Source organism: Cryptomeria japonica, chromosome 9, assembly GCF_030272615.1.
Source record: "Cryptomeria japonica chromosome 9, Sugi_1.0, whole genome shotgun sequence".
Lineage (NCBI taxonomy): Eukaryota > Viridiplantae > Streptophyta > Pinopsida > Cupressales > Cupressaceae > Cryptomeria > Cryptomeria japonica.
Genome location: NC_081413.1, coordinates 748,285,563 through 748,429,741, shown reverse-complemented (window position 1 = coordinate 748,429,741; position 144,179 = coordinate 748,285,563). Strand labels below are relative to the sequence as shown.

The following is a 144,179-nucleotide window of genomic DNA, read 5'->3' as shown; positions in this document are numbered from 1 at the left end:
TATTGCTAAAATTTTGGTTGAAAAGTTCTGTAGTCCACAACCGTATGGTTCTTGTTGACCTCTTGCCTTCAAGATTTGCAATAATGTTCTCATCGATTTCAAATAACCATTTTGGGGTTCTTGAAGGTCTTGGATTTGGAATTTGTCTTTCATCCATGAGAGGGTCTTCATTTCTAAAGTAATTAGGTGTTACATATGGTTCACTTGGTCAGGCAATTCCACCTTCAATGCTAAAGTTTTCCACATTTTCACCTCCTATGTCAAAATTTTCCACATGTTGAGCATTTTCATTATCACTTTCAACATTTTCAAAATTTTCAATATTTTCACTTTCAAAATTTACATTTTCATTTTCAATAACTTGTGGCACATTTTCAATTTCAATTTCCTCTTTAGTTGAAGTAACATTAGCAATATTTAACATACCTTGTCTTCTCCTCCTATGACATTCTCTATCTCTTTTTCTATACACTTCAACTTGGTCATTTGAAAGTTTTCTTTTGCGTTTAGACTTCCGACGACTACTACTCCCCATTTCCCTCCACACATATGCTCCTTCATGATTGACAATGTAAGTTTTCACTTTAAGAATCTCACAAAAGCACAAATTTCTCTCTAGCTGTCTGAAACCCCGTGATCCTCGACAGAAAACATAGGACCCAGACTGTCGGCCATTGGAATCTACAGAATGGCCCACAAACCCTTTTTACTTGGTTTTTAGTACTAAAATCGGATATAATTAGGTGTTACATATGGTTCACTTGGTCAGGCAATTCCACCTTCAATGTTAAAGTTTTCCACATTTTCACTTCCTATGTCAAAATTTTCCACATGTTGAGCATTTTCATTATCACTTTCAACATTTTCAAAATTTTCAATATTTAAACTTTCAAAATTTACATTTTCATTTTCAATAACTTGTGGCACATTTTCAATTTCAATTTCCTCTTCAGTTGAAGTAACATTAGCAATATTTAACATACCTTGTCTTCTCCTCCTATGACATTCTCTATCTCTTTCTCTATACACTTCAACTTGGTCATTTGAAAGTTTTCTTTTGTGTTTAGACTTCCGACGACTACTACTCCCCATTTCCCTCCACACATATGCTCCTTCATGATTGACAATGTAATTTTTCACTTTAAGAATCTCCCAAAAGCACAAATTTGTCTCTAGTTGTCTGAAACCCCGTGATCCTCGACAGAAAACATAGGACCCAGACTGTCGAACGTTGGAATCTACAGAATGGCCCACAAACCCTTTTTTTCTTGGTTTTTAGTACTAAAATCGGATATAATTAGGTGTTACATATGGTTCACTTGGTCAGGCAATTCCACCTTCAATGTTAAATTTTTCCACATTTTCACCTCCTATGTCAAAATTTTCCACATGTTGAGCATTTTCATTATCACTTTCAACATTTTCAAAATTTTCAATATTTTCACTTTCAAAATTTACATTTTCATTTTCAATAACTTGTGGCACATTTTCAATTTCAATTTCCTCTTCAGTTGAAGTAACATTAGCAATATTTAACATACCTTGTCTTCTCCTCCTATTGCATTCTCTATCTCTTTCTCTATACACTTCAACTTGGTCATTTGAAAGTTTTCTTTTGTGTTTAGACTTCCGACGACTACTACTCCCCATTTCCCTCCACACATATGCTCCTTCATGATTGACAATGTAAGTTTTCACTTTAAGAATCTCCCAAAAGCACAAATTTGTCTCTAGTTGTCTGAAACCCCGTGATCCTCGATAGAAAACATAGGACCCAAACTGTCGGCCGTTGGAATCTACAGAATGGCCCACAAACCCTTTTTTTCTTGGTTTTTAGTACTAAAATCGGATATAATTAGGTGTTACATATGGTTCACTTGGTCAGGCAATTCCACCTTCAATGTTAAAGTTTTCCACATTTTCACCTCCTATGTCAAAATTTTCCACATGTTGAGCATTTTCATTATCACTTTCAACATTTTCAAAATTTTCAATATTTTCACTTTCAAAATTTACATTTTCATTTTCAATAACTTGTGGCACATTTTCAATTTCAATTTCCTCTTCAGTTGAAGTAACATTAGCAATATTTAACATACCTTGTCTTCTCCTCCTATGACATTCTCTATCTCTTTCTCTATACACTTCAACTTGGTCATTTGAAATTTTTCTTTTGCGTTTAGACTTCCGACGACTACTACTCCCCATTTCCCTCCACACATATGCTCCTTCGTGATTGACAATGTAAGTTTTCACTTTAAGAATCTCCCAAAAGCACAAATTTGTCTCTAGTTGTCTGAAACCCCGTGATCCTCGACAGAAAACATAGGACCCAGACTGTCGGTCGTTGGAATCTACAGAATGGCCCACAAACCCTTTTTTTCTTCGTTTTTAGTACTAAAATCGGATATCCGATATCCGATTTTTGTACAAAAATATGTGGTCCCCAAAAAAAATTCCCATTGCCACCATTTATGAACTGTTGCCACCATTTATGAACTAAACTGCTACATGGCAGAAATCCGATATCCGATTAAATCGGATATCGGATTTTATTGGTCATATTTTAGAGAGAGGGAGAGAGAGGGAGGGAGAGGGAGAGAGGGAGAGAGAGAGAGAGAGAGAGAGAGAGAGAGAGAGAGAGAGAGAGAGAGAGAGAGAGAGAGAGAGAGAGAGAGGAGGAGAGGGAGGGAGGGAGGGAGAGAGAGAGAGAAGGAGAGGGAGAGAGAGAGAGAGAGAGAGAGAGAGAGAGAGAGAGGGAGAGAGACACACACACACACAATGTGACCCCTAATGTTATGATTTGGTGTCTTAAGGGGTCATATGGTGTCGTTAGGGGTCATATGGTGTCTTGTGACACCATCGGACCCCTTAAGACACCAAATCATGTTGTTAGGGGTCATATTGTGTCTTACGGGGTCATAGGACACAATATGACCCCTAACGACATGATTTGGTGTCTTAAGGGGTCTGATGGTGTCGTTAGGGGTCATATGGTGTCCATAGGGGTCATATGGTGTCCTATGAACCCTTATGACCTCTTAGGACACCATATGACCCCTAATGACACCATATTGGGTCCCTTTGGGTCATATTGTGTCCTAAGGGGTCATATTGTGTTTTAAGGGGTCCTATGGTGTCCCAAGACACCATATGACCCCTATGGACACCATATGACCCCTTAAGACACCAAATCATGTTGTTAGGGGTCATATTGTGTCTTACGAGGTCGTAGGACACAATATGACCCCTAACAACATGATTTGGTGTCTTGAGGGGTCCAATGGTGTCGTTAGGGGTCATATTGTGTCCTAAGTGGTCATATTGTGTCTTAAGGGGTCCTATGGTGTCCCAAGACACCATATGACCCCTATGGACATCATATGACCCCTAACGACACCATAGGACCCCTTAAGACACCAAATCATAACATTAGGGGTCATATTGTGTCTTACAGGGTCGTAGGACACAATATGACCTCTAACGACATGATTTGGTGTCTTAAGGGGTCCGATGGTGTCGTTAGAGGTCATATGGTGTCCATAGGGGTCATATGGTGTCCCATGAACCCTTATGACCTCTTAGGACACCATATGACCCCTAATGACACCATATTGGGTCACTTTGGGTCATATTGTGTCCTAAGCGGTCATATTGTGTCTTAAGGGGTCCTATGGTGTCCCAAGACACCATATGACCCCTATGGACATCATATGACCCCTAACGACACCATAGGACCCCTTAAGACACCAAATCATAACATTAGGGGTCATATTGTGTCTTACAGGGTCGTAGGACACAATATGACCTCTAACGACATGATTTGGTGTCTTAAGGGGTCCGATGGTGTTGTTAGAGGTCATATGGTGTCCCATGAACCCTTATGACCTCTTAGGACACCATATGACCCCTAATGACACCATATTGGGTCGCTTTGGGTCATATTGTGTCCTAAGGGGTCATATTGTGTCTTAAGGGGTCCTATGATGTCCCAAGACACCATATGACCCCTATGGACACCATATGACCCCTTAAGACACCAAATCATAACATTAGGGGTTATATTGTGTCTTACGGGGTCGTAGGACACAATATGACCCCTAACGACATGATTTGTTGTCTTAAGGGGTCCGATGGTGTCGTTAGGGGTCATATGGTGTTCATATGGGTCATATGGTGTCCCATGAACCCTTATGACCTCTTTGGACACCATATGACCCCTAATGACACCATATTGGGTCGCTTTGGGTCATATTGTGTCCTAAGGGGTCATATTGTGTCTTAAGGGGTCCTATGGTGTCTCAAGACACCATATGACCCCTATGGACACCATATGACCCCTTAAGACACCAAATTGTGTCGTTAGGGGTCATATGCTCTCTCTCTCTCTCTCTCTCTCTCTCTCTCTCTCTCTCTCTCTCTCTCTCTCTCTCTCTCTCTCTCTCCTTCTCTCTCTCTAAAATATGACCAATAAAATCCGATATCTGATTTAATTGGATATCGGATTTCTGCTATGTGGCAGTTTACTTCATAAATGGCGGCAAAGGGAAATTCTTTGGGGATCGCAAATTTTTGTACAAAAATCGGATATCGGATAAAATCCGATATCCGATTTTATCCGATATCCGATTTTTGTACTCAAATTTTCAAATTTCAAATTTCAAATTTCGGCTCAGGAATGCTTTGGTATTAGGCTTGGAAGTGACAAGCCAGGAAAGTCAACTGAAAAAAACGTGTTTTTCAATATTCCTTGATTTTCCAGACTTTGCACTAGTGGCTGACGACTTTTTTTGTAGCCAAAATTGATAAAACAAAAAGGGATTTTTAAGGACATTCCTAGCTTTCCAACAATATAAGGCTTGTCTTATTTCGACTTTAGTAAATAATTATTATTTATTTTCTAATTGAATTCTGACAATAGTCCTAATTGATATACTGATTGAAAAACACTCATAACTTTCAAACGGTATAACATTTTTTGAAACCAAAACATGCGTCACATCCTATGCTTCGTCTACTATAAGGAAAAATTAAAAAAAAAAAAATTCATAAGGTTTTGACCAAGTTAAGGTGGTCAGACGTAGGAGTTTTTGAATTTTTGAAAAGTTGTAGTAAAAAAATCATAAATAATTATTTAATTCATAAAAAATTAAAATGTGTCACATTCGGACATGAGTCTAATACTTATATTATAAATATTATAAAAAAATATTAAGATTTGATTGTGATTAGGGTGGTCAGACATACGTCTACTTCTTATTTGTTTTCCTGAAATTTTAGTACCACTGCATTGAAATTTGAAATTTTCATCAAATAGGATTTTTTTTTTCCAAAAAACAACTAGTAGCTTAGAAACTACATTCAATTTTCTATATATTCTCTTCTTACATATTTTAAAAATAATGTTCACAACTTATTCAAATTTTCATGTCAAGTTGCATAACTCTGATTTTTCTAAAATTTCATTGCCACTTAAGGGCCTGTTTTGGCACACCATGATCCTGCACATACCCATTTTCATGAGCAATAAATGATGTAATTTTCTCATTTCCCTACCATTAACATGTGTTTCAAATTTCAAATCCTAACTCCTTACCATTTAAAAGTTATGGCCGTTTTTCCTAAATTTGGGTATTAAATTTTAATGTGAAATATTTAAATTATTTTTCAAAAATAATTTAATATTTTAAATTGGTTTCAATATTTTGATCATTTAGGGGGAAAGGTTATTTTAAATACCATTATTTTCATTTCCCCTTTCTCCCACTTTGTGGTCAATGGCTCCTAAAGGTCAAAATCATAACCCTTGAGAGAAAATGGTTACAAATGCTCCATTTTCGAGCATTCTTAACCCAAATTTATAACCTCTCACAAAAAAAAAGGTTAGGATTGCTACAAAATGGAGCATCTCTAACTTTATTTTCTAACCTTGTGTAAAAAGGTTAGAAATGCTCCATTTTGAAGCATCCCTAACCTTTTTCACAATATGAATAAAGGATGCTTCAAAGAAATGTGTTCTCTTGACATGTCGTGATGATAAGCTATACACAAATGGATTGTTGGGGAGGCTTTATAAATATTTGAATTAATGTGACCTCCGGGTGTGAAGGTGTGACATATCATTCTTAGGTATGCATGTGAAATGTAGAATCATTTACTCGCACCCAAATTGTATGACTGAATGCCTCAAAGAGATGTCATCCCATTAAGTGCAAATTAATTCAGGGGAAATATTGGTTGTTGCAACCATTGTCAACATCTTCAATATTCGCACGATGGCAGAATCTTTAGACAAGTTATGACATTGATCAATACATAAGTATATGGGATTCTCACTGCAAGTGTGCTGGTAAACATACATGAGAAAGGTGAAATATTTGATAGACAAGTAAACCAGTTGACAAATACCTCAAATCAATGTCATCTCGCGGCATGTCATGTTTGACAGAATGCAAATTGCAGGAGCATAGACAATACACATGTCGTGAACTATTTGCAAACTGCAGATATGGAAGGAAAGACAATTCCCAAGAAGTGTTTGACAGAGAAGGAATGTTGCAAAACGTGGAGAATATCGTGTGATGCAGATGTGGAAGCATAAACAATGTCGTGAAGTGTTTGACAGAATGTTGCAAAACATGGAAACATAGATGTGATGAATGTGGTAGCATAGACACCGTGCATGAACTGCATTGACATAATGCTTGCACCTCAAAAGTTTGACTAAATGCCTCAAAGAGATGTCATCTCATGTAATGTAATGATTGCAGGATAGGCATTGATGACCATGGAGATAGAGAGGTCATATTGATGTCGATATCAGCACCCCCATAAGTTTGGATACGTCATTCAATCGGGTTGTTGTATTATGGTAGGAGAAGATGGCAGAAACAAATAGAAAGGGCAGGGTATGTTTTAAAGTGATGTGTGGTTGAAATGATCTTCAAAACTTTGCAGCATCTATCAAAGCACCATGAGGTGACATATGTTATGTTGGCAACTGCATTTGGTTACAAGCATACATTAAAGTAAGATCGAGTGGGTGATAGTTTTATTGTCGTAATGAAGTATAAGTTTCATAGCCCCGATTATGCACCAATTCTCAAATGTATGCTTCCAGACATTGGTGATACAAAATTGGGAAATGTGAGTCTTTCGAATTTTTGGAAATCGATGGAAAAGAAAGACAAAACTTTGACAACTCAAAGGTTATTAGATAGTGGATTGGCACACGTAGCAGAGTACCCCACATCAGTCCAATGCCCAGAATTAATTTTGGAATGCATGAAAGCATTTAATCCGGATACAAAAGAAATTAGGATAGCAAAAGGTAATGTGGTGGCTAAACTTGATCTAGTCTCTATTGCCATAATATTCAGATTGCCTTTCAGAGACCAATTCACAGAGGTGGACAAAGAGTATGCAGATAGTTATTTTATCAATAATGAAGCCTAGTGTTTCAATAATATAGCTAGAAAATGGTTGGAAAAACCAAGGAAAGGAAAAACACAGCTTCCTAAAATAATACATAGGTCTCTGTTGATGGAGGATATAGCCAACATGGTTACTTTCTTGAACTGGGGTCACAGGAAATGAGGATTTGAATGACTTAGAGGGGTGGATGTTTTTGTTTATCAATATCATCTATGAAGGCATACAATTTATTAATTGGGCTGAGATTATTACTAATAATCTTTGTGATCAGATACTCAAATTGAAAAAAACTATAATTTCTATATGACATCATATCTCTTTTATGTCATTGTTGGGATGAAGAAATGGCGAGGATTGAATGTTGAAGGCATTTATGATGATGCAACTTAGATTTATAATTATCATCTGCAACTGCAATTGGAGGAAAGTTGTCATCACTTCAGGCTAGTTAATGATGCCTTTACTATGTTGACAGTAAGAGAACTACAGAGTAATATTGGACTCAGAACATCTCCACAAGCAACAACATTGGTACAAAAGTACGGTAGTTACTTCATACAGTTTATAAAGTTCACATACATCTGAATAGGAGGTTATGATGGTTGCCCTCTCACGTTGCCGAGGTTTGTTGAAGATAAGATGATCCTCATTGAGGTGTGTAGGCAGATTGCACAAGTCAACAAAATTTGTCGAAATAAAAGAAAAACTATTCTCTTTTCCCATTGAACTCGGTTATTACAACTGTGGGAGCTACTCAGATGCTCAAAGTATCGAGAGGTCTATGGAAAAGATTCACCTATATCCTTATGATATGAGGTTTCCTTTTGATAGCAAAGGGTATGCTATAGGAGAGTTGGAACTTGGTGCTGAATTTGAGCACTTTCCTGATATAGAAGATTTTTGGCAAGACTATGAAGATGATTTTGAGGTACGAAAAAGGGATTGGATGAGGTTTTCTATCAAGTAGATAGTTGACTATAGAATTGAAATAAATGTGAATGACATTGAGGATGATGAATCTGATTTGATCGATGGTTTTTATTTTGAGAGGATTCAACTTCTTCCACTTCGACCCATTAATTGGTCACTTTCAAAGATAATAAGCATTCAAGAAAGATCGGCCTATGTGGTTCGAAGGACGCTTGAATGGGTTAAAAGTAAGAGGATTGAGGCTACGACAACCAGACCTTCACATAAAGCTAATACCTCAAAAGATAGAAGTGGAGCATAAGGAAGTTCTTCTATTCCAACTAATTCACAAAGGTCAAACCCAGTGGTGAGTCTTCACAAAAATATATCCAAGGGAGGTGATGATGGAGAAGACCCAGAAAAAGGGAAGGATCTTGCAAAGGCATGTGAAGTTAATTATGTCATTAAGAAAAAGAGATCAAAGGCAAAAGGAAAGACAATGAATCTTGCCCAGAAGCTAGAAGCTAAGTTAGAATGTATTTCACCTCAACATCATCCCAATGTTGATAATCAGCAAATTCCTTATGTCTCACCTTCTATCATTATTTCATCACCTCAACATGATGATTTTGTCATTCATGAGGAAGCTGAAATGAATGATGTCCATACTGAAGTTCAATCTCCACTCTTCCCAAATAATCTAACATCTTTAACCTTGACATTTGTGAATAATCAAGAATCATTGCCATCATCTTCATCATTTTGGTTACATCAGAGCTTCCAGAATAAGAAGAGAATTTTTTAGTTGATAGCTCCTAGTTTTGATGCAGTTGCAATTGTAATTCACAGGATAGCCAAACCCAAGAAAACAAAAGTTGCATCCAAATTGGGAATTAGTCCTTCATTAGGAAATTTATGTGTTGAGGTAGCCCAGCCTATTGTTGAAAAAGATGTAAGTGAATCTAATGAGGCAGATTTTAATATGACACAGGTAGATTTAGTTCCTACAACACATGAGGGAGTTGTTCATAATTTTCAAATTTCAGCGACTATTCTTGTTGACAAAGCAAATAAAGATAAGGAAACATAGATACAGGTTCTTTCATCCTATATCAAATCTATTGTGGATTCGTCAGATACTCGATTGGATTTAGCATAAACTTCGGCACTGATACATAGTGAAGGAATTATTGAAAAGAAGGTGATGGAAGATATACGTAAATGCAGAAAACACAGTAGGATTTTAGAGGAGTGGATTAATCAAATGAAGTCAGAGACAATAGACTTCATTGAAAAAGCCAAGGATGTTCATACGAAACTTGATGTACAGGAACAAGAAATTTCTACAAAACTGAAGAACGCCAAAGAACAAGAAATGACTTGGCAGGATACTTTGAAAGAATTTCAAAGGATAGCTATAATAGATATGGATGTACTCATTTCTGAAAAAGTCTTCTCTCATAAAGAATAAAATCAATCCACTACATGGTGCAAGAGTATAAGTTGGAAATTGGAGAATATCAAGCAATGTCTGGGTGAGTATCAAAAACTCTTGGTAACTTGTGAACAAACAAAGATGAAGGTAATAGAGGACACGATGAATATTATTGGTGATATATCAGTAAAGGAGCAATTTCAGCAAATGGAGAGTCAAGATCTCTTAAGAAAGTTTCATGACATAATCAATACCGGATTAGCAAATGTACATGTTGCAGATGCAGATAGAATGAAGAGACTCAATGTTATTTCAGTTGCCTTAGATGCTTGTGACATGCCTTCATACTATCATGATTTGAATGACATTCAGGATGGCCAAGCTACTGCCAAATTAAAAATGGACAATGTGATCATTCCCATGTACAAGTTCATGGTAGATGCTCTTAAAGCATATAGGTTGTTCAAGACTAAATCACCAATTGAGCAGGATCAAATAATCAGCCAGCACGCTTCTGCATGATATCGAGAATTAATATCATGCTTTTATCTTTGTATATTCTCTTTTGTCGTGTTTTGATTAGTTAGTCTCAAGTTTTATTTTTAGTTTTATAGTATAAATTGAGATTTTCTATCTCATAGAGTCAAAGGTTGGAAGGTTGACTTTTTCTGCGCATAAATATACATGTTATTAACTCATTGTAATTTACGTAGAAAAGAGTTAGTTATTAACTCAGAATCAAAGTTGGTTATGAGGTAGTTACTTATGAGAGGCTATAAATGTTAGAAAGATAGATGGTAGAAGGACTTTTTGGACTTTGTGAGTTTTGGGATAGCTAAAATTTTGGATTGTATAACTCCATCTTTTGAATACAAAGCATATTGGAAGTGTTTCCATGGTTGTTAAGTATTCATTTGCTCAATGTTATGTAACTATTGTGTGATATTGAAATAACAAGCTTGCAAATTACTTTCCCAGGTTCATGAAGACAATGGTCATATGAAATTATAGACTTCTTTGGTATCTTTGAAGTATATAGGTGTTATGCAAACTTTAATGCTTCATTTCACTACCTTCTTATGTGTGGTCTAGAGTTGATAGTGATAAGGTAAGAAGTCAATGAAATTTGAATGGCAATCGTATGTTTGTTGTGTAGATTGCTTTAAATTTCATTTATAGTTATTTTCCCCTTTTCCTTTTCAAGTTAATTATATTTAAAAATACAAATACCCCTATCATACGAGGGAGCTGCCCATATCAAACGCAGAGGAGGATCGTGTCCAAAGAACAATCTATCCATCTATTGGGAACCTTTTCTCACTCCTCCATTGGGCACATAGTAGAACATTTCGAAGTGATAGATCTATTTACCAATAGATTTTTGGTGACTTTGTTGGGGACTAAAACAAGAAGACGGTCGCCATGATATTTTCTTTCCTTTTGCCTGTCATGAAGAAAGATGGTTCTTCCGCATGAAAATATGTTTCCTGTGTTGCAACTGAATCTTCATTGGGTTCAGGCCGAGCAAGAAAATATAATTTCTTAGTTGGATACTTTAGGCTGGAGAAATAGAAGAAATCGGGTTGAATACGAGAGAGTGAGCTTAATTATTGAAGAAGAACAAAGACAAGCTAGAAATCCGGTGGTGGTGTTTGAAAGAGTAGTTGAGAGATTTCCTCTTGTATTCCTAGCAATAAATCCAATTGTTCAACCCAACCAGCATCAAATTCAAAGACAATCTAGAAGATAAGCTATTGGGTTTTGTGACTAGTTATGGTCCTGACTCGTCATAATCCACTTATCTTGTAGCCAAATCTTAATCAGGTTCAATTCGAACAAGAAGACGTGACATCACAATTCAATAGGCTCGGGTGGAAAGGTCGTAAAAGTGATCAAGAATATCAGCAAGTACATCAAGTGTTGGTTGAAGCAAAATTTGGTGAGCTTCTTAGGAGGGTACATCCTGGACAAGAGTTGATCGTCATTGAAAGAATTGTTGTAATTCCAAGACGCAATAGGCAAAACATTCAACGCGTGCAAGATCAACAAGAGCAAAATAATCAATAAGCACACTGGCAAGCAAAAGATACACTAGAGCTGAAAGAAGTAAGGGTATCGTTGATCCTGATTTTGTTGAACAAGACAAGATCAACTTTTCCACACCTTTCAGAACTCATAAAAAACAAGTTAAGTCTACCAGTAGACCTTCTTCGCCAAAGAAAGCATGTTTATTCCCCATCTTTTCAAGCTTTAACCTTACTTACTCCTCTTGCTATTAACTTTGTACAACCAATCATGCAACAAAATCATCCACTAGTCCCATGGAGTACAACCATAGGTCCTTTGGCTTTGGGAAATCAATTACATGACTTGCCAACGGGTTCAAGGAAGCATCTTCCTAAATTTTCAGGAGATGGAAAGGTTTCTACAGAAGATCACATCAGTGCTTTCTTTACTGCATGTGCAATCCTCGGAGTTCAATACAAATATGTTTATGTTTGACTTTTTGTTGAAACTCTAATCGATGTCGCAGCTGAATGGTTTAACCAACTGTCAGCTAGTTCCATTAATAATTGGGTGACTCTGATAAAAAAAATTGAAGATAGGTTCAAAACTGTTGATGATGGGCACTTGCTTCTTGCCCGGTTGACTCAGATGAAAAAAGAAGTGCATGAACCTATGAGAGAATTTATGGAACGATTCAATAAACTTGTCAATAGACTTGCAGCTAATAAGAGGCCCATAGAGGAAAACCAAAAGTGTTTTTTTCATTAACGCACAACTTCCTGACATAAGTTTCCAAATAAGGCGAGGACGAGTTGTTGATCTTGCAACGTTGCAAAGGTTAGCTACTGAAGTTGAAGATGACTTGTTGAGCACAGGAAAATGGAATAAAGAATTGCAAAAAGGAAAGATGCAACAAGTCAACCATGCAACCACAGACCCAATGGTTCAAAAATTAACCACTAATTTGCTCGAATTGAAGAAACAATTTCCACAAAATCCACCATCTTTATATCAAGATATTCTTAGGAGGAATTATATTCCTTACCAATAAAATCAGCAACAGAAGCTTCCTACTCCAACACCAAGGTTGGCTATCGACCATCCATCTACCAGTGATCGTCAAACTACTACAATTTGTGATTTTCATCTCACAACAGACCATGATGGAGCTTCATGCCTAGATGAACCAGACCAGTGAAAAGATTGAAGAATATATTGAAGATGAAACTGATCAGCAGTTTGGTCCATCTACTGTTAACTTTTTAGAATATATGAGTATGGTGAGGAAGATGAGAAAGATAGTGACATAAACAATCATTCTTGTAATGTCTTCACAAAGAATTAGCACCAGAAACTAGAGGAAAAAGCTAAACCTGCCACAAAAGATAAAGAAGTGGAGGATATTCCTAAGCAAATCCTATCCAGGAAGCAAAACAAAGAAGAACCAGGATCGTCAAGCAAAGCTGAAAAAGTTGTTGATCATGGGGAACCTTCTCTTGAAGATTCTTTTGATTTTATAGAACATTGTAAAAAGACCAAAGTGCAAATCTCTCAATTCGAGTATCTCAAGAAGAACCCGCAGCAGTTGGACAAATTGGTGCATTGTATTAAAAATGATTTCAAGCAGTCTCATTCAGATGTATATCAAGAATCGAGTGGGATCCTTGAGGGTAATGATCAAGAGGAGTTTAATTTAAAAGGATCATCCCTTGTTGCCACCTCCTTCTCTGATAAGCCAGATCCTTTCTATATATCTTTGTATATAGCCAGTTGTAAGTTAAGTAATTGCATCATTGATTCTGATGCATCTGACAATGTAATGCCTTCCAAAGTTGCTCATGCATTAGGCTTGTCTTTGAACAAACCAATCGGTAAAGTGTTTTCAATGGAGTCTACACAAGTTACCCTTGTTGGACAAATAAAATAAACTCAAGTTGCCTTATTTGCTTACCCTCAAAAGAAGTTGAAACTTAATATTTTGGTTGCTGATATCCCAACAAGTTATGGTATGCTCTTAAGTCATAGTTTTTGCAAAGACCTGGGTGGTGAAATTCAGTTAGATTGGTCACATGCCTTGATACCTCTTGGTAATAAGAAATTTATATTAGACCCTGAGCCTAAGGCAAAGTATACATTTTTCAAGTCCAATGATCCAAGGGAAGAAATATTGTATGTTGAAATCGGTCCGGACACTTATATGATATCATCAAAAGAAGAAAATGTTCCTGAAATCCTTGTTCCTGATATATCTTCGGAACTTTGGAAAATGCAATTTGACAGAAGTTCCCCGTCTTCAGGTTTAGGCATGGGAGTGGTGTTGATTTCCCCTCTAGATGAAAAGTTTCCCAAAGCTTACAAGCTCGCATTTGATACTACAAACAATACTGCAGAGTATGAGGCTCTTCTCTTAGGGCTGGATTTTGCTAAGGAGAAAGGGATCAAAAAGTTGCAAGCCATGGGAGATGTTGAATTGATTGTTAATAAAGTAAAGAATAGATACCAAAGCAAGAACAAGAGGCTAAGATCATATCGAAATAAAGTGTGGGATGAGATCGAAGGTTTTGATGCTTTTTCCATACAAGCCATTCCAAGAGACCAAAATAAAAAGGCGGATTCTCTCGCCATCTCAGCTTCTTTATTACTTCCTCATCACGAGTTTGATAAGGATGTTTATGTTGTAGAGATGATCTATCGACCCAGTGTGCTAGATAATAATAAAAATTGGGAAGTCTTTGATGATGACAAACATATTATCTCGTTCTTGGAAGGAAGCGGATATTTTTCCAATTTGTATTTTGATGAAGATCAACCTTCGACAAGTCAACAGATCATTAAAGAAGAGGAAAAAGAACCTGAAATTATGCAGCTTAAAGGTAATACCATTCCTAAAGGTTTGGTTTCTCTTGAAAGTCTATTTGATAAGCATGATCAATTTGTAAAGAAGAAAGATGAACAAAATCCCTCAGGATCTTCAGATGTTGAGAAGGTAGACATAGGTTTTGAAAATGATCCTAAAGTTATTTTGATTGGAAAATGCCTTACCCACAAGGAGAGAAAGATACTTATTTATTTATTGACTAGATACATTGATGTCTTTGTCTGGTGCTATCATGATCTCAAAGAGTTTATGAGTGGCGAATTCAAGCATCATATCTCTCTCAAACCTAATTCAACTTCATTCAGGCAAAAGTAAAGGCAATTCAATCCAAAGATAGCGAATGCGATTTTTGCAGAGGTGGATAAAATGTTGAAGGCTAAAATAATTTATCTAATTCACCATTCTATGTGGGTTGCAAACATAGTTCCTATCAGAAAGAAGAATGGCGAGATTAGAATTTGTGTTGATTTTCGTAACATAAATCAAGCATCCCTCAAGGATAACTATCCTCTTCCAGTTATGGATCATCTTGATGGTTTTTCTGGTTACAATCAAATCAATGTGGATCAAGAGGATCAACATAAGACCGCCTTTACCACTCTGTGGGGAAATTTTGCTTACAACCGAATGCCTTTCGGTTTGATTAATGTTGGTGCCACTTTTCAGCGTGTGATGGATCTCTCCTTTGGTGACTTAAGAAACAAGATTATTGGTGTCTACTTGGATGACTTGATTATCTTCTCCAAGAAATGAGAGGAGCACACTTATCATTTGGAGTGTGTGTTGCAGCGATGTAGGCAACAAGGAATCTCCTTGAATACGAAGAAATCAATTTTTGGAGTGACCGAAGGAAAGTTGTTGGGTCACATTGTTGCAAAGGAAGGTATCCACATTGACCCTGAGTGAGTCAAAGCTCTTCAACAGTTGTCATTACCTTCTAGTAAGCTTAGAGTTCGCTCATTCTTTGGCCAAATCAATTTCATAAGGAAGTTCATCCCAGATTTTTCTAAGATCACAAAATCAATTGTTGAGATGATGAAAGGTGATGTGGTTTTCAAATGGTCAGAGGAAGGAAAGAGAGCATTCATTCAAATCAAATCAACTAAAGCAGATGTGCCTACGTTAATGTATCCAGACTTCAACAAGGATTTTAATATTTATTGCTATGCTTCAGATTCTACATTGTCCGCAATCTTGACTCAACATCATAATGAATGATGTCGAGGCACCAATTTTTTTCATGAGCATTCCTTTGAAGAAGCATGAGCTGAAATATTCTCCAGTTGAAAAGAAAGCTTATGCAGTGATGAAGGCTGTGAAGCAGTTCCGTTTCTATGTTTTGAATTCACACTCTAATGTATATGTTCTAGATATTGTAGTGAAGACAATCCTCACCCAACAAGAAATTAGATTGAGCAAGAGAGCTTCTTAGATTGTGAAGGTTCAAGAGTATGATATTGACATCAAACCCACTAAGCTTGTCTGAGGGCAAGGATTAAGCAAGTTGTTGGCTGAAAATACTTCAGAAGGAGAGGTTATTCAAGAATCTGAATTGCCATTAGTTTTGTTCGTCAGCACCACAGACGATTGGTTCTCTAACATAGCTTACTTTCTCACATATGGAGAGTGCTCGACTCACCTCACCCCTAAGGAGAAAAGGACCATCAAGTTGAAGGCGGCCAAATATATCATCTGGGGTGATGTCCTATACAAAAAGGGAATCGATGGTACTTTCCTAAGGTGCATGGATAAAGAGCAGGGAGAGAAGAATTTTCAGTTCTCCCATAATGAAGCATGTGGTGGACATTTCTCTTCTTCAGTGACGACGTTCAAGATACTGAGAAATTTCTACTATTGGCCTGGGATGTTCAAGGATGTCGATGAGTGGGTAAATAAATGTGATACATGCCAGCTATTCAAAGGGAAAGTACAGCTTGTTGCTCTACCATTAAATTTGATGATCATCGAAGAGCCTTTCCAACAATGGGGTTTGGATTTCATTGGTCCTATTCATCCTCATTCTAGTGCAAATCACACTCACATCTTGGTAGCTACGGATTATTTCACTAAGTGGGTCGAGGCTCTTCCAATGAAGCAAACAACATCAAAGGTAGTTTGTGATTTTATCTAGAAAAAAATATTGGTGAGATTTGGAGTCCCACATAAGATTGTCACTGACAATGCTACCAATTTCTCTTCTCATGAAATATCAGCTTTTTGTTACAAATATGGAATCATTCTCTCTCATGCATCCGACTATTACCCTCAAGGAAATGGTCAAGCTGAAGCCAGCAATAAGAATATCATTACCATCTCTGAAAGTTAGTTGATGAAAACCAAAGAACATGGCATAAACATCTGTATGAGGCACTATGGGTTGATCGTACCACAAAAAAGAGAGCTATCGAGTTATCTCCTTTTGAAATAGTTTTTGGTACAGAGGCAAAGTTGCCTATTCCTTTGGTGTTAGCTTTTCTCAAATTGAAAGAAGTTTTGGAGAATAATGAATTTATAGATGCATTAGAAAAGTGAGTGTTGTACTTGAGCAAAATGGAGCAGCAAAGGGAAGCAATGGTGGATAGAATCAGAGAACACCAAATGCGAGTTAAAAAAGTGTTTGATAAAAGAGCAAGAGAAAGATCATTTTACATTGGTGATCTAGTTTTGTTATGGGATAAGTAGAGAGAGCCAAAGGGAATGCATGGTAAGTTTGATTCACTTTGGAGAGGGCCTTTTCAGATCAAACAAGTTTGCGGTGAACATTCACTCTACTTGGCCTATATGGATGGAACACACTTGCCCCTTCCTTATAGCAGACAACATTTCAAACTTTATAATCAGTAGGGCGGATTGTCCTTCGTCCATGTACATAACATAAATAGGTGCTTGGTTTTGTCCCATTTTTAGTTTGTTGTGGAAGTTTTTCTTTCCTCCATGTTTTTGTCCTTCTAGTCTTTTGTATGTTTTATCTTTCGTCTCACATGACTTTGGCCCAATGGATAGTGCACTAGCCTTCGAAACCAGAGATTTTGGGTTTATCCTACGTCCTTTGCAGTCCTTGTCCCCAGTCAGATCCAGTTGTTGCCCCATATTTGACATACCTAAAATTTGAACTTCAAATTGGTCTCAATGTTGAATGAAGACCCAAATATGTGTCTATGTGTAACGAGTGAGCATGTGATCCAAGGTGGTTGTCAATCAAAATATGAAAAATGGATGAGTTTTTAAAATTACAAATAATTAAGGTAAATCATTTTATAAACATGTCCTAAGCATCATTTTATACCATATGACCAATTTTTGCTTGAACCCAGTTCACAGTTTGCCATATTTAAACTTTCAGATTTTGGTGTCCCTCGCTCAAAAATAATCAAAATCCCTCATCCTAGGTATTTTCATGAGCAATAAATGATGGCATTTTCTCATTTCCCTACCATTAACATGTGTTTAAAATTTCAGAGCCTAACTCCTTGCCATTTAAAAGTTATGGCCGTTTTTCCTGAATTTGGGTATTAAATTTAAATGGGAAATATTTAAATTATTTTTCAAAAATAATTTAATATTTTAAATTGGTTTCAATATTGTGATCATTTTGAGGAAAAAGTTATTTAAAATACCATTATTTTAATTTCCCCTTTCTCCCACTTCGTGGTCAATGGCTCCTAAAGGTCAAAATCATAACCCTTGAGAGAAAATGGTTAGAATTGCTCTGTTTTTTAGCATTCTTAACCAAAATTTATAACCTCTCACAAAAAAAAAGGTTAGGATTTCTCCAAAATGGAGCATCTCTAACCTTATTTTCTAACCTTGTGTAAAAAGGTTAGAAATGCTCCGTTTTGAAGCATCCCTGACCTTTTACACAATATGAATAAAGGATGCTTCAAAGAAATGTGTTCTCTTGACATGTTGTGATGATAAGCTATACACAAATGGATTGTTGGGGAGGCTTCAGAAATATTTGAATTAATGTGACCTGGAGGTGTGAAGACGAGACATATCATTCTTAGGTATGCATGTGATATGTAGAATCATTTACTGGCACCCAAATTGTATGACTGAATGCCTCAGAGAGATGTCATCCCATTAAGTGCAAATTAATTCAGGGGAAATATTGGTTGTTGCAACCATTGTCAACATCTTCAATATCGACAAGATGATGGAATCTTTAGACAAGTTATGACATTGATCGATACATAAGTATATGGGATTCTCTATGCAAGTGCACTGGTAAACATACATGAGAAACGTGAAAGATTTGACAGGAAAGTAAACCGCTTGACAAATGCCTCAAATCAATGTCATCTCACGACATGCCATGTTTGACAGAATGCAAATCGTGGGAGTGTAGACAATACACATGTCGTGAACTGTTTGCAAACTGCAGATATGGAAGCAAAGACAATTCTCGAGAAGTGTTTGACGGAGTAGGAATGCTGCAAAATGTGGAGAATGTCGTGTGATGCAGATGTGGAAGCATAACCAATGTCGTGAAGTGTTTGACATAATGCTGCAAAATGGGAAAACATAAACGTGATGAATGTGGTAGCATAGGCACCATGCATGAACTGCATTGACATAATTCTTGCACGTGAATAGTTTGACTACATGCCTCAAAGAGATGTCATCTCATGTAATGCAACGATTGTAGGATAGGTACTGATGACCATGGAGATAGAGAGGTGATATTGACGTCGATATCGGCACCCCCATAAGTTTGGATACGTCATTCAATCGGGTTGTTGTATTACGGTAGGAGAAGATGGCAGAAACAAATAGAAAGGGCAGGGTATGTTTTAAAGTGATGCGTGGTTGAAATGATCTTCAAAACTTTCCAGCATCTATCAAAGCACCATGAGGTGACATATGTTATGTTGGCAATTGCATTTGGTTACAAGCATACATTAAAGTAAGATCGAGTGGGTGATAGTTTTATTGTCATAATCAAATATAAGTTTCATAGCCCGATTACGCACCCATTCTCAAATGTACGCTTCCAAACATTGGTGATACAAAATTGGGAAATGTGAGTCTTTCAGATTTTTGGAAATCGATGGAAAAGAAAGACAAAACTTTGACAACTCGGAGGTTACTAGATAGTGGATTGGCACACGTAGCAGGGTACTCCACATCAGTCCAATGCCCAGAATTAGTTTTGGAATGCATGAAAGCATTTAATCTGGATACAAAAGAAATTAGGACTGCAGAAGGTAATGTGGTGGCTAAACTCGATCCAGTCTCTATTGCCATAATATTCAGATTGCCTTTCAGAGACCAATTCACAGAGGTGGACAAAGAGTATGCATATAGTTATTTTATCAATAATGAAGCCCAGTGTTTGAATAATATAGCTAGAAAATGGTTGGTGAAACCAAGGAAAGGGAAAACACTGCTTCCTAAAATAATACAAAGGTCTCTGTTGATGGAGACTATAGCCAACATGGTTATTTTCTTGAACCGAGTCATAGGAAATGAGGATTCGAATGACTTGGAGGGGTGGATGTTTTTGTTTATCAATATCATCTATGAAGGCATACAATTTATTAATTGGGCTAAGATTATTAGTAATAATCTTTGTGATAAGCTATCCAAATTGAAACAAAACTATTATTTCTATATGACATCATATCTCTTTTATGCCATTGTTGCGATGAAGAAATGGCCAGGATTGAATGTTGAAGGCATTTATGATCATGCAACTCAAATTTATAATTATCATCCATAGCTGCAGTTTGAGGAAAGCTATCATCACTTCAGGCGAGTTAATGATGCCTTTACTATGTTGACAGTAAGAGAACTGGAGGGTAATATTGGACTCAAAATATCTCCAGAAGCAACAACATTGGTACAAAAGTATGGTAGTTACTTCATATAGTTTCTGAAGTTCACATACATCTGGATAGGAGGTTATGATGGTTGCCCTCTCATGCTGTCGAGGTTTGTTGAAGATAAGTTGATCCTCATTGAGGTGTGCAAGCAGATTGCACAACTCAACAAAATTTGTTGAAATAAAAGAAAAAGTATTATTTCTTTTCCCGTTGGACTCAGTTATTACAATTGTGAGAGATACTCAGATGCTCAAAGTATCGAGAGGTCTATAGCAATGATTCACCTGTATCCTTATGATATGAGGTTTCCTTTTGATAGCAAAGGGTATGCTATAGGAGAGTTGGAACTTGGTGTCGGATTTAAGCACTTTCCTAATATAGAAGATATTTGGCAAGACTGTGAAGATGATTTTGAGGTACGAAAAAGGGATTGGATGAGGTTTTCTATCAAGTAGATAGTTGACTATAGAATTGAAATAAATATGAATGGCATTGAGGATGATGGATCTAATTTGATCGATGGTTTTTATTTTGAGAGGATTCAACTTCTTCCACTTCCACCCATTAATTGGTCACTTTCAGAGATAAGAAGCATTCAAGAAAGATCAGCCTATGTGGTTCAAAGGACGCTTGAATGGGTTAAAAGTAAGAGGATTGAGGCTACGACAACCAGACCTTCACATAAAGCTAATACCTCAAAAGATAGAAGTGGAGCACAAGGAAGTTCTTCTATTCCAACTAATTCACAAAGGTCAAACCCAGTGGTGAGTCTTCACAAAAATATATCCAAGGGAGGTGATGATGAAGAAGACCCAGAAAAAGGGAAGGATCTTGCAAAGGCATGTGAAGTTAGTTCTGTCATTAAGAAAAAGAGATCAAAGACAAAAGGAAAGACAATAAATCTTGCCCAGGAGCTAGAAGCTGAGTTAGAATGTATTTCACTTCAACATCCTCCCAGTGTTGGTGATCAACAAATTCCTTTTGTCTCACCTTCTATCATTATTTCATCACCTTTGCATGATGATTTTGCCATTCATGAAGAAGCTGAAATGAACGATGTCCATACTGAAGTTCAATCTCCACTCTTCCCAAACAATCTAACATCTTTAACCTCGACATTTGTGAATAATCAAGAATCATTGACATCATTTTGGTTACAATAGAGCTTGCAGAATAAGAAGAGAATTGTTCAGTTGATAGCTCCTAGTTTTGATGTGGTTGCAAATGTACTTCACAGGACAACCAAACCCAAGAAAACAAAGGTTGCATCCAGATTGGGAATTAGTCCTTCATTAGGAAATGTATGTGTTGAGGTAGCCCAGCCTATTGTTGAAAAATATGTAAGTGAAGTTAATGAGACAGATTTTAATACGACACGGGTAGATTTAGGTCCTACAACACATGAGGGAGTTGCTCATAATTTCCAAATTTCAACGGCTATTCTTGTTGACAAAGCAAATAAAGATAAGGAAACAAAGGATCAACTAAAGCAACAGATACATGTTCTTTCATCCTAAATCAAATCCATTGTGGATTCTTCAGATACACATTTGGAGTTAGCATCAACTTCGACATTGATACATACTGAAGGAATTATTGAAAAGAAGGTGATGGAAGATATACATAAATGTAGGAAATAGAGTAGGATGTTAGAGGAGTGGATTAATCAAATGAAGTCAGAGAAATTTGACTTCATTGAGAAAGCCAAGGATGTTCATATGAAACTTGATGTCAGGAACATGAAATTGCTACACAATTGAAGAACGCCAAAGAACAAGAAATGTCTTGGCAGGATACTTTGAAAAAATTTCAAAGGATAGCTAGAACAGATATGGATGTAATCATTGCTGAAAAAGTCTTCTCTCATAAAGAAGAAAATCGATCCAGTACATGGTGCAAGAGTATAAGTTGGAAATTGGAGAATATCAAGCAATGCCTGGGTGAGTATCAGAAACTCTTGGTAACTTGTGAACAAACAAAGATGAAGGTAATAGAGGTCACAATGAATATTATTGGTGATATATCAGTAAAGGAGCAATTTCAGCAAATGGACAGTCAAGAGCTATTAAGCAAGTTTAATGGTAGAATCAATACCGAAATAGCAGATGTATAGGTTTCAGATGCAGATAGAATGAAGAGACTCAGTGTTATTTCAGTTGCCTTAGATGCTTGTGACATGCTTTCATACTATCATGTTTTGATTGACATTCAGGATGGCCAAGCTACTACCAAATTAAAAATGAACAACATGATCAATCCTAGGTACAAGTTCATGGTAGATGCTCTCAAAGCATAGAGGTTGTTCAAGACTAAAACACTAGTTCAACAGGATCAAATAATCAGCCAGCGTGCTTCTCCATGATATCGAGAATTAATATCATGCTTTTATCTTTGTATATTCGCTTTTGTCGTGTTTTGATTAGTTAGTCTCAAGTTTTATTTTCAGTTTTATTGTATAAATTGAGATTTTCTATCTCATAGAGTCAAAGGTTAGAATGTTAACTTTTTCTGCGCATAAATATACAAGTTATTAACTCAGAATCAAAGTTGGTTATGAGGTAGTTACTTATGAGAGGCTATAAATGTTAGAAAGATAGATGGTAGAAGGACTTTTTGGACTTTGTGAGTTTTGGGACAGCTAAAATTTTGGATTGTATAACTCCATCTTTTGAATACAAAGCAGATTGGAAGTGTTTCCATGGTTGTTAAGTATTCATTTGCTCAATGTTATGTAACTATCGTGTGATATTGAAATAACAAGCTTGCAAATTACTTTCTCAGTTTCATGAAGACAATGGTCATATGACATTATAGACTTCTTTGGTATCTTTGGAGTATATAGGTGTTATGTAAACTTTAATGCTTCATTTCACTACCTTCTTATGCGTGGTCTAGAGTTGATAGTGATAACGTTAGAAGTCAATGAAATCTGAATGGCAATCGTATGTTTGTTGTGTAAATTTCTTTAAATTTCATTTATAGTTATTTCCCCTTTTCCTTTTCAAGTTAATTATATTTAAAAACACAAATGCCCCTATCATACGAGGGAGTTGCCCCTCTCAAACGCAGAGGAAGATCGTGTCCAAAGAACGATCTATCCATCTGTTGGGAACCTTTTATCACTCCTCCATTGGGCACACAGTAGAACATTTCGAAGTGACAGATCTAATTACCAACAAGATGTGAACGCATTTTAGCTTGGATTTTGGGGCCTTCAGAATATGGAAGCAAGTTTGAAAGAGAAGAACGGACTTTCATTCCAAAGTGAGAAGGCATCTTCTCTTGTTATGTTCTTGTTTTTATTTGTGAATTAGTATAGAGTATAAAAAAAAAAATTATTGGATTTTTTAAGAGCAATTACTTTCTCTTGCATGTTCAATGTTGCATTTTGGATGTATGCATATATGTTGAAGAGCAAGAGTGTTCTCATTTTGGTTATGGAATTGTGTTGGGACTTAACCCCTCTCTATTATTATTAGTCCTTACCTTAAGCAAGGAACTAATGTTTTCATGTCACTAATTTTGTTGTCGAATGAAATTAAAAAAATCAAATTTTAAAGTTTCAAGCATGATTCTTTTAATTTTATTATTTGTCAAATTATTTTCTTTTTTTCCTAAAAATTGATGTTTAAATAAATTTTCAATAGCAAAAAATATAGAAATTAGTTGGCATCTGCCTTCACGGCAAGTGCTCTGTACAAATTTCATTAATATTATTTACTTATTTGTTAAATGCTCTGTACAGATTTCATTAATTTTTAAGGTTTAAAAAAAAAACATTTTTCATTACGGTCCATTCTACTATTCTTGCTACACAGAAAGCTTGATTGAAATCCATTAGTGGATACACTCCCGTAATTAGCACTCTGAAGACAAGAAGGCATTGTAGAGGAGGGAAAGGCATTGTTCTTTGCAGGTGAGTTTCCACAAAATTTGGTGCAAGTTTAAGACTGAAATCTTAAGAAATATTTGTGCGAAGTCTCTGCAATTGAGCGTAGTGTGAAACTAGACAAGTAAGACAAAGTTCATAGCCACTACTGGTTGTCTTAGCTTACTTTCTAGAAAGGGATTTTAAATTACCCCAGTTTCATAGTTATTTGTTCAAGGTTTTCTCATCCTCTGTTTTTCTACGTGCTAGGGTTCATGTTCAGAATTTTTATTTGCAGGGCGAATTTCGTGGTTTTTTGCAGGCTTCGCAGGTTTGGAAAAACTTGTTTATTTTGTGCAGCTGAATCGCATTTTGGGTCGTGAGGGTTTCTGGTTCGAAATTTTCGTGCAAGGGTTTTCTGGAAAAAATTTCGAGGGTTTTTTTTCATCAACTGTGGATTTTCGATGATGGATTTTCCTCTGCTCGCGATGCGATTTTGTGAACAATGGTTTTTTATTTCGCGACCTGCAGATTTTTTTTGGTGAGGATTTTTCGTGATTCACGTTTTGTTTTGCATCAAGCTTTTTTGGTGGGCGATTTTTTTCGCGATGGCTCTGTATTGGCCCGCAATTCGCACCTTGTTTTAGTGCAACCTGCGTCGTTCTTCGCGACATCTGTGGGCATTTTTTTTTTGGCTTAGGCGGCGATAACTTCTCTGCAACCTGTGCGATTTCCGCGATTTCCATTTTTACAGGGTCGAAATTTTATCATGCGTTTGTTTTTCCTGGCAGATTTAGATGCTTATAGTTGCAGTGATTAGCTTCTTGAGCTCATTAGGGTTGTAGAAATTACTTCTGGGTTGACGTCATTTATGATTGAACGTTGTACTTTTTTGGAGCTAAAATTGTCAATTAGAAGAAAGCCTGAATCTGTGTTCAACACATTAGTTGTGGGTTTTCCCCAACAAATCAGGTAATCGGAAATGTTTTTGATGTTTCAAAAAGGAAATTGGATTAATTTGCAGGGAATAATTTGTTTTGTCTTGTGCTCATTGTAAATTGCAAAACTTGATTGTGTTATTCATATATCCTTTATAGTTCAATTAGGGGTTTATATTGATGGATATGGCATCTCTGAAAGACACATTCACTGATGGATGAGTTCGGGACAATTTATCACTATTTTCCTTTTCTGGTAATTTCATATTCCAGAAAAAGTATTACATTATAGAACTTCAAATCTTTTTTATAAATATCACTTATGTTATTTTTCATTGAAAATTTTGGGAGTAACACTAATTAATTATTTTAGACAAGCCTATATCAGGGAAGAATCTGATAAAGAAAGTTTTATGAATTCAATTGTTTTCAATTATATATTTATATAACTTACAAACTTCTGAAAAGAATTCAAAAAAACCTTTAACACATAATTTTTGGAAAAGTTATCATATGATTATATTTTTGTATTGTATTGAAATTGGTATTGTACCTGTACTGGTTATTTGAGGTTATAAGTATTTTAATAATAACTGAGACAACAGAGAGAAAAGGATGACTTAATAGTCAAATGTTTCATTACTGTATATTTGAAGTACATACTAAGTGCTTTGAGGGTCAATGTTACATTATACTTTCAATCCTTTTTTTCTCCAAATTTTGTATTGACATTGAAAACCATCGAAATTATAATACATGAATAGAAAAAGCTTTATGATTTTGTAATTGAAATGTGATTACACTACTTGATATTATTTTTCACCGTGCCTATTTATAAGATTAACTTGCTTTTATAATTCATTTTAATAATTTGATAGTGTTAATTCAAATTTAAATGCAACAGTTATAGGATTTACCAAAGTTTTAAAATTCGGATTTGCCATGGACTGGCAAACCAAAGAATTGAACTGGGACTTGGACTTGTGAAAGATTCGGCAAAAAAAAATCGTAGTTTTACAAAAAACATAAAGATATTAATACATTTAGAGAACATAAGAGCTATAATTGAAGCATTACACGTCATATGATCTCCAAACACTCAAAATTTGATATTTCATCATTCATACTCTAGTTTCAAACTTTAAAATGTATAATAGCAACATAAGTTTATAAATGTTTACAAAATTACATATGATGATGTAATTTTATACCTTAGGATTGTTAATCAAATTTATATCCTTTAATTATGCCTTAGATTGTAATCAAATTTGTAGCATTTTAGTAAATCATAATTCAGTAAAATCAAAAATGAAGGAAGTAAACAAAAGATGAACACAAATACCCTAGGAAAACCTCCAAGGAGGAAAAACCCAGCATTAAAGACCATCAGGTCAGATTATATATTCTCTTGATAGCACAAGTACAATACTTAGCTTTCTTGACAAATCTGAATCCTTCTTGAATGACAGATCTGCACTTCTAATCTCTACACCAAAATTATCTTTGTCCTCTAGAACTAATTCGCATAAGTCTGGTCAACTTTGCACCCTCCAAGAGTAAGTTCCCACTTTTCAGGCAGTGCTAATTCGCTGAATGAAGATGAGTAAAATTGATTTGCAATGTGTCTTTTATTTATATGCATCTTTAACTTTTATTTTGCAAGTCGGCCTCTTTCATTTTGGCGCCAATATTTGTTATTGTGGTGTGGGGTTTTAGGATAGGGCTGGGCTTAACCTTGGAGCACGTTACCCTTTAGGATAGGGCCCAGTCCTAAGTGGGTTCGGATGTTGCTTTAAGGCAATCCGAACCTATACATTATCCTAGTTACAAACAACACTCCCTCTTAACTAGGGAAGAAGAGAATACATAATCTAAACCTTTTGAGTTTCATCTAGCACACAAGCATAGAATGGATATAGCACACAAGCATAGAATTACATCTTCCACCTAGCACACAAGCATAGGATGGTTCTAGCACACAAGCATAGAAAGTGTAATATACAAGTGGGTCTTTACATAATTACAATTATCCATCTAGTGCACAAGCATAGATTGGACATAATTCATTCTTGCACACAAGCAAAGAATGATTCAAAGTGCTGCAGATAGAGTCACTGAGATTGAAGCTCCCTCTCAATCAGGGTTCCGTTTTCCACAACACCAAGTTTGTCTCTGAAGTATTCGAACTTCACTCTGGATAAAGGTTTGGTAAGGATGTCCGCAATCTGTTCATCTATGCTAATGTACTTTAGATGAATGGCGCCTCTTTGCACCATGTCCCGAATGAAATGATAGTGTGTTTCCACATGTTTGGATCGATCATGAAATACAGGATTTACTGACATCTTTATACAACTTTGATTATCACAATGAATGGTGGTAGGACCACTAGCTTGACCAAATAATCCAACAAGGAGCTTGCGAAGCCATGCTGCTTCTCTGGATGCAACAGATGCGACAATGTACTCAACTTCTGCAGTGCTTAATGGTACCGAAGATTGCTTTCTACATGCCCAAGAGATCACTGCAGAGCCCAAGTTGAAGCAAATACCTGAAGTACTTTTCCTGTCTTTGACATTTCCTGCCCAATCTGAATCTGAGTAGCCTTCCAAGAGGATTGAGGTATTAAGTGAATACTTCAACCCATAACCAATCGTGCCACGCAAGTATCTTAGAATGTGCTTGGCAACAACTAGGTGAACAAGTTTAGGTAAGCTCATGAACTGGCTGAGAGCATTCACAGCATAATAGATATCTGGCCTAGTATTGACTAGGTACATCAGGGAACCAATCAACTACCTGTACTTAGATGGATCTGCAAAATCAGAGTTAGTTGCAGAAACACTTAACTTCTTTAAGTTAGATTCCATAGGAGTATGCATAGGTTTACAATCTATCATTCTAAATCTTTTCAAAATATCAATAGTATATTTTCCTTGACTTAGAAAATTTCATTGGATCTTTGTCATACTTCTAAACCTAGGAAGTAATGCATTAGACCTAAATCCTTCATTTCAAATTCAGAGGCTAATTCCTTCTTATATCTTATGATTAATTTACTTTCACCAGTGAGAAATAAATCATCCACATACAAAACTAAAATAAGCATCTCATCATTATAAACTTTCAAGTAAATGTTCGCATCAACATCATTCTTGCAAAATCCTAAGCTTAGTAAGTACTTAGCAATTCTTTCATACCAAGCACGAGGAGCCTGTTTGAGCCCATATAAGGCTTTTTTCAACCTACAAACATGAGAATCTCTTTTATGGTTTACATAACCTTCTGGTTGCTCAATATAGACTTCCTCCTCAATGACACCATTGAGGAAGGTTGTCTTAATGTCCATTTGATGCAGCTCCCAACCTTTGGCTGCAGCAATAACTATTATAGATCTACTAGAGGTATATCTAGCAACAGGGGTAAAAGTTTCTTCATAATCTATTCCTTCCTTTTGAGAGAAACCACGAGCTACAAACCTAGCTTTATATTTTTCAATACTACCATCAGCATTATGTTTAATTTTAAACAACCATTTAAAGGAGACAACAGACTTACCTTTGGGTCTGGGTACAATGTCTCAGACATCATTCTTGATGATAGACCCATACAATGTCTCAGACATCATTCTTGATGATAGACCCATACTCTTCATCCATGGCTAATTTCCAAGCATGATGGGAAATAGCTTCTTCGACATTGTGAGGTTCGGACTCAATGATATTGCACATCACAGAAATGTAGTTGGTGTGATTTTGGAATCTCTTGCTATCTCTAAAGGTTCTCCTGGGAGCAGCAAATCCTTCAGCATCTTGAATCGTGTTTCTAACCCAAAGTGGTCTCTTCTTGCAGACCACAATATCCTGAGGTATATCGGTAGAGTGCATAGGCTCTGATGGGTCATTCTGAACTTCTTGATCTAGAAGGTTAGTAGACTCCTCATGTATCTCAGGGTTAGCATCAACTATTGAATCTTGATTTTCAATCACCATATCATTATTGTTGGATAATGAACCTTTAGATCTTTTGAAAGCAATATCTTCTTCAAAAGTTACATCTCTACTTACCTCAACATACCTTTGACCTGGAATGTAGATCCTGAAGACTTTGGAAGATTCGTTGTATCCCACTAAGATGCCTTTCTTTCCAGATGGATCCAACTTGCTTCATTTTTCTTTAGGCACATGAACATACACCGGGCTCCCGAATATCCTTAGGTGATTGATATCAGGTTTGATTCCTGTAAAGGCTTCTTCAGGAGTCACATCCTTTAGGGCGCGATGAGGACATCTATTCTGAATATAAACTGTTGTTTTGGATGCTTCCGCCCATAGAAAAGGTTGTAGGTTTTGATCATGGATCATGGCTCTTGCAGCTTCAACAATGGTCCTGTTCTTTCTTTCAGCAACTCCATTTTGCTGAGGATTGTAGGGAATGTAGAACTCCCTCTTAATTCCTGCTTTAACACAAAAGTCATAGAAACTACCTGAGGTGTATTCACCTCCATTGTCAGACCTCAAACATTTAATTCGATTTCCTGTAGTATTTTCAACTAAGGCTTTGAATTCTTTAAATATGTTTAGGACTTCTTCAGACTCTTTAGATTTAAGAAAATAGATCCATGTTTTCCTAGAGAAATCATCTATGAAGATAACATAATATAGGAAACCGCTAGGAGATGCTACAGACATAGGACCACATAAATCTGAATGAATAAGTCCTAACCTTTCTTTAGCCCTACTATTGCTTTTATGAAAAGGATTCTTTACATTCTTACCCATTGCACAACCTTTACAAGCATCATCATGAGATAAACTGAGTTTAGGCATACCTTTAACCATTTTACTAAGAGTGGGAAGAGCTTGAAAGTGTAGATGTCCCAGTCTTCTATGCCATAGCTCGCATGATTCAGGGGTCTCATGAATGAAAGCTTGAATTGGATTAGCTGCAAGCTTATTGATAGGAAGATTGCTAGGAAAGTGTTCAAGAGACTAGTTTGCTCAAAAGGTTCAATTCATTACCCAAAGACTTGTTGGGTCTGTTGTATATGTTTACACAATCAGTCTTGTGGTTATAGTGTCAAGTACTCCATGGTTCACTTGCCTAATAAGCTCCCTTCTAGGTGATGGCTCTCACCCATGCTCAATCTACTCAAATCACTCACTCCACCCAATTACTCATTCTCAACCCCTGCTCTTGGCATCCAACTTGCTATTTCCAATGCATATTAGCAAATCCAACATGAACATGTGGGGGTAGCAAAGTTTTGTTCAAGGTTTGCTAGTCAAACTTGGTTTTAGGCTCATATCATTTGCTTGCTCAAATGCACCACCAAAGGATCAAAACCTCCAATTTAGGCTATGCACTATCCAAGGCTCCATCTGACACTTATCACACTATTTAGGATTGTTCTCCTAAGGTTTCACAAGCCCCCAACTCCTCCTTACAACCGGGTTTGAGCATTCTTTCAAAAACTGCCATTTGTGTGTTATGCTACCAACAAGGCTACTAGCCCGTGGAGGGCTAATTGGTCATGTTTTTGTTCACCCTGCCCAACAATGGGCTTCTTGACCATGGAACTTGTTTTGGATGAAGTTAAACAGGTCATAGAAAGGAGATTTTCATGGTTTTAGGTTCCACCAAGTTAGTTTAGTGACTGTCCACAAAAATTGGCTTAAAAGTAGGGTTTTGGAGGATTTAGGAGTGTAATCACTGGGTTTGTTTCCTTATGCACCTCTTCAAGTGCCTAGACCTTCATGGGTGTCATGTCTTCAACATGTATTCCCTGCCTCTGTCATTGAAGCATTTTGCCAAACACTTGTCAAACAAGTGAGAAAACAGTAAATTACCACTATCACTGTCAATTTGTTGCCTTTTACTAGTCAACTGCTGCCATCTCTTTAGACCTGCATAATGAAGAGTTTGAATAGGAAGAATACCTCAGAGTGGTCTACAAAATACTAGAGAAACTCCTATTACATTGCCTTCTCATTTACAAGGCATGGATGATGTTTTTGGGAGCATTCCAATGAACATTTTACAAATACCATTCACAAAAACAGGGAATTCACTGTTTTGTTTACAAAATGGGAATGTTTGATAAAGCAACCTAATCCAACAAGCCAATATGATGCTCAACACTCTTGACCATACTTCCAAACCACTACCTCATTGATTTGTTCATTCCAAATTACTTTTGGATGCAAATCTTGAGTTTTAACCATGAACTAGCCGAGTTGCTCCAACTTGCCTAGTTCTCACTTAAATGCATCTTCAAAACACTTCTCTGGCACAAAATGAAATATATGTATACTATATACACATGAATCAACTTGACAAAATCCATTGAAGGGATCCCAGACTTGGATCAACCAAGTTGAAGCATTTTAAAACCCCAAGTCCTTGTCAGGACAACAACTACACAGAAAACAAACAATTTTACACAACCACCTTACAAATGAAAAACCAATAAAACAATTACATGGGAAGCTTTATAATATCAACATTTCCACTTCCAAGAAGGTACAGTACAGATTTGCACAACTACAGTACGGACTGTTATTCAAAAGGAAGGAAAAACAAGGTAAAAACCAGATTTTTGTTCTTTTCTCATTAGTAAAACTTTGTCATTACATTTCCCAACCTTGTCCAAGGCAAAGGAAGGTATTTTTATAGTGTGACAAAGTAGTTATCAAGCCTAGTATGGACAGGAGGCTTTCCCAACTACAGTTTGCAAGAAAAAACCCAAAAATGACAACTTTTGACCACTTTTCAAGCCAAATGACAACTTTTCTTGCTCAATGAGGCATTTTTGACAATCTAACCTTGTCAACTTGTCTAAACAACTTAGACATGCTTAAAAACACCTAAAAAACATCTTTCAATGCTTTGGAAAGCATTAGAAGACCTTTTTGGCAATTTTGCACATTTTTGCCAAAAATTGTCAACTCAAGGCCTAAAAGGCAAAACTTGATCTCTAGAGCCCAAAATGAGATCAAAACCACTAAACATGACACAAAACAACCTAAAACAACATAATCAACCTAACACAAGACTTTACAAACATAAAAGCATTAAATACTCAAAAATGAGAGTTTTACTCAACTAGGTGCTCCTGCACCATACTCCCCCAAAGACACAGAAGTCATGTGACTCCTTGAGGCAGCAAAGAATAAGGTATGCCAACTTTTTGAAAGTCGACTTCAGGTATCCATGTGGCCTCTGAGATAGGCTGATCCTTCCATTTGATGAGATGCTCCATGTAGGTGTGATTCCTTGTCTTTTTGAGAATTCTGGAGTCTAGAACCTGGTCAGCTTGGGGAAAAGAAAGAGAAGGGAGAGATAGATCAGAAAGGGATTTGGAAACATCTGAAACTCTTTGAATCTCCTCAGGTGGCTGCCCTTTGAAAGCAATCAGATCTGCAACATTAAAAATGGGGGACAAAGAAACATTAGTAGGCAAATCAACTTTGTAAGCATTAGACCCATACTTAGCCAAGATCTTGCAAGGGCCTATCCTCCTCATCTGAAGTTTGCTTGGAACTCCCTTTTGTAACCTTGCCTTGTTCAAATGAACCATCACATAATTACTTATGGAAAACTGAGCATCTCTCTTTGTAGCATCCACTCTTGCCTTGACTTTTTGAGAGGTATCTTGGAGAGCTTGTCTCACTTGCTCATGAACCTCCTTCATGGACTGAGCCATGTCATCTGTTGTTCCACTCTTATGCTGCAAGTTAGTGATATCCCTCAAATCCATTATACCCCTTGGATGCATGCCATAAACAACTTCAAATGGACTTTTACCTGTAGATCGGTTAACACTGTCATTGTAGGCATATTCTGCTTAATGAATGAGCTGATCCCAACTCTACCCATATTCCTTTGTCAAGCACCTAAGCATGTTTCCAAGAGACCTGTTCACAACTTCGATTTGGCCATTAGCTTGTGGATGATAAGCTGAACCAAAAGAGAGATTAATACCCAATCTCTTCCACAATGTTTTCCAGAAATGACCAAAAAACTTAACATCCCTATCTGAAACAATGCTAGTAGGCAAACCATGAATTCTAACAACCTCTTTGAAAAACAAATAAGCAATATGACTTGCATCATGTGTTGTCTTACAAGGAATAAAATGAGCCATTTTACCAAATCTGTCAACCACTACAAAAATGCTATCAAATCCTGCTTGAGTTCTAGGTAATCCTACCACAAAATCCATACTAATGCAATTCCAGAGCCTATGTGGAATGGGAAGAGGCTGATATAAACCAGCATTAGAGGAATTACCTTTGGCTTTCTGACATACCAAGCACTGCTCAACATACCTCTGGATGTCTCTCTGCATCTTAGGCCAATAATAGAACCTTTGAACCAGCTCTAAGGTCTTATTGAGACCGAAATGTCCACTTAAGCACCCATTGTGCTTCTCTTGAATGAGGTTCTCTCTCATAGAACCCTTTGGAACACAAAACTGTCCACCCCTGAATAACAAACCATCTTGCAAAGTGAAATCAGCATATGCACCATGGAAATTATTCTCAAAATCTTTACAAACTTTATAAGCTTCAGCAAAATCATCATCAGTAGGATACATGTCCTTGAAACTATCAATACCAATACTCTGAACTTGAATCTCATGAATAGTTAACAACCTTCTACTCAAAGTATCTGCTACTTTATTCAACTAACCCTTCTTATGCTTAAGAGTAAAGTGTAAGCTTGTAAATATTCTACCCATTTAACTTGCCTATGATTCAGTTTATCCTGTGAGTTCAAGAAACTGAGTGTCTGATTATCTGTGTAAACAACAAATTCCTTAGGAAGAAGATAGTGTCTCTATTTCCTAAGTGCTTGTACTAATGCATAAATTTCTAAATCATAGGAAGAGTACTTTTTCTTTGCATCATTCAAATTTTCACTAAAGAATGCAACTGGTCTATTTTCTTGACTTAAAACAGCTCCTACAGCAATATTACTAACATCACATTCAATAGTAAAAAGCTTATCAAAACTAGGTAAAATGAGCACTGGTTGAGTAGCTACTTTAGTTTTCAATAACTCAAACCCCTTATTGGCTGCACTTGTCCACTGAAATTTTACCTTTACACCCCCTTTGATGGTGTCTAACATTGGAGCACAAATCTCACTGAATCCCCTGATGAACTTTCTGTAAAACTGTGCCAAACCATGGAAGCTTCTGACATCACTGGATGTCTTAGGAATTGGCCAACTGGTTATTGCTGCAACTTTAGTTTGATCCATTTTCAGATTGCCTCCTGATACAACAAAACCAAGATAGACCAATTCTTGCTTCAAGAAATCACATTTTTCTAGATTAATGGTTAGCTGCTCATCAGATAACTGTTTCAAAACATTAGCTAAATGTTGCAAATGCTCTTCCTTAGTCTTTCTGAAAATAAGAATATCATCTAAATACACAACAACAAATTTTCCAATGAAATCATGTAAAACTTCATTCATGAGTCTCATGAATGTGTTGGGAACATTAGAAAGTCCAAAAGGCATGACAAGCCACTCATAGAGACCCTCATTTGTTTTGAAAGTTGTCTTCCACTCATCACCCTCCTTGATTCTTATCTGATAGTAACCACTCTTCAAGTCAATCTTACTGAAGTATTGTGCACCCCCCAAACAATCCATCAAGTCCTCTATCCTGGGTATGGGAAATCTGTATCTGATGGTGATCTTGTTTATGGCTCTGAAATCTGTGCAAAGTCTCCATGTACCACCCTTCTTAGGTGCCAATACTGTAGGTACTGCACAAGGACTAATGCTTTTCCTAATCAGCCCTTGGTCTAAGAGTTCTTGTATTTGTCTGGCTACCTCTTTGTTTTGTTTAGGGGTCATCTTGTAGGCTACCTTATTGGGCAAAGAGGCTTCGGGTATGAAGTCAATCTAATGGCTAATGGCTCTAGGAGGTGGTAAGCCTGCAGGTGTACCATCACTGATTATTTGTTTGAAGTTACCAAGGATTTTTTGCACCTCATATGGTATCTCAACTTTCTTTTCTACCTTTTCTTCCTTGGGTTTCACTATGAGTGCAAATCCTACGCCTTCACCCTCTTCTAGTGTTTTTATGAAACTCTTTCTCATTTACTAACAAAATGTTAGGTACTTTGTTGTTGCTCTCTCCTTCAATGAGGGATTGAATCTGATAGGTTACTCCATCTTTCTGAAATGAATAAGAGTTTCTTTCCCCATCATGTTGTGCTTTTTGGTCAAACTGTCATGGTCTACCCAACAACAGTTGTCAAGCATCCATAGGAAGGATGTCACATAGGATCCTATCTACATATCCACCTATGTGGAAATCTACCCAGGCTTGCTCATTTACTAACACATGTTTTCCCTTATTCAACCATGTGACTTTGTATGGCTCCTTGTGTTGTATCCTAGGTAGTTTCAATTTGCTTACTGCTTCCTCTGATATGATGTTATCTATGGATCCCGAATCTATGATCACCTTACATACCTTTCCCATGATTTTACACTTAATCCTGAACAATGCTCTTCTCTGTGAGGCCTCTGTACTATGTGGCTTCTTCATTAACACTCTTTTGATCATCAAGCTCTCACCATCTTCGGAAGCTAGGTTGTCCAATGCTGAAGTTCTGGTATTACCTCCATCTTCTTGAACATAGTTTACCTTCTTTTCACCTCCATAAGATGAACTAGGCTTCTCCGGGCATCTATAGGCAAGGTGGCCCAACTTTTGACAGTTATAGCACTTCATGGTTGAGAAGTAGGACCCTCTCCCTAGTCCATTAGATCTACCTCTACTCGGGTTGCTTGACCCCCTACCCCTATAGTTGGGTTTGCTCTGAGAATCCCCACTTTGCTCAATAAGTTTAGACTCTCCCTGGGATCGTTGATCTATGCTCCTTCCCCCAAAACTGCCTCTATGACCTCTACCATCTCTTCCCCTACCTCTTCCTCTGTTGTTTTGTTCTTGATTTCTCCTACCTTTCTCTTCCACCTTAAGTGCCAATTGATAGCACTTGTGTACTGTTTGTGGGCATAACAAACTCATCTCTTCCTGGATGTTCCACCTTAACCCATTCAAGTACCTTGCCACTTTTATGCTCTCATCCTCTACTACTCTGGATCTCATGCACAGTTTTTGAAACTCTTCAGTGTAGCTACTGACATCTAAGTCTTTTTGTCTCAAGTTTTGTCTTTTCTTGTGAAGTTGTATCTCAATCTTCAGGAAGGTAGGTCTCTTTGATTTTGGCTACCATTGCTTTCTAGGTGGCTAGTTGTTGCTTACCTTCTTTCACCCTTTCCTCTTGGATGAACTTCCACCAAGTTAAGGCTGCCCCTCTCAGCCTTGATTTTATTAGAATATTTAATTATATTTTAGTCACATATATTTAGTTCCTTGTTTAATGGTCATTTAGTTTTTTAGTTAATTAGCTTTTAAGCTTTATTGAGCATTTAGCTTTTTCTTTTTAGTTAATTAGCTTTTAAGCTTTATTTAGCGTTTAGCTTTTTAGTAGTTCACTTTAAACGACTTGTTCTTAATTTAAAACGTTGTCTTGTAATCTCTATATATACGCTTGTATATTGTTGAATAGATTATCCGATTATTGAATCATTCATTCAATTTATTTTTCATGGTATCAGAGCGGGTCGATAGGATTCTTTAAAGTTTGGCGAATTTTTTAATAAAAATTCATGCCCTTCTTTCTAGAATATTTTCCAGAGTTTTTTATTGTTTTTTAATTAAAAAACGATTTTGCTTTTTAGAAGGCTTTTTGAAGGTTTCTGGTTCGTGGGTGAATTTCTATGTTGGGCAGCAGTTCATGTTTTTTTTAGAGTTCTGGAGATTTTTGGGCTTGCAACCTGGTTTTTTTTTGCAGATTGAAAATTTTTCTAGGGTTTCTGCAATTTTCAACTAGGGTTTTGACCCTTCAATTCAAGTCGAAATTTCATTATGTTTTCAGATTCTTGGTGGGTTTTTCGAGAGATTTTATGGGTTGGTCTCATATTTTTCTAGATGCCTCGTTTTCCGTACCTCAAATTTTGTGTCGACAAATTTGCCTTGGAATTAAAAAATAGTTCACAATTTTTGCTATTTCTGTGGACGTTGGGATTTTTGCTATTTTTTTTTTGGCACCATTTATGTTGTTTTAAGTTTGCAGAAATTTTTTAATTTATGGGTTTCTTCCAAACCTCGAAATTCGTGCCTTAGAATTCGTGCCAGAATTCTCCACCAAGGTTTCAGATTTTTTGTGCAGCTGCTTCTATTCTGATTTTTGAATCAGATTCTTCTATCTCATGCTTTCACTAGGTTGACCTCATTCAACTTCCATTTTCGTGATGGCATCTTTGACCAACATCATGTTGGAACATAGTTAGAAGTTCAGTGGCCTCAACCACAACACCTGGAAATAGTGCATGTTCACGATATCTGAATATCATTGCCTTGATCAGATTGATTTAGGCCAAACCTCGTCTTACAGGTCCCAAGGTTTTCATGATTTTTTCCTGAAAATTTGTCAGTCGTTTTTTTAAATTTTTCCACAAAAAATCATGGGAGGGTTTTCACGATTTTTTCCTCAAAAATTGTTCGTTGGGTTTATAATTTTCCCTTAAAATTATCTCATCTGTAATCCACGATATTCGCGTAAGATTTTAATTATCTGGGTTTTACCTTTTTTTCCACAAAAACGATGATTTGTAACCTCAGATTTCTTGGTTTTTCGATTTTCTCCTCAAAATCATAAATTCTCTTTTTGAGGGTTCCTATTTCAGGGTTTGACGGTTTTTTCTTCAAAATCGTGCTTTGTTGCAGTTAGTTTGGGTCGCACCTGCCAGGGTGAACATCTGCAACCGTGGTATCTTGCAGTCAGTTTTGGAGTTGGTACTCTTCTGCAAAAGGGTTTGCCGATTTTTCCTCAAAATCATGGTTTTAGGTTTCAGTTTGGTCACCCAACGTCAGGTTGGATGGATTCTAGTATTCTTGATCATTAACACTTTTCAGATCCAAGGAGGGTCTCCACCGCAACAGAGTGTTCTTTTCATTTGTGATCAAAAGACTTGCAGTGTCTTCTGTAGGGTAGTTAGTAGATAGAATGACCATTAAGGGAGAGTATTAGAATATTTAATTATATTTTAGTCACCTATATTTAGTTCCTTGTTTAATGGTCATTTAGCTTTTTAGTTAATTAGCTTTTAAGCTTTATTGAGCATTTAGCTTTTTCTTTTTAATTAATTAGCTTTTAAGCTTTATTTAGCGTTTAGCTTTTTCGTAGTTCACTTTAAACGACTTGTTCTTAATTTAAAACGTTGTCTTGTAATCTCTATATATACGCTTGTATATTATTGAATAGATTATCCGATTATTGAATCATTCATTCAATTTATTTTTCAGATTTTGCCACCTTAACCCTTTGTGCTTCAGTCACTCCATCACATTCAAAATGGCTTTCTAACCCTTCAATCCACTCTATTAGAGCATCTGGATCCATCTTCCCACTGAAAAGGGTCACTCCTTCTAAGGTCTTACCACTCGTAGCTCTCAAGGCTTTCGAGAATGGTTCTTGCTCAATGACAGGGTCGGGCATGGGGACTTCATTCTCTATTGCCATCATTTTACCCCGATCTCCAACCTTATCATGGACTTCTTCAGTTTTGACTTCTACTTCAACTAGTTTCATTACTAGTTGATCTAATCTCTCTCTAAGTGCCATATTTTCCTCTTCTTGTTCTTCAACTTTCTTAGCCAATTTTGCATTAGTCACCATGTTTGCCTAATGTTGCTTTTCTCCTGAATCTTTTGTTGGCTCTGATACCACTATGATAGGGAGATTGCTAGGAAAGTGTTCAAGAGACTAATTTGCTCAAAAGGTTCAATTCATTACCCAAAGACTTGTTGAGTCTGCTGTATATGTTTATACAATCAGTCTTGTGGTTATAGTGCCAAGTACTCCATGGTTCACTTGCCTAATAAGCTCCCTTCTAGGTGATGACTCTCACCCATGCTCAATCTACTCAAATCACTCACTCCACCCAACTACTCATTCTCAACCCCTGCTCTTGGCATCCAACTTGTTGTTGCCAATGCATATTAGCAAATCCAACATGAACATGTGGGGGCAGCAAAGTTTTGTTCAAGGTTTGCTAGTCAAACTTGGTTTTAGGCTCATAGTCATTTGCTTGCTCAAATGCACCACCAAAGGATCAAAACCTCCAATTTAGGCTATGCACTGTCCAAGGCTCCATCTGACACTTATCACACTGTTTAGGATTGTTCTCCTAAGGTTTCACAAGCCCCTCCTCCTTACAATCGGGTTTGAGTATTCTTTCAAAAACTGCCATTTGTGTGTTATGCAACCAACATGGCCACTAGCTCGTGGAGGGCTAATTGGTCATGTTTTTGTTCACCCTGCCCACCGATGGGCTTCTTGACCATGGAAATTGTTTTGGATGAAGTTAAATAGGTCATAGCAAGGAGATTTTCATGGTTTTAGGTTCCACCAAGTTAGTTTAGTGACTGTCCACAAAAATTGGCTTAAAAGTAGGGTTTTGGAGGGTTTAGGAGTGTAATCACTGGGTTTGTTTCCTTATGCACCTCTTCAAGTGCCTAGACCTTCATGGGACCTCTGTCATGTCTTCAACATGTAATCCCTGCCTCTTCCATTCAAGCATTTTGCCAAACACTTGTCAAAAAAGTGAGAAAACAATAAATTACCACTGTCATTGTCAATGTGTTGCCTTTTACCAGTCAACTGCTACCATCTCTTTAGACCTGCATAATGAAGAGTTTGAATAGGAAGAATACCTCAGAGAGGTCTTCAAAATACTAGAGAAACTCCTATTACATTGCCTTCTCAGTTACAAGGCATGGATGATGCTTTTGGGAGCATTCCAATGAACATTTTACAAACACCATTCACAAAAACAGGGAATTCACTGTTTTGTTTACAAAATGGGAATGTTTGATAAAACAAGCTAATCCAACAAGCCAAGATGATGCTCAACACTCTTGACCATACTTATAGACCACTGCCTCATTGATTTGTTCATTCCAAATTAGTTTTAGATGTAAATCTTGAGTTTTAACCATGAACTAGCCGAGTTGCTCCAACTTGCCTAGTTCTCACTCAAATGCATCTTCAAAACACTTCTCTAGCACAAAATGAAATATATGTACACTATATACACATGAATCAACTTGGCAAAATCCATTGGAAGGATCCCAGACCTGGATCAACCAAGTTGAAGCATTTTAAAACCCCAAGTCCTTGTCAGGACAACAACTACACAGAAAACAAACAATTTTACACAACCACCTTACAAATGAAAAACCAATGAAACAATTACATGGGAAGCTTTATAATATCAACATTTCCACTTCCAATAAGGTACAGTACGGATTTGCATAGCTACAGTACAGACTGTTATTCAAAAGGAAGGAAAAACAAGGTAAAAAACCAGATTTTTGTTCTTTTCTCATTAGTAAAACTTTGTCATTACATTTCCCAACCTTGTCCAAGGAAAAGGAAGGTCTTTTTATAGTGTGACAAAGTAGTTATCAAACCCAGTACGGACATGAGGCTTTCCCAACTACATTTTGCAAGAAAAAACCCAAAAATGACAACTTTTGACCACGTTTCAAACCTAATGACAACTTTTCTTGCTCAATGAAGCATTTTTGACAATCTAACTTTGTCAACTTGTCTAAACAACTTAGACATGCTTAAAAACACCTAACAAACATCTTTCAATACTTTGAAAAGCATTAGAAGTCCTTTTTGGCAATTTTGCACATTTTTGCCAAAAATTGTCAACTCAAGGTCTAAAAGGCAAAACTCGATCTCTAGAGCCCAAAATGAGATCAATACCACTAAACATGACACAAAACAACCTAAAACAACACAATAAACCTAACACAAAACTTTACAAACATAAAAGCATTAAATACTCAAAAATGAGAGTTTTACTCAACTAGGTGCTCGTGCACCACTTATATAAACTATCACATCTATTTCCAATAATACGAGCAGATTTGAAATTCGATTTCTTAGGCCAAGCGAGTACTTTCCCTTCAGAAAATGCTATTTGCAAACCCTTATCTTCTAAGGCAGAAATGGAAATAAGATTTCTTTTAATACTAGGTACAAAGAGAATATCACAGAGTTGTTAGGAAATATCAGAATCTAGTTTTAAAGATGTAGTACCAGAACCTTTTACCGAGTATCGAGCATCATCACCGATTACTACATGAAGGTTGGTGTCCTTTTCAACCAGATCTGAGAGATGCTCACAGAAACCTGAAATGTGTCTGGAGGCACCACTGTCAAGTATCCACGTATTGTTGTTCGTAGGAACATTGCTGGATAGAGCAGAGATAAGAAGATAATCTTCACTTTGTTCGGCAACTTCATTTAAGTTGACTTCCCTTTCCTTTGGATCATTCTGACAATTTCTGGCATAGTGACCATACTTATCACATCTGAAGCAACGAATGTGAGAGGAATCTCTTGACTTCTTCCTTGGATCATAGGAGGAGGATCTAAAATCTTTGCTTCTCTTTTCTTTCTTCCAATGTCCACCTTTCCTAGATTTAGCTAAGAGAACATGATTATCTTTGTGAGAGTTCTTGAGTTTTCCTCTTACCTCAATTCGAGATTCCTCTTCGATGCAATCAAATTGAAGACGCTCAAAGTTGGGACGATCAGCTATTCCACCAATGCTACGAATGAATGGTTCCCATTCATCAGGTAGACCATTTAATGCAATCATAACAAGATCTTTATCCGAGATTTGGCAATCAAGAGTGCTTAGCTTGTCCTTTAGTTCATTGATCTTCATGAAGTAGGCTATGATTAAGTCTTCTTCTTTCATTTTCATGTGAAGAAGCTAATGTCTTAGAGCAAGTGCCCTGCTAAGGTTGTTGACTTCATACATCCCTTCCAAGTGTTTGATCATTTCCCTGGCAGACACAAACTTTGGTATGACAGTGACAAGATGATTCTTGACGGACTCAATTATGATCCTCCTAGCCTTGAGTGAATCTTTCTTGAACTGTTTCAACTCTTCAGCATCTTCTAGAGGAGACAACCTTTCTTCTTCTACAAATTTCAGCAGATCATTCTCTTCAAGGATCAATAGAATACGGACCTTCCAAGCAGCAAAATCAATGGCTCCCTCAAGTCTATCTTCAACCTTCAAACCTAACATTTTAATCTGAAAACAACCAGCAGCTATATGCAACAAATGATTTACTAAAAGTAGAAGTTAGTGACACATTGGCTCTGATACCATGTAATTTTATACCCTAGGATTGTTAATCAGATTTATATCCTTTAATTATGCCCTAGATTGTAATCAGATTTGTAGCATTTTAGTAAATCATAATTCAGTAAAATCAGAAATGAAGGAAGTAAACAAGAGACAAACACAAATACCCTAGGAAAACCTCCAAGGAGGAAAAACCCAACATTAAAGACCCTCAGGTCAAATTATATATTCTCTTGATAGCACAAGTACAATACTTAGCTTCCTTGACAAATTTGAATCCTTCTTGAATGACAGATCTACACTTCTAATCTCTGCACCAAAATTGTCTTTGTCCTCTAGAACTAATTCGCATAAAGTCTGGTCAACTTTGCACCCTCCAAGAGTAGGTTCGCACTTTTCAGGCAGAGCTAATTCGCTGAATGAAGGTGAGTAAAATTGATTTGCAAAGTGTCTTTTATTTATATGCATCTTTAACTTTTATTTTGCAAGTCGGCCTCTTTCATTTTGGCGCCAATGTTTGTTATTGTGGCGCGGGGTTTTAGGATAGGGCTGGGCTTAATCTTAGGGCACGTTACCCTTTAGGATAGGGCCCAGTCCTAAGTGGGTTCGGATGTTGCCTTAAGGCAATCCGAACCCATACATTATCCTAGTTACAAACAACAAATGATAGGTCTAGATTTTGGGGGAGAGAGGAGTGACTGAGATAGAGAGTGGTAGAGAGAGGGGATAGAGGAAGAGTGATAGGGAGATAGTGATGAAAAACTTGTTATTGATGTCAAAGTAATTACTATGTTTGCTTATACAATTGCTATATAGTTGATGATGCCCATACCGTTGTTTGATGATGTTGATCATACAGTGAACATAGAAACAGCATACACAACATACAGATGTATAGTATATACATGACAGTAAGTGTGTATATATATATATATATATATATGACAGCATATAGATGACAGTACATGCAGGTCACAGCAGAATCTGCTATATATATATATATATATATATATATATATATATGACAGCATATAGATATATAGTTGATGATGCCCATACCGTTGTTTGATGATGTTGATCATACAGTGAACATAGAAACAGCATACACAACATACAGATGTATAGTATATACATGACAGTATATATATATATATATGACAGCATATAGATGACAGTACATGCAGGTCGCAGCAGAATCTGCTATATATATATATATATGACAGCATATAGATGACAGTACATACAGGTCACAGCAGAATCTGCTTATATACAACATACTAAAGACTAACTCTATCAATGATTTGTTGTAGACAAAGGACAATTAATATTATGGCGACCTCGTCATATTTATTAGATAAAACACAACAGAGATTATTAAGGTAAATACACTTGTCATTCTATTTGCCACTCACGGGTTGACTTCTTTCATAATTATTAGCGTGGAGTATGGAGGAGGACATGGATAGGAGATGAGTAGATCATGGGTTCGAGGCACAATCATGGCCATAGCAGAAGACACAGCAACTGTGTGATTAGAGACAATTACATTCATTGCATTGAACATCAAATAAAGCTTAATGGAGGATGTGATGAATGGTGCGAAGGAAAGAATATTAAAATGATATGGAGCGATTGCTAATATACAAGAACGCTAAAAAGACGACTTCATGCAAGTTCATAAAGAATTAAAATTATGAAAAGCGATTAAAGTTTTGAATATGAAATCATCATCATATGTGATATAGAAAAATAGCGGCGAATATGACTTAAGAGTGCAGCGATTCATTGTTTGAAGACGTGGAATTGAAAAATATAATAAAGATTAAATTAAGTAGTCTTTATTTGTTTCGGTGGAGATGGTTAATGATAGTTATGAAATATGGCATCGATAATATCGATTTTATTATAACCAACGGTAAACTAATATTAACGTGGCAAGCAAAATTAATGATTAGTCAAAGATACGTTTAGTGGATATTTTTTATGAGGCACAAAGTTGAGGATGTGACTTAATGAAGTAAGGCGCTTATTCTTAAGAGATGCGATGCATCTAAAGAATGTAAGTTTAGTTTATCAAAAGGATACAAGTAATACGATTGTTATTAAAAGACACAATCTTTTAATAAAAAGCCATTTGGATAATATAAAAGAGTGAAAGAAATAGTGTGAAGTATCGATGATGAGAGACTAATTATAAACAAAAAGGAATCTACTGCTGCATACATATGTTGTGAAGTTATTTATGTATACTTATATATAAAAGGAGTGAGAATTATGTTGAAGAAGTTATATCTGAATAATTTCTGAAATTATATAATATATTTCTGAGTCTATACCTCTAAGAATAGAGAGTTCCCAGAAAATTAAAAAGGGAATTGTGATATGTATATGGATAAAAAGAATGTGCAGAACTTGTGTATCAGATAGATATTGTAAATCCTATATAAATTTCTGAAGTATATAGGTGACTAAATACTGTGTTGAATGAGTAAGTCCAAATCAGTGAAAAAAAAAAAGTCTGAAAGTTTCTCAGACTGCAGAGAGAGAGAGTGAAAGGATTAGGTGGAGTTGAAGCTTCAGTCTTGTGAGTTAACCCTCACTAAATCAGTTTAGGGAGTTGGAGCTTCCTGTAGGTTGGAGCCTACAAAGTCAGGTTAGGGAGTTGGTAGTTGGTGTGTCCTGTAGGTTGGAGCCTACAAAGTCAGGTTAGGGAGTTGGTGCTTGGAGTTAGAGCTTCCAGTGGGTAGGTGCCCAAAATACAAGAAAGGGGTTGTGTACCTCTAAATTTATTGTAAAAGAAACTTTTAAATAATTTATTGTGGTTTTCTCCCTCATTGGATTTCCACGAGAAAAAGTATTGTGTTCATTATAATTTGTATCATTTCAGTTTGATTTAAAGATTAAAAATAAAACTATAATATACTGATTCACAACCCCCCCCACCTCTCAGTATATTTGAGTGCTCTTCAGATAGATAGGTCTAAAATTCGGGGCAGATAAAGTGAGTGAGATAGAGAGGGTGAGAGAATGCTAATAGGAGCCTAATGATTACTAAATAGTAAAATTTGACTAAATCTGAAAATTTAAAATTCATTGTAACAATGAGCAAATAACAATGAGAAAACCTTGAGCAAATAACAACGAGAGAATTGAAGCACAGTTATGGAGAGAATTGAAGCACGGGAACAAGGGGGGTTACCGTCTGAACTTTCCTCTAAAACAAAACAATGTCTTTTTCTCTGTCATATCCTCTGGCGTGCAATATTTTGATTTTCTGAATATGCCTTGAAGATTATCAGTGAGGTTACTAATGCTGTAATCTCTGTCTAAGAGCTCATTATTTATATTCTAACTTTTCATAATGTCATACCCACTTAGAATTTCAAACACGTCTGTTCAATTAAAGACAACCAGAAACAATCAAATACTAATTCTTTGTTGCATTGAAGAAGGCATGGGAAATTAATAAATTGGAATCCAATAATGCATGCACTCTTTTTTCAGAGTTCTTTGCTTCCTAGGACAGATACAGTGTGGTTCTACTACAAAGGGTTACCTTTGAAATAGTAATAGTTGTTTGGAAAGCCTCATTTTGACTTTGCTTGGATATCTTTTTTAAGCATGTCTTTTCTAGTTGTATTTTAACTGTTCATCTTTTGCAGCCCCATTAATCAATTGTGATCATCCAAGGACTTTAATATAATTTCTTCCTTACCATATTCATTTATACTGTCGAATAAAATTGTTTTAATTTTACAATACGTATCATGTTTTTCTGTTTGGTTGCAACCTTATTCTGATCACCAACCTGTAGTTCTGGTTTAGCAGGGAATGGGTATAGGTTGAGGAAACACAGATTTGTTGTAACCCTATGTATGCTTTCGTATAGAAAACTCCATTCATAAAATAAAATAAATAAACAAAATAAAAAATTGAAACGGAAAATAACCGTTATATTAATTTTATGTAGATAGTCAGCATTCAAATAAGCAAAAAATAACAATACATGATCCAAAATATTATAGGTTTTCAAATGAATTTTCTATGTCATGTTGCTTATAGAGCACTTTAAGGAATCGCGTGGTTTGGTCATATTGAAAATATTATCATTATGAAAAGAAAAAACTCTCTATTTCAGATCTGGACTTGTACCATTTGACAAAATATTTTTGTGATGCATTTTCCTGCCTTTTGAAACCAATAATATTGGTATTCAGCAGTGTTCGTAGACATTGAAACATATTATTAGAAAACATGTTATTTTGTAATTAGCACTTTCTTTTACACTACAAAAAGACAGGCACTTACTTCAACTTGTACTCATGTTTTCTATACTCGTAAAAAAAAACATTAGCACTTATGTTCCATTCTCTGCTGCAATGCCTTTATGTTCCATTCTCTACTGCGATGCTTCATTCCTTCCATTACTTACAGAAGGCAGGGACTCTAGCTCCATCAAAGCTCTTGTTTTTTGTTTATGTCTATGTAAATGATTATACATTCTCTTATTATTTAGTATTCTTATTATAATCCATTTTCAGTTGATTATTTTAGTTTTATGGATAGCTAGAGTCTTATATGGCTTGATGATAACATATTGATAGGGTGCAGAGCACTTTTCCTATTAACATTGATCTTAAAGTTTCTTGGAGCTTGGAGCCTTTCTCTTCATTTGAAATCATGAAAAGAATGTCTATTGTAAAAATAATATAAAAGTAAAAGAGGTTGAAATATTTTCCTTCTTATAGAAAGAAGGATATCTTATAATATAAATTCATCTATTTTGTTAAAGAAAAAATCATATACTTGTTAAACCAGAAAACTAAATGTGTTTAAAACTCATTAAATTAAAATCCATATTCAAATTTAATTGGTTATCTTAATCGTTAGTATACTAAACTAAATTAATGCTACGTCACTTTAAAAAAAAAATTGAAGCAGCCCCTTCGATTGGGAAGTACTAAAGATTGGATGATTACAATCATATACGCTTTGAGAACTTCTTGTGGTTACATAATCAATATTTTACTGCAGGTTTACCATACCAAAGCTAGATCAGGGCATTCAAATGGTGAATTTCTCCAAGTACGTTCTAGCCTTTGCCTATATTTGGTCTCATCATTAAGGATGTGTCAATACCCTCTTGTTTCCAAAACGTGTGAACAGACAAGGGAAATGTCATCAGGTTATCTTGTCATTGATTGAGCACGCACCCCTAGAACATGCCAAAATCATGCATGGTTTCCTAGGGATGCCCAAGAACCTTTGAGATTTCCCATGACCATTCTGGAGATGACTAGATGTCTCCATGGTCATCAATTTCTGCTCCATGTTTTTTAAATAAGGCTAAACAAAAGATAGGTGATGGGGGCACAAGGGGAGGAGGGAGCACCCACAAGACCCCTTAACACCCCTTATAAAACCCTAGACGCTCGCTATAACTCATTCTCACTTCCACTTGCAACCCATAGCTAGAAAAAAATTGATTATATCACAAACTTTCAGAATTTTCGAGCTTTAACAGTACGAAAATCTAGCAGATTATGATGAAATGCATACATATGTCCAACACCACACCCAGTTCTTCCTTGTTAACACTAAACCATCCTCTGATCCAAATATCCAGATATCTATTACCAAAATACAACAGAATCATATCATAAAGTTCGTCAAAAGCAAGAAAAACCTGTCCCTCAAAAATGCAACCATACGTAATTGCATCACAGTCACCAACACTAAGCAGAAAGAAGCATTGAAACAATTTAGTTAACCCCAGCAGATCACACATTGCACATGGACTTCCACGATTAATGCTTAAAAAAACAAATAGCATTTGACATAATGTTTGAGACAGACAAAGTGAACAAACAATGAACAGAAGATCTTGTTTCCAATTTAAAGTAGTACAAGACATCACTCACATCCTCCATGAATTACAAGAAAAAAAGTCCTTCTGGATACATCCTAAAAGAGACACAAGTACAATTTCCAGATTAATGGTTTTTTATAGCTACAGATACTAATGAACCTCATTTCCATCATGCAAAACATAAATCAGACAAGCAAAAGTAGATATAAGATAAATAATGAATGCACCGTACAACAATGAAGCATATGATCTGAAACAGTTAATACCTGAAACATATGGCAGGACACACAATTGAATAATGCCAACAGCTTTTCATATCTATTCTCTAATCCATAATTCAATACTGCATAACAAAAATAAAGGATGATTACCAATTGATTCAATGCAGAAACGAGTTATCCAAGTAGATGGTCACTTTTTAACTCAGTCTATCAAACCATATTATAATATATATTATTGTTCCAAACAGATAGGATACATAAGAAGTTTGCTACAACATACTGTCATACTGATGAGTTTTTTTTCCATCCCATGGAATAGTTTTATACAAGAGAAAACCAAGTTTGTTACATATAGTGTTTTTCTAATTATTAGCATAAGAGTTGCACTCAATTCTACGCAAAACCACACATGCAATAATCCAGATGTGACAGTTTAAATCACATTGTCCTGGACAAATAGTTATTTATACTAGGATATGACGAAATTGTTTTAAAAAGAACCAGCCAAGAATGATTTGCCCTTGGAAATACCAGGTGGAATAGCTCAATCTCTTGAACAAAGCCCGAAGCAGAAAATGGCATTGATAACTTTTGACAGTTGCACCATCTCAGAAACATGTTTTAATGCAACGGACTCCTCCATCTGGCTACCTCCATGAAAAGACTCTCAAATGCAGTAAGCATGCACCTTTGAGCTCGTGATAATGGGAAAAATAGAACCCCAAACTGTAAGTGAGCTTCATCTCTGTTCAAATATTTCACTTTCTATAATTGAGGCAAATTTCCCCCATCATCTACAGGACCCAAATTAAACGAAACGCCTATCAATGCAAATGAGAGCCCAACCAACTTTCCTTATCAAACTTTCATTGGATTGCAGCAACCCTCTGCTGCAATCCATCTCATTGGATAACCCCCACCTTGCCTGCTGACAACTTCATCATTCCCATCTGAAAGAGGATGAAAGCCCAACAGATGGAAATGTGAGCTGGGTTGGTGATTAAGATACGATACACCTTGTGAATAATGGTAGCTTGTTACATCAGTAGAGGACTGTGACAAGCTTGTAACTTCTGAGCCTGATAGTGCAGAATTACCCTGTGCCTCCTGTGCAGAACTTGTATTTCCATTTTCAGAATTCAAAGCTTCAGACCCTGATGAACTAAGTGACTGTTCATGCAGTCCTGATAACTTTCCATTCAGAGCATCAACTTTTGAATCTAACTTCTTTGTGTTAAGAAAGCGGCCACCACATCCCCTTGCCCGTCGCATTGCATGACGATGACGAGACTCATGTAGATATGGCTGTAAAACAGCCAGCAAAATTGAGACAAATATATCAATATTCTTTATTTCCCAAATAACAAGAGCATATGCCACGCTATCAACAGCTAACTGATTCATATGTTCACTTTGGAGAATGAAATCCTCCATATTTGTTGACACATTAGGGGATTTACGAATAAAAATCTGAACATAAATTTGTTATGTGCATTGGAAATAATGATAATAACAAGAGTTCCTCACCTTCCGGATTTTAGGGACTTTATTTTCCAATTCTGCTTTGGCACGAGATTTACGGCGCCGCAAAATTCCATGGTATTGTTTTGCATTGACATAAACCGGTTCATCTTCAATGACATCTGATGGCAAAGGTATGCGAGCTTGCTGCACCCCAAGTATGTGGGGATGAACCTGAAATAATAATTTAAAACTGACAAATGAAATAAAATAGAATGTTTCAAGATTGCATCCACAAACACTGGCACCTTGTTTCCATTATAATACATCTACATTATCAGATTAGTAAAGTGAAAAGTCATCGTATTCCTCTTGTTTGCTTACCCATTCACCTGGGTTTCTTAAAGCATAAATTGCAGCAAACTTGACCCTCCAATATTTCTGCTTGAGTGTTTGCTAAATATTTTTCATGTAAAATTTTAAGATATATGCATAACAATTATCACAATTCATTAATTAATACAAAAAGGCCACACAATGGGCCCTCACATTTGAGATTCAAAAGTGTAAGATCACAAAATGCTCTGCTGTCAGCGTCTCAACAACAAAAACATACTAAGATCGTACGAGTATTCTTCCTGAAGAGTTTTCCTTTTTGTATGAAGAGCAACGTATTAAGACCAACAGGACAAATTTGAGTAGCTCTCATAATATCCTAATTAGAATTTAGAGTCCTATTCTGATCATAACAACAATGACCTCTTGCTTATTTGAAATATATCTACTCCAAAAGTCATCATTTCCATCAAGGGTCTAATAGCAAGAAACTAGCACTTCAAGTGAACACAAGTATTTTTTGATTGCAATGGATGGAAAGATCTAGCACTTATAAAGGATGGGGGATCAGCTGGTATTTAAGTAACTATTTTCTTACATTTTTTGCACACCTCTGTACGGAGAACAAGGTAAAACATTTTAGAGAGAATTCAGACTATCACATGGAGAAGATATGGTGGCCAACCTGCAGCTACTCAAATTGCTCTGAGTGGTCCAGAGAAGGCAAAAATCTAGAGAATGGAGATTATAATATCCAATTCCCTTCTAGTAACTTTCTGATTAGTAGTAACTAACCCAAGTCTACGCTGGTTTCATTTTTGTGTGCTAGAAGCATTTGGTAAATACACAATGAAAGGAACCTTACGAGTTAAATAATATGATAATTCATAACCATGCATCTCTCCTAACACAATGAAGTGTTCAATAAAGAAATAGTGGCTATGTTCTGACCCCAATTGTATGCATCTCTGATTAATTGTGGCAAGCAAAGTGAAGGTCTATGCTAAATTTTTGGTTAGCTAAGTAAACAAGCTTTACAAAAAATTTAATATCTCAAAAAACTCTTTTAAACAATGTCATCACTAGAGTTCTGAAGACAGAAATCAAGAGGTCCACGAAAAGAAAATGGAGAAAATCACATATAGTTTTAAGGAGATGTTTCGAGGTCATTTTGATTTTCTACAAAGCTTCTTTTTCGCTGTCAGGTCTCAAATTGGAAAAACTATTACAAATGCAGGTCTAAAATGTGAAGGAAAAACATATCAACTTGATTAGCTTACTCTATAACAGATAAATGATCTCCCTTAAATAATGAAACCTCAAAATTAACTTGAGCTTTGAAAGGATTTGGAATCCAAATGATGAGTCTAATATGGGAGCAAATTGGGAGCTTCGATACTTACTTTTCCGGTAGTTTTAAGAAGTCAATGAACTATTATTTTCTTGCTTTGACTATTTTGAATGTAAGCATTGGAGGGGACTTCAATTTCCATTAGACTATCCCAGACACGGGGGCATTAAGCATTCTTTGGAAGAGTGCAGTCCATACACAAATGCTGACAGGTCAGTGTGACAATGTCAAAATCTGCGTAGCTATAGAATATCTGAGTCTTCTCACTTTTCTACCTGTAAGAGATTAATTATAGGGAAAAATGCATGTCACCACATAGTAAGGAAACTGGAAATGTTAACCATATTGCATGTAGTTATAGAATGGAACCAATTGCTCCTAGAAAGCAAGTTCATCAATATTGACCGTCTCCACCTAATGTATCTCATGACTCATGGGACACTTATAGAGGAGCAACAAAATTGTATTGACAGCATGCATTTCTTATGGCAATGAGATGATATAAAGGGTTTATAGGTAATGTTATTTCAAATTCACTAACACAAAAGGATGAAACATGAGCTTTTCATGTACTCGCCATTTACCACCTAGTGTGCCTAAGGACTTCATCAAGACTATACAAAGTAACCCTGCTATACCCCAGCTCAGACGAGTTTACAGATGCAAAGAAAGGGAAGACTGATCAGTTAGAAATAATATCCTCTTCAAAACTCACATAAGCTTAAGGAATAAGTCCACTTTCACTCAAAAAGCCCTTAAGCATGGGCATGAATCCAGCTCTGCAGTGCTTGTCAACCACCAAAAATCCTAAAAGAATATGATTACTCCTACTAGAATAAGAATTCTAGCACCGTAAGGTTTGTAGTTGAGTGTCACACTTATCAGCATAACAAGGTGATTCATTCCTTCACAGGGTCTTCTATCACAGGTAAATACAAACTAGAAGTGGGGAGTTATAACCATGAATGTCATCTTAGAAGTATCAATATCAAATGATAAAGATTATATCTTTCTTGTGAAAGACCAGTTAACAAAATATGTTCACTTCATCACTATGACTAAATCTGGATCCATTGCATGCAAATTTATTTTTAGACCTTCCAACACATCTATAAGTTGCATAGGTTCTCAATTTCTCTTACTACATCTTAACAAAGGACCACATTCTCATAGTAATTTTGGCAAGAACTATTTAGGCCAGCATGGATCTCCTTCGAGATGAGTATTTCCTACCACCCTCAAACGGATAGGATGGCAGGGGCAGCAAATAAAAATTAGAAGCTATTAAAGCAGGTATGCAAGCAACAAACATATTAAGTAGTTGAAATGATTGTAACTAGTAGAAAACTAGAATAACGTTGCATATCACTTGGCCCTAAAGATAACCCCCCATCAATTCATCATATAGTTATAAAGTTTTCATCACCCAAGGATTTAATACCTAGAATGGCAAAGGTTCCTGTAGCAATTGATGTCCTACAATAGATGTGAAATGTATTATATAGCTTAAGGAAAATTTAGCAATTAGCACAAATAGGATGCAGAACAAGTAGACCAACCCAACACTAAAGGTCATTTTGAGGAAGGGAATATGGTATCTGTTTACCTACAACCAGACATGCAAACAGAAAAGAAAGAGAAGGGCAATAAATAACTATAACTAAGGTATTATGGGCCTTATAAGGTTAAGGCAAAGGTTAAGGAAGTTGCTAATGCTTTGCACATACCAAACTTGGGAAAGTCACATGATGAATTTCATATTTCATGTCTGAGCTACATGTAGAAAATGAGGAGGGAAATTTGATCTTGAAACCCAAAGGTATCACTATGGAGGACCATACATTTCTCAAGATCAAGGAAACTGGTACGATATAGGCCAAAAGGAAGGGACTTCTACTGAAGGATTCAAAATTAAAATCTAGAGAATTTTTGGAGAAGTACCCAATGTTGGATATAATCATTTATAGTTTTGGGTTTATATTCCTACCCTGTGCTTCTACGTCTCTTTGATCAACCATTCCTAATCACATTGATTAGATGGTAGTTGCTTTGGTGGTTGATGGGTGGTTAAACTACCTCTTTGTATTTATATGTACATTGATTCAGCGTGTGAATGAATGATAGAGGGCCACTTATGAGATTACATTGTGTGTATTTCATTGTCATGGATCCCCTTCTCTATCATTCTTCTTCCTCTTCAATCCTGTGAGTGTGAATGGGTGTGTGTTTCAACATCAACATGTGGCATCAGAGCACTCTAGGTGGTTAAAGAAGAAGTAGTTGAAGCCTGTGTGCTGTGAGAAGACTGTTTGTGTAACGTCCCCCTTCGGGATTCTCCTTAATTTAGTCCTGAAACAACAATTCTAACTTGAAGTGAGTTGTAATACATTAATAAATATAACTTTATCAAAATTGACTATATTTCATTATAATATTCGACTTAAAGTTTTAAAGCTAGTTTGGAAAAGTAGTACTTATCTTGATAAATTTTCTGATTTGAGATATATGTTTCTATATTGTAAACATCCCCTTAGACCATCTGATTGACATCTCACAATTAGTGGAGAGTGGGTAAAAAAACAAATAATTTTCCCAAACAAAAATCTTCAATCTTCAACCTGTTGTTGACTCTTCTTAGACCATTGTTGACCTTTTGGTAATGCTAATTGTTCAAATCACAATCAATAATCTGCAAGGCTTAAGTGGGGCTAAAATAAAAACCACAGCCCATATTCAAAAGGCTTCCAAGTGGGTCCCATTCCCTTTAGTGGAGCTGCTGCTAAAAAAACAATAATAATTGTGAAATCTCCAAACCTTTATTAATTGCTGCAAACACTGTTTGAGAATTCATTTATTACAGGAATATGGATGATTGTTGTGTGGGGCCCACAAAGCACTTTGGCAAGCTTATTCTAATACTAATTAATCTGAATTTCTATTGAATTAATTTTCCTTTAATTCTGATATCTATGTCAGATCAAAGCCCCCCACGTGGTATTCCTTCCTTTATAATCAGCTTCCACATTGCAAGCTAATTATAAAGGCTACTGAATTAATATATATTTTCTGAGTTCTGTTTGAATCCAGTAGGATTATTCCCATAGAATATAATAAAACCAAAAGCAAAATCCCTTCGTCAGGGAATGGTTTGATATCATTGCTGTAAATTGATTATCATATAGATCGATGTTGTCATTGCCTGACTTCCCTCTTTAGAATGATTCTTGATTTTGCCTCTCTATATCTTGTACTTGGATATAATAGGTTGCGTTCCTAAAAGACACCTCTCGTATCTATTCATAATCACTTCTTTTTCCTATAAGCTAATCGCAGCATTCCAAGTACTAATCGCTGCATGATCCAGATCGGTAATGATATAAAGGTTATTATAATCGCTGCTCCCCCACGTATTAATTATCGCATATTATATTCACTGACCACTTCAATATTATTAGTCACGCTGGTCTAGGCTCATCTTTATAGTTATTAATATAATCACTTCTTAGTCTGATCGTTGACTACTGTTATCGTAATGATTCCATCTTTTATCTTATAATTGTTTCATAGATTCAAATCGCTGCCCATGATATTATCGTTGAAGAATGGAATAGCAATCGTCCATTATCTTTTCTCATTGATATTTAGTTGTTACTGTTAAACAATGATAATTAGTTATCGTTGGGTCTTCTTATTCTGAGTCTCCTTGGTTAGCATAACAAATGATTTCTGTAGGGTAAGGTAGATTATCGAGTTGTATATTATCGCACCATATTTAATATGAATTAGTCTTCCATCTCGAGCGTCTTTATCAATCTTTACTTTTGATCTCATCCTTTGCACAGATAATTGCAACTCTTTGTTAATCCCTTCATATAGAAACACTTGAGTGTCGTGATGGAAGAAGGAAGCCCGTGCTAATAACAATTCACCGTAATTCCTTCCTCTACTCCCGATGAACGCTTAGCCTGCAAGTCTTTATGACTTTGGTCTTATTGATCAGGATCATATATCCAGATCATCCACTATCCCCTATTCACATCATTTATAAAGATAATACAAGGAGCTTTCTTAATGTTAACAATACTTGAAGAGGTTCAGTTTGGGGACATCACAGTTTGATTCTGGTTTGTTTTGTTTTTGCAGTAGAAGGGAGGCTGGATATTGGGTCTCCAAAATGTTTGCATCTTCTTAGAAGACAAAAATCTGAATCCTACGCTTTTCTAAATTCCCGTGGGCATGTCAATTGGCACTTGCAGCTTATGACATTAAAACTCATGTTATTGTTTGTCAATTAAAAGAGTCGTTTGTGCTTATGTTTTTGATTGCTGTTGTTATTCCATGTTGCATGAATCTTGGTGCTGTTTATGAAGACTGCGTAAGTGTAGGCATGTAGAGGAAGATGAGAAGTTGATTTGCAGAGCAAAGTTTGGTATATGATCGTGCACAAGTCTCCAAACAGCACCAAAGCATGGTCTAAGATTCTGATGTGGCTGGCAAAGTAAATTTAAAAGCATTTATATGTTTACTCACCTAATCTCAGCCCTTTGTTTTTAGGATGTTCTCTATATAAGAGATTTCCTCCCCTCTCTTTCCCATATAGCAACCTTGAAGCATACTTACATTCTGCCAAATTGACTTTAGCCTACATCAAGCTAACATCATCACAACCACATCTGTTCACCATTGAGTCCTTGTGCAAGCTTGATCAATGGAGATAGGAGAACAATGAAGATCAAACCCATGTGAATGTGTGAAGGTATCATTTGAGTTGTTTTGTGATTTTACATGTTTGATGGTTCTTCATTGATGTGTTGTTGAATTTAAATTGTAGATCTAGGATTTTGTGGTTGGAACTAGGGTTTGCAATATTGAGAATTCAAATTCAATATATACACTTGCTACATAAAATTCTCTGACTTATCCCTTGAGCACCAGCCACGAGTTGGAGAAAAAAAGGAGAAGAAGCTGGCTTCAATTCTTGTAGCAGTACTTTCCTTGCTGTCCACCAGAATGCCACCTTCATTTGTATCAGCATATAAATGTCACTGAAACTCCAGCCAGTATTTAAGGATCCTACTAGGTCGTGGTAAATAATAAATTATTATTTTCAAAATTTGTTGTTTAAACCATGTTAAAACCAAATTTGTTCATATTGATCTTACACATCTCATGTAGATGAATTGATGTAAAATTTTCATGAGAAACCCACTAGTCCCATGTCCAAGTCTCAGGAAAGCCAAAGCCTAAGTTGCTGGTTCAGGTTTGGGCTCTGGTACATGTTCAATGTTTGGGTACACAATATCATAAATTTATTTTTTCCCAGGTTCAGGTATGGGTTTGTTCATACATGCACAAGTACACACACGAGTGTCTGTGTTTGTTCATACATGCACAAGTACACACACGAGTGTCTGTGTTTGTTCACATACATATATTACATATGTATATTCCGAAGAATCTCAATCATATCCTCTAGGAAGCGCAGGGCCACAACCAAAGTCCCACAGTTGCATCTCTGCCAATGTCGTCATCCTAATTGCTATCTTCTTCTTAATCTCCATTTATGTTTATTAACCAAAGGGATCACTGCCAATGTATCACTTAGGGCCACAGATATACCTCTTAGTCACCACTTTTATTAATCTGTATCAAGAGGTATGTCTGACTAATTAATAAAAGTGGTGACTAAGAGTGGCCTCTATTCATGAAAAGGTACGGTGAGGTATTGTTGTGACCATTTCACACATCGCCCCATTTGAAATGGGGACCCCCTCTTTTTCGCTCGCTTTTCGCTTCGCTTTTAGGGTTTTGTCAGTCGGTCAATTGTCTGGATTTAGGGTCAAGCCTTAGGGTTTTAATTGCCGTCTTTTCAGGCCAGAATCCAGTCAGTTTTGAGAGCTTTTGAGCTTCCTTTTGTAGAATGCAAATTTTGAATGCAATGATTTCACCAAAATGGTCTATTTTCAATTGGAATTTTGAGTGCAGAGCTTAAATTTGTCTAAGTGTTGAAGATGAAGTGTGAATTTTTGTCCAATTGAGTAATTTTGACCAAATTTTGACTTTTTTGATTTTTGATCCCAGGCATTGAGAATGATTCGTTTTTGCCTCGTGAATTGATTAAACTTGTGAAATCATGTTATTTTGACCTGTAAGAGCAAAATCGCTCCTGTCCCTCAGTGAAGGACCGGAGCTCAAAATCAAATATTGCCGTGTACTTGCAGGATTTTAACGACTTGATGATTTGAAGAGGTCCAAGGAGATATGTTTTATCAAATGAATATAACTTGAAGTGCCGACATGAAGGAGAATGGTCCAGAATGCCAAAATCGCTCCTGTCCCTCAGTCAGGGACCAGGGCGAAGTACATGGTAGCTCCCATCCCTCTCCCAGGGACCAAAGCGATATTCTTCATAGGGCATGTTCTGGACGAAAATCAAGCAAGTTATAAGTTTGAAGGCAAGAAAGACGACGAGATGAACTCATTGAAGATAAATTGAAGATTACCAAATGTCAGCAAGGGACCTCAAATGCCTAGTTCGCTCCTGTCCCTCAGGAAGGGACCAGAGCGATTTTTGTCTAAGGCAAATTTCTTGCTAAATTACAATCAAACCCAAGGCATGGATGAATGGAATGAAATGTTACGAATCCGTTGAAGGTAATTTTAGAGGTTAGCAATGTGATGTGGAGCCTACAAGAGCAAGATCGCTCCTGTCCCTCTCCAAGGGACCAGGGCGATATAATGGTTATATTACCGTTCCTCCAAGTTCAGGACACTCCAAGGCGAAGAACAAGGTGGTGAGGACATTTTAAGGTATCTCCATCAAGCACAAAGTCACAAAGGTCGCCAAGTTAAAGAATTTGCATCAAGACACCTAATTCGCTCCTGTCCCTCAGGAAGGGACCAGAGCGAAATTTGCATGAAGGCATAAATTTTGAAAGTTTGTCAAGCATCAAGTGATTAAGGAAGATCAAGGGATCACGTTTTACCCGATGAAGACAATTGCAAGTTGAAGAAAGCAAAGACAAGTCCAAAACCTTGAAGTTCGCTCCTGTCCCTCAGGAAGGGACCAGAGCGATATCTATTATATTGGCCAAATCTCTCAAAAATCACGTAAGGTCAAGGTTTTGCAAGGTCGTATGAGGTCCAAGGCATGATTAGAAGGTGATATGCAAAGACTTCAAACGTTAAAAGATCCTCAAATCGAACAAAGAAGCTATATCGCTCCTGTCCCTCTCCAAGGGACCAGGGCGATTTGCTTAGGATTCTTCATTTTCCTTCAAGTTCATGCCAAGTCAGGGTTTTTCGGGATCACACAAGGTATAAGGCGTCTTTTGAAGATGATATGCAGGAGTTTTGAATGTCAAAGTGTTACCAATTTGTGCAAGGAACTCATATCGCTCCTGTCCTTTGGACAAGGACCAAAGCGATTTCATTAAAACATTCATGTTCCGTCAAAACCAAGACAAGGCAAGTTCGTGCTAGATCAAGAACGTCCTTTAAGAGGCAATGAACGAAGAACCAAGTTTGAGAGGTGATGCATTTGGACTAGAGCTTCAAGATCGCTCCTGTCCCTCTCCAAGGGACAAGGGCGATAATCCTTCTAAAGTCTAAATGCCTTGTAAAAATCAAGTGGAACAAGCATGGAATGAACAAACAATGTTATTATTCGACCTACAATGAAGATTAGAGATTAAAGATGCTAGGTCAAGGAGAAATTATGAGGATCGCTCCTGTCCCTCTCCAAGGGACCAGGGCGATATTTGCCAAGACACATGTTATCCTTTAAAGATCACGTCAAAATAAAGTTGCACAAGGTTCGAAACGTCTTCTAAAAGGTGATGAAGGAGGAGTTGATATCAAAAATGGAGAATTTCAAGTGAAAACATTAAGATCGCTCCTGTCCCTCTCCAAGGGACCAGGGCGATAATGGTCCAAGGGCACTCATGCACACATGCAAGTCGATCTAGTTCGAAGGACCTAGCGAAAATGGTAAATCCAACGTGGGGATGGGGACCTTGGGACGTAAAAAACCAAATTGATGAATCGCTCCTGTCCCCCAGTCAGGGACCAGGGCGATGAGGTACGTATCTTTCATCTTCATGAATTTGGCGCTCAAACAAATGTTTTTTGAATTTATTTTAAATGCTAAATCGATAATTTTTGAAATTCAATAAATTAGCATTTAAATGTTGCGCTTAACATTTATTAATTATTTTGCCTTTAAAAAAAATCGAATTTGATAATTTAAAAACAAAGGGATTTAATTAATTATTAATTAATTAATAAAAAATCAAAAAGAGCGCTAAGATATGGAGGTCGGCCTTTATTACTTATTAAAAAATCGTTTAAAAATTGCTTTATTTTTACCAAAGTCGGCCTATATGGTGGTGAGAGGTAAGCGCTATAAAAGGAGGGTGAAAATCATTATTTTCACATTATCATTTTCATCTCATATGCGATCAAAGGAAGAAGTGCGAATTGATATCCAAGGTGGAGCGAATTTCATTCCAAGCAAGGTGGTGCGAACTTGAGGTTTCCATTTGTGCGAACTTGTCAAATCCATTGGAGATCACGTCAAAAAACTTGAAGGGTGGCGAACTTGATAAGAGGAACGTTGATTCGAAGATCACATCGAGGACATATCAAAAGGTGGTGAAATTGATATTTTAAAGGAGAGATTGCGTTGAAGACTATCTATACGTCAATTTTGCCTAGGCGATTTTGTTCTTTTTGCATTCTAGAGTTAGCTCTCTATTGAGGTATGGCGATATTTGCTTTATTGTTTTATTTGTTGATCGTCATTACTTAAATAGTCTAATTTTGAATTTAGAATTCCTAGCTCAATCGTTTTATTTTAGGAAATGATAACTCAAAGACTTATCATGAAGTTTCCTAAAATTTACTCTCTAATCCATGTTATTTATTGCAAAATCTAGCTTCTTATTATGAAATGTTGTGTAGGTATGGCGACCCCAAAGGCGGGAGCATCCACCAGTCATTCAGCTCTCATGAAAGAAGATCAGAAGACCGAAGAAGTGGAGACTAAGATCGTGTCGAAGTGGAGCAACATTGGAGATACAAACTTAGGCAACTTCAGCACGAAGAAATTTCGAGAGGTCCCTTACATTGGCAAGCCATCACCTGTCGCCCGGAGAATAATTGAGAGTGGTATCATTAAGGCGGCCGGCTTTCCTCCAACTATTCAGTGCCATGAGTTGATGATCGAGTGTGCTCGTCATTATGATCCACAGTCCAGAACGATCGTGTCCAAAGAGGGAAACACTTTGGCGTACCTTTCAGAGGAAGCTATAAGTGAAGCTTTCCATCTTCCAGAGCACAGGGACATGATATATAAGAGCATAGAAGGAGCCAGATCAATGTACGAAGATGATCCAGATGCTTGTCTAAGCATCATCAATAAGAACTGGTTACTTAAGAGCCGTCCCCGTCTGAGCAAGGTACCGAACACACCGCACAGGATTGATTTCCAGGAGGAGTACAGAGATTTGATTACCATGCTCAACCGAGTTACAGGAGCCCCTCATGCCTTCTATTTTGAGAAGTGGATGTTTTACTTCATCCAGGTGATTGTTCAGGGAAAAGGTACGATACATTGGGCTAGGATGATTAGCCATTGCTTGGACGTACAGTTGAGGAGACTCAAGGCTACTAAGTCCTTCCACATGAGTTCATATGTCATCTATGCCTTGATCAGGAGTGTTGAGTACGCAGGACTACCTCACAGAGGAGTGATTGGAAGAGGACCCGGCGAGGTCAGAGCTTGTGATTCCTATGCCTACTTGCATCATCCGCCAGGGAGCAACTATAGGTTGGTTAATGATACTTTCACGATGAACATCACAAGGACGTTGCAAGGTGGGATTCACAACAGATTATCTCAGGATGCACAAGAATTCATAAAGAAGTACGGTGCTTGGTTCATTCAGTTTCCCAAGTTTACTTATATTAGAGTGCATGGATGTCCTTTACCCCCATACATGTTGCCGAGGTATCCGACAGACAGAATTGTGTTACTTGAAGTAACAAGACAGTTGGCAGCATATGTGAAGGCATTCAGACACAGACATCAGAATGGAGTTCCAGTACCTATCATTTTGGGTAATTCAGTTGAGGTATGTCCTAATGCTTTAGCTATGGATGACGCAGAGAAGGAGTTAGCCTTGTATTCTTTTTCATCTTTTGCTTTGAGAGAAAGCTTTGATCCACATGGACATTTAGAGGAGACAGTCGGCAGAAAGTTTAGGCATGAGTACCAAATTGAAGATTTTATGATGAACCTCCTAGATGATCTTGAAGTGAAACGAAAGATGCATTCTAGATTGCCTTTGGATTTCATCAGGAAATGCAGGATTTACAGAGTGGCCGACCAAGCTCAGGACAGTGGCAGACATATCCAGTCATCATATGATCGAGAAAGCAAATCAGTAAGGTTAGATTGGAATGAGCCTGAGGTCGTGGATCTAGATACTTTAATGGCTCCAGTTTTGTCTTGTACTCGCAGATGGGTTGACGTACAGCATCAGAAGTTGAGAGAGCAAGGCATAGCTATGACTTTCACTTTGGAAGAGAAACCTGCCGAAGGTGGAGCTAGTGTGAGTGAAGGCAATCCTAATCCTAGAAATTCAGGTGAAGGTAACCTTCGATGTGCCAGTGAGGGCGATCTCCATCCAAGAGGTTCAAAGAGGAAAGAGAGACCTGGAAAGAGAGAATCTTCCAAGAAGAAACAAGAGGCTAACAGAGATCGATCATCCGGTACTTCTTCTAGACCTGAGAAGAGAACAATTCAAGTGGAAGAATCCATGGAATCGATGGTACAGAACGACAGGCAGGAAGAAGGACAGGCACAGCAAGGGTCACCAGATGGATCTCTCCAAGACTATGAGTTAGATGAAGATAAAGAAGACAATGAAATGACATCTCCTCCCAGACAAGAAGAAATAGTGCACAAAGAGATTCAAGTTCAAGAAACAAGATCGATTATCCCAGATTGGTTGAAGGAAAGATTGACCAAGGTGATCGTAGTAGAGGACGAGGACAATGCAATTGATTTAGAGAGCCTTGTTGGACGTTCACACGAAGTAACAGAGAAGAGAAAGGCTACCAAGATGTCCAAGATGGTTCGAGATGAGACTGGATCCAGAAAACTGAAGATAGCTACACCGGCAGTAGACAAATATGAAGGTGAGATCTTAGCAGAGGAATATGATATACAGACATTTGAGCTAGGACCCTCTACAGCAGAGCAGACATTGGATGATGCCACCGATTCATTTGAAGCATTAAAAGACAAGCTTAGAGAAGAAATGGAGAAGAATAGAAAGCTTGAGAGGGACGTCGGTGCATGGAGGACATATTTCAGTCACATCAATGAACCTTTGGGACGTCAGGATCCAGCTAGATCACCAGTGCAAGCACTTCCACTTCAATCAATCAATGAGGCAGAAAGATTCAGGAATATGGTTCAACGTACAAGTAATTGGATGGATAGATCTCATACAGTGGCTATAGAGTTTGTAACAAGGATGATGAAGATTATTCATCAAGCTATCCACGTTCTTGAGATGATCCACAATTTGATGATAACAGTAGCTGCATTCGCCCATACCAAGGATGTTATCATTCCTGTCTTGAAAGTTATTAGACACACATCAAGGAAGGTCTTAGCACAAGAGAAGATCTTGGATGGGGAATCTCACAGTTTGTTCCATTGGTCAACCTTACTCCATATGAAGAATGTTTTCTTTGAGGACATCAGTACTAGATGTAGCCAAGTTGAGGAGGTGATCAATCCGATCCAGGACAGAGTATTTGAGGTACTTCGTACCATTCTTGGCAGAAGGATCGAGGTCGAGACAGATGTGGATATGCAGGAATTAGAGGATAGAATCAAGGTCATCTTTTGCAAGGACGCAAATGTTACGGATGAGCAATATGATCAAATGTTTGCCACCATGCTCCTGATTGAAAGAACAAAGGAACTTGAATCTACTTGGGACGCAGCTCTTCTAGATGCATTCGATCAGGTCATCCACTTGGAAGAGAGTATGAAGAATCTTCCCGAGATTCCAATTGCAGAAATCGAAGGAATCGTGACAAGATTCATTGCATATGCCAAAAAAGAACATTGGAAAGGGAATAAGGTTCTAGATGAAAGGTTGTTATAGATGACATGGCATCTTATTTGTCATTGGTTTATGTCTCCTAGGTTTTTGTGCCAAATTTAATATTTGGCTATGTATTTAATTTTGTTCAGTAAAAAGGAGGCCATTTGTAACAAACCCTAATTAGGGTTTAGGTGTCATGATCTTGACCGTTGATCTACTTTCGATCTGGACCTTTCATTGTAATTGGGGATGCTATTTATACCCCCATTTTTCATTTCATTTGGTAATAGTTAATAGTCAATAGTTAGATATCAGAGAGTTTATTGTATTAGAGAGATTAGAGCTAGAAGCAATTTTATTTTGTAGCAAGATTGAGTTTTGAAGAGAGGAATTCAAGCAATTGTTGTACATGATGACTTGGAAATCAATAGAATATTGAAGTTATGGTGTTTTGTTGCAACTTTCTTGGTTATCTTCATGGTTGTTTAATTTACTTGAATCATGCTCAATCAAAGTAGTGTGTTAATTTGAAGGACATTGTGTGAGACTTGATCTTTGGTAGGATTCGTAATCCAAACCACTAGCTTCTTGCTGATTGTAGGAACGCCTTGCGTGGTCGACTGGAGAATACTTTGAGTCCCTTAATCTTCAATCATTATTGTATCTTGGATATGTACCTTCGTGGTAGTGTCTTTGATCTTTGATGCATAGAATATCATTTTGTTACCTTAGAAGATCGCACTAATTTCAATTGAGTTGTTACCTTATGGCAAAATTGAAGTTGGTTGAATCTTGCCAAGTCTTGTCTACACGAAGTCATTCTTAGGGTTAGATTAGATTAGACCTCTTTCAAACCCTACTCTTTTGTTATTTTTGAAGAGTTTCTTTAGTTTAGCAAATCTTGAACTTTCAGAATACGTAAGGCCCCTTGAAGGAAACAGCAAATCACATCATACCGCTGGAAGCTTGTCCACACGTAGAGACCCTACTAACAGAACCTTGGAGTCTTCCTAACTGATCCTTTATGCGAATCTTCAGCAGTTAGAGACTATTTTCTCAAGAGAGGATAAGATGCCTATTGGTATTTTATTCTGTGTATGATGGTGTATAAAATACACGTCAACAGGTCTATAAGACAATGGAGTAGAGTATTAAAAAGGGGGGGAACGGTTTGAAGGTTGGGAGGCAGTAAACATCCTTGCTCTTGGTGATATGTACGGTGATGTACTTAATAGGAATGCTTAATATATGAAGCACAATAGTGTTCTTATGCAGAACTTAATAATAATATAATGATTAGAATTATTGTAATATTTTGTAAGAACTGCAAAAAATCTATAAATATGTAAATGTATATATATATATATATAGTAATTTGGATGAACAATTTACTGATGTATGATAGATGAACAATTTATTGATTGAACTGTGGGATATCACTGACTGGATTCATGTTAAGATAGTTTTGTCTCCTAGTCAATTTAGTTTATGTCATAAGTATGTTGAGATGGATTAATTATGGTTAAAACGGGCCTAAACTTAGTAGGGGACATTACATCATTGACTTTGGGATGTAAGCTAGTGAAACCCAATAGCCAGGAATAGCCTCGAAAATGCTTTTAATGAGCACCAATCTGTCGGCCATGGAGATCCCCAATCCTAGTGGTGGTAATCATTTGCCTTTAACATAAAACCAAGGTGCTTTATGCATTCCTCAAGTGCCCGAAGGGAGAAAGGGAGGATTATTTGAATTAAAACCCAATGATAATGGTGACATGAAAGAAAAAAATGGGTGACTTCTTAAATCTTATCTCCATACCCATGGAAGAGGTGAACCATTTTAAAACCCTATATGAACATTTTGCTTCCAAAATAAATTGCATTCCCAAACATCAAAATGTCATCAACAAATAAAATGTGAGGGTTACAGAGGGAGGGTGCAATCTTATGCTTTTATAATGCCTAGAAATTATTCATGTTACAGATGTCTGCTTAGGGCTTCAGCAGTGAGGAGGAAAAGGGAGGACGAAGGGCAACAACAATGAGCTTAGGATGATTTTGTAGACACAATTATAGAGGGAGAGAAGCTAATGGTATTCAAACCCAAAGAGGTGTTCCTCGTTTCAGGATATTTGTAATGAAATGTGAGTTGAAGGGAGAGGGAGAGAAGCTAATGGTATTCAAACCCAAAGAGGTGTTCCTAGTTTCAGGATATTTGCAATGAAATGTGAGTTGGAGGGTGAATCTTACCAGAGGATTTTGATTCCTCAACAACAACCAAGAGATCTTGAGCTAGAAGATCCTTGAAGCTGATGAAAAACTCTATTGTCCACCTATTCAGACCTAAGGCTTTCTTCCCTTGGAAAGATTTTTAAACCTTGATTAATTCCTCCATAGTAATAGGTTTCATGAAAGCCTCATTTTTTGCCTCATCCATCCAGCTATCAAAGAATGAGGTAAAAGCTAATATATTTCTGATGTTTTCCCTCAAAGGTTCCATGTACACTTGCTTGTAGTGATGGACAGCTACTTTGGTATTTGAATTAAAAATCCACATATTTGACCCCAATATGGTCCCGTTGTGATGTCTTAACACATCGCCCCATTGCAAATTGGGACCCCCACTTTTCGCTTTTTAGAGTAGAAGTTTTGCCTAGTTTCCTAGTGTTTGCCTTTGCCGATGAGAAGGTTTTTGAATTTTGAATAGGATCATGTGTTTAAAATGTCAAAATGTTGGAGTGATCCTGAGCTTTGCCTAAGTCTAGGGGTTGCCTTAGGGTTTTGATTTATTCTTGCTAAGTGGTGTGTTGACATTTGATCGTTAACGTGTTTTGAACGTCCACGTCGGTGATTTTAAATTGCTAAGGTGTTTTAAGACCTTTCGGAGTTGTTTTCTCGCTCCTAGGAAGTTATTCAAGTTGATTTTGCACTTTATCCCAATAGGTTTCCTTTGTTTCGCTCAAATTTTTGATAAATTTGCCTAAGTGCAAATGGGTTTTATTGAAATTTGAAGTTTCCTAGTGGTTTTGAGTGGAAAAATCATCATTTTCCAGATGAAAATCCATATTCTAAGGGTTTAAAGGTCAAAATTCCACACTAGAGGTGCTTTTCCCCTCATATTCCTGACTACCCATGATTTTCCCCCACTCAAAATCCAGACTGGACATGGATTTCCCCTGAAATCCATACTTGACCCATTTTTCCACCACTATGAAACCATACTAGGGTCGATTTTCCCCTGGATGCATTAAATTTTGGCTAAGTGTTAGGATTTATCCTGACCACCCTCGTTTTTCCACCAGGGAGTGTGGATGAAGATGCAAATGACTTAAGTGAAGATTCCTGATGACTATCGATTTTCCACCAGAGCTTTTCATGACGATCTTTTGTGGATTTTAGTGCGGATAAGTACAAATTGAAGATTTTTGAATCCGGATTGCTATCCAGACTGGGGTCAATTTTCCCCCAAAGACCATTTTAATGACTTTTAATAAGTTTTCATTTGGATTTTTATCCCAACATGGGGCGATTTTCCCCCCAAGGGTCGGTTTTGATTTAAATTTTAAAATATTTTAATAAAGTGACCCACTTTAATTGTTAATGATTATTTAAAAAATCAAAAAACAATTAATAAATGATTTGCAATAAACATTTAATGGTCAGATACTTCTAGAAGCAAATTGATTCTCCCCACACAAGTATAAGTATCAAAGTTTTATCCCGCATTGCTTGTGTGGTAAAGTTTCAAGGTAAAAATGTGTTTAAGTATGGCTGCCTAGCATTAAAATATCATTATATTTGTTGAGTGTGATTACTAAGTTGCTGATTTGGGTGATTTTCTCCAGCTGGGCGATTTTGGTGAAGTGTCTACTTGACACATTTGGAGCTGAAAGTTAGTTTTGTTGTTCATTTTCTGCCTATTCCCAGCTGGGCGATATTTCTTGGCAGCCATTGGAGCAAGTTTTTGAGAGTAATTTTCAGATTTGGGAGGCGGCGCCATGGCTGAAGTTGGGCGATTTTATTTAGGAGGCTGCTTCCTCCATATCTTGATGAATTTTGGTGATATTTTTTAGTATTAAGGGGCTGCCATTATTTTCAAACCTTGTCAGGCGCCATTGCTAAGAGTCATTTGACCTCCATTGTTTGTTGGGAACACATTTTTAAAATTATTCTTCATTGCCCAGCTCATCCACACTAAGGCGATTTTGGTTAAGGGCTGTTTGGAGAAGTTTTCAGTGCATTTTCAAGGGCTGCCATTGTTGTTACAGTCTGAAACTCCATAGTTGTAGGTTGTCTTCAGATTGATTTTCATTTCCAGCCACTTGCCAACTTGGAAAATTTTACTTGGGCATCATTTTTTCTGAGGTTTTTGGGCATATGGTGGAGCTTGCATTGCTGATCTAAGTCTGAAACTTCACATTCAGATTTGTCTTCAGACTTGGATATTTTTTACCAGCCTTTTGTTTGTGTCCAGATTTGACAAACTTCACTTTGGGAAGGTGAAATCCATCAAATACAGGTGTTTCCTATGACTGCGACAAGTTTAAATGACTGATTTATTGAAGTTGCAAGTTGTCTTTAGACATTGGGCAGCCATTGTTGGACCTTGGAAGGGTGTCTTCAAATTTTAAGAACTAAAAATCAGACTTTTCCACACCCTTTTCCAAGCATTTTCAGAATTGTGGTATACTTATTGGCACTAATTTTGATATTTTTCTGAGTATACCGGGTTGTCTTCAAACTGAAACTTTAATTCCAGCCACATAATTGTGCCCAGATGTGACCATTTCTGATTTTCAAGGTCAAAATAATTCAAATGCAAGCATGTGACATGGCTGTGACCACTTCTAGCCAGTGATTTTCATCATTTTTAGAGTGTCTTCAGACTTTTTGGAGCCATTTTCAGACCTTCAGAGGGTGTATTCAGACTTAAGAACCAGAAAATCAGACTTCGATACACCATTTTTTGAGTATTTTCAGACATTGGAGGGCGTATTCAAACTCAGTCCTCGGAAAATCAGACTTTTATAACAACTTTGATATCAAAAATCGGTCACTTTTTAAGTGTTTTCAGACCTCCAAGTGATGTTTCGAGACCTGGACATTCCAAGTGTTTACATGGGTGTCTTCAAACTTAGCAATTGTGATCAGACTTATCCTAAGTCTGAAAATCGGTTTTTCTTAAGGAAAATCTTCCAGATTTCAATCCGGAACTTCATATTTTCCAGAATTGGTGTTACAATTTTTTAAGATTACCTATCACATGTTGGGACAAATGTCAAGAACAAAGTCCCTATGAGGTTCTAATTTCCACTCAACACATGATGTTCAAGGACAGTGAATCTGGATGAGGGTCGGATTTCCACTTGAGTACAGAATTACAAAGGAAGGAAGTTGTCCATATAGGCATCAAATTTCCACCAAGTGAAGAATAGACAAGGATAATGCGGATGGTTTTGAGGAATAATCAGTCCATATGCGGATGAATTTCCCACCAAGGTTGAAGTTAAGTTTATCACATGGGTGTTTGATTCAATGCTTGTTTGTTTTGCAGGATTGTTACGAGGAAAGGAAGCATGATGATCAAGGCTTGAGGTGAAGGAGGATGCACACAAATACAGATAAGGAAGATCAATACTTCAAAGATTGGATGAGGATTTCTGGACAGAGATTCCAAAAGGTGAAGATGAAGACTAGATCAATCATGAAGAAGACTTCACCTTGATGGTGAACAAATGAAGGAAAGAAAGTTCAGGACATGAGCACAAAGGGATTCCACATTATGAAATCCAGAACTACATCAAGGAATTCCCATATCAAAGTGCATCAAGGAAGGAAATATTTCCGGATTCCAAGATTGGGAAATTTTCCAAACATAAGGAGGGAACAGTTCATGGAATTCCTTAACATAAGGATGGAATGTAAAGTATCATAAGAGATTCCAAACATTGTGAAGATGAAGATTGTACAAGGCAAATTGATTAAGTGTATAAGGCAAGTTGAGGTGGCATCCTAGTCACCATTCGTTCAATCAAAGGGTACCAAGTCAACATTCATTCAAGGAGGGAATAGGTGACACATGGCACTACATGGAATATTATTTATCTTACCTACCCTCGTTTCTTATTGGCCAATGTAATGGTGGTTGTACAAACCCTAATTAGGGTTTTATCTTGTAATCTTGGTCGTTGATCTTGAATCAATCTAACCCATTCATTTCTTTCGAGGCTCTATATAAACCTCATTGTCTCTCATTTGTAAGCGAGAGTTTTTGTAGAATTGTTGGTATATGCTGCAGCTATTTGAATCTAAATCATTGTTCAATTTGTTGGTGATTTTGCTCTTCAAATGTTGTCTTTGCATTCATGGTTCTCAATTCCTCCGAGTTAAATTAGAATTTTAGATTAGAATTTATTTTCATGTATGTTAGATTGAGTGGAAGATTTGTTGAGTATATTGTGTGGAATCCTTAATCCATACCACTAGCCTCTTAGCGTTGGTAAGTGCGCCTTGTGTGGTCAACTGGAAATTTATGCAAGCTTAACTTCAATTATTATGCATCCCTTGATATGCATCAACTTGGATTGTGTCAATGTTTGATGGTAACAGTTTGAAAATCAATAAGTATACCTTAGATGATTGCACTAAGCTCGTGTCAATACCTGTTTGTGAGACCTTGCCTAGTTTGATTCCACTAAATTTGTTCATCATTTCCTACATTCCTAGGCTTAGATTAAATTTCCTAAACCCTATTCCTTTTGCCCTTTTTTTAAGTAAAGTCCTGTTAGAATTGAGTCCAAAGCTTCATTGCTAAATCCTAAGTCATCGGCATTCCCATCCTAATCCATGATAAGATTGAGCATTCATGTACAACGTAAGTCCCCTTGTGATTCCAGCATTATCACATCAAACTACTGAACTTATCCAAACGTCAAGATCTGACATTTCGTAACCTTGGAGTTGTCTCATTTGATCGCAAACCATAGCATATGAGAGACTTTGTTCAAGAGAGGATAAGATACCTTGGTATTTTATTCTATGTTCGCATGTGCATAAAAACACATCAACAGGTCCCCAACCTTCCAAATTGTGTTGATGGATTTTTTATTTACTGTTTGGCAATGGAAGAATTTTGTATTGTCATCTCCCTTGCCAAGCCAACCGACCTGACCCTTCATGCACTGTTTTGCCTCCTAACAAGCTAAAAGCCAAGCCTTCTCTTTTTCTGAACTATCAATTTCCCAAAGAGTATCATCACTATCACCCTTGGCTACTAGCAAAACCTATGGAGCTTCAATTTTGCCTTCCACTATAAGGAGGGAACTTTTGTCATGATGAGAAGTGGCCATGGACCATTCCTTTGATATGGATTTGCCTCAATGAGGTTTTAATGGAAGGCCAAAATGGTAAGTTCCCCATTCTCACTTGGATGTCCTCCCAAATATTGTATATCAAGAATGTATAAGCATTGAGGGCAGCCAATGTGCATAAATTTGAAAGGGGATGGTGGCTTATTCCCCCCAAAGATAGCTCAAATTTAATGGGCAACCGATCACAACATGCTTCTTTTATGACAAAAGATTTTAAGGCACAAAGCTTCATAAGCAAGGGCTCTTTGACCAAAAAATGATCAAGGCGCTTTGGGATGCTGAAGGGTTCATAAAGCCTATTTGTCTAGGAAGGTTCCACCAAAACGAGCTTGACATTTATGAGAAGGTTTTGCTCAAGGATGCTCAAGAAGAAATCCACTGGTGGATTGGGACAAGCAAAAGATCCCTAAACTTCGGAGATACAATGAGTGAGATTTAGGTCCCCTCCCAAAATGAGATGTGAGAGGTTCAAAAGATTGTTGACAACTAACTCATTTCAAAAACCAATTCTATTATCTGAGGGGGCATACACATTTAGGAGATCAACTGAACAATTTAAAGCAAGGAAAAGGAAAAGGTTGTGATGTAACACTATCGACTTAATGAATTTTGCAAAACAATAGGACACAAACTAGATGCTAAAATGTTACCACCAAAGTTCCCGCTAGAATGTTGGCCAAATAGGTCCATTTCGAAAGACACTTCTACAAGTGTTTGATTGCCTTTAATGCCAAGCACATTGTCTCTTGTAAAAACAAAACAGATGGATTTTTCTTGTAGACAAGTCTTTTCAAGGATCTATGTTTAGGGGCCAACCCTAAGCCTCAAAGGTTGAAAGAAAGCATGATCATTTGGATACCCTCTTGGGGGCTACTCTGCTAAGGGCCCCAAAAATTGTGAGTTGACAAGCAAGTAAAACATATTTCTCCACCTCATGTTTTGCATGTGCCAAGTTTGCCTTCCTCCCTCTAGTCACCATGAAAGGGCTTGCAACAACCATGGAACATTTTCCTTAAAGTAGGTGAGATATTGTCACACGCGGGTGATGTCAAGAGGGTTCCAAAACCCTTTGGAGGTGGTGTGGAGAGCTTTGGGCCACCCCCGTTTTTTTCCCTACAGATACTAAAACTTTGATCCTTTTGAGAGACTTTTGTGTCTAAAGGTAGGTCTAAAAGATATGTCGACCATTAATGGAAGCGGATGTGTTATGGCTCATGCTCTTTGAGTTCGTTTACATATCGCCCAACTCAAAAGATACAATCCTAAAGCTGCTTGTTAACCTTGAAGAAATTCCCCTAACAAAGAGGTTTGTTTTGTTAACGTCTTCCACCCCTTGCTCCACCTTCGCAAACTTTCTTCTCTCTCCATTCTTTCCAAAGTGCAAGGAGCTCATAACAAGATATGGTTCAAAGTGTTTGTTGTAGGTGTTGGTTAACAAATTTGTCTTTTTGAAACAATTGTAAAATTGACTCTTCATGCCCAAAAATGAAAGACAAACTTGCAACTAACAGATGGGTAAATTATGAGATTAATCTCCCTCTGAATTTTGTGTGGTATAGCTCCCACGTAAGATCAACAATTTTGATTTTTCTTTACTAATATTTAAAGAGTCTATGCTTTTCACTAGAAAGCAATAAAGGCATTAACACTTGCACATCACTATGTAGCAAATGCGAACAACTTTTTTCTTTTAAAGGAAACTCAACAGAAAATGCAAATTAAACTTGTAATCATTCAACTTGGAGGATAACCACCATTAATGCTCAACTCACAAATCGAACCATCAATGTATGAAATAAAAAAATAACTGATATTGAAACGATATTGTAACTTTTCAGAAATAAAGAAATGGCATTTCACAAGTATAAGCTCACCAAACTTAACACAATATGAAAATAACATTCAATTTGATGCGCACAGACAAAGAATAATTCTGGAAGCATAGCAGAAATTGTATCGATCTTCAAAAATTTGATAAGTTGTATCACAGTACAAACTAGCAAACCAAAATAATTCGTACCCCCTTAACCCCCCCCCCACCAAAAAAAAAACAGAATTTATAATATAACTTTATAACTGTTGAATTTCGGTAACTGATTTTCGAAAGAACTAATTAATGGTAAAAATCTTAAGACAATGATTTCTCAAAACATGGAGTTTTAAAACATTAACAAAGTTTGTGAATATTGGAATTTTAAAACATAGCATGACTAAGGCTAAGGTGGGACCATATTATTTTCTTTGTTCTCATCAACTAAAGATGTAGCATCCTTTGCCTTCAAATCCTTGTACGCCTATACTATAACCAAAACTTCACTGTGGTTGGGGATGATCCTATTCTTGATTTTGAGTCTCCATAAGTTCTTCCCTCCTTCTACATTATCCATCTTATTAGAATACCCTATAGAGGAATCTATGCACATTGTAAGCATTGAATCAATTGTTGCCAATTTATTGATGTCAGTTGGGTTGATTGATGGTGAATTCACTATATTTTCAAACATTTTTGTGAAGCTGTTTATCATAGATTCTATCGTTTCCACTCTTGCATCATTATCCTTCATCTATTGCACATGGATAATTTGAAGCTCCTTCTGAATCTCAGCAATAATCAAGTAGCATTCTTTTAAAAATCTATTCTGCTTTGTCATGTTCTGTTTCAGAAACTTAGCTCTCCATTCTATGATTTTCTTCCATGGTAGGCATTTGTTTTCGTTAAGGTCTGCAATAGATGTTTCAGCAATGAGTTTGTCCTACCCAAAGTCCAAGATATCTTTGATATCATTGTAGGTTTGTTGCCAAATTGAATCTTCTTTCTTAATATTTGAAATCTCAATATCAATTTCTTTTCTCAGAAGGGTTACATAATCAAACATTTTTCTAACCTCTGTGATATATTTAGAGCATTTTTCAATGATCTTTTATGCCCATTCTTCATTTGCTTTTCCAAGTTCTGTGTCTTTGCAATTTATTTACCATCTCTTTACTAGCAAGAGTGCTAGGATCAAAAGAGACACTTGCTAGACTAATCAACTATGGTACAGGATCAATTAACATTTTTATGTAATCAATTAGTGCTTGTACCAACTATTTTAAATCTTGCTTATCTTTTCCATCCTTTTGAACTCTTTCTACCAATCTTGAGGCTATAACTTGAAAATTATTTAAGTCCCCATCTCTTGAAGGAGGCCTCAAATCTATTTTTTAAATTGAAAAATCATTGGTAGAGATTTGATCTGGCTCCTTTGTGATGATGGTTGGCATATCTCAACACACAGATTTCATGTATCAGTGTCTTCGATAAGGCTAGAGGTAGTTTTTGGCTTCTTTGTCCTTGGAACTTTATTCAGAAAATATCCAACAACATCTTGATCAAGCAAATTGACAAGGTCTAATTGCCTCTTTTTGGTTACGGATTGTTCCAACCAATGAGTAGAAGTAGAAGAGGCTCCTTTGCTCATTGATTTAGAATTGGAAGGAGAAAGATGTGAGGATCTTTTCAAAAATGGGCTCCGGTTGGAAGTAAGTGGTAAAGAAAGTGGTTGACTAGACTCAACTCTAGGTGGGAGTTGTTGATGAGGAAATATGCACTTTCTAACAACACAAAAGAAAATATACTCGGTATATCCTATCCTCTCTTGAATAAGGAAATCTCAGGTCCTATTCAGATTTATCAAATGAGACAACCTCAAGGTTTTGAATGTCAGGTCTTGACAACCCCTAGGATAACCTGGTGAATAATGTGATCTTGTTGGTAATCACAAAGGGACTTAAGCATCTGACAAGCTGGTTTGCATTTGATATGGCAATCTGAATGATGTTTTCTTCAAAAACTGATTAAAATAGAGAACAAAAGATAAGGTTGAGAGAATCTAGACTAATCCTATGGACAATGATAGTAATGGTTGATGCTACAGATAGACAAATTTCATAAAGCTGGTTTCTGCTTAACTAGATTTCTCACAATGCCACAGAAATAGTGCAATCTTCAAAGGAAATGAATGATTTTCAGACTACAAACATACATCCAAATACTCAATTTTGGCGCAACTCAAATAAACATTCACAATTGAACTAATATCATAATCAGGTTTAGACTAACCATACACTGTAACTTACAATCAGCAAATTACAAATGGTATGAACCAGAAATCCATCAAATATCATCAAATTTCACCATCAAAATCACTGAACTTTATCTAATATTGATGAGAGAAACCATGCAAACATGAGAAAACAACTAGCAAAACACCACACTTCAATGCTTTATTCATTTGCTTCAAATGTTGGTACAACAATTCTTGTTCAACAACTCCTTCTCTACTTTACCCTACTCTCAAAAAACTACTAATTAGTTAACTTTACAATGGGAGAGGCACTGACCTTTGGCTTTTATAGATATTACAATTTACATCAACGGCCAAGATTAAATCCTTTGAACGGCCCTGATTTGCCTTCTAAAAACCCTAACAACTTTCATTAAATAATTTCAACCACTTTCTAACTACTTTCTAACTATTCCCACTATAGAACAAAAGTTTACACGTCTCCCAACACAAAAAGACAAATAGCAACTTTTTGTCACAAATGGACGAAAATGCTAGCTGGATAAATAACTAACTTTGACTTTTATTGTATTACATTAAAAAATTAAGCCAAAAGTTGTTATTTTTACAACAATTAATTCTGTTTTTATGAGAAATCATATTTCACCTCATTTCCAGCTGTCTCCTCTTTGTATTACATTAAAAAATTAAGCCAAAAGTTGTTATTTTTACAATAATTAATTCTCTTTTTATGAGAAATCATATTCCACCTCATTTCCAGAAGTCTCCTCTTGGTTCTCTGTAGATTCTCTATAGTTTGTCATTGGTTTTCTAGAATTCTGGAAATGACAACTTCTAGATTTCTGCATGACGATAGCAATCACCAATCTTCATTCTTTATCTCCAGCTCTGTAGCGCACTCTTTGCTGACATATGTTTGTTAAAATCTCCATATTTAACAAAATATTCCACCAAAACTCCCTGCAGAGCCATTTCTAAGAGCTTGTTACTCTCAATATTCTTTAGAAAGACATCATCTTTAGAGTTTTGATCTTGTGTCTCCCATTTTGTCTTGATAATCATGTAGCATGCTCAAACACAACATCTTGAAGTCTTCAAATCATTAGCCTCCTCGGATGATCCTTTAGCTTTGGCTCTTATGCGAATTGCTCTTACCTGTGATCACATCCTCACTCTGTGGTCCGAATTCTTCATCTTTTGGCTCCTTTTAATCTACAAAGAGAAATAGCTCATTAAGTACCTTAAGGATTTCTATTATTTCAAACACCTTTCTCATTTATGTAAGTCTTGTGATATTCAAAATTGCTCCAACACACATATCCTTCACTTGGTCCTCTTACTCATTTAAAGGATTCATCTTCTCATACTATTGTCTCTCTTTGTTGGAATTTGGTGGATATGCTCCTTTTCAAGAACCTTGGCCTACATACATAAATTAGGAAAGGCAAACTAGGGCACACAAGGTCTTGAAGGAAACTTGGATTCTTCACTAATCCATTGGAAGATTAATCTTTTGTCATGCAAACTCAATATCTCATCCTATTGAGGAAACTTAGTTCATGAACATCATTTTGGATCTTGATCCTTGAAATTTAGACCTTATGAAAGTCTTTAGGAAACTTGATCTTGGTCCTAGGAAAATCTGATTAGGACATTTGGAGATCTGATATGAGGTGCTTTAAATTTCTGCTTTGAAGGTAAGATAGGCTCAATGAAGACTTAGTGGGAAATCTGCACTGATCTTGAAATCAGTTTTTGGGAATATTGTCATATGTCCTGCAAACTTGGTTATTGGATGATGAAATGGGCATTCTCTTTGAGAACTCGAACCATGGATTAGGACTGAGATTAATCTAGCTAACTTATACACATGGGTTGAATCGGTCACAACCTATACAACATTAGAGGCTCCAACCACTTCTATGTCATCTTGCAAAATTTAAAATTGGAAATTTGCATCCTTCTTTTTCCCTGAACAATCAATAGCTCTAAGAAAATAAGAATCAGCTGAACTTGTGGCAATAATATTGATGAGTGATCAATGTTTGATATCTCCACCCATCCATGATGATGGAGCATCCATCCCTTATCCAAGTTTGTCTCATACTTCTATCAATGCACTCGCCTTGGAATATTCTCTATCAAGGAGGATGGTGCATAACTAATGTTCTCCAAGTGGAACAAATGATGGATCAACAGCTATCACATCTTTGAACATTTGTTTAAAATATGTTAAACGTGCCACATGAAATGGTATGGCATGAGCATAAAAAAGCTTAGCAATAGAGGAATCAGCCACATCTTGTGATTGAATGTTAAACATATATGCAACAATAGTATTCTTCTTTTCTCTAGTAGAAGTAGAACCCAATCCCCAATGAAATCCAACACCCACAAATCCTGTAGGCAATGACACTATGTTGTGAACCCTCAAATGGAATTCCTTGCTTACTTGCCTCCCCCTCCATATACAATCTAGTTGCATCAATCTTCTAAACTGGAGTTATTTTTTAACAAACTTTCACCCTTTTACCATCTTATTTCAAAAGATGACAATAAACCTCGTATAGCTGCCCCTATAGTTTTTTTGCATAAATGGAAAAGCCATTCTCTACCCCTTCCCCCCCCCACCCCCTCCAACACCTCCTCTCCCCTTAAATTTTTTTTCTTATTCTTATCAACTCATGATCCAAATTGTAATAGAGGTTTCTTGGATTTAAATGGGCCTTTTGCATAGGTATTGAGGAGTTCAGAAAGACATTCAAATGGGTTTAAAGTTGAACTTGGTGGCCCTGCTAGTGGCTACCATACTTCTATGAGTTCTACTTCTAGGTCTACTTCTTTCTTGCATTTGAACCTCAACCTCCTCAATATCACTACTCTCATTGCTGCTCATGATTTTTTTGGTTAAGAATTTAAAAGAGTTGCAACTTCAAATAAAAGAAAAAATAAACTCCCCTCCCTATGTGGTAAAAAAAATGCAAAACAAATATAAAATGAAGAACTTACGTCTAAAGTAGTCAATTTGATTCCCTAGTCTCCTCATTAAACTGCTGCTCTTCAACACAAGTTTGCAAATGTCAAAAAATGTCAAAATGTGATTTTTTAATTTTTTGTTGTTTTGATAAATGAATTAAGTTTAGATGTTGTTTTAAGGAATGTAATACCTCTATTACAATTTAGGGATTAAGGATATGGAAAAAAAATTATATAATGCAGTACCTTTACAATGATAATTTAAAGGAATGTTGTACCTCTATTGCAATGTAGTACCTTTACATTGTAATAGAGGTACTACAGTTTTGTAGGGATTAAAGTATTACTATAAGTCAGGTATACATTGCTAAATTACTTGTGGGCCCCACACATCCCTTTTTTATTTTAGAGATGAGTTTTTTTTAAACTCATGTTCAAATGTTGTTGGGCCATAGGGAACCGTGTCCCCTAGCATACCCTTCTTTTTTGGGATGTTTTGAAAACATTCCCTGTTTTTGGCGATGAAAGGCGGCAAGGAGGGGGAGGAATGTTTCCTCGATGTTCTCAAATCCTCAAAACATCCCCTGCAAGAAACGGGGTTACCAAGGCAAGGGATGTGTCCCTGAGGAGCACTACTACTATCCCGCATTCAATCACCCATGATTTTCTTTTGCCATTGTGACTTTTTTCTTCTGAACTCATGATTTTGCAAATCATGGCTTCAAAAAATCCTCGATGCACTTTCAGATCTTGCATGCTCTATCCACACATCCTCTGCCACAATTCCAACATGATCTGCAGTGGGAAGCATCTCTCTATGTTTTTACATTTCAGTGATGTCCCCATCCCAGAAATGTGGTGATTTTGGGGGAGGGTGGGGGGAGCCATGTCCCTATGGATCATTAGCAAGATCAAGTCAGGACAAGCCCACAACAAAGAGATGAAGGCCTTGAAATAGCAATGTAGTACCTGACTTATAGTAATACTTTAATCCCTACAAAACAAATGCATCCTCACACCAGCGCACATGCAACCTACCATAAATGAGAACACAACCCAGGTTACCACATACAAATTAGCTCAAGCAATTGAACAGCCCAACAAATGTATCATAATCAGCACATAGTGACAACCTAAAGTTGATTTCATCGTGATTAACAAAAACTTATTGGCCAAAGAAAGATAACCTTACCAAAAGACTAACATGAAACACTTCTTCAACCATATAGATATGTGAAGGAATCATTTTTGGCAATTACAGCAGTTTTACAAGTCAACAACTCACTATTATTCATATGAATTCCTCATTGAAAATCAGAATCAACTGAATAGAAGAAAAACACTTCAAGATGTCTAACAACAAGCCAACATCATGAAAATTTAAATGCATTTTGGATTTCACAAAACTTAATTGTATCAGAGTATTCACTGCAACAAAGTAGAAGTAAAGAAAAAGGTCTCAAAGGACAGAAAATACAACACTCCAAATAAGAAGTAAAGATGTGGACACTATGTTCATGCTTTAATATCACAAAAACAATCGAGTGCTCACAAGATATAGGTGATTATGAAACATCAAATTAGTTTTTCATGATTGTAATGTCCCCTTCTCATTGATGCTCTTTCAGTGGTCCATTAGCCTATTCCTGAGACCCGTAGGCTAGGTGGAATGAGGAATCAGGGTCTAGCATCGATGAAACAAGGACTTACTATTTTTAGTAAGTCAGGGAATGACCATTCTGGTGCCACTGTCCTACTGAGCCCTCCTTGCTTTGCCTCTGGACGCGATGATCATATTTTTCTGAGCATTAATTCTTGACTTACTATTTTTAGTAAGTGGCTGTGTGGCACAATTCTATTTTTGGCAGTAGACAGGGTTCTAATTCTGCAGCAGTTCTGTGGTCGTCCGGGCTCAGTTTCATCCTGATTGTGATAATAATCAGTACGGGAGACATTTGCGACATAATTAAATATTATTTCCTTATCCTAAGGTTAATATTTAATTAATCTATTTATTGGCTACTGGTTTATTAAATTTGGGATTAATGCCTATTTAATCCTAAGTTTGGCGAAATTCAGGTGTACTATGGGATGAGAAATATTTTAGAAGGATATTATTTCACTTTTGCATCACCATTATGTGCCTAAGTGTTTAACGTGGGTCCTCCCCCTTCTTGGGCGTGAGTTTTGACTTAGGAGAATGGGCGCTACACTTGGGTCCACATGTAAGTGGAATGAAATTCAAATGCAAGGCGTGGAATTTGGAGGGATGTCATTTGAATTTGAAGAATGAAGTTATAAATATGAGGCTTGGGCTCCCATTTGCACCATCTTTGAAAATTGCATCGTTATGCTGCCGGTTTGGCTACTGAAAATCTGAGCTTCGAAGTTGGCTTCCTAGCTGAGTCTCAGTTTCGTACTTGCAATATAGTACCTAGCTGTGCCCTTGTGTTCCCATTGCAGATTGGTTAATGAGTTGCAGAATTATGGAGTGATTGATGATGGATTTGACTGTTTTTGGTTGCTGGTCGCGGGACTGCTGAAAGTGAAATTTGCTCATACCTCTCAACCAAGCGACTCTATCCATCTGGGTACCGGCTCATTCTTCCTTCTATGCCATGGAGATACATTGTGTGAGTTTTTAGCTATTTTGTTTGAGCATTGATTTTATTAGACAAAATCGAAATTCCTAGTCTAGGCGTGGGTTTTTTGTGTTGCATTGGGATGCGTGCAAAATAAAAATGGGCTTGTTTGGGTTGTGGCTTTGATTAGTTGTCATCGCATTGGATGTACGGGGGGATTGGGATTGGTTTGAATCAATTCGGGTAAAAATTGAGTGAGTTATGAGTGTTTTTGATATTTCCATGGGCTACTGAAACTGTACTTTCAGCCTGCAGATCAGTGTAACAGAAAATTACAGTATTGTTGTTAAAATCTGCATTTTATCTTCTCATCTCATCTCTATATTGTAAGGTTGTTTCAGTAGTACTGATCATCCCATTCTATTTGCTTTCATTTGTAATCCCCACTGCATAAGTGGAAGAGGCTGGCTTGCCGCCTTCTCAGTTTTGTAATTCAATTTTTGTAATCAGTCCTCCCGCTGAATAAGTGGTCAAGTGATATGTTCAATACTATGGTCCTCCCGCTGAAATATGTGGTAGAGTGATTGTTTAATGTAATGTCCTCCCGCTGAAATACGCAGTAGAGTGATTGAACTTTAATTTCTTGTAATTTTCCTTGGTCGGTTCACCGCCAAGAGTTTAGTTTCTATCCTACTGGATAAGCAGAAGGGGCTGGCTTGCCGCCCATGCATTGTAATTTTCAGTTTGATTATTGATGCTGATGATCCCCGGAACACCGTATGCTCTCACCCTCCCAGTCTGGGCTCTCGGTGAACAAAAGGTGGAAGGGTTCCCTTTCAGTTGTTTTGTTTATTCCTCTAACCTTAATGGGTTATTTGTTGTGGATGAATTGTTATTGGCCTGAAAATTAAAAAAAAAATTAGTGGGATATTACAATGATTTTGTTGAAATGTGATTCATATGGATAAAGCTCATTATTAAATGACACATCAAGGATAGAATAAAACCTCCAGCTTCACCTGTACCAGGATAATGTCAAATTTGCATTCAACAATTTTAATAGATAGGATAATTTATTTCGCCACATACTAACCATTAAGGTGAAAGTCGAAAAGATATTTGTGCACTTTTGGTGAAACTTAATCTACAAAAAATATCCTTTCCAGTCTTGAAAATATTAATGAGCTACTTATATAACTTTTTGTCACTTATAACATAGAATCCAAGGACACTGACCAGTCTTTTGTAGATTGAATATTTCATTGCTCACTGTCACAATAAGAAAAACAACAATGACATAGATTCCCTGCACAAAACATACAGATCTGAAAGATATACCACAAAATTGTTAAAAGAAGAGTTGCAGGTGAAGAGAAATATTTACCATTGTCTGGGCTCCATAAGCAGTCAGAATACCCCCAGCAGTTAAAATACCCCCATAGTAAGGATCTGAACAAGGATAGGCTGTGCGACCCTACAAAACCATAAGCAGAATGTATGAAAATTATTACACTCTTGAACTTGGCATGCTCAACTAAGTTAAGCTGTGTGCCCAAAGACAATTACCAATATCCACAAAAGAAACACTACAAGCATCACCAGTTCATGAAGAAACCACCAAATAGGTGGTCAAAATCCATGGGTATTATAATCCTTACAATTGAATGAAGGTATTCAGATGAAGCCAAATCAAGAACCGGTGTCACTGAATGCTGCTGATGTTGCTGATCATTCCCAGTGGTTCCGTCATAACCTGGATAATAGATCCCATTGAAACAGGATAAATAAAATCTTTAAACTCAATTGCCAAAATAAAGTGTTTTAATGGCAGGGAACTTATTACATGAAACCACCAGACAATATCAAGGCATGAATAAGCAAAATGAGATAGGCATTTCAAAAGAAAAAAACCTCATGAAAGAGAATTTCAGGGGAATGGTAATCAATAGAAAATTTGGACATCAACCAGACCAATTTAAACCTTATAATCCTAGTCAACAAAAATATCAGGATGTACAGGTTGACATTAATTCTTGTCTTCAAGTAGCTATCGTCTGGCAATAAAAGTTGTAAATATGAGATAAATAAACAAACCTCGTCATATGGAAACCAAAAAAGAAAACCATTTGAAATATGGATTTAGAAAATACAAATTAGCCAATTGATCTAAGTACACAAGAAACATATATGCATAGGACCTCTAATAAGTCTTAACATTTTAATTTCTCTCTTTTGAGACAGCTCAAACTTATGTGAGATAATCAGAAAACCTCTCTTCAAATTTTAAAAGTAAGCTTCTTGAGAACTAAAACCAACCTAGACACTAAGATATAGACAAAAAATACAATTATAAACACTATACAATATTATTTGCCAGGGGTTTACATAAACGAAGTAACCAACTAGCTGCCTATCTTTTTGCATCACGTATGAGCACAAGACCAGTAACAACTCTTTTCTCACAAGCAAATTTTTCAGATATTACGAATGAAAACAGCTAATCAAAATGCACAAACACAACAACTTCCTGTTGTCTAAAGTAAAGGCCTGCAATCTAATACAAACAAGATTTCAAAACAATAACAACTAAATCATTAACAACACACAATCTCAAGAATCAAAAAGCTCTACTGCATGAAAAGCTACAACATATGTAGACTGATATCGCAAAAACAAAGCTTGGCACTATAATCTACTTTCAATCCATGCAATTATAAACACACAAGTTAAAAAGGTTGAATAACAATTTCAGCAGCAGAAGTGTAGCCGCTAGCGTCAACTATTATTATTAATGTCTTATGATCAAAAAGTTTTAGGTTACAAAGAATACACAATTTTTTTGATTTAGGATAAAAATTATTTTATCCCAGAAAATTTATGCTTTGAAGCACAGATGCTTAAAACTCCTGAAAAGTAGTTGTTAAGGACATAGTGTGCTGATTAAAACTTGGCATTGTTGTTGTTGCCACCAAGGTTCAAAGCCCCACTAGGCCACTAAGCTTGCAAGTTTGAACAACTTGTGTCACAACGAAGGACCTCCTTGTGACCTCCACCAATATGGGGTTGGCCTAAATAATCTCAACGTCATCAACAACAAAAGAAACCTAAAAAGAAAGGAAGAAGGAAATTTAAAGCAAAACCTACTTTAAAGAAATAATAAAATAAAATAAAACTAGAGTGAGTTAAAAATAGGCCCTCAATTCTCTAGCTAGAAATGAGACCTTTGAAAACGGCAATTACCATAAATAGCCATGGCCAATGATAGCAAATCGACGCATTCACACCCTCTATGATTTTAAACCTGTTGGATCCTCTGAAGAGATCTGAAACCTTAACCTCAATCTAGTAACAACTGCACCAATCCTACTAGATTATTCGAATTTGATGTCTTCTAGGGTTTTGAAATGACTGAAAAGTGAAAAGTGAAAATGAAACCCTAGAATGACAATATTACCAAAACCCTTGCATCTGAAACCCAAAGCACATTTAGTATTCCAAACCGTAGGTGTTAGGCAAACCATATAATATAGTTTGGAAAAGACACAAACCCTAGTCATTGCAAGTACACCATGTTAATATTTGTTGTTGTTCTAAACCACTAGCATATATAGTTGAAAAAAGGGGTATACTAAAGTCCCATCATGCATAATGAAGTGTTACTAGCATAAGCAACTGAAACATTAATTTTCGATGTTGTAACAAGTTGAAAACCTGATCTAACTTGTTTAGCACCCCATCCTTTTTGCTTCTTCAACCAATGTTTACCTAGTTGTTTAAGGCACTCTTGAAGGTTCTGATTCCATATTCCTTCACATTCCTCAATGTTCACATCTTGCATTTCCTCATACAACATAAAATTGAAGGCATTCTCAATGAATCCACATCTAGTTTTGTAAGGATTTGACCACTTAGCATATGAATCTCCATATTTTCCAAATCATAGAGCTTTGCACAACAATCACCAACTCTATATTTTGAGCAAATTAGGAAAAGATGTTGCTTCGATGAGCCCACAACCTTATTGCCACTTTTGATTCCATCCCCTAGATTAACCTCTTGCACACTTACATGCCCTAACTCCATGTCCTTCACATTGGGGCACTCACTTTCCAAAACAAAAGGAGCCTCCATGATTTGGCAGTGGTATTCCATGACTAAAACTCCGAGTGTTGAATTTGAAACTCCTTGCCAAATCCTAAATCTCAACCCCCACTATCATAAAATTCCAAATTGGATGTACAGAAACTCTAGGTCATGAAAACGTTGTCTTATTAATGCTTGAATAGTCAAAAATGTATAGAAGAATATGCCAATCAAGGAAACACTTCAAACCCTAAAAATACAACTAAAATTTGCTATAAACCTGCCTTGAACTGTCACATATAACTAAAACTTGACTGAGCTACTGTTGTAGATGAAGATTACAGAAAACACATTATTGCTACCTTTTGTTTTAAAAATAATAACCTACTCGAAACAAGCATAGAACTTCTCTGGCACTCAAACAAATGCAAAAACCCTTGTAACGTTGATGACACTGGTGTAGACACTTGTGATGATAACCAATAGTGCTACAAATTGAAACTCTTATTCTTCTAATGTAATGTCTCGTTTTATTTAGAAGACTACAGTGGAGCAAAAAGAATTAAAATTAATTACTTAATATTATTACCTATAAATTAAATAAAAAGGTAAAATTATTAATAATTAATAATAGTGACTTTATGCTTAATTTAATTAAAGTCACTTTATAATGTAACCGTGCGGGAAACTGGTAATTAAATATCAATATTATAAAAAAGGCTTTAGGGATTGGAAAATATATGAATTGGATTAATTAATTTCTCATAAGTGGAGATTTGAGAGTTTTCTCAAATTCATTCTCGGCATTGGAACCTGAGAATCACCATTTTCATCAGTGCAAGATCTGACCTAGGTGGTCTTGGAGAAATCAATCAAGTTTCTCAGTTGGGCTAATAATGGAGTTTACAGAAATTAATGCAGTCAAAAGATATTCTATTCATTTGGTAGCATCACAGGGTCAGGACAAACTCTTCTTCTAAGATTTATTGGGCAATAGCGGCTCTTTGCACTTTCAAAGTGCATATTTATTACTCAAGTTGACAGATTTATAATGCTTAGGAAACACTTTAAGTTCAACATATTATTATCGTTTTGATATTTCTTTAGTTGGCATATTTATTGAACATTTAATATTTTTCTTTAACAATTGTGAATGTCTACCTCTTTGTGTGAGATCGTCTTGGTATTCTGAGTCTACATTAATATCGTGGGTCACTTGTTGGAGCAGCTTTATTTTTGAGATAAGGAAGGAATCGAAAATTTTGGATCAAATGGCAAAGTTTTATTATATTTATTCAGAAGATTATTATGAAATTGGAGATATAATAGTCTGACGGAAACTTGCTTTTGAAACAGTTTCCCTTTAACGAATCGTAACTTCTCATTGAAGCACAAACTCTACACACTGATGCAATGAATAACTGGAATCTTCATGACGGCAAAGGGCATTGCTCGATATCAGGAGTAAGAATCACTTGGAGTATTTCTGACACAAGATTTTGAAACTAGCACGGGATTGTATAACTTCTTAATGTGATTTGGCATAGGATTGCCTGCCTTGACAAACCGTGGGATTCTTATTGGGAGGTTCTCGTCCTGTAGAGATTTTCTTATGATTAATCATTCTACAACTTTTCTGGTGTGCTTGTAGTCAGCCGATAGTGACTTCATTTGCTTGTGCAGAAATCAGAAATAAGGAGTTTGACATATTGCAAAGACTATTGGTGTTAGCTTTTAATCGGTGAAATTGCATAGAAGGGAAGTGGTGTCAATTTGGGCATAGTCCCTATACTCTGAGCATAGTTCTAATATTCTTGGTGGAGAATTCATATCACTGACTTTAAGTCTGGACGGTCAAGGCGAGTGAGCTATTGGTAATGTTGTGGTATTGATTTTCAGTAGAGCTTGAAAATCGTTTGCTTTTCAGAAGAGACAAACTGTGCGGATAGATCTCATGACAAACTTTAATAATTTCCGAGGAGAGTTTGACATATGCCTGTGGACTTAAGAAGAAATCGACCAGTGGTGCGTATTGACAGAAGGAAGACCAATTACGCTTGGCATGACATATAATGTCTATGCAATGGTGTGGAAATGATAGAATTGCCAATGTTTGCAGATTGTGGAGTATACTTATGAAAGCCATCTCATTTCCCATTTCATTTCTGGGCAGACATTTGTGTAGAGAAGCTGAAGGAATTAGTTGCTGCCAACGTGGTGCAAGTTGTAATAGCAAGCCAATTGCATCTTGGATACTAGACTTGGAGGAAAGATATTTTGGAGTCTTCTTGATAGCAACTATCGGACTTGGACGCGAATGTCAGGTGCACAATTATATATGTTTATATACAGATTATAATTTCATTGAAATTCTCTAAGATTCTGGAAATAAATGCAATCGGACTTGTCCTTATCATTTTTGTTGAATGATTGGTCACTATTGTTTGAAAGGCATTATCATTTTGATTGCTTACATTGTTGGGAATCTAAGTATTAAAAAGTTTTGCCAACTGTTTGTAGAAATTACTAAGAAGCAAAAATTATTGCAAGTTTGGATGAGAATTCAGCAAGGGTCTCGTTGTGTTGTAAACACACACACCCCATTGCAAATGGGAACCCCCACTTTTCGCTTCTTAGGTCAGTAGTTTTGCTTTGTCTAGTTAGCTTGGCAAAGATTTCAAAGTTTCTAGTCTTAGAATGAGAGGGTTTTCTCTTGATAAGGCAAGGAGTGGGTCCAGGAATTAAGTTGTAAAATCAGGTATTGTGTAGGGGTGAGCTTCAAGGATTGCAATTTTGGAATGTGAAATGTTGTAAGCAAGCGAATGTGAAAGTGGAAATGAAAATATAAAAAATGTTAAAGCAAAATTGTTCTGATTATTGCAAGGCGGAATTGCAAGGTTACCTTGCAATATCGCCATATATTGCATGAGCATCATGAAAATCCACCATGCATTGCTTGTATATTGCACACATAGCTTGGAATTAAAACAGTGCGAGACACGCAATGGATTTCAAAGAATTGATTGATTTACAGAATGAGCAAGACGCTCATAAATAATACAAGAGTACTTACAAGAATAGCAAGTTTCTAATAAGAAACTGCTGAGAAGATCGTAAAAGATCTTTCTAAAATAGAATATACACTATTGAGCATTAATACTAAAATTAACATTATTTTAATATTCTAATACCCTCCCTTAATGCTCAATCTATTAACTACACCTATAGATCCCCTGAATTTTACAAATTTATCAGGACCAAGGGGCTTGGTGAAGATGTCTGCTGGCTGCTCCGAGGTAGGAACATACAGCAATTGGATAGATCCGTCTTCAACCAGCTGTCGAATATAGTGACAATGAGTTTCCACATGCTTGGTTCTTTCATGGAAGACTGGATTCTTGGCGAGTTTGAGCACTCCCTGATTATCACAGAACAAGGGAGTTGACCTACCTGGGAGACATGCATATCCGCAAGCATTCGTCGAAGCCAAACCGCCTCACAAGATGCCTTAACTGCTCCCCGATACTCTGCTTCTGTCGAGGAGAGAGCCACTGCCTGCTGCTTCTTACTAGTCCATGTGACAGCACCAGATCCCAAACTAAACACATACCCTGTTGTAGATTTACGATCATCAACCGAACCTGCCCAGTCAGAATCTGTGTAACCACTGAGTGTAGGATCAGAACTTCGAGTGTACAGAAGTCCATAATCAGGAGTGCCACTCACATAACGCAGCACACGCTTCGCTGCTATCCAATGATCAGCCTTGGGAGCTGTCATGAAGCGTGAAATGTAGCTCACTGCAAAACTGATGTCAGGTCTAGTGGCAGTAAGATAGATGAGGCTGCCCACTAGTTGCCTGAACAAAGATTCATCCACAATTGGTGAAGATGACTGAGCTGAAAGTTTGAGCCCGGGTTCCATAGGAGTAGAGGCGGGCTTGCAATCCTGCATTCTGAACCTGTCCACAAGACTTCTGGCATACTTGGACTGAGAGAGAAAGATACTGTTCTCAGTCTGCCAGACTTCAACTCATAAGCAATAATGTAGAAGTCCCAAATATGTCATATCAAAGGTGCGGCACAAATCCTGTTTGATCCCAGTGATCAAATGTGCTGAACTACCAGTAATGATTAAGTCATCCACATAGACAACCACAAACAGAACATCATTACTAGTATGCTTGATATACAGGTTTGCATCAGATGGACTCCGCTGAAAACCATGATCTGTCAAGTACTTATCAATTTTCATGTACCAAGCCTGAGGAGCTTGTTTCAGACCATAGAGTGCTTTGACTAGTCTACAGACCTTCTGTTCTTGACCAGCAACCTTGAATCCTGGGGGTTGCGTCATGTAGACTTCTTCCTGTAAGTCACCATTCAGAAAAGCACTCTTGACGTCCATCTGATAGACTTTCCAACTGAACTGGGTTGCCAAGGCAAGAACGAGCCGTATGGTACTCATTTTGGCTGTAGGAGCAAAAGTCTCCTCGTAGTCAATGCCTTCTTTCTGTGAGAACCCACGAGCAACAAGAGGAGCCTTATACTTGTCTAGGGTTCCATCAGCTTTGTATTTTACTTTGTACACCCATTTGCAGCTAATGGGCTTCTTCCCTGAAGGAAGATCAGAAAGGGCCCAAGTGTGATTCTTCTGAAGACTCTGGAACTCAGCTTCCATAGCCTGTTCCCACTCAGGTATACCTTTAGCCTCGGAATATGTCTGAGGCTCAAAAACACTGTGTATGTTAGCCATGAGAGCAAAATTGACTGTATGTTGTTGTTTGCTCTTATTACGGGAGGTTCTACCCTCAATGAGCTCAGTATCCCTGAGATCACCAATGGTCTTGGCCCACCATTTAGGCCGGAGAGTACAAGTGCTAACATCTGGCGGAGCTGGAAGAGGCTCAGGATCAGGAACAGGAGCAGCAGGAGGAGGATTATTCTCCAGAGGGAACCCAGGTAGTGCGTCATCGAAAGTGGATTCTACATCATCCCTCCCATCAGGCGAACCTAATGGAAGAAGAACACTGTGAGGATGATCCTCAAAACACTGCTCAGAAGAAGGGGACTGACATAATCCTCTGTCTTCATCAAATACAACATCACAACTGAAGATAAGACGTTCAGTGTCTATATCTATCAGTCTGTAGGCCTGTTGTGACCATTTCACACATCGCCCCATCGCAAATGGGGACCCCCTCTTTTTGCTCGTTTTTCGTTCGTTTTCGCCTTCGTTTTTAGGATTTTGTTAGTCAGTTAGTTGTCTGGATTTAGGGTCAAGCCTTAGGGTTTTCATTTTTGTCTTTTCAGGCCAAAATCTAGTCGTTTTTTGAGAGCTTTTGAGCTTCCTTTTCTAGGATGCAAATTTTGAATGCAATGAATTCGCCAGAGTGGTCTAATGTTCAATTGGAATGTTGATGCAGAGCTTAAATTTGTCTAAGTATTGAAAGTGAAATGTGAATCTTTGTCTGATTGAATATTTTTGACTAAATTTTGACTTTTTTGATTTTTGATCCTGGGCATTGGAAATGGTTTGTTTTTGCCTTGTGAAGTGTTAAAATGTGAAAAATCATGTTATTTTGGCCTGTAGGAGCAAAATCGCTCCTGTCCCTCAGTGAAGGACGGGAGCTCGTTTTCAAATATCTCATTATTCCTGCAGAGTCCAGACAAGTTTCGAGTTGGAAGTGATGGAGAACGACGAGATTTTTCCATTGAATATAAATTGAAGATTTTCATGAGCACAGAAATGCCTCCAGGAGGAAAATCGCTCCTGTCCCTCAGTGAAGGACCGGAGCTACAGATCAAATTTTGTCTTGTCCTTGCGAGATTTCGACGATTTGATGATTTGAAGACGTCCAAAGGGAGATGCTTTACCAAATGAATATAATTTAAGATGCAAATGCAAAGGAGAATGGTCCAGAATGCAAAGTTCGCTCCTGTCCCTCTCCAAGGGACCAGGGCGAAGTACCTTATCGCTCCTGTCCCTCTCCAAGGGACCAGAGCGATGTCCTTCATTGGGCAAAATCCAGGCAAAAAACCAAGACAAGTTTACGTTCAAAGGCAAGGAAGACGGTGAGATGAACTCATTGAATATAAATTGAATATTTTAAAACGTCCACAGGGGTCCCAAAAGGCCTAGTTCGCTCCTGTCCCTTGGGAAGGGACCAGAGCGATTTTTGTTATAATTGATTTTCTGGCCAAGTTACAAGCAATGTTAAGGCATGGACGAATGGAGTAGAGCATGACGAGTCCGTTGAATATAAACTGGGAACCTGACAAAGTGAAATAAGAGCCACAAAAGGAGGATCGCTCCTGTCCCTCTCCAAGGGACCAGGGCGATACAATGATTATTTTGCTCCTCACTCAAGTTAAAACCGATCCGAGTCAAGACAAGGTGGCAAAGGACATTTCAAGGCGTCTTCATCAAGCACAAGCACTCGAAGGTCGTTATAATGAAGAGATTTGCACTCTAAGACCTAGATCGCTCCTGTCCCTCAGGAAGGGACCAGAGCGATGTTGGATATATTGGCTACTTCATGCAAGTTTTACGTAAGGACAAGATTTTGCAGGGTCTTAGAGGGTCCATGGTGCCTTTTGAAGATGGTATATAGAGATTTTGAACGTAAAATGATCATCATTTTGAACATGGAGACCATATCGCTCCTGTCCCTCTCCAAGGGACCAGGGCGATTTGCTTTGGACTCTTTATTTTGCTTCAAGTTCAAACTAAGTTAAGACTTCACAAGGTTATGCAAGGTTCGAGGCGTTCTTTGAAGACCACATGCCGAAGTTTTGAACGTCCAAACGTTGCTAGTCAAGCTAAAAAGCTCACATCGCTCCTGTCCTTTGGACAAGGACCAAGGCGATCTCATCAAAGGCACTCATGTTCCTTCAAAACGAGGCAAGGCAAGGATGAATAAGGTGAAGGACGGCGTTTGGAAGACATCACAACAAGGATCGAAGTTGGAAGTTGCCAAGGTCAAGGAGAAAACATGGATCGCTCCTGTCCCTCTCCAAGGGACAAGGGCGATGATCCCTTTAAACGTCCAAACACGTCATGAAAACAAATGGAGCAAGCGTAAAAGGAACGAGCAAAGATACTATTTGCTTTACAATCAAAGACCGAAGGTCGAAGATGCATAGTGAACGTGAAAATATGAGGATCGCTCCTGTCCCTCTCCAAGGGACCAGGGTGATGAGGTACGTCCCTTTCATTTTCATAATATTGGCGCCAAATAAACAATTCGAATTTCCTTAAAATGCTAAGTTCGATAAAATTGAAAATCTAATTTAAACTAGCATTTAATATGGCGTTGATTCTTTATTAATTATTTTGCCTTTATTAAAATCGAAATTTGCAAATTAAAAAACGTAAGGCATTTAATAATTAATTAATTAATTAATAAAAATCGCATGGAGCGCTCATTTAAGGGAGGTCGGCCTTTTTGTTTTATTTAAATCATTTAAAATCATTAAAAAATCATTTCATATCCTCAAGTCGGCCTAAGGAATGAATGCAATGCAAGCGCTATATATGGAGGGTGAGAACTATTATTGTCATATCATTATTTTTATCCTTCATGCGAATTAAGGAGAAGCGAAGATAGTGCGAAGTATTTCATGTATGGTGCGAATTCAAACCAAAGGTGGCGCTAGTCTATCAAAGGGTGGTGCGATATTTGAAGACTTCATTTGAGCAAATTTGCCAAGGATTGAAGACCACGTCAAAGGGGCGAAACTTGGAAGATTTGTTTGGGCGAACTTGAAGATCCATTTGAGCGAATTGTCAAAGGTGCAATTGAAGATCGCGTTTGATCCAAAGGTGGCGAAGTCGATCTTTTGAGGAGATAACATTGAAGATCATTTTTACCTCAATTTTGCCTAGGCGATCTTTTCCTTTTTGCATTCTAGAGTTAGTTCTCTATTGAGGTATGGCGATTTGATTTTATTGCTTTATTCATTCATCGCCATATTTTAAATTTTGAAATTTTGAAATTTTGAATCTCTTAGCTCAATCATCGTTGTTTTTTAGGAAATGATAACTCTAGAGACTTATCATGATGTTTCCTAAAAACTTCTCTCTCTAATCTATGTTATTCATTGCAAAATCTAGTTCTCATAATGAAATGTTGTGTAGGTATGGCGACCCCGAAGGCGGGAGCATCCACCAGTCGCTCAGCTCTCATGAAAGAAGATCAGAGGACCGAAGAAGTGGAGACCAAGTTCGTGTCGAAGTGGAGCAACATTGGAGATACAAACTTGGGGAACTTTAGCAAGAAGAAGTTTCGAGAGGTCCCTTACATTGGCAAGCCATCACCTGTCGCCCGGAGAATAATAGAGAGTGGCATCATCAAGGCGGCCGATTTCTCTCCAACTATTCAGTGCCACGAGTTGATGATCGAGTGTGCCCGTCACTATAATCCACAGTCCAGAACAATTGTGTCCAATGAGGGAAACACTTTGGCGTACCTTTCAGAGGAAGCTATAAGTGAAGCTTTCCATCTTCCAGAGCACAGGGACATGATATACAAGAGCATTGAAGGAGCCAGATCAGTGTACGATGATGATCCAGATGCTTGCCTAAGCATAATCAATAAGAACTGGCTACTTAAGAGTCGTCCCCGTCTAAGCAAGGTACCGAACACACCGCATCGGATTGATTTCCAGGAGGAGTACAGAGATTTGATTACTATGCTCAACAGAGTTACAGGAGCACCTCATGCCTTCTATTTTGAGAAGTGGATGTTTTACTTCATCCAGGTGATTGTTCAAGGAAAGGGTACGATACATTGGGCTAGGATAATTAGCCATTGCTTAGACGTACAGTTGAGGAGACTCAGGGCTACTAAGTCCTTCCACATGAGTTCATACGTCATCTATGCTTTGATCAGGAGTGTTGAGTACGCAGGACTACCTCACAGAGGAGTGATTGGAAGAGGACCCGGCGAGGTCAGAGCTTGTGAATCCTATGCCTACTTGCATCATCCGCCAGGGAAAAACTACAAGTTAGTTAATGATACTTTCACGATGAACATCACAAGGACGTTGCAAGGTGGGATTCACAACAGATTATCTCAGGATGCCCAGGAATTCATCAAAAGGTACGGTGCTTGGTTCATTCAGTTTCCCAAATTCACTTACATTAGAGTGCATGGATGTCCTTTACCTGCATACATGTTGCCGAGGTATCCGACAGACAGAATTGTGTTACTTGAGGTAACAAGGCAGTTGGCAGCATATGTGAAGGCATTCAGACACAGACATCAGAATGGAGTCCAAGTACCTATTATTTTGGGTAATTCAGTTGAGGTATGTCCTAATGTCTTAGCCATGGATGACGCAGAGAAGGAGTTAGCCTTGTATTCTTTTTCATCTTTTGCTTGGAGAAATAGCTTTGATCCACATGGACATTTAGAGGAGACGGTCGGTAGAAGATTTAGACATGAGCATCAGATTGAGGATTTTATGATGAACCTCCTAGATGATCTTGAAGTGAAACAAAAGATACATTCTAGATTGCCTTTGGATTTCATCAGGAAATGCAGGATTTACAGAGTGGCCGACCAAGCTCAGGACAATGGCAGGCATATCCAGTCTTCCTATGATAGAGAAAGCAAAACAATAAGGTTGGATTGGAATGAGCCCGAGGTCGTGGATTTAGATGCTTTGATGGCACCAGTCTTGTCTTGTACTCGCAGATGGGTAGACGTTCAGCATCAGAAGTTGAGAGAACAAGGCGTAGCTATGTCTTTTACTTTGGAAGAAAAATCAGCCGAAGGTGGAGCCAGTGTGAGTGAAGGCAATCCCAATCCTAGGAATTCAGGTGAAGGTAACCTTCGATGTGCCAGTGAGGGCAATCTCCATCCGAGAGGTTCAAAGAGAAAGGAAAGAACAGAAAAGAAAGAGTCTTCCAAGAAAAAGCAAGGGGCCAACAAAGATCAAGTACCAGGTACTTCTTCTAGATCAGAGAATAGAACAATTCAAGTAGAAGAGTCCATGGAGTCTATGGTACAGAATGACAGACAGGAGGAAGGACAGGCACAGCATGTTTCGTCAGATGGATCTCTCCAAGACTATGAGTTGGATGAAGACAAAGAGGACAATGAAATGACATCTCCTCCCAGACAAGAAGAAATAGTGCATAAAGAGATTCAAGTTCAAGAGACAAGATCGAATATCCCAGATTGGTTGAAGGAAAGATTGACTAAGGTGATCGTAGTAGAGGACGAGGACAATGCAATTGATTTAGAGAGCCTTGTTGGACGCTCACATGAAGTAACAGAAAAGAAGAAGGCTACCAAGATGTCCAAGATGATTCGAGATGAGACTGGATTCAGAAAACTGCAGATAGCTACACCGGCAGCAGACAAATATGAGGGTGAGATCCTAGCAGAGGAATATGATATACAGACTTTTGAGTTAGGACCATCCACAGCAGAGCAGACTTTAGACGATGCCACCGACACATTTGAAGCATTGAAGGACAAGCTTAGAGAAGAAGTGGAAAAAAATAGAAAGCTTGAGAGAGAGGTCGGTGCATGGAGGACATATTTCAGTCACATCAATGAACCTTTGGGACGTCAGGATCCAGTTAGATCACCAGTGCAGGCATTGCCCCTTCAATCGATCAATGAAGCAGAAAGATTCAGGAACCTGGTCCAGCGTACATGTAGTTGGATGGATAGATCTCATACAGTGGCCATAGAGTTTGTTACAAGGATGACGAAGATTATTCATCAGGCTATCCAAGTTCTTGAGATAATCCACAGATTGATGGTAACAGTAGCTGCATTTGCCCATACCAAGGACGTTATCATCCCTGTCTTGAAAGTAATAAGACATACATCCAGAAGAATTTTAGCGCAGGAGAGGATCTTGGAAGGTGATTCTCACAGTTTATTTCAGTGGTCAACCTTACTCCATATAAAGAGTGTTCTCTTCGAGGACATCAGTGTTAGATGTGGTCAAGTTGAGGAGGTGATCAATCCGATCCAGGACAGAGTATTTGAGGTACTTCGTACCATTCTTGGCAGAAGGATCGAGGTCGAGACAGATGTGGATATACAAGAATTTGAGGATAGAATCAAGATCATCTTTCGCAAGGACGCAGATGTTACAGATGAACAGTATGATCAGATGTACGCCACCATGCTCCTGATTGATAGAACGAAGGAACTTGAACCTACTTGGGACGCAGCTCTTCTAGATGCATTCGATCAGATCATCCACTTAGAAGAGAGTATCAAGAATCTTCCCGAGATTCCAATCACAGAAATCGAAGGAATCGTGACAAAATTCATTGCATATGCTAAGAAAGAGAATTGGAAAGGGAATAAGATTCTAGATGAAAGGTTGTTACAGATGACATGACATCTTATTTCTCATTGGTTGATACCTCCTAGGTTTTTGTGCCAAATTTAATATTTGGCTATGTATTTAATATTGTTCAGTAAAAAGGAGGTCATTTGTAACAAACCCTAATTAGGGTTTAGGTGTCATGATCTTGTCCGTTGATTTACTTTCAATCTGGACCTTTCATTGTAACTGGGGATGCTATTTATACCCCCATTTTTCATTTCATTTGGTAATAGTTAATAGTGTAATAGAGAGTCAATAGTTGATTGGAGTTATAAGCAATTTTATTTTGTAGCAAGATTGAGTCTTGAAGAGAGAAATTCAAGCAATTGTTGTACATGATGATTTGGAAATCAATAAAATATTGAAGTTATGGTGTTTTGTTGCAAATTTCTTGAGTTATCTTCATGGTTGTTTGATACACTTGAATCGTGCTCAATCGAAGTAGTTTGTTAATTTGAAAGACTAAGTGTGAGATTTGATATTTGGTAGGATTCGTAATCCAAACCACTAGCTTCTTGCTGATTGTAGGAACGCCTTGTGTGGTCGACTGGAGAACACTTTGAGTCCTTAATCTTCAATTATCATTGTGTCTTGGATATGTACCTTCGTAGTAGTGTCCTTGATCTTTGATGCATTGAATACCGTTATATTACCTTAGAAGATCGCACTAATTTCAATTGAGTTGTTATCTTATGGCAAAATTGAAGTTGGTTGAGTCTTGCCAAATCTCGTCCATACTAAGTCATTCATAGGGTTAGGCTAGATTAGACCTCTTTAAACCCTATCTTTTGCTTTTTTTTGAAAGTTCCTTTTAGTTTAGTAAAATCTTCGAGCTTTAGAATGCGTAAGACCCCTTGGAGGAAACAGCAAATCACATCATACCACTAAAAAAGCTTGTCCACACGTAGAGACCCTACTAAAAGAACCTTGGAGTCTACCTAACTGATCCATTACACGAATCTTCAGCAGTTAGAGACTATTTTCTCAAGAGAGGATAAGATGCCTATTGGTATTTTATTCTGTGTATGATTGTGTACAAAATACACGTCAACAAGGCCTTATGGTGATCATTGTATCCTGCCATCATGAGTTTCTAACTTTTGGAATCCAACTTGGAGCGCTTAGCATCTAGAATCCAAACATAGGCAACAGAGCCAAAAACCTTCAGGTGGCTGATCTTAGGCTTCCGACCAGACCAAACCTCTTCTGGAGTCTTCCCCTTAACGGCCTGAGTAGGTGAACGGTTAAGGAGGGAGACAGCAGTAAACACTGCTTCAGCCCAATACTTATTCGGAACAATCCTGTGTTGTAACATTGAGCGAGCCATCTCAAGAACCGTACGATTGCGACACTCGACAACACTGTTTTGCTAAGGAGTGTAGGGTGTAGTCAACTGGCGTTTGATGCCATGGGTATCACAAAAGTTGGAGAATGCAGAAGAACAAAATTCCCCCCCGTTATCTGTCCTAAGAGTATTGATGCTACATCCAGACTCTTTTTCAACTAAGGACTTAAACTTCTGAAAGATACTAAATACATCTGATTTGTGTTTAAGAAAGTACACCCACATCTTTCTACTAAAATCATCTACAATAAGCAAAAAGTATTTGCAACCAGTAACAAAAGATGTATTCATAGGACCACCAATATCAGCATGAAGTAATTGAAGTACCTTAGATGCACGCCAAGACTCTCCATGTGTGAATGAAGTCCGATGCTGTTTGCCAGCTTGAGAGGTGCCACATACTCCAAGATGCTGAGTCTGAATATCAGGTAACCCTGAAACAAGTCCCTCCCGAGATAGCTGAGAGAGATACTGAATGTTGAGATGTCCATATCTCTGATGCCACAAAGTGCTGAGAGGGGAAACACGAGCTGCCAGAGCCACTTCAGGAGAATCACCAGTGTCAAGAAGCCTGTATAGGCCATGATCCTCTAGACCAACAGCAACAGTAAGACGAGTCTCCCGATCAATGATGGAACACTTGTGAGCACTGAACACCACATCTAGCTGAGGAGAATTCCTCATAATCTGACTGACAGAGAGCAGATTAAGTTCCATACCAAGAACATAGTACACATTCAGGAAGATGAGATTCCTGCCACTAGACTGTATCTGAACAGTGCCTCTGCCAACAACTGTATACTCCTCACCTCCGCCGAATACAACGGAATCACTGAAAGATGAGAAGTCTGTAAACCAGTCACGTCGATGAGAAAAGTGACGTGACACACCAGAGTCGATGTACCAAGCAGAAGACCTGGCATGATCTGAAGACCTCTTAGCCATAAAGGCATAAAAGGCAGACTCCTTCTGCTCGGAATGTTCAGCAACATGCGCCTTCTGGTGTGACCCTCCCTGCTTCTTTTGTTCAAAAGCGAGCCTCTGACGGCAATCTTTATTAATGTGGCCGTACTTGTGACAGTAATTGCACTGCACATTCTTCTTCTTAGCATCATCCTGTGTCTAAGAAGAGCCTTTCTGCTGAAAAGGTTGAGAGGACTGAAATTTGCCTTTATCCTTGTGAAAGGATTTGGTTGTAAAGGCATTTTCCGAGGAGGCTGACGTAGTACTACTACCAAATTGTTGTTTCCAGTGATCCTGCTACAGAAGTTTGGTGCACAATTCTGAAAACTTCAGGTCAACATTAGTTGAAGTAATATTGAGGGTCTCAATGAAGTGTTCATACGATTTCGGAAGACTTTTCAGAGTGATTACTACCATGTCTTCTTCCTCCATAGTCCGACCAATAGCTTCGAGCTGATCTCGAATGTCCTTGATCCTCGTGAGGTGTTCCTGTAAGGACATGTGTTCGTCCATCATGACGGAGAACAGCTGATTCTTCAGAAAGAATGCTCGGCTCTTGTCGAATGTCTCATGCAATTCCTTCAGATGCTTCCAGATGTCGGAAGCTGTCTTGCCGGAAGGAATCTGCAGTAACTGATCATCAGTCACAGAGAGTTTGAGAAGCATAACTGCCTCTCGATTGTGTTCATCAAACTTATCTTGATATGCACCAGGTGTACCGGGACTGAGCTCTTTTCCCAAAACAAGTTGGTCAAGACGCCTATATTCGAAAATGGTCAACATACGCTGTTTCCAGAAGTTGTAATTGTTGCCATTAAAGCATTGACTACCTTCTAACATCAGGGTGGTTAGAGAAGCCATTTGCACGTTTCCCAATGCACTGAAAACGAAAAAAACTCAGAAGAGGCGCTGGCACAGAATTCAAAAATTTTGAATCCCATTGCAAATACAGAGGTAGATGCAAGTACAAACTTCAAAAAATGAAGTACAATTGGCACGAATTTCAAGAAAAAAATTCCGACTGACTCAGAAAAATCCGAAGACAACTCAGAAATCCTTGCGAAAAACCCAGAAGGCATCTGCTGTCGGAATTTGGATCCGCTGGCTCGAAAATCGAGGCACCCAGAAAATTCTGACGACGACCTAGTTGAGATCTCGAAAAACCCACCACGAATCTGTACTCAAAAAAAAAATTCAACTGAATCTGGAGGGTCAAAACCCTAGCCGAAAGTCAAAAAACGCGGGTTTGACCAAGTTGCAAGTTGCGGAAAAAATGGCGGGTCTATACCGCGCCGAAAAATGCCGAAAACCCTCGCCAGACAGACGCAAGCAGGAAGAATCCCATTACACGACATAAACACAATCCAAAACGGACTTTTGAAAAAAAAAATTCGAAAATCTGCAGCAAAACTAAGAGGCCCGAAAAATCTCGGAAAAGAATTCACAAATTCTTTATTCAGGTTCTGATACCATAAAACAATGCGAGACACGCAATGGATTTCAAAGAATTGATTGATTTACAGAAAGAGCAAGACGCTCATAAATAATACAAGAGTATTTACAAGAATAGCAAGTTTCTAATAAGAAACTGTTGAGAAGATCGTAGAAGATCTTTCTAAAATAGAATATACACTATTGAGCATTAATACTAAAATTAACATTATTTTAATATTCTAATAGGAATACCGCCCATGGTTTGGATGAAGACTTGCAAGCACTCCTAATTTCCAACCTTGTCTTTCAATGCACACACATGTATAATTTCCGCCTTTGGTAATCCACACATGGACATATGAATTTCCAACCTTGATGGTCTAATGCATGAATAATATGTAAACTTGACCTTTGGTTTAATACATGAGGTATGTGAATTTCTGATTTTGGTGGTCAATCCATACACACTACTAAAACCCAACCTTCTCAATGCACAAGCAATGTGAATTTCCAACCTGTTGATATGTTTTTTAGGCACAGTCAAACATAGAATAAAATAACAAAATACTTTACCCTCTCTTGAACAAAATCACCTCAGATGCTAAATATCTAATCAACTAAGATGATTCCAAGGTTTCTACGGTCAGTTCTTGACAGGTGGGTAGCTCAATGGTCGATGTAAATTGTGTTTTCACTTGGGGACTTACACAATTGTTCGGATTTATCAATCTTATCATAGATTGGAATAGGTTTTGCCAATGACTTAGGATTTTGCAATATAGCTCTTGATCTAATCTAACAAGGATTTTCAAATAAAATGCAAAAGGGATAAGGGTTTAGGAATTCTAGTCTAAAACCTAGAATGCAAGACGTAATGAATGACTTAATGAGATTCAACTAGGCAAGGTTTTACCATTAGAGAACAATTCAACACATGCTTAGTGCAATCATCTAAGGTAGAGTTATAGATGTTCAAATTATCGCCATCAACATCAATACCATCAAGGCAATGCATACCAATGGACATGAAATAATTGAAGGTAAGTTAATTCAATTTCCAATTGACCACACAAGGCAAACTTACAATCATCAAGAAGCTAGTGGTATGGATTATACAAATCTCATTCAAATGCATTCAATAGTTCTTTCATTCAATCTAAAATACTTGAAAGCAAATTCTAATCTAAGTTTTGGAGACAATGAGAACCACAAATGCATACAAAATATAAACAAAACCACCACACTTCAATGATTTATATTCAAATCTACAACATATAGACGACAATTCTCAAAAATATCTCTTACAAATGAGAGGCAATGTGGTTTATATAGAGTCTCAAATAGAATGAAGGGCCAAGATTATGCCAACATTGCCCTAAATTTTCCCTAATTAAGGTTTACATCAAAAAAGGAATCACCAAAGGGAGACCCAATGGAATGATGCCTAGTCATCAAGTAGGGAATCTTCTAGAAGATTTCGGCCTGCATCCCTCTCTCTAGCAGCATATTCCAAGAATCTGACCAAAATTGAGTTAAGCTCCTCTATGGTAATGCTGGGTAAAGCCTCTTGTTGTGCATAAATCACATCCAACGCATCTGAGAAAGAATCAAGGACATTCGCCCAATCTGGCATAAGCTTCTGCAAACTATTGATGTGAACTGTTATCACAAAATCTTGCACCCTTGTTGAGCTATCAACTCAACAACCTTGTGAAACATGGAAACAACCCCGAAGTGGGGGACCTTGCGCAAGGGGGTTGAATCTCCGGAGAAGACCGACTTCCTTCTCAATCCAAGTGCACGTGTTGAACCAACTCAACACTCCAAATCTTACATCTAAATCTATCCTAATAGCTTGCAGAGGAATAGGGAAGAGAGAAATGCTTAAAATGAAAGGAGTGATGCACCAAGATAAGAGAAGTTTCTCTCCCCACCCGAAATGGCACAAAGAATCAACTGAAATACCCAGGATATGCACAAACTCCAGTTGCATGAATGACCTCAACGCACATATGGAGGTTAGAACTTGTTGAATGTCAAGAGGGGAGAAGGTTTCCCACAAGTCGCACCCAGAAACAAGTTAACTCAGCATATATGTGAAAGAAAGCCACAAACATACACTTACAATGAAGGTAAGAACACATACACAACATACATAAGTTGAAGTAAGGCAAGAATGATGATTTCAATTCATTATAAGGCCAATGGCCAAACTTACAGTTGCAGAAATGCAAGATAAATACAAGTCTTCAAGAGAAGTGAGAGAGCATAAGAATAGCTCAAGCCAACCGGAAGAGAACCCTTTACAATGAGGCATAACAGCCTTATATAGAAAACTAGTTGCAGGAGTAGTTGGAGCATTAAGAGCTTTGAGTGTTGATCATGCCATCTGGAAGTGTTGCAAGCCGGAAGGAAGACCCTAGACTTCGGAAACACGGGCTTTCGAAGTTGGGAAGACTTAGGCTTGGGATTTCGAGACCTCGGGGTTTCGGAGGTTCGAGGAAGAGAAGAGGAGGCTAAGGAAGGAACTTCGAAACCTCGGGGTTCCAGAGTTCCAGGGAAGAAAAGAAGAGGCTAAGGAAGGAACTTCAGAACCTCGGGGTTCCAGAGTTCGAGAGAAGAGAAGAAGAGGTTAAGGAAAGGAACTTCGGAACCTCAGGGTTCCGGAGTTCTGGGGAAGAGAAGAGGAGACTAAGGAACTTGGGAACTTGGGAGTTTCGGAGTTCCGACAAGACAACACTTCATACTTCATGATTCCATTGCTTTTCTCCTTGATCAATTGGGGTAGCGTTGGTCCATGGATCGTATCTCTGATCGGTTCTCACTAATGGACCAAGGGTGTCATAAAATGACAACATTTTTAGCGACCTCTACGGGATGCTTGCCTGCTAAGTATATAGATCAAAAGACTTGAGCATCCATTGGGCACTGAGTCATTGAAAAGACCCAAAACAGGTGTGCACCATCACTTGGAGGGAAACTGGAAACTAGAGCGCACACCCTCTTAAGGAGAATGCGGCAGGTGCACAAGCACTTATGAAAGCAAAACAACTCTAGTCTACTATTTACATTGCTTTATATGGAAAGGAAATTAAACAAAGCCATTGACTGGCTTATCAAAATAGTTGCCTTTCCTAACCAGCTTCTAATGCTCTTCGTGTTTGTGGACAACCAGCCAAGAAAAGAAAAATGATAGGCACCCGACAAGCTGTTGGAATGCCTCCCAAAGCTTGAGAACAATGAAGTTCGCCCATGTTTGAATGTTGTCCTCCTTAGGTGGATGGGTGAAAAGAACTTGCTCTCCTTGACGCTCAACTTCATGTTTAGAGGTAAGCATGACATGGGACGAACTACAAAGCTCAATCCGTGCCAGATGCCTGATTGGACACCCTCTTGAAAATTCTAAGTTCAAGCAAAAAACATTGAACTCGCTATCTTGCTCAACTGCCTTGATATCTTGCTCGCTGGTAGGGGTTGGCATTGATGACTCATCTAATGAAGTGTGAATCTCTTGTTGTTGTTGCTCATGGCACTCTTCCAGTTGAGGAGATGATGATCGGATGTGGATGGATGAGCCAAAAACTTCCAACTCATACCAGAATTGATCTTCATCAATCTCCTCCATGCTTTGCTCCATGCTAGGAAACGCCCCCACATCACAACAATCATGATGGTTTTTGGGAGAAGTATGAAGCTCCTCCCTTTGGAATGCTAGTTCTATTGTGATGTTACGCATAGGTTGAAAGACACCCCTATGCATGTCAACCGTTTCATCCTCGAGGAAAAAATTGTGCCCATGCTTTGCCACTTCCAGCTCAGTCTCATGCTCATGTTCCAGCTCCCCATCATCCTTGACTTCCATCTGCTGATGATTCGAGACCTCATCAACCGTGGCATGTCCTCTTCCTCATTCTTAAAGAAGAAAGGAAGCTCATCAAATAAGAGGAATGAATCCTCTTCCTTGTTGTCACTGTTTGCCTGGATAGAGATTCCCTGAGAGTGATTATCTTCAATCACCTCATGCAACAAGCCTGACAATGCACCCTCATGAGCGCGTGAGAGCTCACAAATGGCAGGCTGCAACTCCCCCTTCCCCCGCTCACTGGCACAATCAGCTCTCCATATGACAGGTCTGCCCTTGAAGAGCAAAATAGTATCGGGACAAGAGGGCTGAGTGGGTGAAAAATTTTGCAAGGGATGTTGAGGCATTTGAATTTCTTGCATAGGGGAAGACCCTTGACGTGGGCGCCATTGTGAGATAGTGGATCGGGAGCCTCTAAATTTTGGGATGTTGAATCTTGGAGGTTCAATCGAAGGCTTAGAGGGTGCCCCCTGTCTGAAACTTGGAATTTCAAAACATGGGCACCTTAAGGGCAGACCTTTCTTCCTGCATGAGCTGCCTCTCTCGACCTACTAATTGTCTAATTTGTTCCTCACGGACAGCAACCTGCTCTGCGAGGAGCTGCTCATGTCGATGTTTATGTGCCTCTTCATGTTGTCGATGGAATTGGGCTTGATGAGCAAGTTGAGCCTCTCGTAGGTAGCTCTCTTGCTCCAGGTCGATGGCCTTGAGTTGCTCCTTGAAGCTTTGCATCATACTTCTAATGCTCAGGTCTTCTAAACTTTTCACATTTTGATGTTGGCTGGGAGGATGTGGATGTTGAATGGGAGCAAAAGAGGCATCTTGGGGTTGTCGATAAACATATAATGGATGCCAAGAAGGTTGAGCAGGGGTGGGTGGGTGGTAAGCACTAGGAAAGTACCCACCTGCTACTGAAATGGAGTTGCTTGGGTCGAAACTAGGAGCAGTCCTAGTTTGATGTTGTTGGCAGGGAGGCAGATAATAACTTGCATATTCATGAAATGGAAGGCGAAAAGGATGTTGCTAATAATATCCTTCCATGACATTAGCATAGAGAAGGCCAAAGCCTATTTAAAAGATGTTGCAAATAAGAGTAACAGGTCTGCCCTAACCAGAGAGCTCGGCACATACCAGCAGGGTCACCAAATTGATTGAACCACAGAGTCGCCAGGTGCTTGAAACATGCCTCTCGAAGGCTAAGTGTACTGAAGAATGCACCAATCTTCAGCCTCACAAAGAACTTGTCCCATCGGGCGTGCCAAAAACTATTATCAAAAAAAGCTTACACCCTGGTTGAGCTATCAACTCAACAACCTTGTAAACATGGAAACAACCCCGAAGTGTGGGACCTTGCGCAAGGGGGTTGAATCTCCAGAGAAGGTCGGCTTCCTTCTCAATCCAAGTGCACATGTTGAACCAACTCAAAACTCCAAATCTTACATCTAAACCTATCCTAACAGCTTGCAGAGGAAAAGGGAAGAGAGAAATACTTAAAATGAAAGGAGGTGATGCACCAAGATAAGAGATGTTTCTCTCCCCACTCGAAATGGCACAAAGAATCAACTGAAATACCCAGGATATGCACAAACTTCAATTGCATGAATGACCTCAATGCACGTATGGAGGTTAGAACTTGTTGAATGTCAAAAGGGGAGAAGGTTTCCCACAAGTCACACCCAGAAATAGGTTAACTTAGCATATATGTGAAAGAAAGCCACAAACATACACTTATAATGAAGGTAAGAACACATACACAACATACATAAGTTGAAGTAAGGCAAGAACGATGATTTCAATTCATTATAAGGCCAATGGCCAAACTTACAATTGTAGAAATGCAAGATAAATACAAGTCTTCAAGAGAAGTGAGAGAGCATAAGAATAGCTCAAGCCAGCCGGAAGAGAACCCTTTACAATGAGGCATAACAGCCTTATATAGAAAACTAGTCGCAGGAGTAGTTGGAGCATTAAGAGCTTTGAGTGTTGATCACGCCATCTAGAAGTGTTGCAAGCCGGAAGGAAGACGGAAGACTTCAAAAACACGGGCTCCCGAAGTTGGGAAGACTTAGGCTTGGGATTTCGGGACCTTGAAGTTTCGGACTTCCGGGGAAGGGAAGAGGAGGCTAAAGAAGGAACTTCAAAAAAACAGGGTTCCGGAGTTTCAAGGAAGAGAAGAAGAGGCTAAGGAAGGAACTTCGGAACCTCGGGGTTCCGGAGTTCCGAGGAAAAGGAGAAGAGGCTAAGGAAAGGAACTTCGGAACCTCAAGGTTCTGAAGTTCCGCGGAAGAGAAGAGGAGACTAAGGAACTTGGGAACTTGGGAGTTCCGGAGTTCCGACAAGACAACACTTCATACTTCATGATTCCATTGCTTTTCTCCTTGATCAACTGGGGCAGCGCTGGTCCATGGATCGTATCTCTGATCGGTTCTCACTGATGGACCAAGGGTGTCATAAAATGACAACATGAACCACAAGAGAACCCAAATCATCTATCTGACTCTTCTTCAAAGATTCTAATTGATTGAAGTAAATGAACTTCATCTTTTCTTTCAATTCTTCTAAGTGTAAAGTGTTGGAAGTATGGACATCCATCCCCAACAACTCATCAAAAGATGTAAGGATCTTAGATTGAATCTCTTGGATCGATCCTTCCATCTCTACACAATCTTGTCTTGCATGATCATAGGTGGACTTCCGCATAGACAAGGAACAATACCATCTCTAAAAATCTTATACATCGTTTGCATGTACAACTCCCTCATGGATTAATGTGTGCATCGGGATTCACTTCAAGACCCTAAGACGAGGAATTGTCTTCTCCTACACCAGTTGGAAATAATCCCAAACTCCTTCCAAGTACTATATCCTAAATATGAGCACTGACAATTTGTCAAATGCTTGGACAAATTGAGCTAGGAAATCATCTACCTATTTCGCAACATCCTTAATCCACTTTCCAACCTCTAAATGTGTATTCCTCATTGCCTCATATTCAAAGGGAAATCCACGATCAATAGCAATATGTGAGACAAAAGTAGGATCCTCGTGCCTTTGGGAATTCATCCCTTCAATGTACTCCTTGAGTCTCCTGTTTTCATTTTCAAGCATCTCCTTCTCAATAATCCATACCACTAGCTTCTTGTTGATTGTAAGTTTGCCTTGTGTGGTCAACTGGAAATTGATTGAACTTAACTTCAATTATTGCATGTCCATTGGTATGCATTGCCTTGATGGTATTGATGTTGATGATGATATTTGAACATCTATAACTCTACCTTAGATGATTGCACTAAGCATGTGGTGAATTGTTCTCTGATGGTGAAACCTTGCCTAGTTGAATCTCATTAAGTCATTAATTACGTCTTGCATTCTAGGTTTTAGAATAGAATTCCTAAACCCTTATCCCTTTTACATTTTATTTGAAAATCCTTGTTAGATTAGATCAAGAGATATATCGCAAAATCCTAAGTCATTGGCAGAACCTATTCCAATCCATTATAAGATTGATAAATCCGAACAATTGAGTATGTCCCCAAGTGAAAACAAAAATTCACATCGACCATTGAGTTACCCACAGTCAAAAACTGACCGTAGAAACCTTGGAATCGTCTTAGTTGATCAGACATTTAGAATCTGAGGTGATTTTGTTCAAGAGAGGGTAAAGTACTTTGGTATTTTATTCTATGTTTGACTGTGCCTAAAAAACAAATCAACACGACCTTTGGTCTATGCATAAGCAATGCTAGATTCCACTCCTAGGTATGCATGCCGTATGCTTAAATCTGACCTTCTAATACAAGGGAAGCTTGAAAACCTGCTCAGCAATGCACACCTTAGGTGAATTTCCGCCATGCATTGAACATTTTATGCATGCATCATGTGAATTTCCGCTTTGCATAGACCTCCTAACTTCTGCCATGCAACACACAACACCTTCCAATCTCCACCAAACATTTGCAAGTGCACTTCAAACTTCCGCTTCTCAATGCATGAATCTCTCAAAATTCCGGCTACATATACATAAGGTACCCTAAACTCCGACCTGCATTACACAACCTTGTCAAAATTCCAAAACTTTATACATGGCAAGCATGAAATCCCGAAATTATACATGAACCTCCCTTAAACCCAAAATAATGCATAGAAACCGTTGATTCCCAATTTTGTGCATGGAGGTTGAATCCCGATTTTATACATGAGACCCCTAAAATCCCAGTTTTGTGCATGACCTAGTGGAAACCCCAAAAATACAGAGCAGGAAGGTATAAAATCAGAGTTGAATTGCATGTTGAATGTGTATTCTTGCCTTGTATTTATATGTGATGTGCAAACATGTGTTGTATTATGACAAGGCTGACCTAGGCTGGAAAATCAGTGCAAAAAAAATATAAAGAGAAATGTTGAAAAGTTCAAAAGAAGGATAGAGCCGACCCAAATTTAGTTAATGCTAATAGATTTCCACAATCCATGAAATTGTTTTTTGCACTGCTTCTGGATTTGATTGTTTGCAAGTTTAAGTCAAGGTAAAAGACTTAAGTGAAACATGAAGTTATAAAGATAAATTAGGGCCAACTTAGTCACAGATTTAAAAATCTTCCTTGAAACATGAGAGAAGGAAACAATTTCAATTTTAAAAAATAAAGACAATAGCTGATCAAGGCCGACTTAAACATTGAGACTTAAACTTGTTTGCAAGATGGAAACAAAGTCGGCCTTGATGAAGGGGTAAAACATGAGCTAAGGTGACAATCAAACACATGGATCTGAGGTAGCCAACTTTAAGAAGGCTGTGTAAGGGTTTGAAACAAATTTAAATTAAAAACAACATAGGAGCTACCCAATGTAATGTCCCCACTTTGAAATAGGATTTAATAATAAATAATAATAAGAAAATTAAAATAAAAAAGAATAAAAATAACATTTAAGTTAAAATATAAGCTTAAATATAATTAAAATTTAACTAAGTTAATAAATGGTCAAAAGGCATGAAATGAAAAGTTGTGACTCCCTCGAACATGAGATATAAAAGGGAGAAGAGAACCTCATTTGAGAGGGGAGAGGAAGGAGAAAAGAAAGGAGGAGGCATGTGAATCACAGAAGAGTCAATGGAAGAAGGAAGGAATGGGAAGTAAATAAGTGACTCTTCCAAAGGAGGGCAGAAATTATGAAAGGTTGTGACTCTTTTGAACAGTGGTTATTGTGAAAGGTTGTGACTCTTTTGAACAGTGTTGAGTGTAAAAGGTTATGACTATTTCAAAGGGCAGACATGTTGAAGGGATGTGACTTCTCCCTCACAATGGAAGATATAAAGGGAAGAAGGTCTCATTTGAGGAGGGGAGGGGGAAGGAAGAAACATCAGATCTCAGGCATCCAACTTGAGGGACATTAACCCTTGTGATTTGGTATGAATAGATGAAAATAATATAATAATATGCACTTATAATATCCATGCACTTGTAATATTTATGCACTTTTGATGTTTATACTTTATGCATTTATAAACTACTTTCTTGGAATAATCTAATATCCATGCACATCATATCTTTGCAAACATGCTCTATGTATATCGATAATAGAGATAATGCTGCGTAATGTTTGTGTATTGTGATGCATAATTTGTATGTTATTGATGTCTCCAATTGTGGTGGAGGGACAAGGGACACAATAAGGGGAATGGTAAAAGATTCCTCACTAGGTATGGTGCCTCGTAAAGATGGTTAAGGACCACGAGGCCACCTCATGATGATGGTTTAGGACCATCGGTTAAGGACCACATGAGGCCAAGGAGGATAAGGTCCTAACCTTGGACCTAGGGTTGAGTCAAGGGCACCCTATAGAAATCTTCCCTCCAAACCCTATCGAGGTTAGTTATTGAGGTAGACAAGAAAGGGGATCCTCAATCATAAGGGGAGAGAAGAATATCATGATGAAGGGGAATGGTGTACAGGCTTCGCTAGGTACGCCAACTCATGAGCATGGTTAAGGACCACATGAGGCCAACTAGGACAGGGTTTCCACTCTTGGGACTGGGACCGAAGATATTTAGGGCACCTCATCATGACCATCCTATCTCCATCCTCGTTATGGTTGAGCCTATGAGATCATTTGGATTTATGTGTAATAAGTGTGTTTCTCCTTTAACCCTACAGATGGCTATATTAATGTATTGTCTACATTATTATCTAACTTGATTGTGGGTTTCCAAGACAGACTTACCTGATTCTATTCTTAGGTAAGGATTATCTCTCTAGCTAAGTTATGTTCCTTGTTTCATTTGGATTTTGTGAATTTAGGGCAAATTATAAGGTAATCCAAGAAAGGGACATTACACCAAAGCCGATAACCTTTGAGATGAGTTCAACTTTCTATAACTGCAAGGCCAAGATCATTTCATTCCTCGCCAATTCAAATTCAATTCAGAGCATTTAAAGAACAGACTGAGGAGCAGATTGAACTACATCAGCAGTTGTGAAGGTGACTTCCAGAGGTGAATCTACAGCAACAAGGCATGCATTGGATCAAACATTCACAATAATCTAGGCATTGGTGACTGAATTTACAAGGAAATGACTGTTGGAAGAAGTATTGCAACAAGTTTTCACAGCAAAGATCAAACATTTTCAGACTTTAGGAAGAGCGTTTCCAGAAAATCCTGATTTTGAGGCAATTTCCAAAATTCCAAGCAATTTCCAGGCTGTGAAGAGTAAAAATCAGAAATTATTTAAGCTCTTGAAATACCCAAAATTCAAAGCAAGAGAGGGTGCTACTTCCGAAATACAATGAACAACCGAGTCAAGGTTCCAATTTTCATCAGGTGAAGGGATGAAAAGCCCGATCAGGATTACAATATGAGGTGTAAAAGACATGAAAGAGGGAATAAAGCTTTCTTTGATTATCATGATCTCTCTTAAATTATCAATTTTCTTGCAATTTTCTTAATTAAGGTTTGTTCACCATGATTCATATGTTTCTTTTCCTTTTCAGGTTTGATTGAAGGATGATGGAGAGCAATGAGGAGCTCTACAACGTGGCAGCATCAAGAGGAATGAACTTCACAACTTGAAGGAAGGACTCAATCATGAAGAGGACTTTCAAGACAAGAGCACTATTGCATGCATACCTTGCAATTCTGCCCAAGGCACAAATCCCGCTCCAGAAGTCTCATGAATTTTTTCCATGCAAGGAAATCCATTCAAGATACAGTAGGATTGACTAAGAATTTGCAAGTTTAAAGGAGAAATAAATTAAGGATGGGCACTATTTTCTGTACACCTTGCAATTCCGCTCCTTTCAAGGAATCATGGCTAAGGATGAACATTCAAGGAAACATGCCAAGATAAACATCAGGGCTTCACAATGTAATGAAGAGATCGAGATTCACAAGCATGAATGATGAGATGCATGAAAGAGGACACACCAACAGCAACAAAAGGGAGATCAAAGTCGAGAATCAAGACGTGGAAGAACTCAACTATATGAAAGAGGATACATCAATAGCATGAAGCATGAAGACACGGATTCCTCTATGAAGGACTTCACCACTTGAGGAGAAGATCAATCCATCATGACGGAAGAAAAACATTACATGATGTTGGGTAGATGCTACAACAATCTTCAATTTCCTTCAGAAATCCAAGATCAAGGTTAGTACAACAAGGAGGTAATCCAGATTGAGGACATCATCCACAAGTAGCAAATGCGAGTGGAGGATACACTTGCAACAATCACACATGAAGATCAGGGATTGACATCATGAAGGTGATGAAGGTGGAATGATGAATAGCAAGGAATGCATCTCTCAAGTAGATAGTTTCAGAAGAGTAAATCAAAGTTAGAAGATGATGCTATTTGGGAATATGATTCATCACATCAGTCAAAAGCCACATGATAATGTTGAGTATTAAGAGATATTGCTTGCAATGAAGTATGAAAGTCTAGAAGGCATACATGCTGAGGTGGCGACAACTCATACTCAAGCCAACCAAATCATGACAAGTCAAGGCATCCAAGTGCATTGAACCTGACTCATCCCAAGATGGCAACTATACTTGTGAAAGACACAAACTTCTATGTAACAACTCCTATTTTCTCATTGGTACACATTCAATATAGGACATGTCTCCAAAAAAATTTAATGATCTTATTGGTTGAAGAGGAGTTAGTTGTAACCATAGAAGCAATAGTCTGCAAAAAATAGCGATTATACCTGATTAATCCTAAATCCTAGAGCTAGCCGATTTATTCCCCGAAAAATCCCGATTCATGAAAAAATCATTGACCCTATTTTCAATGATTTTTTGCATTTAAATCACATTAAAATCATGTTAAAAACTGCAAAAAGTGGCAAAAAAGTGAAAAAAATCATTGTAAAAACTTGCAAAACCCTAGGAAAACACGTGAAATTACTGAATTGTTTAGAAATAGGGTTGATCCGAGACGAAATCAAAGTCAATGTGGAATCAAGGTTGAAAAAGTTTGTTATTTTGTCCATTTTCAGGGGGTCCATCATTCCCCACACTTCACTTGTTCAAACCCACGAGCTCAACGACCCAACAAAGATAGAAAGCCCGTGAGCTCAATGGACCAATAGGGGTTTGAACCTTGGTGGCTTGGTGGCTGCCTCACCAATGGAGTGTTTCTACCACAACACTAAACGTCCGAAGACATATTTAATATATATAGATATACATACATGATTTTTAATTTATAATTGATATCATAGTTGAACTACTCGCCAAAAACAAAAACTTACAAAGGCCTGAAAAAAAAACTCGGCGAAAATTCGGCAATTTAAAAATTTGCTTAAATTTAATTATAAATGCATTTTCTTTGCAAAATCCAGTGAGGAGATGCATCCAATGAGTCAATAAATGAGTACACAAAAGAAACAAATTGAGTCTAGATATATTTGATTGATTTAAATGCAAATTGGGTACAAAATGGCATCCTCTTGTGGAATGTTGATGGTTGATAGACTGGAACAAATTGAAATAGCAAATTGTTTTTGTAAAACTAAGAGTAAGTACTACATCAAAACATTTTACATCTTCCTCTTCCCAACTCTAGTGAAAACTAGGTGAGAGACAGAACTAGAGGGTCTAGTCCTAGGAGTTCGATATGGCTCCTCCACCTCACCAAAATGAGGTTGAGGGTAGCACCACTCGCAAGGGTCTGAGGGTGTGATAAAGAGGGGTAGAGAGATAGGTCTAGATCTTGGGGGAGAGAGGAGAGAGTGGTACAGAGAGGGGATAGAGGAAGAGTGATAGGGAGATAGATATGTCTAGAATTCGGGGCAGATAAAGTGAGTGAGATAGAACTAGAGAATGCTGATAAGAGCCTATTGATTACTGAAATTTGACCAAGTTTGAAAATATAGAAGATCTAAAACCGAGAATTTGCATTATAACTCCTACAGAGCTGAAACCACTCTCAAACATCCTATCAATATATACATGAAATATAACTTAAAGTATAAGTCACATTTCAACATGTCTTTTTCCTTTCAATATGTCTTTTTCCTTTCTTATACTTAAATGTTACATTTTATGTATATATTCTGATGAAGAGAATGAGACTAACATGGAAAAAAAAAATTTAGATGATTTTTTTGATGTGTTTGGACCTCTTTTTTTTATGCAGCCGAGTTTTTGCCGGATACTATCCGAGTTTTTGTGAAAAAAATCGCCAAAAACTTGGCGAGTTTTTGAGGTGATTCACAATGGCGAAATTACAATGGTTTTTGAAAACTCGCAGAGTTTTCAGCGAGTATTGCATCTATGACTGGGTTGATATAGTTAATATTGGCTCAAACAAAGACATACAATTCATTATGTGAGCAATATATCTAAAGTGCTCCACGAAATAAATATGAATGACAACAAACAAGCTTACATAGTTGTAATAAAAGAGCCTCCAACACACAATCATTAAAATCCGTCTCTACCTAAAATAGTAGTTGCAAGCTAGGTATTGCCAAAACCAGTGGCTTGCTAATCTTTTACTTCAGCTAAACAAATGCCATTTGTTGAATTCTACCCCAAATAAAAGACTTACCAATTGCCATCGGGGAATTTAAAGCATTGCAACTGTGGAATATGATTTGATAAGCTTTCTCAAATATTGAACTACCCCTACAAAACTCCTTGCCTCAATCACAATGAAAGTCTTGGATCACTTCAAAATGGCTTCCACTTTTACTAAATTCCTAACAATAGCTGGATCTCTATTTGATAAATTTTGATCTCAGCTACTTCATAGACTTAGCTAATCTTTGATCTCATACTAGAACAACTAATTGGTGTATTTGGTGACTGCCCTTTTAAAAAGTTAAATGAATATTTGCCTATGTAATCAGCAATATGAATATGGTTACAACAAAAATCTATTTTCTACAATTCATGGGTTAAACTCTATTTTATTTACTCTCTATATCTCTATGCTATGGAAATGCCCTTAAGTTTTTAAAAAAAGTAGCATGTCTATTTTTCTACAAATTTTTATGATTTTTTAAAATCCAATTTTTTACCCATTTTTTCCAAAAATTATTATACTTTTGGTTTGCCGATTTTTTTCCCAAACGATTTTTGTTACTATGATATAAAGCATTGCAATTGTGGAATATGATTTGAAAAGCTTTCTAAAATATTGAATTAACCCTACAAAACTCCTTGCCTCAATCACAATGAAATTCTTGGATCACTTCAAAATGGCTTCCACTTTTACTATTTGTCTATTAACTTTTGATCTCAGTTACTTCATAGACTTAGTTAGTATTTGATCTCAGACTTAGACAACTATTTGGTGTATTTGGTGACTGCCCTCTTAAAAAGTTCACTGAATATTTGCCTATGTAATCAGTAATATGAATATAAACAACAAAAAATTATTTTCTACAATTCATGGGTTAAACTATATTTTATTTGCTCTTTATATCTCTATGCTATGGAAATGCCCTTAAGTTATTTAAAAAAATAGTTTTTGCCTCTTTTTCTACAATTTTTTGTGTTTTTTTATAAATCCGATTTTTTCATTATTTTTTGCTTATCTTTTCCCGATTTTTTCAAAATATCTTATACTTTTGGTTTGCCGATTTTTTGCCCAAACGATTTTTGCTACTATGGTTGTAACTAACCCTAATTAGGGTTTCATCTTGTAATCTTGGCCATTGATTTCAAATCAATCCTGGCCCTTGAATTATAATTGGAAAGCTATATAAGGCATAGCAATAGGAGAATAGTTAAGTAGTGGATGAATAGTTGGCTAGGTAGGAGTAAAGTAGGAGGGAAGATAGAAATTGTTGCCAAAGATTGATGAATAAACATGCTATTTTCATTGAAGATATGGTGAAATTTTGTATGTTATTTCAACATGTTGCATGGTTTCTACTTCTCAAGATCAATTCAAGTTTTAAATAAAGTTCATTGATCTTAATGGAGCAATGCAATGATATACGATAAATTCCTCGGTTCATACTTTTTGTGGTTTGCTGATTGTAAGCTACAGTGTAAAGTTAGCCTGAACCTTGTTATTGTGGCTAAGTTCAATTGTGAATACTTGTTCAAGTTGCGCTAGTATTGGGTATTTGTATGAATATTTGCAATAATGAAAATCATTCACTACCTTAGGAGATCGTATCAGTTTTGTGAGTTGTTGTTATCATGACAAAGCAAAGTTTGGTTGAAGGAGTTTGTCTATCAAAGCATCATCCATTATCATCATTATCCTTAGGATTAGAGTAGATTTCTCTAAACCCTTTTCCTTTTGTCTTTTGTTTGAGAGAAGTTAGTTTGCAAGTTCCAGCTGTGATTAATATGCATAAGTCCCTTTGTGATACCAGCATATCACATCATATACACTAAGTCTATCCAAATTGCATTGTCAAGACCTGACTAAAGAAACCTTGGGGTTATCTTATTTGACAACATTGTTTAGCATATAAGGTTTCCTTGTTCAAGGGAGAATAGAATACTTAGTATTTTATTTTTTGTTCGAAGTGCATAAAAAACACATCAACAAAAAGTATTGCAAGTTTGGATGAGAATTCAGTAAGGATCTTTACAGTGGTATCAAAACTGAGCATCCAAGTAGCCTGAGGAAAAAAATTGCAGTACCCAACAAAATTACCTTAGGAAAAATAAGTCGAATCCAAACTTAATATAGGAAGAAGAAAATCAAATAAACATGGGTGAACAGGGACAACAGGATACTAGCAATATAGACATGTTGAATGACTTCGCCAGGGGTCAGCATGAGATACAACAGAACTTTCCCAAACGTGTACCATGATGAATCAACTCATGACCAACATTAATCAAATTAATGGAGGGAATAATGGGGGTCACAATGGGGGGCATAATGGTATAGGAGGCAACTTAGTTAACAATAGAACTATCAACCAGAATGAAAGAACTGGATCACCCAATGCTAGGCCATTCATGCCGAATTTTCCTCCTAGAGACCAACAAATGGAAAATGAGCCCTCTCTACAAGAACTCCAACATCAGATTCTTCATGACTGGAGAATGTCAAGTGCTGATTTCCAATCAGAATGTCATTTAGAGAATATATGGACTTACGATGAAACACAGCCCATGAAACACAGCCCACCAAATGGAGAACACATAATAATGATTTACAAAGGAAGGTTAGGAAACTGTCAATACCCTACTATTATGGCACAAGGAAAACCTCATCCAGGGCATAGGTACAAAAATTGGACACATATTTTCAATTAAATCCAATGCCTGAAGATGAAGCCATTAAATATGCGCCCTTACATTTAGATGGAAAAGCTCATGAATGGTGGCATCACAGGTTGGTAATATTGGGACATGATCAGATTGACACCTATGCAGAGTTCACAGAACGACTCATTGATAGGTTTGACAAAAAGGACCCAGAGTTACACTTTAAAGAATTGGCACAATTAAAACAATGGAGTTCAGTTGATAATTATATTGCTGATTTTCAGAGGTTGTCAATGATGGTTACAAATATATCGGAAAGGAGACTTATTGTACTTTTCATTGATGGGTTATCAAATTCACTAAAGTGATGGATAAAAGCACTAAATCCGTCTACCTTACAAGATGCAATTAAAAGGGAAAGGGTCATGAAGTCTTTGACTTCAAAGGCCAAAACTCAGTCAAGAGGAATTCCTCCCAGAATGAGAAGCATGACAACAAACTAGAAACAAGAATCCCTAATCTATGTAAACTTTCACCTCCTAAGTTGGATTTTGAATTAAGGAGTGAGTTATGAAAGAAAAAGTTGTGCTTCACTGTAATGTCCCCTTCCTTGTGATGTTGCATTCAGTGGTCCATTGGCCTATTCCGGAGACCCGTAGGCTATGTGGAAAGATGAATTAAGGGTTCCCATGTTCCTTGGAGTTCCGACCGGACTTGTCAGGGGTGGAAGGTGAACTTACTATTTTTAGTAAGTTAGGGTTTGGTTGTCAGGATGGTACAGAATTGCTAAGCTCACCAAGCTTTTTCTCCAGTTGCGAAGACAACGATTTTTGGAGCATTATTTCATGACTTACTATTTTTAGTAAGTAGCAGTTTGGGGTATTCTATTTTTGGCAGTCCTGGATTTAGTCCTGTCCCAGCACAATTCAGTGATCCTCATTGTTCAGCCTCATCTGGATTCCGTTAATAATCAGTACTGGAACTATAAGCAATTTAATTAAATATTATTCCTTATCCTAAGGTTATTATTTAATTATTTTTATCACTTGTTGATGTTATGGGAAATTGTGCAAAATACAATATTTTTCCTAAGTCATGTCTGGGCGATTTATTTGGAGAGTTAAAGGGAGACTTCATTCTTTTAAAGAATTTATAATAACAAAAAATTGTGGCCCCTCTCCTTGGTGCGATTTTGACTTGGTGAAGTGGGCGCCTCTTTGGGTCCACCATGAAATGAAATGCAATTGGAATGAGGTGAAATTGGGAGGCAGTTTCATTTGAATTTCAGATGGGAAAAGCTATATAAACAGAGGTTGGGCTCCTCATTTGGCATCCAAAGAAAATATATTGTTATGCTGTCGGAATGACTCCAGACATTCTTCGAGGGTGAATACCTCCTAGATCCTTCCTTCCGGTTTCGAGTGTGAGACATCACTCCTAGCTGTGGTGCGTAGTTGTGAGCTTCTTGGTGATATTTTGGGTGTGTTGGCGAAGTTTTGAGTGTGCTGCTGGGTTTTTGATATCGCTGGTGTGTGCCAGCTGAAAGTGTATTTCATTCGTAGCTGCCTATGTGTTGAGTGCATCATTCTGGGTGAGGGCTCATTGGAAGCGTACCGGAGAGGCGATAAGTCTCCTATATTGGCGTGGCATTTGGAGAACTCTCCAATTTTTAGTTGCATATCGAACTTTCCAGCAAAAACGCCATTTCCAGAATTGCATTGGGATGTGTGCCTTGCTGTTGACGCTCTTCATTTGCAGTTTCGAGGTACTGTATTGTTCACTTATGTCATACGCTTCATTTGCCTCTGATTTGGCATGATTCCGTGGGGTTTTGAGTGAGTTACAAGCAATTTAGTGGGTTTCGGGATGGCTGGTTCTGTATTTTCCTTGTATTTGATTTCAGAACAGCAAGTAGTATTATTGGTCAGAATGTGTTAGGGAATTCATAAGATATGTACTTCACTCTATCTCCTTTCACAGTTCTATTATTGTAAGAATTGCTTCAGTAGTACTGACCAATTCATTCTATGTTATATTACCCGTTGAACAAGTGGAAGAGGATGGCTCAGCCGCCTATATGTTTGTAATTCAGTTTTGTCCTCCCGCTGAACAAGTGGTTGAGTGATATTGTCCTCTCGCTGAGATATGCGGTGAAGTGATAGTTTCATTTTAAAGTCCTCCCGCTGAGATATGCGGTAGAGTGATAGTTTCAATTTAAATGTCCTCCCGCTGCATAAGTGGTAGAGTGATTTGGTTCTATTATGCTTTGTTGCCTTGGCTGGTTTACCGCCAAGTTTATGTTCTTCATCCCGCTGAAAAGTGGAAGGGGTTGGCTTGCCGCCCAGTTTTGTAATTGCATTATAATTTCCTGCGGATTAGAAAGCTAACGACCCCCTTGTCACCATATGCTCTCACCTTCCCATATTGGGCTCTTGGTGATCAGAAAGTGGAAGGGTTACCTTTCAGCAGCATTTGGTTTTCATTTCCTAACCATAACCATTGTTGTGTTGAATGTAATTGTGGAAAAAATCAAAAAAAAATAAGAGGGAATTTTACATTCACTTGCCATGAACCATGGGAACTTGGTCACAGGTGCCTTGGGAAAGGCAAAGCATACTACATTGAGGTTCTTCTGATGTAGAGAACAGGGTCAGAAATACTAGCTCGAGAAAGCGAGCATCAGGAGGCACACAATTCTATTGCTTGCCTATTAGGAGGTTTTATGCATCATCCTTTCCGAGTAAGTGGGGTACTAACGGGACAAAGGGTGATTTGCCAAGTGGACAGTGCAGCAACTAACAATGTCATTAATGAGGATCTTGTAGTGAGACAAGGAATACAAGTTGAGGACCTTCTAGGATTCAAACTCAAGATGGAAAACGGATTCACAGCAAGTTGCACTAAGATGATTTCACAACTGAGCATCTAGTTGGATGGATACACACTCATCTATGATTTCTATGTGATTGGGATTGGTGAGACATATGATATTGGGGATTTCGTGGTTGCACTCTCTTGGTAAATACAGTCAGAATTTCCAAACAAGAGAATTGGAGTTAACAATTGACAGGAGGAAGATAGTGTTGAAGGCATGGAACAATGATCCTCAAAAGGTAGTGACAGCAAAGAGGTTGGAAGCATTGTGTGCACATTTCAAAGTTGTCCCTGAGGTATGTCAGTCTACTAGAATGTATTTTCAAAATGGTTTCTCGTTGTCTAACTTTTGTGAAGTATTGAGGAATGTGGGAATCAAAGTAGCGCAATGGGCATCGAATAAGGACAAGAACCAAGATGGTGAATTTGGTTGTTTGATACAGATGATTATTCGACTAATTTATAGAAGGTAGAAGAGGGTAGCAGTTGTAGATCTTTTACAATGCAGTGTTTCTAGCAGGAGGTCATACCGACCTTCAAGATTGATATAGGATCTCAGTGCCGAATTGCTTCAGGTCAAGCAATCTTGGGAGGGAGGGCTTGTAATGTCCCGCTTTATTTCTATAGACTAAAGTGGAGCTAAAAGAATTAAAATTAATTATTTAATATTATTACCTAAAAATTAAATAAAAAGGTAATATTATTAATAATTAATTAAAGTGACTTTAGGCTTAATTTAATTAAAGTCACTTTATAATGTAACCATGCAGGAAACTAGTAACTGGATATCAATATTATAAAGAAGGCTTTGGGGATTGGAAAATTATATGAATTGGATTAATAATTTCTCATTAGTGGAGATTCGAGAGTTTTCTCAAATTCGTTCTCAAGATTGGAACCTGAGAATCACCATTTTTGTCAGAGCAAGATCTGACCTAGGTGGTCTTGGAGAGATAGATCAATTTTCTCACTTGGGCTAATAATGGAGTTTACAAAAATTAACGCAAACAGAAGATATTCTATTCATTTGGCAGCATCAAAGGGTCAGGACAAACACTTCTTTTAAGAGTTATTTGGCAGCAGTGGCTCTTTGCACTTATAGAGTGCATATTTATTATTCAAGTTGACAGATTTATAATGCCTGGGAAACACTTCAAGTTTGACATATTATTATCGGTTTGATATTTCTTTGGCTGGCGCAAGCATTGAAAATTTTAATATCTTTCTTTAATAATTGCGAACTTCTACTCTTTGTGTAAGATTGTCTTGGTTTTCTGAGTCTGCATTAATATCATGGATTACTTGTTGGAGCATCTTTAATTTTGAGATAAGGAAGGATTCAGAATTTTGGATCGAATGCCAATGTTTTTATTATATTTATTAAGAAGATTATTATGAAATTGGAGGAATAATAATCTGACGGGAACTTGCTTTTGAAACAGTTTCCCTTCTAATGAATCATAACTTCTCATTCAAGGACAAACTCTACAGACTGATGCGATGAATAACTAGAATCTTCATGACAGCAAAGGACATTGCTCGATATGGGGACCAGGACATTGCTCGATATGAGGACCAAGAATCGCTCGGAGTATTTCTGACACAGCATTTTGAAGCTGGCATAGGATTGTATAGCTTCTTAATGCAATTTGGCATAGGATTGCCTGCCTTGACAAATCATGGACTTCTTATCACGAGGTTGTTGTCCTGTAGAGATTTGCTTATGATTACTCATTCTGCAACCTTTTTGGTGTACTTGTAGTCAGCCGATAGCAACTTCATTTGCTTGTGTGGGAATCTTCGAAATAAGGAGTTTGACATATTGCAGAGACTATTGGCGTTAGCTTTTCATCAATGAAACTTCACAAAAGGGAAGTGGCATGAATTTGGGCGTAGTCTCTATACTCTAAGCATAGTTCTATTATTCTAGGCATAGAATCCATATCAACTGACTTGAGTCTGGATAGTCGAGGTATTGGTATTGTTGTAGTATTGATTTCCAACAGAACTTGGGAATTGTTTGTTTTTCAGAAGAGACAAACTGTGCCGATTAGATCTCATGACAGCCTTCAATAATTTCTGAGGAGAGTTTGAGATATGCATGTGGACTTAAGTAGAAATCGACCGGTGGTGCGTATTGATAGAAGGAAGACAATTTTCGCTTAGCATGAGATATAATGTCTATGCAATGGTGTGGAAATTATTTATACTGGAAGTTCGACAAAATGATATAATATTCCGGCTGCATACATAGTATATTTAGAATTGCCAATCTTTGCAGAGTGTGGAGTATATTTATGAAAGTCGTCTCATCTCTGGACAAACATTTTTGTAGAGAAGTTGAAGGAATTATTTGTTGCCAGCGGGGTGCAAGATGTAATAGCAAGCCAATTGCATCTTAAATACCGGACTTGGAGGAAAGATATTTTGGAGTCTTCTCAATAGCAACCATCAGCCATGGATGTGAATGTCAGGTGCACAATTATATATGTTTGTATACAGATTATGCTATCATTGTAATTCTCTAAGATTCGAAAAATAAATGCAATCGGACTTGTCCTTATCATTTTTGTTGAATGATTGGTCTTTATTGTTTGAAAGGCATTATCATTTTGATTGCTTACATTATTGGGAATCTAAGTATTAAAAAAATTTGTCAACTGTTTGTAAAAATTACTTAGAAACAAAGAGTATTGCAAGTTTGCATGAGAATTCAGTAAGGGTCTTTACATCTAACCTTGGGATGATAACAAAATGATGATCAAACTCCAAGACCAAGCATTTTAAAGGAATAACACTCTTGCTTTTGACTTACTATTTTTCAAAAGACTTTTAACATTGCTAAGAGCATGTGTTTGGAAAAAACTATGAGAACACTTGCTGAATGCACACTTAAATGAACTTGATCACACTTTTTATGACGAGATGAAATTTTGTCCAAAAAATGCCCAAGCACACATTTGGGGTATGTTGAACACCTTTTTTTTATCCTTTTTATGCAAAAAATGTCAAGGCACACTCTCATAGGCCATTTGACAAATTTTGTTTTTATAACCTTTTTGGTTAAGCCACCCTTAGGAGCACATTATGAGATATTTTGAACTTTATTTTTGTTCTACCTTTCGAAAAAAACTCCACAAAATGTTATGGTATATACTTGACACTATTGGGGGCATCTTTTTATGTTTTAAACTATGCTCCAAAAAAATTCCTAACGAGGGGGCAAGGGAACAGGTTAAAAGGATAGGAAGACCAAGGGTCTAAGTTTGGGGTGGTAGGTAGGGCAATAGCAGGGGGTGGCAAGGCAGCAGGAGGGGGTGCAAATACATATAGTACTTGAAAAATTAGTTATAAAAAGGTAAGGAATAAGTATTAGAGTTGCAAACAAAACTTTGACATACTAAGTAAACTACTAAACAATAAAAACATTGTAATGATTGCATTGATTATTAACAATGGCAAATGTAGGTTTGGGGGTAGAGCCCCTAGTGGGTTTAAGAGGCAATGCCACTTGTGGGGATTTGGGGGCAACACCCCTAAAGAGGATCTAGGCTTTGGCCCCCAACAAGGTCAAGGGGCAATACCCCTCACAAGGGTTTAGGGGAAGAGCCCCCAACACTATTGCAAATGTTATTTTCATGATTTGATCACTTTTTTTTGTAGCATCGAGTCCTTACCATTCTAAAACTTATGAATGATTTGAAATGAGGCTTAGATGCCTATTTATAAGTTCTTTGTGTGTGCTCGGAATTTGGGTGGAGCCCATATGCCATTTGAGTTAGGGTTCGTGGCACATAGATCAAAAACACTTTTTGATTTTTGAAAACATCATAATTTTCATTTTCTTGGGGGTTTACCTAGAAGTCTTGGCGATAGTTGGGAGACTCCTAGGCATCCCTTGGACGTCCCAAAGTCCCCAAGTCCTCAAACCAAGGGACCATCTCAAAAACATCCCTAGGTCTAAGCAATGATGGCAAGACAATGGGGAGATGTCCCCTCCAAGTCCCTGTGTCTTGACGGCATCCACATCCCAAAAATGTGGGGATTTGGGGTGTAGGGGGTGGACACATCCCCATGGAACACTAATTAAAGTATTTTTGGAGATAACCACACTAGGAACTCACTTGACTTGCTTTGGGGCATTTTTTATTTTGAAATTTTGTCCACAAGGTGTTATAACGTCTGCTTGACACTATTGGGGACATTTTTTTATGTTTTAAAGTGCTTTTGGGCATAATTGCACTAAGTACGCACTTCACTTGCTTTTAAGCACTTTTTATTTTATTAAAAACTAGACAAAACCACTTATGGCACACACCTAGGGGTCTATTGACCTATGTTTTCTTCTTCAAACATTCTAGCCATTTGGCTTTATGGCACTCTCCAAGACCACTTTTAGATACTTTCATGCCTTGCCTTTGTTCAAACATTTGAGCTCTAATCTCTACCTTGTTTAATGCATCAAGAAAGTTGTGTTGGAGTTGTTGGTATGGTAGTTCATTGCTGCTGCTAGGATATGTTGTTGTCATTGATGTCAACATATTCCTGTGATTTATTCCGATGAGTTTGGGGAGATCTTTTGATCCGGTTTTCAAGTTTGGTTTTGTTGATCACTGTTTTGCAGAATCCGGTATTTCCTCCGGTATATTCTAGTGTGATCAGATTTTGTGTTGAGGTTTTGGGATATTGTTTGGGATGATCTTGTGTATCTTCATTTTAGATGGTTCGTGATTTGGTGCCCTGCAAGTTATCTTTCTTCGTGGCAGTTGCTGATTGGTTGTGTTCTTAAAGCTTTATGATGTTGATTGATGAAGATTTGATAAGTGGTGTTGGTGCAACTGTTGGTGATGATTCTAACGTGCTTGCTGGTGTTTCCTAGTTGTGTCCTATATGTTTTGGCAATCCGCATTGATTGTTGTGTGAGTTTTTGGTGTTTTTCATCAACCGGTGATGATTTTCGTGTTATGTGGTATTTCTAATGGTGTAGCATGTTGCGGTTGATCTTAGCGTGATTTCCGGTGGATGTGATCGTTTGGGAATTTGAATTAGGTCCATGCTATGTAATGTAAATCATTATATTGGTCTGGTGGTTGATCTTTGTATCGTGTAATGTAATTTTGTGAGTTAAGGGTTGAGGGTTTAGCCGACCTTGTTATCAAGGTTAATGAATTGTATATATAGGTAAGTTATTCACTTAGTTTTGGTGTCGGTATTGTGTCTGCATTATTAGAGAGAGGTGAATGTGCGAACAAGAAATTTATCATTCAACGAAGTGTTGAGGTGAGATTGGCGTTGCAGAGCAGACAATTGTGCTTAATCGGAACTTTCATCAGGCATTTGTAGATGCTATCATTGCAATTCATTTATTCTGGATTGTAGTCCGAATCATATTGTAAGCCAGTGAGACTTCCTTGAGGGTTGTAGCCTTCCGGGCAAATATCTTTTGAGCAGTGAGCTCTAGGCAGTGTGCCTGAATGCATGTGCATTCCCTATTGTAATATTTTCACATACTACTGCAGAGTATCATCTTACTGTGGGTAGGTTCCCACCGTGGATTTTCCCTTAACCGGGTTTTCCACGTCAAAAATCTTGGTGTTGTGTGTTGTGCTGCTAATTTGCTTATCTATTTAATTGCTACAGTTTATCGGTTTAGGTTTTGGAGTTTATTTTTTTGTATCCGGTGAAGACTGATTCACCCCCCCCCTCTCAATCTTCCTTCTTGATTGCTGCTAACAATTGGTATCAGAGCTTGATCTTCCGGTAGAAGCTTAATCGCTTGAGGAGATCCGGGATGGCAGCTCAAGGTATTCTTTTCAAGGACAGTCTGAGGTTTGATGGAAGTAACTATACTGTATGGAAGAGCCGGATGGAGGTGCACTTGAAATGTCTTGGAGAGGATTACTGGAAGATTACTAAGAATATCTATGTTGTTCCTCAGAATGGACCATCCACTCCTGATGAGGTTAAGGAAGCTAAATATAACATCAAAGCGAAGGAAGCATTGCTTAGTGCCCTAACTAATTCTGAAATGACAAATGCTATGGGACTTCAGACTACACATGAGATCTGGGAGAAGCTTGAGATCCTGTATGAAGGTGATAGTAAAGTGAAAGTTGCTAAGTTGTAGAGTTTGAAAGGAAAGTATGAGACATTGAGGATGGGAGATGATGAGAACATACACTCGTACATAGCTAAGGTGAATGAACTTGTCCTTGGTATCAATGTGCCGGTGGAAAGATTGAGGAAGATGAGATTGTTGCTAAGGTGTTGAGATATTTGCCTCCTGCTTATAAACATAAGGTTGTTGCTATTGATGAGATCCGGAGTGTGACTACAGTAACAAGAGATGTGTTGGTTGGAAAACTTGCTGCATTTGAGCTGAGCGAATTTGGAGAATCACATGGAAAGTCTGAGACAGCATTTAGAGCATCAGCATCTGTATCCGATAAGCAAAAATATGATCTTGATGAGTGCATGATATCCAATTATGAAAGAGAAAGAAGAGAAATAGTAGAGCAAGAAAGAGAGCTTGATAAGCTTGAAGTATTAATTGCCCGGAGATTGCCTAAAGGTGTCGGTAAGTATGATGGAAAGTTGCCCTTGAAATGTTTTTCTTGTAATAAGATAGGACATTTTGCTTCTAGATGCTCGGAGAGAATGGCTAAGTATGGCAGACATGATAAGTTTGATAAGCATGATAGGAATGATAGATGTGAGAAGCATGAAAAATATGATAAGCCTTACAAGTCTAACCGGAAGTTTAGGAACTAGAAGAATTGTTATTATGCTGCAAATGAAGGTGTTATAGATGATGAATCAGAAGGAGATGAACTTGTGTTTATTGCCATTAAAGAAGATAGACATGTACCTATTGATTCTACTAGTTGTTTTGTTGAGGAGAAAGCTTTGGCTGCAAAGGTAGAAGAAAAGGGTGAATGGGTGATTGACAGCGGTTGTTCACATCATATGACCGGTGATAAAAGCGAATTTGTAAGCATGGAAAAGTATGATGGTGGAATAGTTAGATTTGGAGATGACAAAGCCTATGTGATCCGTGGGAGAGGTTCTATTTCTTTTGATGGTAAGCATAACACTAATGATGTCTTGTATGTTGAAGGTTTGAAGCATAATCTTTTGAGTGTTGGACAGATGGTTGATAAGGGTTATGATCTACAATTCAAGGATGGTAAATGCAAGATCTTAAATGCCTCTGGTATAGAGATTGCATCTGGGACTAAGACTAAAGGTAACATTTTTCATTTGAATGCTGGTGAGAAAAGTTGTTTGATTGCTAAGATAGATGAGAGTTGGTTGTGGCATAGAAGAATGTGTCATGTAAACTTTGATTCATTGATTAGATCAGTTCTACAAAAGCTGTTAGAGATCTGCCTAAGATTGTTAAACCTATTAATCCGGTATGTAAGGAATGTCAGTTGGGTAAGCAAATAAGGATTTCTTTCAAGAATAAACAGTATATGTCTGATGGACTCCTAAATCTTGTGCATACTGACTTGTGTGGACCTACAAATGTTAGAAGGCGTGCAGGGTGATAGATACTTTATGCTGCTAATTGATGATTATTCCAGGATGATGTGGGTTGTCTTTTTGAAGGAAAAATCAGAAGCATTTGAGATATTCAAGATATTCAAAGCTAAAGTTGAAAGTGAGTCCGGATTGATGCTGAAATGTCTGAGATTTGATAGAGGTGGAGTTTTGTTCCAGTGAGTTCAATTCATTCTATGAGATGCATGGAATCAGAAGACAGCTTTCTGCTCCTAGAACCCCACAGCAAAATGGAGTTATTGAGAAAAAGAACCGTACTGTTTTGGATGCTGCAAGAACTATGTTGATTGAAGGAAATGTTTCGAAGGTCTACTAGAGAGAAGCCATTAGCACTGCAGTCTATACATTTAACAGAGTTCACATCAAAGGTGATACCGGTAAGTCCCCTTATGAGCTTTGGTTTGGTCATGTTCCTACTGTGAAATACTTCAAAGTTTTTGGAAGCAAATGTTATATCAAGAGAGATGAGGATATTGAAAAGTTTGATGCTAGAAGTGATGAAGGTATCATTTTGGGATACTCTACAAAGAGAAAAGCCTACCGGTGATATAACAAGAGACTAAGAAAGATAGTTGAGAGTGCAAATGTGAAGGTGGATGAGAACCCTAGGAAAGAGATCAGAGCTTATGATGATGGTCAACATGTTGTCTTAGCTTCTTTTCAGCCTGAAGAGCCTAAGCAGAATAATTTGGTAGAGACTGTTAATCCGGATGTTGTTGCTGCTGGTGAAGATGTTCAGGACCTGAGGATCAGAACAAACAAAAGACTCCGAGGTATGTTAAATTGAATCATTCTGAGAATCAGATTATTGGTGATAAGAATAAAGGTGTGATGACTAGAAAAAGGTTAGCTGCAGAAGAGGTATGTTTGATTTCTAAATTTGAACCTAAAGATGTTGCTAAAGCCTGTAAAGATGATAACTGGATAAGAGCCATGGAAGAAGAGTTAGATCAGATTGAAAAGAACAACACTTGGGAACTTGTGCCTAGACCTAAGGATAAAAATGTTATTGGTACTAAGTGGGTTTTTAGGAACAAATTGAATGAAGCTGGTGAAGTAGTCAGAAATAAAGCTAGACTGGTTTGCAAAGGATATTCACAGCAAGAAGGAATTGATTATGAAAAAAATTTTGCTTTGGTTGCCTAAATTGAAGTTGTTAGACTGTTACTTGTTTATGCTACTTATAAAGATTTCAAGGTATATCAGATGGATGTCAAATCTGCATTTTTGAATGGTGATCTAGAGGAAGAGGTTTACATTGAGCAACCTAATGGATTTTCACTGTCGGATGATGGAGACATGGTATGTAAGCTGAAGAAAGCACTTTATGGATTGAAACAAGCTCCTAGAGCCTGGTATGCTAGATTAGACAAATACTTGTTGAAATTGGGATTTACTAAAGGTGTTGCTGACAGTAATTTGTACTTTAAGATTGAAAATAATAAGATTTTGATTGTTGAAGTCTTTGTTGATGACATTATTTTTGGTAGTGATGACGATATGAGTATGAAGTTTGTCGGTGATATGCAGAAAGAATTTGAGATGTCTATGATTGGTGAAATGAAGTTTTTCTTAGGTTTGCAGATTGCATAGACAAGAAAAGGTATCTTTATATCTCAAACTAAGTATGTGAAGGAACTGTTGAAGAAATCTGGACTAGATGACTCCAAACCAGTTGGAACTCCTATGGTGATTGGTTGTAAATTGTCCAAAAATGATGAATCTTCGAAAGCTAATCAGAGTTTGTACAGATCTATGGTTGGTGGATTGCTATATCTTACTCAGACTAGGCCTAACATTATGCATGGTGTGTGTATGGCTGCTAGATTATCAAGCTGATCCGAAGGAGATTCATGTCACTGTTGTTAAGAGGATATTCAAATATCTAAAGGGAACTGTGGATTATAGTTTTTGGTATCCGAAGAATGATGATTCCATGTTGTGTGCCTACACTGATGCAGATTGGGTTGGTAATGTTGATGAACGGAAGAGTACTACCAATGGAGCATTCTTTTTAGGTAAGAAGTTGGTTTCATGGGCTAGCAAAAAACAAGATTCAGTATCCTTATCTAATGCTAAAGTTGAGTACATTGTTGCTTCTAGTAATTGCAGTCAGATAGTTTGGATGAAGCAAATGTTGAAAGATATCAGAGTTATTCATGATGAGCCTACTGTTATATACTGTGATAATTCCAGTGCTATAAACATGTCAAAGAATCCGATGCAACATTCAAAGACTAAGCATACATCAATCAAATATAATTACTTAAAAGAGCAAGTCAATGAAGAGAAAGTGAAGCTGGAATATGTATCTACAAAGGAACAAATTGTTGATATTTTCACTAAGCCTTTGCCCGCAGATACATCTGTCTAGTTAAGAGACAAGTTAGGGGTATCCACCCCTCCTGATGAGAACTAGATGCATTGAGTTGCATCGATCCGGTGGATTTCAGAGCCTTATTCTTTTATCCGGATTGGTGTGTTGGTGTTGCTCCTCTACTGGAGTAGTTTGTTGATTTGGGTATGTATCCCAGGGGGAGAGAGATTCATATTTTTGTTTTAGGAGAGAGTTTGGTTTTCTATTTTGGAGATCTTTGGCATTGTTGTCAAAGGGGGAGAGAGATCATGTGAAAAACTGCATTATCTATCTTGATCTTAGGGGGAGTTTATTGGTGATATCTTCTTTCTTTGCACTGACTATTTTTCACATTCATATGTTGCCATCAATGCCAAACGGGGAGATTGTTGAAGTTGTTGGATATGGTAGTTCATTGCTGCTGCTAGGATATGTTGTTGTCATTGATGTCAACATATTCCTGTGATTTATTCCGGCGAGTTTGGGGAGAACTTCTAATCCAGTTTTGAAGTTTGGTTTTGCTGATCACTGTTTTGCAGAATCCGGTATTTCCTTCGGTATATTCCGGTGTGATCAGATCTTGTGCTGAGGTTTTGGGATATTGTTTGGGATGATCTTGTGTATCTTCATTTCAGATGGTTCGTGATTTGGTGCCCCGCAAGTTATCTTTCTTCGTGGCAGTTGTCGATTGGTTGTGTTCTTGAGTTTTCTAATGTTGATCGATGAAGATTTGATAAGTGGTGTTGGTGCAACTGTTGGTGATGATTCTAACATGCTTGTTGGTGTTTCCTAGTCGTGTCCTATTTGTTTTGGCGATCCGCATTGATTGTTGTGCGAGGTTTTGGTGGTTTTCATCAACCAGTGATGATTTTCGTGTTATGCGGTATTTCTGATGGTGTATCAGTGTGTTGCGGTTGATCTTGGCGTGATTTCCGGTGGATGTGATCGTTTGGGAATTTGAATTAGTTCCATGCTATGTAATGTAAATCATTATATTGGTCTGGTGGTTGATCTTTGTATCGTGTAATGTAATTTTGTGAGTTAAAGGGTCGAGGGTTTAGCCGACCTTGTTATCAAGGTTGATGAATTGTATATATAGGTGAGTTATTAACTTAGTTTTGGTGTTGGTATTGTGTCTGCATTATCAAAGAGAGGTGAATGTGCAAACAAGAAATTTATCATTCAGCGAAGTGTTGAGATGAGATTGGTGTTGCGGAGCAGACAATTGTGCTTAACCCGAACTGTCATCGGGCATTTGTAGATGCTATCATTGTAGTTCATTTCTTGCGGATTGTAGTCCGAATCATATTGTAAGTCAGTGAGACTTCCCTGAGGGTTGTAGCCTTTCGGGCAAATATCTTTTGAGTAGTGAGCTCTAGGCAGTGTGCATGAATGCATGTGCATTCCCCATTGTAATATTTTCAAATACTACTGCAGAGTATCATCTTACTGTAGGTAGGTTCCCACCGTGGTTTTTCCCTTAACCGAGCTTTCCACGCCAAAAATCTTGGTGTTGTGTGTTGTGCTGCTAATTTGCTTATCTGTTTAATTGCTACAGTTTATCAGTTTATGTTTTGGAGTTTAATTTTTTGTATCCAGTGAAGACTAATTCCCCCCCCCCTCTCAGTCTTCCTTCTTGATTGCTGCTAACAAGTTGCTTTTGTTGGCCCTGGCCCTACAAAGGTGTTAGCAAAAAATGAAAATGACAACATTGATAACCACTAGGAACAAGGATTCAAGTATATCTTACAAATGAGAAATAGCAATATTTTGGCTTAAAATGTGACTCAATATGATAATTTACATATGGGTACATCTTTGAATAGCCTCTAACAATTAACGTATCTATGGTGGAATCCACAGATTCTGCCTGGTCCCCTCAAATAACAAAGCTCTAATCACATCTTCCAATTTTAGCTTGGAATTGATGTTACAAATTGCCATCACTAGGTTGTCCCATGAGTTAGGAAATGAACATATCAAGGTAATGCATTGATATTCTTCATTCATCTTGACATCAATCAATGCCAACTAACTAATCATGATATTGGTGCTATATCACTAAATCTCCATCTAACATCCTCAAAGAATATAGCCTCTTTCGCATGAATGGGTTGTTCAACACGGCCTTGGTTTGTTACAAGGCCCTAATCATGTCCCACAAAAACCTCAAGAATATTCTCCACAAACACATTTACGAGAACTAAATCTAAAAGGTGTAGACAAATGGTAGAACTAGCCTTTCTATCTAGCTTTTCACAATCTTTGTCGACCATTGTTGTGGGCTTCTTACCATCCACAACAAGCAAAATGATCTCTATCAATCAACAAGTGTTCCATCTTCGCCATTAAAGCTCAAAGTTAGTGTCATTGAACTTCTTAATATCCACTATGGATGTGCCAGACATCACTCTACCTAGAAATTAGATCACCCTCAGAAAGATCCCACCCAAACAAGGAATAGAACTAACAAGCTAGTCTAGCTCTTTTATCAAATGAAGTAAAATAGCATAAGAAATTTATGATAGAAGCAATGCAAATAAGTTCATATCTACACTAATTTCAGCAACATATTAACTTAGACAACATAAGATATACTCTCAAAAAACTTAAAAACAAAAGCACACTAAACGTATTAATCTCAAGTTACAATGCAATGCAGATTTCAATGCTTCCAACAAAGATCATTAACTCTCAATATAGTGTCAACCAATTGCATGTACTTAAAATGAATATATCATACAATATCCTTCCCACATCTTCAATTTATAGAACAAGGAGATCTAGGAAATCACCAATGGACTCCCAAAATCGTTAGCTTGAAAACATAAGCCAAGTCCAAGTCAAATTTGTCCAACTTGGACCCATGCACCCCCCTCCAAGAGTAACTCCTGACTTATAATGTAAATCCCAATGATGCATGTTGACTCCTATGACCAAGGGTTCCAATGTAACTCCTAGTTATCCATGTAGGCACACTAATTATTGCTTACAACCCTTAGGCAAGGCTCTTTTTAATCGATCAAAGATGCTCTTCCTAGTCCACCATGTAACCCCCTTTTCAATGCTCTCTTGATGCTCAACGACAAGCACAAGGGTTGAGAAGTGGAACTAGAATGCCTCCCACACAAAGAGACAAAAGGAGAACTAATTAAACTCCCAAAAAGAGTTTTGGCTGTACATCTCCCAAACAAAGAGACGAGGAGAATCAATTCTCTTCCCAAAAGAGTTTTGGCTATATGTCTCCCACACAAAGAAGTGAAAGGAGTACTGATTCAACTACCAAAAAGAGTTTTGGCTATGTTGCTTTCTCATACATGGGACGATATTAGCCCTAGCCAAAATGTTAAGTTGTGTCTCGCCCTTGTACAACATTCTTGCCTACTACCAAAATGGTACGACCATTTTGCTTCCATCTAATTCTATCACTATTGAATTACCTTCCTTTTCTTCCTCTATTCTGGTTTTTTCTCTACAACACGCTCTAAAACTCTTTTCTAATGATGGATCCACCTATTCAAGACTAAATGTTTCTCCAATCAAGTTTAGATCAAAATACACTCAAATTCTTGATCAAGCCATTGCATCAATCACCACTAATCAAGTAAACCTTTCACTATGTTTAAGGAGCCGAATACATCCTAAAGTTCAAATTTTTTTATGTCCCCATATAAGAGATCCAATGTCATATAGGGCCTTGGTCCATGAGGAGTCTTACACAAATTCTCAAGGCTAAATACAACCACAGACAACTTCATAGCTTAAAGAAAGGGTTTCTACTTTTCTCAACCCATAAATGGTTTTGTGTAACATGCTTGTAAATAAGCATTTTGTTTTTCGTGTATGTGTGTGTGCTATATCAATGTTGTAGTATGGGTTGTTTTGTAATCTGTTTTCTTATTTTGAGATTGTGTGTTCATTTATATGTTGTTTAGATAGGATAACCTTTTATTTAGATAATCTAGAGATTGCAGGACTCTATGCCCAACAAATAAGGCATCAATCTATTAGGGAAACCAAAGATTCTAATATTTCTCCTACACCCCAAAGTATGTGTCATGGTTCCCAATTTAAGGCAATTGTTGTACCCATCCAAAAACAATCATAGTGAATCATCTATCAAATCATTTCCCTGGGATTCCATTTTTTGTGGGCCACAATTGAATCCTTGTCTCCCATGGTCATGAACATTGTTTTTGTCAATTTTAGTCAATGTCTTTGTAAGGCCAATGTAAGTAGCTTTCCAAGGCATCTACCAAGGAAAAGATTAGAGCTTAGCGAAGGGAGGAAAAGTAAGGTCAAAATCAAAAGGTGCAAAAGGACCCAAAAAGCATGCCTCTCCATGAGTGTGCAACTAGAAGTGATTTTTTTGAACAAAAACTGCATTTTAAGTGAAAAAGGCTCCGTAAACCGCAAACTCGTCTCCACCCCTTGAGACACGTCTCAAAGACGGAGACGTGTCTCAGAGACTTTTTGCACATCCTAAGACCTCATTTTTGGTTGGAGACTTCACTTCCATGTCTCCCACCGTCTCCTACCAGATTTTTGGCCATCTCCCACACATCTCCTCTAACCAAAGGCAAATGAAAAGGTCAAAACAAAACAAAAATGTTGTTTTCCATCATTCAATAGCCATGGTGGATAGAGTGGTTGAATCAAATGGCCTTAATGAATTTTACCCCTAGTTCTAGTACCATCAAAGGAACCTGAGTTTGAGAGTGATGATTTTGTGGAGAGCATCATAGATGAGGAGATTGATATGGATGATCAAAATGTTGCAGAGTAGATAATAGATTTCTGATTTTTGTTTTATGTTTGTGTACCAGTCTATCAGCATCAACTGTCAATATTTTTGAATTTCAATATGTAATGATAATCTAATATGAAATATGTAGCATGAGTTTTGAACTCTTTCACACAATGAGATTTGACATTTTGATTTGTGTATTTAAACTTTAAAGTTAATGTTAAACTTTACCCTTGTTCTTGTTTTCAAAGTCCTATGTGATAATATTTTTTGGAAATTATTAAATTATATTAAAGAAAAAATTTGGCATCTCCAAGTACCCCCCCCCCCCCCATATCCTATTTTTGAATATTAGCCATACCAGTACCAATACTAGTCTCTAGAGTCTCCAAGTACCCCCATCTCCTAGTGACCTTGGAAAAAGGACATAGCAAGTCTAAAAGGTGACTTTAAGTGAAAAAAGAGCATAAATTGTCTAATGTCAACTTAAAATTAAAACAACAAATGACTTAAGTGAAAAAGGTGCATAAGTTGTCTAAAGTCAATTTGAAATTTAAAAAACAGTGATTTGAGTGAAATAAATGCATAAGTTGCCCATTATCAACATGAAAGTAGAACAAAAAGTGACTCAAGAGACAAAAGAGTTTCTTTCCACTAGGAGGGCAATGTCAACTTGAAAACATAACAAAAATTGTATATGAGAAAAATTCTATATGACCCGAAAACAAGCATCACATGAGGGAAGTGAACTTCAAAACATACAAAAGTTGTTGTATGATGCTAAAAGTGTGTGTTTTGCCTAGGAAAGGGCATGGTTCAACCTTCAAACACAAAAAGTTGTCCATTTAGACCAAAAAAACATGCCTATGTAATAAAAGAAGGGAAAATAAGTCAAAATTAAAATATAAAAGCTTCTTCCATACAAGAATTTGGCATTTGCTGTTTTACTCATTCATTCTTTCCAAGTTCCATTGAAGACTCTTTTTGTTCACTTTCAGAAGTGTTATAAACGGTTTTTTTTATTATTTGTCTTCATCTACAATAGTTTTTTGGCATGTCATCACAAGTGCAGAGTACAACAGTTTGATAAAACACTAGGAGTTTTATCGTTTCCTTTACTCTTCATCGAGAGAGCTTCAAGGTCAATGGTTTGATTTTTGTCAAAGGAGATAATGCGGAGGTTGTTATCAAGCAAAAAATAAATTGCTCGTGTTTCAAGTGTCAACTAAGGATTCCTCATGGTCAGAACCAAGGTGTTGCATTAGAATCACTAGAGGAGCTTCAAGTGTCAAGTGTCAACTAAGGATTCCTTTACTCTTCATCGAGAGAGCTTCAAGGTCAATGGTTTGATTTTTGTCAAAGGAGATAATGTGGAGGTTGTTATCAAGCAAAAAATAAATTGCTCGTGTTTCAAGTGTCAACTACGGATTCCTCATGGTCAGAACCAAGGTGTTGCATTAGAATCACTAGAGGAGCCAACCAACACTAGACTAGTTATTTTTAGCCCAAGCTATTTTTGGCCACAACTATTGTTAGTCATTGCTATTTTTGGGAGACAACTCTTTTTCAATGATCTTATAGAAGGTTTATTCAAAGGCATTTTATTTCATGATTTCTTGATTTAAATGAGCTTATTCTGATAATTTTGCATTTAAAGCTTGCTTAGATTGCAAGCGAACTATTCTTAGAATAAGAACTTGCAATACATTTTTTTTTTCTTATTAGAAACTTTGTAAATACTTACAAATAAGTGCTATTGGCACTTATAGTTTGGTTAGGAACAGTATTTTACATCTATTTGCTGTTGAGATTATATAATGTTTTGTTTAATCTTGAGTTTGTGGATTTGTTAAATAATTTGTCTTATAAAGACCATTTGAATTCCTGGCTATCAGAGAACTGTTACCCAAGGGAGATCAAAGTCATAACCAATCGAGATGGAAAGAGAAATAGTTGGTAATTTCTGTGGTGACTAGGGAAAATATAATACGTTAAATTTCCTACAGAAAGATTTGCCATGTTAGAATCAAGCGTTAACATGTAATGAAATCCCAAGATAGCATCACCAAGCAACAGGAGGGAGCTCACAAAAAAAAAAAAAACTAAGCATCCATGGATACAGTAGTTCATGCTCGTGACAGGAAACTCCGAGGAGGAAATGAGCAACCCCAAAGACAGGAAGAAGAATTCATGGATGAAGCGTAGCATCCCAAGAAAGAAAAAGACAATGATAAAGTAAAAGAGTTCAATAATCTGCATTTCAAAAATACTGAAACAAGAGTTGAAATTAAGATTTTTGAAGGGCAAGTAAATGCTGAAAGAATTGATAAATAGTCAAGCCAAATGGTGGTCTAAGTCAGCGTCCATAAAGTTAGTGAAGCACAAAAGATCTCTTTTCCACACCTCAAAATGATGGATCACACTCTAATTTGGTGGGAAGTTATTTAGTTTCTTCAGAAAAGAACAAGAAGCTAGTAATACAGTTGGGCTGAATTCAAGGAACTGTTGAGAATTATACATGTGTAACCAACGCATTTTTAATGGATATATAGTAATAGAAACATTGCTGCCTAGCACAAGAGTGCCTTTTTCTTTCAGCAACCACAACAACAAAGAAAAAGCAACTGCTCAACCAAAATTTGCACAAGAATGCTCTCTAAATACTTGTAAAGAAACCAAATGAAATTTAGGAAAACAAAATTTTCAAATATGACAACATGCTTTTAAGAAGAGGATCAATAAAATCCATAAAAAAATGTTGCTGCATTAAAGAACCGTACAATTGAGATGCTTCTAAACCCATGACAAACCTAGACAGCGACAACTTGTGATTCTAATGTGTTTGCACGTATCATATTGTCAGTATGATTCTTCTAAATCTCATTGACAGTTGCTTTACCAAAAACATGTATATATTCACCGCTTTTCTAAGAACAATACCAAGGAAAAAAACAGGTCATACATTAGCTCCTGTTACATGATGCCTGATTTATAATATAAATTAATTTTAAAATTAAAAAATTGGGACAAATTCAGTTATACGCCTAAATAAAATGAACTAAATTAGCTCCCAAATTTCAAAATTGCTAGTTAATGAATCTACTCATAGGTTGTTGAATGTATGATCCCAAGAATGTGTTGCTTATTTGCTCCAAAAATAAAATTCACTTGTAGTCTTGCAATAATATCTATTCGCACCAAAAGGCACATTGTACACTATCATATACCAACCAGGTTCTTCCATTTAAATATTACTTATTGAATATCAATAGAATATAAAAATATCATATAGGTGAAAATAAATAACAGTGTGCTAGGTTAGCAAAGGGACATCATAGGTTGTAACCATATGAAAAGATAGGTCATGTTTATAAATATTGACTGATGATAACTAATGACCGTTTATTACATCACTTTGAGCTTTTGATGTGTTGGGTGGATATATGGGAAACATTGATGGCTGACACTTTTACAGACATTTAACTCTTATGAGTAATTTTTGAAATATAAAATAAAAGAAACAAATGTCATGTATGCAGCTGACATTATAAATCAAACTTTTTTAGGATGCTAGTACATTGACAGGTTTAAGGAAAGTCTTATTCGTAACATCGGCTACAAGTTTGTATTATATTTATGTATAATGAATAATCATATCCATCTTAATACGTTACTGATGGAACCAAGAGTTAATGGAACTAATACACCAAGAGGTACCCAAAAGACTCAAGGTGACAACCCCACTGCACTATAAATGTAAGAACATAGGGATTGACATTTTTTTTGGATAACTCTCAGTGCATATCAAATTAATATTAACTTTGAAGATGGAATGTGTCGGTTCTAATTATGGTGACATGTTAAACATCCATTCTATGCCCCACCAAAGTCATCCTTGAATCATGTAATCATATATAAAATATTACCCAATTCTGAAGGGTTTCTCCCTTTCGCAGATTGTGGAAGGTTGCTAGGTTGTGGGTGCATCATTTTCTCTCCATTTGATTGCAAAGTACTCCTCGTTGACATTTCTCCTCTTTATGTATTTGCATTCTTTATGAGTAATAAACTTCTTTCTGGTTCTTCTCTGAGACACAAATGTTACCATTCATATTTGTGAATAGTGAGATGTTTCATAGCAGATTCACCAGGTATAAGTGATCGATACTGTGTATTCTTGAATTTTAGTTGACCAAACCCAAATAGCTGACTTCTTGTATCAGTAGATATTTCTGATGAAAATAGTTCATTGTTCTCATTTATGACCAAAAAGAATCGATACTCAAAAAAGAGACCACTGACTACTGGAAATAAGTCACTAGATCAGAACTGTCTTATCCGATGATTAATATTCTCACCATGCATAAACGATACTAACTACACTTACAATCTGTGAAGTGATAAGGTCAAGTTGCTAGGTGAATAGATTCGGTGTCAAAATGATGTTGTTGGGTGGCAAACCAAACCAAATGCCAAAAAATCATTAACGATACAGAATTTCATGATGAAGATAATATGGCTCTGTCTGTACAAACCGCTGGTGGTTAAGTTGCTAGATGACTTGTGATAATTTGGTGTCAAAATAATGTAATTGGGTGGCAGGCCAACCACTAGGCACTCCAAAAAAATCATATTTCCATATTAGCTCTACTACTAACAATACAGAATTCGTGATGAAGTATGGCTCTATATGTACAAACCACTGGTTATTCCTAGATTATATAAGATCGGGCACAATTCCATCCTCTTATTTCTTTTAGATGTTGGAGCTCCTTCTTCGCTCGCCCTTGCTATTGTAACTAGCTATACTTTTGGGATAGAGTAGCCTACTTTAGCCATTTGTGGAGAGCTTCTTTCTTTTTCTTTTCTATGAACATAAATGTATTAATGTTTAAAACACCACAAAATTTCCAAATGTGCAGGGCAAAGAAGCAGACTACCATATATTTTGTCTTCAACTGTTCGACAACATTTCAAGAGGACTTCCCTATGCTAATTACAAAAGACTCTGGACACGTTTCATGTTTAACATTTTCACATAACAATAAACTAAAAGTAAACTCCACAAATTAATCATAACATGAATCTTAGATGAATGCGTGACTGCGTCAAAAGACAATGAACATTATCAGAAGTTTAAAGCATACCTGATTGAGTTGACAAGAACTGCAATCTCATCGGCCCCATATTCACACCTTCATTCTCTGACTGTGTTTTTTCCGACACATGCAGCTGGTGACACAGGACAGCAGTTTCCTTCACAGGGGCAGGAAGGACATTAGAGTGGTCTACAAATAAAGTCTTGATTGAATTGTATGATCCCCCAATCGTCATTTGAGACCCACCTCCATTCCACCAGGACATACCAGAGGACTGTGGGAGGAAGCTGCCCTTTCCCACAAATGCGCCCTCTTCTTTGTAGCTCATAGTTTTCATTGCCACAGCACTCAAAAAAGCCAACACTGCTGACTTTCCCTTCACATAAGAAACAAAACTAGCATGCTTACCATTGTTGCTACCCTTTAAAGATTATTCCCTAGAACTTGAAAGAATCAGAAACAAACCACTGGTTTCCGAAAATAGAGCTCAGGGTTCCAAATATCCGTCTTCTAGCAGTAATTCACCTCCACCTGAATCATACAAAATTAAAAAGAGCCTTTGCATAAATACAGAGAACATGAATAGAGAGATGCATTCACGCCCCACTACCCAAAATACACGCTCAAACAAAATTACCAAAAAGCTTGCTTATGATTAACATTATTTTGGTCTAAATTACTCCTCTACCCAAAATAATCCCAAGCTTAGAAACCTCATTAATTCCACAGCTGCTCATGTTGGTATAAATTACCAACATACCCACAATTTTCCCTAGCTTAGAAATCTCATTAAGTCCACAGCTGCTTATGTTGGTGTCAATTACAAACATACCCACAATGTTCCCAAGCTCAGTAAACCCAAGAACTTCATAGGTGATTGTATTTGTCTTAATTGCTGAACTCTGTATATTCATAATTGATTACTTCGTGGAAGCAAAGCCTAATTGGGGATGAATTAAATGAAAACAAACTTAACCAGCTGGGAAAAACATACATCACAAACTCAACAGAGCCACAACCCGTATTTCCATAAAAAGATCTATTCTCTGCAAATGCAACAATATACGTCGAGAAGAAAACCCATTTAAGGAATTGGATAATTTGTAAATACCTTAACCAAATCTATGGAAAGAATATATCACGTTGTTGAGAACAACTGAGGTTTCAAAAAAGTCTAATAAGCCTGGTTGCTATCAAAGGTGGATAACAATTACAGATCATATCCATATTGAAGTTCTCAACGATTCCCATGAGCTTGAGACATATCCAGTGGCTTTGGCCTACTTTTTTCGGCTAAGCAAACAAATACAAACTCCACGCACTAGATATCAAATATGCTGCTCCTTTTACTTTCAATCCTCTTCATCATTCCACGTATAGTGCCCCACAACAAAATTCTTTTTTCCCCTACATAAAGTAGACAACCAACATTTGATCCACTCAGAAAAATAAAAATAATGAGAAATCTTTTGGTGTGCTTTTACTAAATATTCAAATATGCATGAGCAAGGAATATAAGCTCCGTGAGGTCTTCCGTTTGCTTTGTGAACATGCCACGTCCACTTACAAACCCCAAGCGAGGGTTTATTTAAGAAGAGCACAAATGCGCAGGTAATCCTTACTCTTCCTTTCCCCCTCCTTTTCTCAGTGGGGATGGATATAATTGGAGTGTATAGATACTCTTATTTAATCTTACGCTATTATTAGGTTATTAAATAAATAAATTGATTCAATTATAATTATAGAGATTTGAATTTTGGTATTGGATTCAATTTTTCTGATCTCTTTCTTTTTTGGTATATTTGTGTGAGATCTTTATGAGTATAATTTTGATCTTTTATGTGGAAGACATTCTTCATTTTCTCTAAATTTAATAAGCTTAGATAAGAATAAAGACATTGATTATGACTTTAAATTTTAATTTTTAAATCATCAAAGTTTATGAGTAGAGCATTATTTTGTCTTGGTAAATCAAGTGAGCTTGGCTAAGAATGAGAACTTCGACTTTAATGTTCAATTCATTAAAGTTAACAAGTTGGACAACATTAGGAAGCCTAATAATCTTAGTTAAGAATAAAAATCTTAACTTTAAAGTTAAATCATTAGAGTTGGTCAAATAGGTAATACTTAAATTTCTTAGATGGTTTAATAAATTTGAACGAAAATCCAACCAATATTTATTTACAAAGCATTGGAGTTAGTGTATTGAACATTATTTCACCTTAATAAGTCTTATAAGCTTGAATAAGAATTCATTGTCTTTAAATCATTGGATTTGATAGGTTGGGCCCTATTTCATTTAAGTAGGTCTAATAAGCTTTGGTAAGTATTGAGCATAGTAGGTGGGAAATAAAACAAGATTCTTTGTGAAGAAGTTCTTAAGAATTTTAGTTTACACAAATGGTTAATTCAAGATATGAAGAAATCAGGAGTGATACATTTTTGGGAACTAGATTCAACAAATTACCTAAACCCTTGAAATCAACATATAAATATTGACGAAAAAAATTACCACATCAATTGACTTAACAAGATATATTATTGTAGGCAAATGAAACCACCTTACAAATGAATGTAAGGTAAAGAAACATAAAAATCAACGATAAATAAATAACCCTGTTATTTTTTATCAATTGATTCCTCTAAGACCTTCTAAAGGTTAGCCACTTCTTATGTTCAAAGACCCTAGATTAGTTGCCAACAAACAAGGATTAGGGCTAAATCCTTCTACACTTTTGGTTGTACATGATGAAGGGGGGTAGCCCTATAACAATACCTAAAGATCTATTTCATATATTTAGTAGGGTATTATGAAACAAAAATATTCTCATCCATTGAACCAAGAAAATATAAAATAATCCTTTGTGTTTCGTTATTTTCTTAACTATATTATTTTCTTGTTCTAAGAATATAAAACCTAATTGCTTAACCTACCAGATACATGTAATGTCCTTTTCCCAGCTCGCTTTAGTTAACAAGGTTAGTCCATCACTAGGTCCTCTTAGACTAACAGAATAGATAGAGGACCCATGTTGGGTTGATTCTCACATGGTTCAAACAGCTTGCTAGAGTGGATTGGGAGGTATTAGTTAATATTTTATAATATCTCAAGTTGCCAAGTTAAACCAATATTTAAACTTGGGAAACTCGCCTCCAAAGTCCACTTTATTACTTTATTTAAAATGTCTAGAGAGAGTGTGAGTGGGCACCCTTTAGAAGAGGAAAAAGGTTTGTTAGTGAGAGATTAAAAGTGAATAAACTTAATATAATCAAAAGTGGGTGCTTGGAAAGGAAAAGCCCTAATTAGGACATAGGGATATAAGGAGGCCTAAAAAAAACAAAATTGAGTCATTTTGTTAGGGAATGTTGAATATTATCTCTTTTGCCTCCTAAGGAGTTAGTTGAACCTAAAGGTTTAGAGTATCTTGTGAAGATGAAACCTTTCATAAGGGTTACATCGGTAAAAGTGAAAGATTTTCCCAAGGTGTGTGAGGAAATCCTACTTCAAGGGTTTCATTAGAGCAGAAAAGAAATCGGTTTGTAGCAGTTTACTAGTTATTTTCTAAGTGAGGAGCTTGCTTGCCTACCCCTTTCTACCCATTTTGGAGTTGGGAAAAGCCACTCAACTACTATTTGGTATTGGGCTACATCAGTCCTTCATTCTTAATGGGTTTGGAGTAGATTTCCAACAGTTTAAGGGGACTAAAGGGTTACTAATATCAAAAACCAAATTTAAAGTAGGTCATATAGCTCCCTAATAGGTGGTGATTTTATGCCAAGTTGCCTAGGTCTTGGTGACACCTTTTTGCACTTCTTGATCAGCCAAATCAAGCTATCCCATCGAGAGGTATTTTTTGTTGGAGAGGATAGATTTGAAGGTGCTCCAATCAAATTTCTAAGTGAGCTAAGTGGTTGCTAGCTAAGTGTTTCAAACCCATAAGTCTGCTATTTAGTAGCATTTCTTCATCAAGATTTAGAGAACATCTACTGGCTATGCTTAAATCTTATTTGTAAGACCTAATCCTGAACTAGGTCATTCTCCTTGTCTACAAATTTTGTAATACTGATACTATAATGAAATTTGGAAATTAAATTCTCTCTAGTTGCATGATACTTGATTTTCAATATTTAATACGTGTGTTTACTATTTCAAAACAAAAAACACAAAACCCTTTTGCAACTCATGTCTAGTTCTAAAAGATAAAATCGACCAAACAAAAATAATACAAGGAACAAGCATGTCAATTTTAGTTCTACAATTAGTTCAGTGTTCCAAACTAGGGTAGGACATTACAATACATGAAAATAAAATTATGATTTTTTATTTGAATCTATCTCCAAAATGAAAGACTCAAACTTTAGGATTGATGCCTTATCAAGGCTATGGAGTTAGATTAAGATGAGAAACTTACACTTGTTTAACAAATTGGTTTTAAACCAATGGTTTCATAAAATTAATGCCTTACACCAATTCTATTATAGATCCTATCACAATTGTACTTGAGATCCTTAACATCACGCTTAAAACCTTTATGTTCAATTCAAATCAATTTAGTCTTTTACTTGAAAAGATGTCAAAAACTAAACATACACCATGAAAAACATCATAGATCCAAAACACATGAAACTTGTTGATTATATTTCAAAAAGGTTTCAAGTACAATATTGTGCAAACAATTGTAATAGAAATTTATGATGCTTTTTTGTATTATGATAAAAAAAAATTGATACACATACATGTAAGAAATCAAACTGTATCCTTCTACTATAGACACCTATCTATGAACACTTTACAAGAAAAGGTTGCTCTCTCCAAAAAAAATTAGAAGAAGAGGGTACAATGGCTCACAATTACCTTTTATAAGAACAAGGGAGAAAAACAAG

The 144,179-nt window shown here is 37.2% G+C and overlaps 1 protein-coding gene and 1 long non-coding RNA gene across 4 annotated transcripts; one reads left to right on the top strand and one right to left on the bottom strand.

Annotated features, from left to right (window-relative positions):
• Positions 1-24,163: 24,163 nt before the first annotated feature.
• LOC131064611 (uncharacterized) lies at positions 24,164-25,435 on the top strand. Of its 2 annotated transcripts, none has more exons than XR_009111299.2 (2): positions 24,164-24,404; positions 24,655-25,435. It is a non-coding gene; the product is annotated as an uncharacterized LOC131064611 (long non-coding RNA). The 2 variants fall into 2 exon arrangements; XR_009111300.1 differs by having other exon boundaries at positions 24,170-24,404; positions 24,627-25,435.
• Positions 25,436-48,863: 23,428 nt separating this feature from the next.
• LOC131064656 (nuclear transcription factor Y subunit A-1) lies at positions 48,864-140,938 on the bottom strand. 2 transcript variants are annotated; one of them, XM_057998884.2, is made up of 7 exons: positions 140,407-140,938; positions 139,542-139,826; positions 139,344-139,452; positions 82,582-82,676; positions 82,308-82,397; positions 50,183-50,350; positions 48,864-49,960 (listed from the first exon to the last, which is right to left on the bottom strand). In XM_057998884.2, the coding sequence occupies exons 2-7, from the start codon at positions 139,545-139,547 to the stop codon at positions 49,514-49,516; spliced, it is 915 nt and encodes a 304-aa protein (XP_057854867.2). In that variant the 5' UTR covers positions 139,548-139,826; positions 140,407-140,938; the 3' UTR covers positions 48,864-49,513. The 2 variants fall into 2 exon arrangements, with proteins under 2 accessions (XP_057854867.2, XP_057854866.2); XM_057998883.2 differs by having other exon boundaries at positions 139,344-139,671; positions 139,761-139,826.
• Positions 140,939-144,179: the final 3,241 nt, after the last annotated feature.

Excerpts from the sequence above, each read along its gene's own strand:
- LOC131064656 (XM_057998883.2), bottom strand. The coding sequence starts at position 139,632 with ATGAAAACTATGAGCTACAAAGAAGAGGGCGCATTTGTGGGAAAGGGC. Across the intron at positions 82,398-82,581 it reads CTGAATACCTTCATTCAATT|GGTCGCACAGCCTATCCTTG; the intron begins GTAAGGATTATA and ends ATGGTTTTGTAG. Across the intron at positions 49,961-50,182 it reads AAGTCCCTAAAATCCGGAAG|CCATATCTACATGAGTCTCG; the intron begins GTGAGGAACTCT and ends GCTGTTTTACAG.